Source organism: Podarcis cretensis (assembly GCF_951804945.1).
Source record: "Podarcis cretensis genome assembly, chromosome: 9".
Taxonomy (NCBI): Eukaryota; Metazoa; Chordata; class Lepidosauria; order Squamata; family Lacertidae; genus Podarcis; species Podarcis cretensis.
The window spans coordinates 42,342,589-42,486,767 of NC_137178.1; the positions used below are offsets into that span (position 1 = coordinate 42,342,589).

At 40.5% G+C, this 144,179-nt stretch overlaps 3 protein-coding genes and 1 long non-coding RNA gene across 5 annotated transcripts; 2 read left to right on the forward strand and 2 right to left on the reverse strand.

Moving 5' to 3' along the window:
* The first annotated feature begins 625 nt into the window (after positions 1-625).
* On the forward strand, positions 626-45,886 carry GUCY1B1 (guanylate cyclase 1 soluble subunit beta 1). The gene is made up of 14 exons (XM_079990453.1): positions 626-643; positions 1,227-1,300; positions 21,518-21,618; positions 21,987-22,105; positions 28,171-28,368; positions 34,763-34,993; positions 35,548-35,664; positions 35,884-36,017; positions 37,301-37,498; positions 39,468-39,705; positions 40,952-41,092; positions 41,789-41,943; positions 42,645-42,771; positions 43,912-45,886. Exons 1-14 carry the CDS (start codon positions 641-643, stop codon positions 43,933-43,935), a joined length of 1,860 nt encoding a protein of 619 aa, XP_079846579.1. The 5' UTR covers positions 626-640; the 3' UTR covers positions 43,936-45,886.
* An 850-nt stretch (positions 45,887-46,736) lies between these two features.
* LOC307224039 lies at positions 46,737-49,432 on the reverse strand. Its single transcript, XR_013842387.1, has 2 exons — positions 48,493-49,432; positions 46,737-48,154 (listed from the first exon to the last, which is right to left on the reverse strand). It is a non-coding gene; the product is annotated as an uncharacterized lncRNA (long non-coding RNA).
* Positions 49,433-52,391: 2,959 nt separating this feature from the next.
* On the reverse strand, positions 52,392-74,888 carry ASIC5 (acid sensing ion channel subunit family member 5). Its single transcript, XM_079990466.1, has 10 exons — positions 72,887-74,888; positions 72,054-72,360; positions 71,238-71,469; positions 61,743-61,865; positions 61,147-61,296; positions 60,062-60,209; positions 58,275-58,331; positions 57,411-57,579; positions 54,449-54,540; positions 52,392-53,533 (listed from the first exon to the last, which is right to left on the reverse strand). Exons 1-10 carry the CDS (start codon positions 72,924-72,926, stop codon positions 53,343-53,345), a joined length of 1,509 nt encoding a protein of 502 aa, XP_079846592.1. The 5' UTR covers positions 72,927-74,888; the 3' UTR covers positions 52,392-53,342.
* A 4,538-nt stretch (positions 74,889-79,426) lies between these two features.
* On the forward strand, positions 79,427-94,807 carry TDO2 (tryptophan 2,3-dioxygenase). Of its 2 annotated transcripts, none has more exons than XM_079990471.1 (12): positions 79,427-79,565; positions 80,320-80,425; positions 83,275-83,365; positions 84,341-84,411; positions 85,026-85,153; positions 87,894-88,080; positions 88,298-88,405; positions 89,273-89,384; positions 89,497-89,554; positions 90,705-90,784; positions 91,846-91,936; positions 92,928-94,807. In XM_079990471.1, exons 1-12 carry the CDS (start codon positions 79,462-79,464, stop codon positions 93,079-93,081), a joined length of 1,290 nt encoding a protein of 429 aa, XP_079846597.1. In that variant the 5' UTR covers positions 79,427-79,461; the 3' UTR covers positions 93,082-94,807. The 2 variants fall into 2 exon arrangements, with proteins under 2 accessions (XP_079846597.1, XP_079846598.1); XM_079990472.1 differs by lacking the exon at positions 79,427-79,565 and adding an exon at positions 79,677-79,812.
* Positions 94,808-144,179: the final 49,372 nt, after the last annotated feature.

A 144,179-nucleotide genomic window follows, 5' to 3' on the forward strand; every position in this document is an offset into this window, starting at 1 on the left:
ATGCTGAAGCCGGTGGGAACGGGAAGAGCAATCGTGCCTGTTAAATATTTACCATGCAAGTCTCAGAAAAGCCACTGACTAGAAAGGTGAGTCGATGTATTAATCAAAGTAAAGCAAACAGGTGAGCAAGTCCCTGGGAAGCAGCCAAGAACAGAGATGGAGAGAGCGAGAGGAATCTGGCCCTGGGCGCACACGCACATCCCTCAGGATGACTTCAGGGCAGCCTGGTTTGCATCAGCTGAAGCGTCTCCTTCGTCCCCCCATTGTCAAGGCAATCACGTCTCTGCCTCTGGTGTCGCCTCTCCCAGCACTGTCGCCACCAGCCCGCATTGCCCTGCCTTCCCCATCATTCGCCACCCCTCCCCTTCCCCCCTCCCACCCCGGCAGCATCCGAATTCCCTCCTCTGCTTCCGATTGGAAGCCACCCTCCGGGCCGCCGTCGCGATTGGCTGCGTTCCGGTGACACTCAAGAGAGCGCATCGAGGGAGGCCGGCGCGAGAAGCCGCTGCTCGCCTGCTCGCCGCCGTCCTCGTCTTCCTCCTCGCCTGCCTATATCCCCTCACGGAGCTGCTGCTGCTGCTGCTGCTGCTGCTGAGGCGGCGTCACCGCGCGGTCGCAGAGGGGCGCTCGGGCAGGCGCGATGGTGAGTGCGAGGCGAGAGGCAGATGCGCCACAGGCTGCCGGGTCGCCTTTATTCGGGGAGGGGGGAAACGGATATTCTGGCAGGGATGGGAAGGGAAGGATGCGCGATAAGGAGCGCGGCGCAGGGGACGGGAATAGCTTCGGAGTGCAAAGCGGGTCGCGAGCGGGGAGATGCGGCCGCAGTTGGGGCTCCCCCACAGCCGCGCGCTTTTCTTTCCTGGGCACAGTCCACCTGGAAGAGGAACGGGGGTGTGAAGGGGGAATATTGGCACCCCGCTCCTTTCCCTTGCAGAGGAAGTACCCGGGTTGGTACCCATCTCCAAACCCCCCTCCTTGGCTTTGTGGTTTTGCCTGAAGCTAGGCGCTCCTGTAAGCACCATCCACCTGGAGCAGGTGAAACGGGGGGTGGGGAGGCGGGGGAGAGAATAATCGCCGCCATCCCTACCTTTCTTCCCCGTTTCTCGAACCCAACCCGGATTCGTCCCCGTGTTTCCACGCACAAGCACATCATAAGCTTCGCCCACTTTGCGCGTTTGAGAGCTTTCCACCAACGCGGCTTTCCCGCTTTCCCCCCTCTTTGGCAGTACGGATTCGTCAATCACGCTCTGGAGCTTCTGGTGATCCGGAATTACGGCCCCGAGGTCTGGGAGGACATCAAGTAAGTGGGCGCCGCTTTCACCTGCCCGAAGGGCGCGCGCGCCGGCTCCCCTCTCCTTCTTCCCGCGCCCTGTGAGGGAACGGCGCGACCTTTCCCGCCGCCGCCTTCCTCCTGAGGGGACTCTTTTCCCCCTCGCCGGGTTCTCACGCTCCGAAGGGGCGCCGGCAGGAGGCCGAGGGAGGGAAGTCTCTCCCGGGGGAGAGAGAGAAGGAGACGAAGGGCCAGCAGGGCGGCCCTGGTCTCCCGGGTCTTCGCAGCCGGCAGCGGGCCCGTGGGAAGAGGCGAAGCCAGCCGCCTCCACGAGGCCCGGCTCCGCAGCTGGTGGGAAAACGAAGTGGGCCGCGAGGAGGAGGAGGAGGAGGAGGCGGCCTGCGGACTTGCCGCACTTCCCACGGCGGCTGCCTTCCAGGAGAGGAGGGCCGTCGACTACCCAATGTCTCGCCTCGGCCACCAGACCTCAGGGCAGGCCCCAGGCTCCTATGGGGCGCGCAAGCCCCGCTGTGCTCGGCTGGAGAATCGTAGAGTTGGAAGGGACCCCCAGGGTCGTCTAGTCCAACTCCGAGCAATGCAGGAATCTCAGCTAAAGTATCCATGACAGATGGCCATCCATCTCATTTCCAGCTGAGAAGGAAAATAAGCCTTGAAAAGTCACAGTAAACTCATACCTTACTTATCAAAAACACAGGAAAGGTCATAAACACAAGGATTGCAGGGTCTCTGGAACTCTTCTTGAAGTTTTTAAAAGCAAAACGGGGAGCCGTATTTGCGTGCGTTTAAAAAGGAGGGGCTTCCATTGTTTAATATACACACAAAAACGAGTTTGGGAGAATCTGAAAGCTTAATGATGTTTGAGTTGGTTCTGATCATGATTATTATCTTACTGTGGGCTCTTCATAGAACTGGCCTGTAAATTATTCTTCAGCAACCTCTCTGATTTCACACATGTTTTGTGAGTGTTGAAGATTAGCACCAAGACAATATAAGCATATAAGAGGATGCTTTTCAATCAAATCCACATTCCCTTCCATGTAGGTTGCACAGTTCACAGAAATTGAAAAGGGCTTTTAAATGTGAGATGAGTAATTGAAAGCATGAGTTTGCTATGCATATATAAGGGTGAAGAGGTATTCTTGTGCTATATGCATTATGCTATCTGCACAGCCTTGCAGATTTGTTCTTTGTATTAATTCCCAAGAATGATCTCCATTTCCCCATTACTGAATTTAAAACAAAAACACCTCTTTGACATCATTCAGAAGCATATACTGAAACAGTGAACAAATATGGAATTTTGGAGCACATTGTCATCAGTATGCTGATGGCATACAGCTCTACATCTCCATAACATCTGACTCAGAGGCTGTGAAAGCTCTGGGCTGGTGTCTAAATGCAATGGTGAAATGGATGAGGGCCAATAACCTGCTTGAATTCTGCGAAGATAGAGGCTCTTTCGATGGGTGGTTCCCATGTCCATCAAGTTACCTGTTCCAGATGCTAACAACTTTTTTATTCCATCAGCCTCATGCAAACAATTAAGAATACATTTTCCCACCATGGTTTGTTGATTTCTGAATTTAATTTTTTACATGATATTTATTGTATGGTTTTATGTAAAGTTGTTATAAACTGCCCTGAAATTTTTTATGAACAGTGATGCAGAAATAGTTTTTTAAATAAACACGTAATCTTGAATTCACACACAGATGCATCTAGCTTCTCAGAATCACCATTTTGTATTTAATCAGTGCCTTTGGTCATGTGCAGAATGCATGTCTAATACCAGTCAGCCACTATAGCACAGTCAGTCCAGGGGGCCAACCTTGCTTTACAAAAATATCAGCTTACTTTAAGTATCATGCAAGGAAAGTGTGTCAAAGAGAAGAACTTAAGTGATACATCGTCTCTCAAATCTACTCTGTTCACATTCACTTTTTTTTTTCCATCCAAAGGGATGGAAAAGAGGAATGGAAGAGCAATTACGCCATCCCAGTGCTTTTATTGCCTTCCCAGAATCTCAGCAGACTCCATTTATCAATCATGATCCTGCAAGAGAGTGGCAGGGGGTGAAGAGAGAAAGTTTTTTTTTTTAAAAAAAGCAAATAGGAAGTGCTATTCCTATTCCCATACAGTTCCATACATACTAACGTTTGTAGCAGAAAAATGTACAGTGGTACCTCCGGTTGCGAATGGGATCCATTCCAGAGGTTTGGTTGCACCCCGAGGAATTCGCAACCAGAGGACCACTTCTGCGCATGCGCGCAGTGTGGTTTAGTGCTTCTGCGCATGGGCGCTGCAAAACCCAGTTAAATACTTCTGGGTTTGCCGCGTTCACATCCCGAAGTTTACGTATCCAGAGGGATACGTAAGCAGAGATACAACTGTAGTTCTTCTCAGTCTGAAATCATTCTGATCCTCAGAATGTGCTGCTTTCAATAAAAATTGAGCTAGAGGCTGCTGGCAACAAGGGTGATGTGATTACTTGATATACATTTTATAACACTCACCTTGATTAGATTATCCATGCCTTTTCCTCCTTATGCATACCCCCGGTAAACGAAGAAGGAACTGGTGATTGCAGTCTTGGTATAGGCCCACCCACAACATCTTGGTTTATGCCCACCAAAAATGCCTTTGGCCCATCTCCCGATGCTGAGACCCATAGCCTTAATTTGTTTTCAAATGGACACACTGTGGGGCAATCTGCAGTGAGCTTTTATTTTCAGAACAAAACTCATTTCTCAGTAAGTGCATTTCAGGGGCAAACTATGCAAGATTGCGTGTGGACTATGTAGGAAAAACAAGCACTCAGTCTCCATTGAGTCTAGAAAAAACCATGTGTATGCAGCCTCATGTCCTCCTGTTTCAGTTCCACCAAATGACTGCTTCTACTTACAGAGGTTCTTCAGAAGAGGGGAAAGAATAGGTGGATGCTGCTCCATCACATGCTTCCCTGATTCTGCCAAGCTTGCCCATGATTTGCATGGTGATACAGTTGTGAACCTTGCTTCCTAAAGTCAGACTGCTCCCACCCTCCTTCATAACGTGCAGTTACAATCTATCAAAAATTGTCAGGCCCCTGACACTGAAGGTGTGGTGAAAGAGAAAGAATTATGGAGAGAAGATGGAAGGATTTTGCCAGATTGTGCAGGAGTCAGGACAAGAGCAAAAGAAACACACTGAATTTATTATTTATTATATTTAATAGCATTTATATGCTATTTACTGTGCCCCTCTTTCTCACATGTCACTTTGGCAGACAAGGCAAATGTATTTCTCTTGTGATAGCATAACACCTATGTATTCTTGTAGCTGTGAGCAGTGTGCTGAATAAGCACCTTTGAGAGATTATTTCCCCCCCTGCAGTAAGTGAACTATGCTGTATATTTCTAATATGTAGTCTCTAACTCTTGTACTCTCATTTTCCTGACGTGAATTGTAATAGTGATGAAGTAGTGTGTATGGCTTTAATTCCTGCCAAGAACTGACACGTTTCTGATATATGCTTCAGTTTTCTTAACTAAATTTGAGCTAAGCCTGGTATAAATTAGATTTGAATTATGCTACCTTAATTCTTGGAAGGAATGCATAGAGATGTCCATTTGGCTATAGCTGAATGTAGTCATTACAGTTGATAATATGATAATATTTTCAGCTGGTTAAGTCTGTCATTAGCATAAGAAATAACAATACAATCCTATGTATGTTTTCTCTGAGGTAACATTAATTCAGTGGGGCTTTCTTCCAGGTAGATGTGTAGCCTAAGTTTCATTAAAATTCTCAAAATAATACAGTTTTCAGGCTTCAGACATGACCAACCACAAGAACATATACTATATTGATGCTAACAAAGAATTTTTTTCCCCTAAGGGGCAGAAATAAAAAAATGTACTTAAAAAAAATCTATAACAGCCACTCCTTATACATCATGTTCAAACTGACTAAGTTAGGACTTACATCATGGTACCAGAGTTACTTACCTCGAAATTACAATAAAGCAATAATTTTATCTCTGTGCGCACACAGATAGATGGATACACACACACACACACACAGATGATGATACCAAATTTTATTTCATATTGAATGTCTGTAGCCAAGTTGCAGCTTAGGTGGCGCTGTGGGTTAAAGCCTCAGCGCCTAGGGCTTGCCGATCGAAAGGTCGGCGGTTCGAATCCCTGCGGCGGGGTGCGCTCCCGCTGCTCGGTCCCAGTGCCTGCCAACCTAGCAGTTCGAAAGCACCTCCGGGTGCAAGTAGATAAATAGGGACCGCTTACCAGCGGGAAGGTAAACGGCGTTTCCGTGTGCGGCTCTGGCTCTGGCTCTGGCCAGAGCAGCGATGTCACGCTGGCCACGTGACCCGGAAGTGTCTCCGGACAGCGCTGGCCCCTGGCCTCTTAAGTGAGATGGGCGCACAACCCCAGAGTCTGTCAAGACTGGCCCGTACGGGCAGGGGTACCTTTACCTTTACCTTTAAATTTAATTTGTACTCTCACTCCACTGTCTCTTAGCCTTAATGGTCTCTCTCAAATTTCCATTTAGTGATGGGAGAAACCCCACAAAGTAGAAATGATTCTTCATGCAACTATTAAGTTAAGTTACAGTCTAGGTCAGGGGTAGTCAACCTTTTTATACCTACCGACCACCTAGAATCCTGAAACACCCACTAGTGGGTGGTAGGGACCAGGTTGACAACTCCTGGTCTAGAGGTTCGCTGGCCCATTGTCCTCAAGAGCTGGAAAGTCATTTGGTCTTATAGTGCCATTACTTGTGCTTATGGAGTCCAAAAGCACATCTGATTTACTAGCAATAGGATCCCATTACCAAGATGGCTGTCTCTGTATGGAATAACTTCAATATTCTCCAGATTCATTCTTTGTTCCTTCTCTTCTACCTGACCACATCTGGTAATTAAGAACTCTGATGGCTTCTTCTAGACTTGATCTTGCTGTAAATAAATTTTTATTTATCTTATTCATAAAAAAATTATACACCACTTGATTGCCACCCCCCTCGAACCTTTTCCATGATGTAAAACCATATTTTTAAAAGAAGGAATATCAGTGTATCTCTGTCTTTGAAGTGTTATATATGGAAGTTCATGACAAAACTATGTTTATTTATATCTTCATATTTATAGTCCACCTGATCTCACTGCATCAGGATGTAGCTGGATCAAAGGCTAGAATTTCTCCTAGAATTTTCTAGCTGGACGTAGTTAGCCATAGTCAAGAAGTGCCACATCAAGATCAAAGGCATGCAAGCAAAGGTCCAGAAAACAGATTAAATCCAGATGTGTGAAACCACAGAACAACCATTCTGCCAAGAAACACTCTCAGGAAGGAAGGCTGGAAACAGCGGAGACATAGCAATCAGGTTTGGCTAGAGCAGTAGCATCCAGGGTTGAGTTTCATAACAGAATCCCTGAAGATTTCGTTTCATTTGGTACTCTGCTCTTTTTGACCCTGAAACATGGCGAGCAAAGAGATCCCATCTTGTCCTAACTAGCTTTTTTCAGTAAGCTATCTTCATATGTTCCTTCCCCTGCCATGTCTATGTGTCAGACAACTTAAAATATAGTTAAACCAGGAAGTGACTAACTTAGAGCCATTAATTTCAGTGTGTCTGCTCTGTGTAGAACTTAGTTGGATACAACTATCTGAAAGTCCTATTCAGATAATTGGTCTGCATGTATTCAAAGAACACATGAAAGGAGACCAGGGCTGCATGCACCAGCCCTGTCACATGCATTTAATCCCGTTGGTAGCTCCACTTCTGAATGCACAAAGATGTGAAGGAGGATTCTAAGCATGTTCAAAATCATCATGTGAATGTTGGGAGTGAAACAGATGGAATTTTTTGGGGATGGGGGGCAGAGCATGCGTCCCTTGCATGTGTTATTTGAACATGAGTAGACCTAATACTTTGGTAGTCCTAAACTCATCATACTCAGGAATGACCCTGATTCCATGTAGATTCTAGGGCTGTTGCATATTTTGTACCAGTGTCTGTTATTTTTGGCCTAAAGTTGCAGAATAGTGCACGCTGCTTACTTGGCACCAGTTGAGACTAGCTTAATTTACTACTTAGCGTAATGCAGCAGTACCTTGGTTCAAGAACAGCTTAGTTTATGAACAACTTGGATTAAGAACGCTGAAAACCCGGAAGTAGGTGTTTCGGTTTGTGAACTTTGCCATGGAAGCAGAACATGTTCCTCTTCCTGTTGAGTGTGTTCCAGTTGTAAATTGAGTCCCCTGCTGCTATGAAAAAGCACGCCTTGGTTTAAAAACGGACTTCCAGAACGGATTAAGTTCGTAAACTAAGGTACCACTATATGTTGAATTTTGTTTTCATGCCTTTTTAAGTGATAAGGGCAAGCAATCAATTCTCTTCATTAAAAAATAAATCTGACCACAGTGAAAATGTAATGGTAATAAAAAGGGATTTAGCATCCTCTCCTGCTCACTTCCCAAAATAACAGAGATATGTATGATGGGATCTTAGTAGCTTGTTAAAGTACAGTTGTCATATTTAGTCTTTAGGAACTTGGGGAAATTTGCCCAGCTGTAATAGTCTGTAGGTTTAGGCTTCTATACATAAAAAACATTTTGCTTCTGCTGAAAATGCAAAAGAGTTCTGTGTTTAAATTTTCCAAGACTTTCTAATACAACTAACTGTGTTTTGTACAAACCTCAGCAATATGTAGATGACAAGGTGATGCTCTGCAGTAAGATGTGCATTTGGGGTTTGTGTGAGGGCTTGAGAACTTCCTTACACGACGTGTCTCAAATGTTTTAGAAGCACACAGAAATTGACAGAAGCATAGTTGTCAACTTTTCACTTTTTTTAAGGGAGATTCCGTTATTCTGAATAGGATTCTTCGCAAGAAAACGGAAAAGTTGACAGCTATGCAAAAGTGTGACAGCATATCCAATTCCTGTTTACTAGAGTATACTCATCTGCATGCTGCAGCAATCTCCGAACTATGGAGGAAATACAACAGTGTTTATCAACCAATGGAGCAGACATTGTTGGTGGAATGGATTCCTGCCTGCGTATCCCCTGCAATCTTCTCCAGAGGGTTGGGGGAGGGATTGACTGCAGAGGTAGGAGAAGTCCCATTACACAAGTGAAAGTTTGCTCTTCCACTCAGTTGTGTGAATGGCTTTCTTAGAGTAAATTGCAAACACATGGGGAGGAATTTGTATCAGAACCCTCACACGGGAGTCAGAAGCTTTAGCCTTCAGGCCCCCATTGTTGTCCAAAATGGATTTGGCTCCCTGCATTTGCAATTTATTTGCATGGGGAGAAGCTCCCTTTTCTTGTGACTGGCATCTTGCATATTTGATAATTCAAATATGCTAAAGGATACTAAAAAGATACAAAAACTATTCAATTTCTGATGTTTATAATATTGTTACAATTCTCATCTACAAAGGGGTATTTTTGGTGGGACTATAGAAGTCACTGTGTTTCAGCTGAATTTTAAAAAACTGCTCCATTTACTACTCCCCAGCATAATTTATCTGCACGCACTGGAAGAGTGAGTAGGATTTTTGCCTGTAGTCTTTTACTTTGTGCCCAACTTAAATGCAGTTTTAATGGCTATGAATAATCCATCCTGAATACATCAATAGAACAATTCATTTCTTCTCTGTGGCAGAAAGAAAGTAGATTTAAATTGCATTTCATTGTAGCAGTTAGCCAAAAAAGATGAAAATGTATATCTAGGCTCAATATAATGCATATTTTTGCTCTTTGGAAAAGAATATTACCTGTGGTCTTCCTTGACTTGTAATTATTTTTACTAAACAGGTATATTAACTAATCAGTCATGTCCATAATGGCTAGAAAAGTTTCTAGGGTGTAACAAAGGAGCCACATTTTCTGATTCCTCAGCAATAAAATATTGATTAAATTAATGTGGTTAATTCCATTTTTAAACTTTTAATACTTTAACTTTGAACATTTAAAGATGTGCACTGCAACCCTATATATGTCTATTCAGAGCTAAGCACCATTGATTTCAGTGAGACTTACAGGTAAGTGTGTATAGGATTGCAGTCTTAAAGAGCTCAGTTGATACCATCAGCCATTGGGTTCTTTCTGAACCATGTTCAGAGGTTCAAAATTCTTTGCAGAATCACAATGTGTAAAAACTAACAGCAAGGGCAGGGGAAATATTCCTCTTTCCCTCCGTGTTGGTACATGAAATTTAAATAGCTGAGTTGGACTTGGGGAGGACTGCATTTACGGTCTCTACTTTTTCACAACAGGTGATGTATCCTATGTGGCATCATTCAGAAATTCGGAATGTGGTATCAGTATGCTGATGACACCAAGTATTTTTGTTGCTGTCTTGATCCAGAAGCATTATTGGTAGTTCTAAGCCAGTACCTGGAGGCTATGATCAGATGAAAACTGAGCCAGAGAACATACAGTTGCTGATAGCTTCTATTACGTAATATTAATGTGTTCAGCATTATATTAACATGCAGTTTTGAAGAGGTTGGGTTGCCCATTCTGGATGGGTCACACTGCCTTAGAAGCATCAAATTCATTCACATTTTAGAAGTGCTTGTTGACCCCATTCTGCTTCTGGATGTTTGTAACAAAGAGTGCTTTTAAGCAGCTGAGATTTATTTGCTTGCTGCACCTGACTTGATCCTGTAGCACAAGAAACCTGCTATAAATATCCACAGTTTGGCAACCTCCTGTATTTTCACTGTAAGAGAACTCTCCATGGGGCTACAAGCCATGTACTAAATGGCTATCTAGCTTTTAACTTGTACAGACTGTAAAGAGCTGCTCTTGCTTGACTTAATTAGCTACTAGTGAGCATCTGTTAGGGTTAAGGTGTTAAACTTTACATTTATCTGTCTAATCAGTCTTACCCATGAGCATATTAATAGGGAATATTTTGCCAACTATCCAGTTCTTGCAGTTTATCATGGGCAAAGAAGGAATTGATGGATTCATACAGTTGACTCTCCCACAGATCAGGATCCCCTCCCCCTATTTTCCCACGACTGGATATACATACATACATATATATATATATATATATATATATATATATATAAAGAGTCCACATTCAGTACTTGGGAATTTATACAGGAATAGAAACTGTACAAATAAATTCTTATGTAGCATTACTAGATTTTAAAGCACGTAGCTAACAAGGTGAATATTTTTCCATCCCTATCACTTGATTTATTCATTTCATATAATTTATATATGTCTTTTAACTAGAAATCCCAAAACAGTATACAGCAATAGCAGTTTGAGATAACCTATATATACCCAGCTGGTCTCTTGTTCATAGCAGCATTTATGAAGCTCTGAATCAGGACAGTTGGTTCAATGAAATTTGGGATGAAAACACTCTTGCCCAGAAAGGGGTGCATGAGATTGAAATGTTTACCTACCAGCAGCCTCTCAAAACTTCCTTTTAGCACATTAAAATAAACTTTTAAAAAACATGTTTGTTTTGGTTCAGGCGTGGTAATTCATTCTTTAATCATGGTAAACTGTGAACGTTTTATATCATTGTTCAACACCTTCTCCCGCTCCTTAATAAAAAAATTTTTCGCAATTCCCTACATGTTATACACTATCGTAAGATACTGGTGTAGGGAAACAGCTTTGCTTCATTGGTTGAATGTTTTCAATCACCAAGAATTAAAATAAATATTCCACACAAAGCCTTGCTATGAACCTGTGTGTTTTGTTGGATGAATTTTTTCCAAGTGTCACTTTGCATTTTTCTGATATTGAAAAAGATAAAATACACCATGTGGCAAGAAGGCTTCCTTTAGAAAATGGAAATCTTTTCCAAATGAGGAGAACAAAAAGGAACACAAAGTTTGGCAAAAGAAATTCAAGTAGACAATAAGGGAATATAAACTAAAAATTGAGGAGCACGTTGCTAAAACAAAGACCACACAAACAAGAAATCTTTGCATGCATTAGTAGCAGTAGACTGACTAGGAAAACAGTTCCATCTTGGGATGATATGGAATCAAAAGTTAGCTGAAGAAATGTAAGTAGATTGCAAGAAGTTGAATGGATTCTTGCATGCCTCTGTCTTCACACTGGAAGATGACTTTCAGGGGAAGAGAGTCTAAGGGACTGAGGCAAATAATGGCTACAATAGATGGAAATTATAGGCCTTAAAAAACAAAAAAGACAAACTGCTGGGTCCAGATGGTATCTACCCAGGAGTTCTTAAAGAAGTCAAATGTGAAATTGTTGATCTTCTAACAAAAAATTGTAGCTTGTTCCTAAGATCAGCCTCTATACCTGAAAACTAGAAGGGACCTCAGAAATTACTGGCCAATTAATGCCTCTTTCAGGAAAACTGCTGAAAAGTACTGTATTAACAAAGACAAAACTCTCAAACATATTGAAGAACAAGTCTTGCTAAAGTCCTTTCTTGGTAACCGATTAGAGTTCTTTGATACTGTCAACCAGCGTATAGATAGAGGTGATCCACTTCACACCATCTGCTTAGACTTTCAAAAAGCTCTACACACACACACACACACACACACAATACCTTACCAAAGATTTCCTGAGTTATCTTAGCAGTTGTGGAATAAGAGGAAAGGCTATCTTTTAGCTCAGTAACTGGTTAAGAAATAGGAAGCAGAGAGTAGAAATAAATGGACAGTTTTCCCAATTGAAAGGATTATTGTAGAAAGTGGAGTCACCCAAGGGTGGATACTGGGACTTGCTCATAAATGAGCAGTGAGGTAGAAAATTTGCTTAGGGTGGATTAAACCAAAAGGGGTAGTGAAGAGCTTCAAAAAGATTCTTCTGACTGAGTGTAAGCAAGTTTAAAGTGCTGCACACTGGGACAAAAAAAGAGAGAGCTAAATTTTCAATGCTCATGAAAATTTGGTGGTGTTGGACCAGGAATGAGACTTTGGGTCATAGTGAAAAGCTCAATAAAAATGTCAACCTAGTGTGCAGCAGATGTGAAAAAGGCAAATTGCATGCTCAGAATCATGAAGAAAGGGGTTGAAAATAAACTGCCAGTATCGTGATGCCATTACAAATCTGTGGTGTGATTGCACTTGGAATACTGTGTACAGTTCTGGTTGCTTCACCTCAGAAAGGATCTTGGCAGTGTTGGAAAATAGCAACAAAAATGAGCAACGGAATAGAGCAACTTCCCTGTGAGGAAAAGCAGCATCATTTGGGGGGGGGGGGTAATTTAGAGAAAAAGAGTGTAAGATGAGTCATGAAAGAGTGTGTATGCATGGTGGAGCAAGTGGACAGAGAAGTTTTTTATCTCTCATAACTCTAGAACCTGGGGACATCCCATAAAGCTGAATGGTAGAAGAGTCAGGGCAGATGAAAGTAAGTTCTTTATGCAGTGTGTATAAAATTATAGAATTCACTCCTACAAGAGGTAGTGATGGACACCAGCTTAATGGCTCTAAAAGGTTAGACAAATTCATGGATAATTAAGGCTACCAATGCCAATTATCCACAATGGTGAGCTTCTACCTCAAATGTTAGAGGTAGTGTGCTTCTGAAAACCAGTTGCTAGGAAGCACTGGTGGAGAAAGTGCAGTTGCACTCAGGCCCTGGTTTTGCACTTCTCATTGGCTTCTGGTTGACCACAGCAGGAACAGGGGGCTGGGCCAGATGGGCCATTGGCTTCATCACCAGGCTCTTCCTATATTCACCATGTTTGCAGACTGATTACTATTATTACAGAAGAGTCATAAATATGGTTTCCAGTGTGGTGTAGTGGTTAAGAGCGGTAGACTCGTAATCTGGTGAACTGGGTTTGCTTCCCCACTCCTCCACATGCAGCTGCTGGGTGACCTTGGCCCAGTCACACTTCTCTGAAGTCTCTCAGCCTCACTCACTTAGAATCATAGAATCATAGAGTTGGAAGAGACCACAGAGTGTTTGTTGTGGGGGAGGAAGGGAAACAAGAATGTTAGCCGCTTTGAGTCTCCTTTGGGTAGTGATAAAGCGGGATATCAAATCCAAACTCCTCCTCCTCCTCCTCTTCTTCTCTTCTTTTCTTTAATGAAGCATTCTTTTAAATTAATTTGTTTTATAAAGGAAGCTAATGTGTGTTTGGAATATTAACACACAGTTTATTTTATATGTTACATCTGATTTTTTAAAATAATCAATAGATTATATGATTTTGAAAGCCGACATTAAGCACACTCATGCACAGTCCAGAGAACCAGCAAAAATAGCCATGCATTCTGAGTGTTATAAATAGAACTATTTACTTTATGCAGAAAGTCAGTTCCTTGGACAGATTCCCATTTTTATTTAATTTTGTTACTCATAATTTTTTCCACTAACTGAATGTTTACAGTATTTACAGAACCTTTAAGAATGAGGCCAGCAATACACCCAGCTAATGAAACATATATGACCTTGTGTTTGACCTACCAGTGGGGAAACTGGAGGTGAAAGCGAACAGGGCTTCTGTAGCTCTAACAATTGTGTAAAGGGAGCTTTGGCTGGTGCAGTTTGTCATATCAAACTGATAGAAGTTGAATTCCCCTCTCCTACACAATATGGCAGGTACTGAAACCCTGCCATCCTTTGCTTTTGTCAGCATAATTCCCCAAGTGGTATTTATGGAGAGTCACCCATGGCATTGATTCAGGGCCACACTGTGACCTCCAGTATGTGTCTGCCATGTAGAATTCAGGCATTATTCTCAAATTTTAGTTGCAAGCAAAATGCCTGCCATTTTGACAGATGAGGAATGCAGGCTTGCAATCCATTGGGCTTCTGTGCTCCCTGCCCATTGAGGTGTCCTTTTCATTGAAGTTGGGGAGCCCAGTGTTGAGAAGAGGTCAAGTTTTGTTCTCATTGCAAAAGCATCCAGACATGCAGCACTTTACTTTCTCACAGAAATGAATGAATGCAGTTTGTTCCTCTAGTAATCAAGAAAAGGATGGTGACATGTCGTGGGCAGCTCACTCTACTCTGCACCTTGGTGATGCTAATCAGTGGATAGCCCTATTTTTGCTTTCCTTTTTGATGATGCTAAACTGGTGTTTTATTTAAAAAAAATAAAAATATATAGATTATTGCATTCCATTCTTCATAGAAGGAGCTCAGAGCAGAGATATGTAGTTTAACTTTGCAACAGCACTTTGAGATCAGTTAGGCTGAAAGACCTATTTGCCCAGTGTGAGCTTCTTCAAGTGGGGAATTGTGCTAAAGCTGTCCATGTGGAAACTCAGTGCCTTGGCTGTAGCAACATGCTGAGGAAGGTCTGGAACAGTTGCGTTGGGATGGCAGGAAAAGAAACCTTTTTTGTAACAGAATGACTAACCTTTAGACGTGTGTTATTGTTATGGTGTTAGCACTGGTATCGTACTCCAGCACACTATATACAGAGATCACCCAATATTTCACAATGTGAACCCAAAGAGAGACCTTAAGTGACCAACGTTAAAGTTTTTCAAATTCCGTATCTTCCCATGGTTGATGACCTCTAAATGCTGTGCCTCCATCGTTTTGCCTTCTGGATTACCATGCTGTTGGTAAGTCAGTGAGATCCAAATATAGTGCCATGCACATACAGTGAGATGCAAAGCTTTCTGCTTCTGTACAAAGGAGGAAGATATTCGGCCAATGTGGTGAGTTTGGATTCTTCTGGCAGCCAGTCTGTAACACATGAGGTTATGTTACATGCATGCATCTGGGTCTGTTTGGGGTTTATTCAGAGGTGAACATTAATCTGAATTGAGGTGACTTTTAGAAACCTGATTTGAAATGGCTGCATGATAGTATCTGTTGAACAACAAGGGCTACTTACACACAATAGTGGCAAAAAGCCCAACAGAAACAATGCCTGACATATAAAAGCAACCTTGGATTTTTATTTTTTTTAAAGAACGTGTTTTAAGTGCCATACACATACGCAGGAAAAGTTTAATTGCAAGGGAATACAGTTCTGTGCTATATTTAATTGTTCATGGCAGCATAGTACGTAAGTTTTTCCAGGGAAGCTTGAATATATTCACATCTATGAAGTTTGTAGCACTTTCTTTTACCCTTCTTACATTGTAGCCATTCTATGTTGCAATTGCCCTCTTGGGAGCATTGCTACAAATGAGCTCTTCCTCTTTATATTAAACAGTTATTGTAGGGAGTTTCATAGTGAATAGGAAATGTATTATAGATAAAATGTCAAGGTTATATGTCACAAGACTGAAAAGCTTCTAACATAACCATAAATCACAGTAAGGAGAAACACTGCAAGCTCTGAAGTTTGACAATTGTACAGCAAAAAAATTATACTGCGATCTTATTTGTGTGTTTGGATACTTGCAGTAAAGTTTTACTTTACAGTAAAACAACCAGAGTGGCTTGACCTCAGCTGAAAATGGTATTTTCATCCCCCCCTGCATGATTTCATCCGACCAAAGTTAAGAACTTTTATGTCCCATATTTACAATGTGAGAGTTGGTCACATATTTTAAAGCCCTCCCACTGACTTTAATACAGCTTAAATGAGCTTAGCTTTGTCTGAATTGTGTCCATTGAAGTGAGTTCTGCAAATTGATTTACATGTAATGCTAATCCAGACCTTGCCTTAGTACAAATGCACAAGCGTGATGGTTTCTGGAGAGGAGATCATGACCACTATGTGAACATGTAACCTCCAGCAGATAAAACACCCTCATGCTTTCTCTGCATTTTCCAGTGTAAGCTTCAAAACATCTAGAAGTAGGGGAGAAATCAGATAAATTGGAAGAAAATGAGGACAGCCCTATCATACAGTAAGAAGAAACAGTCTGCTACGTGTGATAAAATTTAGGGAACAGGTGAAGGTAGAAAGTGATGTTTGAACTTTTGAAAGTTTATCTTGGCTGTGGGGGTTGCCATTTGGAGCTCTGCTTCAAGCAGCAAAATCACCTGGGCACTGAAAGAAAAAGTGGTTGGATGCTGAGCAAATGATGTGGAGAAGGAGTATGTCTCATTAGGTTATTTCCCAGGGTATGTACTTAGGATTGAAACCTGAAGTCATCCTTTTTGCACATAGTGAAATTATGCTGCATATCCAAACTTGCAACTGAACTCTGTTGTCTCCAAATCCTCAAAGCTAAATGAACAATTCTTGCCCCCCCCCCCCGCTGTGGAGAGTGGGGGCCAAGAGAAAATGCCTTGATGAGTTAGACGTGGTCTGCAAGATGCCTAATTACTCTTGGCCTTGCTAGTCCTGTGTCCTTTTAATGGCTAATTCCTGTTAGCGTTTTAGCAGATACATTCTGAAAACTAGAAGGCAATTATGAAAACAATCAGTTCCTGTTACTTTTTTCATTCTCATGTTCTTGTGACATATAAAAGCATTACAGGGTTTGAAAACAGTTGTGAACTATTTATTCATGGTTGTAAATTAATACCTCCACTATATATATAGTCTAATACTTTGCAGATATTTTGTACATTGTGGAGAGCCAATACATTGTATTTAGTTACAGCACGGTTATCATAATAACATAGTATATTCTCAAAAATAGATGTGTTTTCAAAAGACAAGTTGATTATGTACAGAGATCTGGAGTTAAACTCCTTTGTTCGCCTTTCTAGAGCTGTTGTTAAGCTCCCTCCCCCTTCCATATACATTTACTGGGTTTTTTGTACTTTAATCTAGTTAAGCACTGAAGCACACCCTGTTTTGAAAAGAAAGATGACACCAATCATAAATCACATTGTTTTTCTATTTGTTTGACTTGGCAGCCATTTTAAAAGAAAACCTCCCACACGTAGACATTAAAAGCTTGCTACTATACTGGATGAACTTTATGAGAAACCAACCTCAGCTGCAGATGGGAGTTTTCCAAAGATTACTGCCCAAGGGTAGTTTTGAACCAGCATCTTAAGACAATCACAGTTACTGATCTTATTACCTCAGTGTATAAGGATTCCAATATTTCACCACAGTTATCACTAACTTTTGAAGATATTTTGCATTGAAAAGTATGGATGAAATCTCAGAAGACTATGACCCCCACAAAAGTTTCTATTTTGAGATTTCAGCCTTACTTTCTATGGCAAGCTTTTTTCATGTATCTTTTCATGTGGTAATATTGCTAATATTCTCTTTGTAATACAGTATTTAGGTTTGGATCCAGACTTCCCCTTCTGCAGGTTCAAGGGCTCCTTTCATTGCAAATGGCTTCAAGATCCATTAGAGCTTCCCTATGGAAGTAGGACCCAGGGAGGAGATGCTTTTCATAGATTGTTCCCTACTGCTCCTTCCATCATCTCTCAGACTGTTCTAGGGGTATCCCAATCATACAGAGGATATTTTCAAGAGTTTCAGGGAGAAGGAGAGATTGACAAGAATACCTTCTCCTCTTCTGCCCTTGGAAGTGTCCACTCTCTGGTGTTCTGCCCCCAGTGAGTCTGCTTTTAATCCCGAGTGAACCAAATATGAGAGATACAATGTGGTTGTGGCCAAGCAAGGTTTTGAAAACTCTCTTCAGGCCTGAATAAAACCCTCTGTTGTGCACGATATCTCGACTTATCCCTCTCAATTTCTTATGATTATATATCCATAACTGCTCCAATGCATTAATATCAACAGGACCACATGAGCCAACTGGCCAGATTGGCATTTTAGTCTGCAATTCCTATTATAATCAGTGGGAATTGCACCATGTTCCCAAGAGTAGCTTTTCAGAAACATTGCAATGCATTTCAAAACAAACAAAAATGCTTTTTCCCGTGGAAAGTCCAAAGCAGACAGTACATGAAATAAAAATTAAAAGCTTTGCTGGGTTTAGCCATTGAATTTCTGTTGTGGGCCATTTTACACATAAACAGAATGCTAGTACTATTATAGCCATACTTAACTAGTGTAAATGTATTTTAATTTAAGACCAAGTTTTTTTTATTTATGTTGCTCACAACCGAAGTCTCACAGCCACCTGGTCTTGCATTGGACTTATTTTGTATCCCAGATGGTATAATGAGAAAATGGTGGTGGGGTGGGAAGGAAGTTGAACATGTGTGTGTTTGTGTGTGTCCTGTTATTGATGTCCTGATGTGTGTGTGTTAGAACATGGGGGAGCCACACCCACTTTGGCACATAGCCTCCAGAAGGAGATGCAACCCTTTGCCAAAAAATGCTAACTCCCTCCTGTTCCTGTGCGCGCACACACACAAATGCTTCCCCCTTGATCACTCTAATCCATGGACTAGATAGGATCGTTGAAGGGAAATCATATGTGTGCGTGATTGTGTGGAAAGCAGAGGTGTTCAGTCATCCTTTACAAGTTTGCTTTCAGCAATCTGCAATGCCTGCCCTAAGTATTCTGCAGGATCTTGGTACACCCCCCCATCGTTTTTTATCTATGCAAACCCTTACTGCAAACAATTAATGCTTCTTGTCCCTGTACATGTTCCCACAATTTAAAAATATTTAGAAAGTGTGTATCTACTTCAGAAACAGTGCCCTTGATTCGTTACATTGTGACGCTCATTCCAAAGCAGACACAATGATATGAAGGGTTGGCTAAATGAAATGTTAGTCCCACATTCTTTGTGATGACGTAGGATGAGATTGTCTACAGTCTGCTAAGGTTCAGGAATCACTGAGAGAGGATAGATATAACCACCCTGCTTGTGATAACTGTTCATTCCTTCTCTTTTGTTTTCCCCAATGCATTTTATTCTATTTTTTGGCCATAACAACAAACAGCTAATGTCCACAACTCTTACAAAGTTTTTTTTTTTTTTTTTTTTAGTGTGGAAAGATGCACACAGTAAAACATATCTAAATACCACTCTATATTTCTAAGAAGTTCTGTCCAGCTTATTCTGATGAGTTAATCATTCTGACAGTGTCAGTTGCCATGTCCTGGCAAGCCAGCCTGTAGCAGCATAACCTGCTTATACTTCCCAGTTACATGCTACCTCCATGCCCACAATCTCTTAATAACACCAAATTCATGTAGAGATATGTTTTCAATGGCCCATGATATGCTAGCAAATATTCAGAGGTGAGCACTTGTTTAAATCATATCTGAGAAACTCCTATAAACTGCAAACCACAATTTCTCTGGACATTCCCATTGCAAAGGAAAGTAAGCTCCTCTCATTCCACACTCCTGGCAACACTTGGAGGGCAGTGAATTATTTATGTCATGCATTCTTTGTGAGATCATATGTCAGCACTGATTTGTGTATTCTAGCTATTCTATAGAATTGTATTATATTTTCTACATGTATTCCTATTCTGCTTGGGGCATCGCTCATTTGTGCAGTTCTGCATGCAATTCCTCAGGCTTCACTGAGATGGTTTCTGGGCCAGCATTTTATCCAAGAAACTGAAATAATTTTTCCATTGACAATTTGCTCAAGCAATCTTTCCTTTTTGATGAGTACTTTCCAGCGATAACAACTTTTTGCTTGTCAGATGAGAGTTCTTTGATGCTCAAGTACTACATAGAAGTGAGTTGTATGAAATCACTGATGGAACTTATTAGGCCCAAGGGCAACATGTTTGGAGGAGAGGGCATGCTTCTACATGTTCCAGTCTCAAACAAAAAAGTTAGTTACTATGATTACAACTGATTCCTTTTCTTTGGGAGTGGCATGTTTTTCTGGGTTCATTGCTGCCTTGCCTTACTTTCAGCCCCAAATGTTTGCATAAATAAAGCTGTGGCTTTTCATGCCATGCTACTTGTGTGTTCTGATTTATTGGTTGAAAAAAAACAATGGAAGCAGATGCAGGAGCCTGCAAGTTAATAATTAACTCCATTTATGGTGGCTATTGTTTTTAACATTTGCTTTCTTAAAAGTATCATTTTCTTTTTTTATATAAAAAAGGTCATTTCTGACCAAAATGAACATAATATGGCTGAAAATATTTCTTAAATGGGATATGCAATGAGGTGAACATGTCTTTTTCCATCATAACACTCCTCTGGGAAAATAGCATTTCCCCAGCATTTTGCTGCTAGGAAAAATGCAAGTTCCTTGCCCTGCACAGCTGATAAATGTGGAATGTCTGGGATATGGATGAGTGAAGCTCCTAAGCACATCTTGACATTTGTAATACTGCCAAGTGATTAAGGAAACAACTCCTCATACTGTAGTTTGGGGAAAGTTTTAAATTCTGTTACTTCTCCTTAATGGTGAGGCTGAATGCTGTTGTGTTATAGCACCTGAAAAGCAGGGTGGCTCATATTACTATTCACACACACACATGCTAAAATGGGATACAGCCATTTCGAGACTTGTTTCTCTTGCTCCATTTCTTCTTCAGTTGGTTGAAACCTGGATGTTTCTGAACATACATCTTCCATGTGAGAGAATTAAGAAACTTGCCTTCCATCTGCAAAAAAACCTGCTTTCTGTCCACAGGATAGTGATGGATAATGATATTAATAGTACCAAAGAGCTGGGACTTGGCCTACTTTATTTTTTCCTTTTATCTGTTCATCAGCAGACAGAACAACAGTACATTGCAGACTTCATTATACTTACAAAATTAGAAAATCAATCCAACTATTATCCATTTCTCATTTCTATATTGAAAAATTTTTATAGTATCAGACACTATCTCTTTCACTATCCAAACTTTTTAAAATTGGTAAAATTAAAATAATTTCTCAAGGTATTATTGAGGGAGCATCTTCCAGTTTTGAGCAATTAGTATGTCAAAGGTAAAGGTAAAGGGACCCCTGACCATTAGGTTCAGTCATGACCGACTCTGGGGTTGCAGCGCTCATCTTGCTTTACTGGCCGAGGGAGCCGGCGTATACCTTCCGGGTCATGTGGCCAGCAGGACTAAGCTGCTTCTGGCAAACCAGAACAGCACACGGAAACGCCTACTTGCACTTTAATGTGCTTTCGAACTGCTAGGTTGGCAGGAGCAGGGACCGAGCAACGGGAGCTCACCCCGTTGCAGGGATTCGAACCAATGACCTTCTGATCAGCAAGTCCTAGGCTCTGTGGTTTAACCCACAGCGCCACCCGCATCCCTATTAGTATATTAACTGCTGATATAAAATGAAAACCAACTCTGTTGTTTGTTTATTCCAGACTGCCTTCAAATAATTTAAGATTGCTGTCTGTGGATTGTATGGTATCTTTATACCTAGCATACTGTGAACCTTCTCAGCTAATAAGCAACTGCAATATTTATTATTTGGCTATGTTTCCCACATACATATATTTATTTTATATTTTTGCTGTGCTTTGTTTTAGGCGGGAGGCACAACTGGATGAAGAAGGGCAGTTTCTAGTTAGAATTATTTATGATGATTCAAAAACATATGATCTGGTTGCTGCTGCAAGCAAAGTCCTTAGTAAGTATATCTTTATTTCCTTCAGCACTGATTAACATTTAAGGAAAAACTGAAGTTCACAATGTTTGTTGATTTGCATTTATTGCGTTGTAGTTTTTCATGCCACACAAGCATCTTGGGAATGTCAGTTTTCATTGCTAAAAGAAAGAGAAGGTGCTTGCGTTTCAAATGCATCAAAACAAAATTGAGGTACACAAAAATACAACGCACAGAATTCTATGACAGTGGAATCTTTCAATAAAATATTAAAAGCCCAATGCATTCATGTTCCTCAGTGCTGATTAGGAAGTATTAAATGTGATTTTTTTTTGGTTCTGCAGGGGCTTCAGTGCCTTCAGGTAGTATATAATGCTTCATGTTTTCTTTAGACCTTAACGCTGGAGAAATCCTTCAGATGTTTGGGAAGATGTTTTTTGTGTTTTGTCAAGAATCTGGTTATGACACCATCTTGCGTGTGTTGGGCTCCAATGTTAGAGAATTTTTGCAGGTAAGAAATCTCTGGCAAACCATTAATGGTTAAATTCCAGTGTAATTTCTCGATGGCAGCAGCAGTTGTGGCCCAGTGTGGCCTTGGGCAAACTTGAGGTGCGGAGGCAAAAACCTTCCAAGCATCTGGTTGGTCAGCATCATCGGCCCCAGCCAGTAAAAGGGGCCCAAGGGGAAGGATTCTGTCCATATGCCCAGATGGGGGCTAATGGGCCATGAAAGTTACATTTGGCTGATCCAGGATACATACCCAATGCCTAAGCCAAAGCCTTCTTGCAACTGTAATCAGTAAAGTTGTGGCCATTTCAATCCCCCAATAGTTACCATGTCATTTATTGTTACCATGTCATTTATATCCCTCAGGGTTGTTGCATCTGGGCCTGCATGTTTAGTAAAACCAAGCCTGTTGAGTTCCATGGGACTTAACTCTTGCGGTACCTGTTCATAGAATTTCAAATGAGAAATCTATTTATGGCTATTCTCTTAGGCAATAATTAGTGCTTTGCTGCACTACCTATTCCTTAAATAAACTGATTTTACAATTCACATTTAAGAATTGATTTAACACACTCCTTCAGGAAAACCTACCTACCAGTTTGCATTTGTACCATCTCAAGTTAAGGCTCCAGTTGTGCACTAAATTAAGCATGAACATATTCTTTAAATTAAAAGGAATACAAATATGTGAAACTTAATTTGAAAGGCAAGTAAAAAGAAAGAAAGAAATATAATTAGTATTTTTAAAAATATACAATTCTGGAGCCAACTGACTATTCCCAGGTAAGATCCATCCTCTGTTGTGTGGGCAGGGTGGTCCCTCCCCCTACTTGGCCGATCCCCTGGCAACGCCTCCCCAGGTGGGATTGGGCAATTGGCTGAGGTAGGTGGATACCTCCAGGTTTCCAGCCTGGGGAGGGCGAAGCCAGCCCATACTGCCAGGAGCCGCATGGGATCGGGGGGGGGGGGCTGCACGTGACCATGTAAAAGGCGCCCCCCATTTGATGTGGGGAGCAGTCATCAGTATTTTTTTAATATACAATTCTTCCTTTTTATATTATGTAGGGCTGAAAGCATTACTAATGGAAATACAAAGCAGAATGTAAAAGAGAGGCAGCTTTTAGTTAAGTGCAATTTGAGAAATCCCAAGGGCATTATTATGTTATAACCACACACAAAAAAATCAATCAGACACCAAGTGGTGCTTAACCTTAGATACTTTAGGGAGTAGTTTATTTGCCTTCTCATATTTTAAAATTAGCAACACAGTATATGTTCCATGGCATTTTATAGCACTCAAAAGAATTGCTTGCAGAATATGTCCAACAATGTGCCCCAGAGCTTATTTTTCCATCTTTCGCTGCATATACCCCAAACCTATCTACTTAAGGAGCACACTGGCCACTTTACGTGTAACACGAACCCATGGCTAAGTGTGAACATGCAAGTACAGTCACACCTCATGTTACGGATGCTTCAGGTTACATGTTTTTGGGTTACCGACTGCAGGAAACCCGGAAGTACCGGAATGGGTTACTTCCGGGGTTCACCGCTTGCACATGCACAGAAGCGCTAAATCGTGCTTTGCTCATGCGCAGAAGCGTTGACACGGCACTTCAGGATGCAAATGCTGAGGGTTGCGGACGTGCCTCCATCACAGATTACGTCCGCAACCCAAGGGTCCACTGTACTCTTACTTACTGGCAGCGAACTCTGTGTTGGGAAGCCAGGTAAGGAAGATGACTTCGCCCCACTGGCTGCTACTGTTTGGGGTGAGTTTTAGCACCCAGGTGATGTTCTAGCCACATCTTTGCCCTACTGACTCCATTCAACACCAGCCAATAAGAGCACGGGGCACTGACTTCCTTCTCCCTACATTTTCACCTTTCACTGATCATAATTTGCATTTGCTCAAAGAACTGTATCCAAAATATTCCATTGGTTTGTTACTAATGTCTCTTACATTATCCCCCTTCCAGACTCCTACCTCCCACTTCCTTTTTCTCCTCCCCTTTTGACGGACAAGCTGCTATTGGAAATTCAAAAGCAAAAGGAACAGGTGCTGCTTAACCCAACCCCTTTCCTGCCATTTTCCCATTCAAAATTTGCACCTTCCGAAGCTGCTTTTCCACCCATGGAGGAAAATATATCAGACCCCCGTATACTTTACCATTGTATGGGGGAAAGAAGCTAGCCTAAAGAGCTGCTATTATTTTGAGTGTCCAAATGGCAGAAAGGGAAATGGTTAATTAGCCCCTTCTCCCATCATTTCTCCGTTGAAGCTGGCAGTTGCTTTCCTGAAGTATTTACATGGCATGGTCATACATCTTCCACTTAAGCCCTAAGAAACTGTTAACACTTTTTGAGTGTCTATACACATGAACCTGTTATCTTAAACCCATGTTCGTGGAGTTATTCCTTCATAGCATCTTGGACAAGTGGACCAATGAGGAGCTTAGTAAGTGTCTGACCCACAAGACTGAACTGGAAGGAAGCAGAGAATGAAACAGCCTGAGTTGGGAAAACTGAGCAAATTGGGGGGCTGAGAGGTACCCAGTTACAGAAAATGGACTTCCTGGTTAGTGATACACAGAGTAATTTTATTAAGGACAGAACTGGCTAAAAGGGACATTGAATGGCAAAAAAGCATGTGATGAACTATCATTAGTTACCAAAAATTATTCTTCCTGCTAGAAAGTGGCAGGGGGGTCACAAGGGGTCTCTGGGCCAATGAGACTATGCTGTTGTCCACATTGGGACATTTTCACAGGAAATGTAAATTTAGGCAATCCAATTTCCAGGAAAGGGTTTTACTGAATGGTGCTCCTTGATTACTGCCCAGAATTAATTTAATGCTAAGTAAGGTTTCTTGACAAAAGTTTCAGGAACCAGTTAGAACCATACACACAAATTCTCCTGTACAGGCACCACTGTGAGGAGGATTCTTGAGAGGAGCCACTAGACTATCCCATAATACTTAGCTTGAGCTTTCTTTATTGTGAAGGGTTTAGCTTGAAATACGGTCCCTTTCTCTGACTCCTTTGGAAGAGTGCCATGCTCCTTAGTCAGACAAAACCAAAATACAAGCATAGTCTTGAGAACTGAATTTCTCAGTAACAAAGGAGTCTTGAAACAGGACTTTGGAATGGATCTTTCCCTACAGCCATCATAGTAATCCATTCAGACAAATGCATGGCTTAGTATGCTGGCTATTGATAAAAACCATCTCAATAAAATGTAAATTTCAAATAAGCAAATAAAGTAAACCAGGAAGCTCTAAGCTGAGTTTAGCCCAAGGAATTAATTTACAAGATGCTCATTTCCTTTGGAGACCTCCCAAGAGAAGAAGCAGCTGTTGAGGCTTTTCATTTCTCACAGAAAATAAAGTTCAAGCTATTTCCAAAGTTTTGAGGATCTGCAGATGCTCTGTAATACAGCTTGCTCTTATAAAACATTGTCATTATTTATTATGTTTTAAAAACATCAGCGCCCATATGAACATTAAACATTAATGGCATTAGAAGATGCAGAAGGACGAGACAGAGCAGGTAGCAATGCTTGTGCCAGGATTGACGTTCCACCCCCACCCTGCTTGGGTGGCGAGCCAATTTGGGCTCGCCCGCAGAGGCTGATGGACCCTGATAGATTCCGTCAAGCCTTGCGGGACCTTTCTCCCCCTGGCGACTCATTGACTGAGCTTGTTGAGGCCTGGAATACCCAGCTCCTGGCAGCCATCAATGAGATCGCACCTAAGCGCCCTCTGCGACCCCGCAGAAACCGGGCTCCCTGGTTTACCGAGGAGCTCCGGAAAATGAAGCGGGACCTCAGACGGCTAGAGCGAGTATGGCGGGGTGCCCGTGACGGAGCCTCAAGAACATCTTATAGGGCTTTTATGAAAACCTATGAGATGGCAGTGAAGGCCGCTAAAAAGTCCTACTTCTCGGCCTCCATTGCATCCGCTAGCTCTCGCCCGGCACAATTATTTAGTATAATTCGGTCTTTAACGTCCCTCGAAGGACAGCCAAATTTAAATAACAATTTGACACACAGCTGTGAGGCATTTGCGAGCTTTTTTGCGGAGAAGGTCTTGTTGCTCCGCCATGACCTCCCTGCCAATTTGGATACAATAAAGGAACTGGAGGCCCCTCGACTGTCCTCGGGTTCAGTATTGGACCACTTTGACTGGATATCCCCAGCTGATGTAGACAGATTCCTCCGAGCTGGAAAGCCCACCACCTGTCCTCTCGACCCGTGCCCGTCCTGGCTGATTAGAGCGTGTCCAGAAGAGGTGCGGGCCCCCCTGGGGGATATCATCAATCTGTCACTTGGCACCGGGACATTCCCAGGGGAACTGAAGGAGGCAGTGGTGCGCCCGCTCTTAAAGAAAACATCATTAGATCCCTCAGATCTATCCAATTACCGCCCGGTTTCGAATCTTCCATTCCTGGGTAAGGTGATTGAGAGAGCGGTTGCTGAACAGCTTGGTAGGTTTCTGGATGAAACATCAGCTCTGGATCCATTCCAGTCCGGCTTCCGCGCTGGTCATGGGACCGAGACGGCTCTGGTCGCCCTAACAGATGATCTCCGCAGGCAGCTGGATCGAGGCGGGTCGGGGCTGCTGATTCTTCTAGACCTGTCAGCAGCCTTTGACATGGTCGATCACGAACTCCTGGACCACCGCCTTGCCGACGTGGGGATCCAGGGCACAGTCCTTCAATGGCTGCGCTCGTTTCTCTCTGGTCGGGGACAGAGGGTGGCGCTTGGGGGGGAATTGTCATCCCGCCACTCCTTGGTGTGTGGTGTGCCTCAGGGTGCAATACTCTCCCCGATGCTTTTTAACATCTTTATGCGCCCCCTCGCCCAGCTTGTCCGGAGTTTTGGGCTGGGCTGCCATCAGTATGCTGATGACACCCAACTCTATTTGTTGATGGACGGCCACCCGGACTCGGCCCCAGACACACTGATCAGATGCTTGGAGGCTGTGGCTGGATGGTTACGTGGGAGCCGGCTGAAGTTAAATCCTTCGAAGACAGAGGTCCTCTGGCTGGGACGGGACGACATGGGACTGAGGGGGCAACTCCCATCTCTTGCGGGGGTGCAATTAGTGCCAGCACCGTCCGTTAAGAGTTTGGGTGTAATCTTCGATACCTCCCTCTCCATGGAGGCGCAGATTGCAGCTACAACAAAGGCGGCATTTTTTCATCTCCGCCAAGCTAAGCAGTTGGCTCCTTACCTCTCTCGCCCTGACCTAGCCACTGTGATCCACGCGACGGTCACCTCCAGACTGGATTATTGTAACTCGCTCTACGTGGGGCTGCCCTTGAGACTGACCCAGAAACTCCAGCGGGTGCAGAATGCCGCAGCGAGACTCCTTACGGGGTCCTCGCTTAGAGATCACATTCATCCGGTGCTATACCAGCTGCACTGGCTCCCGGTGGAGTACAGGATCAGGTTTAAGGTGCTGGTTTTAACCTTCAAAGCCCTATACGGCCTAGGGCCCTCGTACCTACGGGACCGCCTCTCCTGGTATGCCCCACAGAGGAACTTACGATCTTCAAATAAAAACACCTTGAGGGTCCCAGGCCTCAGAGAGGTTAGGCTGGCCTCAACTAGAGCCAGGGCTTTTTCGGCTGCGGCTCCAACCTGGTGGAACGCTCTGTCGCAAGAGACAAGGGCCCTGCAGGACTTGACATCTTTCCGCAGGGCCTGCAAGACAGAGCTGTTCCACCTGGCATTTGGTCAGGGCGCAGCCTGACCCCCTCCTCTGGCAATCTTTACAAAGTTTTAGTTTATGGTTGCCATCAATTTTGATTTTAATTCTTTTTTATAATGTTTTATAATGTCACACTGTTTTAATGTTGTTAGCCGCCCTGAGCCCGGCTTCGGCTGGGGAGGGCGGGATATAAATAAAATTTATTATTATTATTATTATTATTATGTATGGAGCAGAATTTGGTACAAATATTCTTCTGGCAGTTATGTTGCCTTCACACACCATTCACTTTTCCAGTGAAAGCGCTGGAAAAATAGGTTCTAATCGTTTTCTGTTATTAAATAATCTCCTTGCAGAACCTTGATGCTCTTCATGACCACCTTGCTACAATATACCCCGGTATGCGGGCCCCATCCTTTAGATGTACTGATGCAGAAAAGGGGAAGGGACTCATTCTGCATTACTATTCCGAGAGAGAAGGGCTCCAAGACATTGTAATTGGAATCATCAAAACAGTCGCTCAACAAATTCATGGCACAGAAATAGATATGAAGGTAAGTTGTAGCATAAAGTTTCACCAACTTTCCACATGCCACAAATATATATTCCACAGGTGCTTTAATATTGTTTAACTTAAAATATTTTGTTCCCAAAGGGAAAAAGAATTAACACCACATTCTCAATGTGCTGTTCTACCATTGTTAGACACAAAAATGCACCGTGTTATGTGTTACATGCCTGTTTCCATTGCTCTAATTATTATAGTCAAAAGTTCAAGACCTGATTTATAGAAGCAGCAGTAGTCCTAGGTCATGATGCAGAATATTTATTCATTCCACACTCTTTTCACAATGTTCAATTTTCTCCAGTATCCACTTTATGGCAGCTTGGCAACTCACCACAACCCACCATTGTAGAACTCTATACTTGTTTTTTTTTTATGGAAGAGTGGATCAGAATGGCTTCAGCGTAGCCTAAACTAGTGTCCAAGTCCAAGGAATAGCAACAGGAATGTTAAAAATGAGATCGGCAACAAAGTGTTGCAGTGTATCCTCACCTGGTAAGAACAGTATTCCATTTTCAGACTAACAAAAGAACATAGGAAGAGCCCAGCTGAAAGACTGATCCGGCACATCTAGCCTCACAGTGGCCAACCAGGTCCCTGTGGGAAGCCCATAAGCAGGACATGAGTGCCACAGCTCCTAATATCCTAGATATTAGTATTCAGAGTCATACCAACTCTGAGCATGGAGGTAGAACACAGCCACCATGACAAGTAGCCATTGTTAATTTTATGCTCCATGAATTTGTCTTGTGGGAATGAATTTCATAGCTTAGCTATGTGCTGCGGGAAGTAGTAGTTTCTTTTGCCTGTCCTGAATCTTTCAGCATTCACTGACATTGGATTGGAGCTCAACTGGTTTGTCCTAAGTTCTGGTATCATAAAATGTGGTACCAATGCTGCAGATAAAGAGGGAAGAGACACATGTTCGGATTTTTTTGTGGATTTTTCAGCAGGGTAATGCATATAAGTGGGACGCGGGTGGCGCTGTGGGTTAAACCACAGAGTCTAGGACTTGCTGATCAGAAGGTCGGCTGTTCGAATCCCATGACGGGGTGAGCTCCCGTTGCTCGGTCCCAGCTCCTGCCAACCTAGCAGTTCAAAAGCACGTCAAAGTGCAAGTAGATAAATAGGTAGCGCTCCGGTGGAAAGGTAAACGGCGTTTTCGTGTGCTGTTCTGGTTTGCCAGAAGCGGCTTAGTCATGCTGGCCACATGACCCAGAAGCTGTACGCTGGCTCCCTTTGCCAATAAAGCAAGATGAGCGCCGCAACCCCAGAGTCGGTCACAACTGAACCTAATGGTCAGGGGTCCCTTTACCTTTATCTTAATGCATATAAACAGATTTTATATATAGTCAAAATCATAGTGTGTCACAAAGAAGAGAGCTCATTAGAGAATATAAGGCAGAGGAGCTTGTATGATCGTAAGGCTCAAATTTTCCACGCCAGAGGAACTGTGTACCAGACAGCTATGACAAAATCAAATTACAGCCTGCCACAAACACAGAGGCCATGTGAAAGTCAAAGTATGTCTAATAACTCAATCTATAGAATTGTGACACATAACTGTGGAAATACAAAAATTCTAGTATGATCTGGAAGTAAACACACACAGCCACACATACAGCCTTTTGAGTGGATAAGAAATTAAAGGAACCAAAAAAAAGTCTACATTGGAGCGGTACAAAGATTAGAACATACTCCTATCTTTGTTGTTTTCCTATTTTTCTTCACGCAGTTGGCAAAGAGTTTGTTTTGTCTACAGCCTTCATAGATTTCTATTTTTAAAAGGTTGGGATTTATTCATTTATTTTGCTAAATGTCAAGAAAATTATCCCAATAGCACTAAACTCGGGGAAATTGCACAAAAAATATTTAGCCTGACAAGACACCTAGAAACCAGAATGCTTGATACTCATTTCACCTTGATTGCCATATCACATTTAACTTCAGAGGCAGCTGTAGGATGGGAGACACGCAAGGGCAAAAGGACAGGCTATCACAGTATAAGGAAGATTGCCAAAATAGTTGATTTTTTTATTCATTTGACTTTCTCTGCATATTTTTGGGGCTTACTATGATTTACATAGGGAATATGGATGCCCGCCACCGCAACACGGGCATGTGATATTACACACACTATGTGCAGGCGCGTGTGTGACATCACACATTCACATTGCAGCATCTGGCAGCAGCAGCAGTGGTTCCTCTTCGCAGCCAGCAAGGCACCCTTTTCCACAGGGAGGTGCTCAGACTTGGAGGCAGACTCTGCCCCCTTTCCCCCTCCAGAAAAGGGTACCTCGCTGGCTGACTCTGGAGGACAGAGCTGAAATACTTCTCTCTTGGAGGCACCACCACTGCCACCTGCCGGCTTTTCTCAATGACTTTGTAGGTGCCCGGCTCCCAGAATTATATTATTGTGGGTGCCCAGGCACCCACAGCCCCCTGGAGTTGGCTCCTATGGTAGGGACGCTGACCACCTTTGACCTGAAGCAAGCAGACAAGCAAACAACAATGTTATTGACATATGAGCCATAAACTATGGTTAATCATAACTAACATTTTTTGAAGCAAATCAGCTTCATAAATCAAGGTTTGTAGTTGGTTTGCTACAGTAAACCATATTACAGACATAATGTTTTCAGATGTAATTGAAGTGAAAGCTTCTCTTCTTCAGGGTGTCTCTGGAAAAGGGGAAGAGAGTTTGTGAAGGTTCATTCCTATAATGATAAACTGTAGTTTATTGTTACAGTATGCTTGAATGCCCTCTCACATGACATTTCAGAGGAATACCACTGTCAGTCTGTTGCAGCTGAAACGACAGTCTTGTGGGACCATAATGTCCAAAGGCTTTATTCTAATACAAGCATTTGTGGACTAGAATCCACTTTATCTTATGTAGTGTTAAATCAATGATAAATCAATAAGTCTTTACGTCCCATAAGACAAAAACATCTGATGAGATGTTTTTGTCTCATCAAAGGACACCCATTTTGGTGAAGTGTTTCATTAGTGCTGGGTCTCTTTTGAAGCTGCCATTGATCTAAACTACTACAATTGAGCAATGAGTTAAATTTAGCTCAGGAGCTTTGTTCTGGTTGTATAAGCCAGGAGCATAACGTCTCTTTCAAAATCCAGTTGGCATATCTGTTCTTTTAAACCATAAAAGCACACACACACCACCATCATTTGTTAGTGAGCTGCCTTGGAGTATGTTAAGGAAAGGTGGGCTATAATTTTTATACATAAAAAAGTCTGACCTAAACAGGGCTCCTTCTTTGCAAGCGAATTCCCTCCACTGCAACACACACACTCAAAGCAAATGCATTCATGTAAAAATGCTGCTTCACATATATCCTTGCCTCTCCCACAAATCTCCAGTTCCATGATGGTAAACAATCACATACCTATCTTACTTAATGTGTTTTTCTCGAAAAAAGTGAAAACATAGGACAAACTGTACTATTGCATAGCATTTTCAAAAGCTAACTTTAATGCAACACAATGGACATAAGCACGAAATCTAAAAATTGTTCTGAAGGCCTTTTGTATAGCAGTTTGAAGGCATTTTCAAAACTCTCTCCCTTATAAATGCCACTTTTCACACAGCCAAGTGGGAACATCAGTTTTGCCGAAGATTTTATTGCGAAGCACAGGAGAAAGAATCTGCTAGATATCTCTTTGAAACTTAAAGAGTGATTTGTCTTCATTTTTATTGCTGTTACCATGGTGAAAGAGTTCGTACGCATGATTGGTTGACGTAACTTGGTAGCTAGGTCCACAGAGGAAAACAAAAATCAAACTTTATTCCTGGCTGTGTCGCTGCTGGTGATGCTCTTTCATTTATTTAATATTCCACAGTCGGGTGTTTAGCAAATTCCCAGACCTATTTGAAGTCATATAAAACTTGAGAAGCAAGGAGTTATCTAATTCTGCTTCTATGAACTTCAGATGTTTTGTGTGTGTGTGTAACTTAGGTGTTTTGATTTTTTTTAAAAAAGAAAATGTTATAAGTTACTTGAACATCTTTGAATAACAAGCAAGTAACAAGTCTAATAAAAATAATAGTGTCAGGTGTTCTACATGAGGAGGTTTGGGGCAGATATTCTGTAATTGCAGGAGCAAGCCTCATTGGACTAAGTGGAACTTGCTTCTGAGTAGACACGTAAGCAGCACAGGCACATACGTCTTTAAAATGAAGTTAACAATAATTATTCTTGATGGAAAGTGCAAGAGAATGAAGTAGATGTGAAACTGGTCGTACTCCTGAGGGAAAATACATTTTTTTAGTGAGTTTTCAAACACATTTTTGCATTCAACTCTAGAGTATTCTTTTTAAGAGGCATTATTTACTTAAGCTGCAGGTTTTAAGTGCCACCCCTCCTCAGCAGCATGTATTCTGTCAATCACATCATCTTTTTTAATAGACACTCAATTGCTTTCATTTTCCCCCAGAATACAACGGAAATGTTTCTATTGATTTCAGCTGTGCTTTGGATCAAGCACTCACTTATTTTTTAGTGTTCCGACTCCTTCATGTCCTTCCCTCTCCTCCTTTATCTCAATTGCTCTTATTCATTTCAATTCAGCACTGTGAATTACAGTTGCAACTGTGCTATTATTGACACATACTCATTCGGTAGAGGTCATTGGAGACTGCAGAGCACTTGAACGAAACAGCAGATTGGTTTTCTGAAACTGTGGCGACTTGCTGCTGTTTAATAGTGGCACTTTTTGAAACAGACTAGACAGTTTCATAAGTTTAGTGGCGGGGGGGGGGGATGCTGCTAGTATTCTGCAGGGGCTTTTATAATGTACAAATCATTTGGCTTCCATGTTTTCTTTCGTTATATTTTCAGCATTGTCCCAGGAGGGAGGGACTTTGAATAGAAAGAGACCTCCCACCAATAAGCAATATTTGTTAACATTGCAGGCTAAGCACTTCAGCCATAGTGTTTTTGTGAAACCTTTGTATTGTTTTTATTTTAATTTAATTAGGGCTGCAGTATTTAGTAAATTAATTAGTTGCATTAATAGAGTCAATAAACCTACGTCTTATCTAAAAAGGTGCAGCCGGTGAATTAGGCTGCAGATTATTTATATATTTTTAAACCCTTGAAAAGCACCCCCTTTTTGTATCCCAGAATAATAAGATGGTGGAAGCTGTGACATGTGCATGCTTTCCTAAATACTATCGAAGTGTGTTTCAGTAGCTTTGTTTTAATATACAAGTCTATGCAGATTTTATAAATTGATCAGTTAATAATCCCACTAATTTATAAAGTTAGTCATCTAAGATTCTGTTAATGAAGTGGCAGTCTATGTTTTAATGGATTATTAAAAGAGGGGTGAAAATATAATCAGGAAGTTTTTTTTTAAAGGCAGTTATATCTTGCCTGATAAGATGAATTGCTTGATTTTCAAAATCTTGGCATTTAAAAGGGCATTGTCTGCTTTTCCACAGTCCTAATTATGAGACTTAACTACAATGGAGTGAACCACAGGTGGAATTGGTTCAGTTAATTTTGGAACTGGTCTTGCCAGTTAATTGCTTCTGTAGCCTTCTGTGCTGTAAACTGGATCCCTACCCTTGGCTGCTCTCCATCCCGAGAAAGGAACTGAGAGTCTGACAAGACCTCAGAAGACTGGGGTAACTTTTAATCCACTTGGCCCTCATGCTATACCCTCCAATACATTGACGCTGGAAACCAGGACATGCATCTTCCCGGGCTTGCTCCCACTTGAGTCACATGACACATGCGAGATCACAAATCTGTGAGCTCGCAATCTCATGTGTTTCAGGATGCCATGCTGAGAGCACGATGTCCAAAACTCGCTTGTCCTGATTTGTCCCGGGGTAGTTGACAGGTATGCCATGCATGGTGGTCAATACTTCTTAAAGTTGTGGCACTGCCTAGGGTTCCATTTCATTTCAAACCAGCCTTGGCCTTCAGATGGCCTGGAATGTATTTATTATTTCTTCTGCTGCTCAGTGGTCTGATGCTCTCACTGCTCTTTCTACATTTGAACATAAGTGTCAATCTTATAAGTGTCAATCTTCTTTGTATATATTAATTTGTATGTTTAAGTCAGGATTGATGGAGCATTTTTTAGTATTAATGTCAGCTGGTGATATTTTTTTCTCTCTGCTATGTTTGCATTAAAAAATAAATAAAATGAACATATTTCTATATAGACATCCTGCTCAAAAAAACAATGAAACAGAGTTGTGGTCAATGGACCCTCAAATCCAGGGTCAAAATCTGGAATTATGAAAATCAAGAATAGCTCTTATTCATTGCTATAGAAGAATAACCCTAAAAAAATGTTTTAAAAGTAAAATTGTTGTTGTAATTCGGTTTTTTGTTGTTGTTGTTGTTATTCAGGTTATTCAACAGAGAAATGAAGAGTGTGACCATATTCAGTTTTTAATTGAAGAGAAGGAGTCTAAGGAAGAAGATTTTTATGAAGACCTGGACAGATTTGAAGAGAATGGCACTCAAGAGTCTCGCATCAGTCCTTATACTTTTTGCAAAGCTTTCCCTTTCCATATTATATTTGATAGATATCTAGTTGTCACCCAGTGTGGCAATGCAATATACAGAGTCCTTCCACAGGTAAGAATTCTTATCTTACCTGAAAACCGTATACATTTTTATTCCTCGGTGCTCCCACTACCACACCCGGGGAACTAGTGAATGCTATTCACTAGCTTATATTGGTTGTGGTATTTATTATGCATGGACAAATTTTGTATGCACTCCTAGAACTCCAAAAGACATTTCACATTAATGCCTTTAACTAATTCCATCTTTGTCTTCATAAAGTGTCATAGTCCTTCATTTCAACAGCCTTTTAACCAATATTTTAACATTTTTATTTTTAATTTATTTTACATCTGTTGGAATTGATCAAAGGTCCACATAGGTCTCAAATCCTTCCATATTTTGAGTCATATGACTCGTTAGTCAGACAGTTTATTAATGTGGTAAAATCTAGTACTGTGCATATGTGTTTGTGTGTGTGTGTGGGGGGGTACTCCTCAACATTATACTGATAAATTAGCATAGATAGAGCATTGGGAAACAGAATTCAAATGCTACACATGATATAGAGTATAAATAATTTCAGGTCTTTGAAATGAAATTTGTCTGTCTCATTTATATTTCAGCTCCAGCCAGGGTATTGCAATCTTTTGTCAGTGTTTTCATTGGTTCGGCCTCATATTGATATTAGTTTCCATGGAATCCTCTCACATATCAACACAGTCTTTGTGCTGAGGAGCAAGGTAACCATACTGTTCACCTGCCATTTTTCAATGATAATCATGTTTTACTTGGATAAACAATAGAACCTCAAATTTCTTTACCACATTTTGACATTTTGAAGTAAAAACAACCTTTGACTGCGGATAGCATTAAAGTAGTTTGTGGAAAGATATGAAAACATACAGACATAACTGACACCTTTAGCTGCAGTTATGGGTTTTGGTTTTTTTCTTTACAAGGAAGGGCTGTTGGATGTGGAAAAGTTAGAGTGTGAAGATGAATTAACTGGAACAGAAATTAGCTGCTTACGCCTTAAGGGTCAAATGATCTACCTACCAGAAGCAGATAGTATTCTCTTTCTTTGTTCTCCAAGGTAAGCAAACACAGTTTGTGTATATTGCAGTGCATTGTTACAAAAACTTGTACAGTAACTCACATCTTACATGAGGGTTCGGTTCTAGGAGTCCACATGTATATCTAAAAATGCACAGGGACGTGGGTGGTGCTGTGGTCTAAACCACTAAGCCTCTTGGGCTTGCCAATTGGAAGGTCGGCAGTTCAAATCCCCGCAATGGAGTGAGCTCCCATTGCTCTTTCCCAGCTCCTGCTATCCTAGCAGTTTGAAAGCATGCCAGTGCAAGTTGATAAATAGGTACTGCTGTGGCAGGAAGGTAAATGGTGTTTCCATGCGCTATGGTTTCTGCCACTGTGTTCCGTTTTGCCAGAAGTGGTTTAGTCATGCTGGCCACATGACCCGGAAAGCTGTCTGTGGACAAACACTGGCTCCCTCAACCTGAAAGTGAGATGAGCGCTGCAACCCCATAGTTGCCTTTCACTGGACTTAACCGTCCAGGGGTTCTAAAAATGCATAAAGCCAGGAACCTAGAATCCCTCCCCCACCTACTTTCCAATGCCCAGTAAGTTCTTGCCCAGATTTGGGGAGGAGGCTTTGCCTTACACTGCCTTCCCTAAGCCAAGTAAGCCCACAATCACAGGTGGGTCAGGGGGAAATGAATAAATGTAGGGTGGGCTTCCTCTGCTCTCCATTTGTTTATTTAACCCCCCCCACCTGCTCCCCCCCCCCAAGGAGCTTCATGAAATGATTTAGATTGGGAAAATGGTCAAAGCCTCTTTCTCACCACCACTGCTTTGATGGGAGGTCTAGACATGGATCTCCTTAATCACCTCTGTTTTGGCCGTTTGGCTTAAACATTTCCAGGACAACATTCCTCTGGCACAGTAACATAAGCCCATTAATGGCAGAACTTGCTAGTTTCAGATATAGTGATCTGCATCTGCTCTGTGCCTTCTTATTCCCTATAATCCTCTGTTATGATATGTGAAAGAAGGTCTTTGAGTAGCAGGCAAACTCACAGCACTATCACATCATGGTGTTTCTGTAGTGATTTTAATTGCTTGATCGCACTTCTCCATTCTCAGCTTTATCTCTCCTCCCTGTGTTGACAGGGTAGAAAAGGCGGCATATTCAGTGCATATTAAATAATGAGGTAGAGGTTCTCTCTTACTTTGGAGTAGTGTCAAAATATATTTGCAAATTAACTTGATCAGTGTTTTTAATGGCTGTGCAAGACAAATCTGAGTGCCAGGTTTAACCCACCATTTCCCCAACTGGTCTTTTGATTATTTGTATTACAGTGTGATGAATTTGGATGACTTAACTAGAAGAGGGCTATATCTGAGTGACATTCCACTGCATGATGCTACCCGTGATTTGGTCCTTTTGGGAGAACAGTTCAGAGAGGAATACAAGCTGACTCAAGAGCTGGAGATACTAACAGACAGGCTTCAGCACACATTAAGAGCACTGGAAGATGAGAAGAAAAAGACAGACACGTAAGAGTTTATCTCTCAAGTTTACATGAGAAACAGTGGAAGTAGTGGAATTATTTTCCGTCTTAACCTGCATTTTGAGGCTTCAAAATTTTGATTTTGAATTGTCCTTTTAGTCAGTGACTCTTTACCGCATGCATTATTGCCATAATTCTTGCATAATTCTCAATGAACTTCTTGAATGGATGTCCATGTCTACCTCTGTCTAAGATCTGATTCTGACCTATTAAAAGTTTTAGATCATGCATGTCGCTGTATTATTCCTCCCACCTTCTGTATTATGAGGCAGCCATTCACCTAATGATTATCAGTTTAACTTAGTGGAATAGTTAATATTTTATGAATCACTATTATGAAACTATGGTGTTTTGTTTTAGAAATGTTGACATTTTGGTTTAAGGAGTTCCTACGTTGGACAGGATAGCCTTCTCAGTCTTGGTATCAGAGATGTGGGGCTGATTCACACATCACACTGATTGTAGAGATACCAGCCACCAGAAGATTCCAGCAGGTGCATGCAGGTCCTTATTGTAATGGCGCCTGTCCACATTCTAAGCTGTTCTGAATGTCATAGGTAGGCCAGGAATCACTGTTTACAGTAGCGAGTATTTGACATAGTCACTGACCCTCTTTAATAGTTTTATGCCTTCTGACAATCTGAATATGATTACAAATTGGAGCTGGTATGTGAAAATAAGGACACAAACAAGTTAAATGAAAATTAATACCTATTAACTCATTCAGAATACTATATTAAGTCACTGAATAGCTGTGTAAACTGTATTTCAATGGGCTCAAAATGAAAGCATTCTGGAAGGCTTCATGTACTAATCTTTGAAGGAAAGCATCCCCTTTTATTGTTATCTCCCTTCATTATCTTTCTTCTCTCTGTTTTCTTCCCTCTGTCTGTTTTCCCTCAACGTCTCATTAGCTTTTATGTCTTGGATCCTAATGTTTGTTTACTGGCACATAATCTATCTATCACAACCTGAATCAGTTGAGCTTTCAGAATAATAAAATATTTCTGGACACCATAAAAACTTAGGAAAAAGCTGGCTCGGGAGATCTTTGTTTAATTTGCATGCACATAACTTAAGGACTAAACAAGATTCACACAATTAGCAATTATTAGGGGTAAAAGGTTAACGCTGCATGTCATGATTCTGATCTGTATCAGGGCCCACACACTTCCAATTTGCTTTTAAAAAGCCATTCACATAATTCCTAATTGTGTGAATGGCATCTCATCTAGTCTGAACCATACAATCTAAGTAGCTTTTATGTGTAGTATTTAGAATGAAACATTTCGCTTTTTGTGAATATTGTGCTTTGCAATTTTTTTGGGTGGTGGTGGGGAGACAGTAAATAATAAAATGTGAGCATATAACCCTCTAGCTGATAATGAAAATCTCTGCTGAAATATCAATTTATCTAGACTGGAAGTGCTTGTGGGTGTGTATATTCATCTCACTGTTGCTTGTTTGACCATAGGCATTGGTGACAAGGGAAATGAATACATATAACATGGTTAACTCTGCCTCTGTTGGGCCATTTTCATTTTTCTTAAAGCTATTGCCTGTCCCCAACCATTTTCCAGATAAATCTAGAGTATGTGACTTCTTTGCGAAAGATTAAGGGCACATTCCATGGAACATTACGTATTTTTATGTACGATCAATTTCAACTACAGAGATTTAAGCACACGTCCTTAAGAGTTTAGCAGTACTTTCTCATACCTATATAGTTTTGCCCATTTTATCTTTCAGTATTCTAGGAACATTTTTAATGCACACCAATGTCTGGTGCTTAAAGAGTATTACTTCTTCCATTAATAATTTTTTAAATAAGTGACTGTTGGAAACCTAAAATGTAAAAAATCCGCTTTCACATGAAAACCTCATTACACAAAAAAATGACTCATGTTTTTCTCTTCCTTTTTCTTTCTTTACTATTACTATCCAACATTATGTAGCTTGCTGTATTCTGTCCTTCCTCCATCTGTGGCCAATGAGCTGAGGCACAAGCGCCCTGTGCCAGCAAAGCGCTATGATAATGTGACCATACTTTTTAGTGGCATTGTTGGGTTTAATGCCTTCTGTAGTAAACATGCCTCTGGAGAGGGAGCCATGAAAATTGTCAATCTCTTAAATGACCTTTACACAAGATTTGATATCCTGACTGATTCACGAAGGAACCCCTTTGTTTATAAGGTAAGCACCACTGCTTCAATACTGATTTTTTGTTTGTTTGAGATAATGCTGCATTAAATGAAAATTAATGTAGAAACAGCCCTGTAATGATGAAATTATGAAAGAGGTGTATTATCTGAGCTCAGTTCTATGGAGTATTAGAATTTCCCATTGATGCAATAATGGTTTAATTCTTGGCAAGAGAAAACATCGCACTGAAATAAATTTATTCTGAAGACAAAATAGCTGCATCAATGTTGATTACAGAAATTGGGGAAAGTGAGCTCCTGACTCCAAAACACTTTACTGATGCTTCTTTCTGAATCCAAATACCCGAGGCTAAGCTGTGATTTGTCTTAGTGTCATGTCCAAGTCATGATTTGTCTCACTTGAGACAAGAAATCAGCTGTAGCCAAGGTTTGTTCTTTGTTTACTACTCATGTTTTGAGAAACAAATCATAAGCCCATGTTCAGATGCTAAGCCAAACCATGGCTTACCTCTGGATAGTGTGGTAGTAGGAGGACTGAGAGAGGAATGCAGCCACTACAGTCTTTGCTCCAGGAACCTGCATGTTTACTTGTTCACAATTTGTTTGGGCCTCTCCCCACCCCTGATTTATTTTGTTTGTTTGCTGCAACAATAGCTAGAACAGTCTCCAAGTGTTTTAGCTGATAGCGAGTTAGATAGATCAAGACTCTTGCCCCTGAAGAAGATTGTCTTCTAAATGTATTTGGCTGGGTATATCATATGCTATAATCAATTATATTTTCCAATCTGAAATTTTGCTTGGGTTTCATTTTTTGTTTGTTTTTTGGTGCCACCCTTCCTTTCCTTTTTCATTAAGCTTTCTACACTAGGCCTCTACACTTGGTACCTATCTAAAAAAGAATGTACTTTTCTCTGATTTTTCTATATTTATACCATACGTTACTTTTAGAAAGCATCCTGTGATGGGGCACAGATCAATGGGCTTCATCCAATGGAGTGCTAAGTTAAAGTCACTTGGCGGTATACTTGTGCTGCCGGAACATTGATACACATGGGAAAACACAAGCACATTACTAAAGATGGTTGCACAACAGATTGCACAACAAACTTTTATTAGTGCAACTGTTGTGTTGGATTCCTTTGTTGTGCAAGCTTTAAACTGTACCATCTGCTAGTGCAAGGGCCCTTTCTGTTTCAAAGGTGTGGCTAGTGTTTGTAATAACACTGTTTCCATGTAACCAAGAAAATGGAATAACTTCCAACTTCACATTTTATTAGGTTGAGACAGTTGGAGACAAGTATATGACAGTAAGTGGCTTGCCAGAGCCATGCATTCACCATGCACGTTCTATCTGCCACTTAGCATTGGATATGATGGAAATCGCCGGACAGGTTCAAGTTGATGGAGAGTCTGTACAGGTTAGTAATTAACAACATGCTACTGGTCCAACTTTCAAGTATGTGTAGCCTAGAAACCATGGGGCAAGATCGTACAAGACCAGTATTGGGCACTGATGCAAATGCAACAGGGAATGGTTGAGGAATACCACCAAACTAAATATACTTCCATGTGAGAATTACTCCATATTTCTTCCCACCATTCTCATCAGTGCTTCCCCTTCCCCTTGATAGTGTGCATTGAGATTGGTGGTCTGGATCATGCTGAGGTTTTTAGGTTGTTCCTTCCCTCAAGACTGGTGCTTGGGACAGATGAAGGGGACATTAGGAGAATGTGGGTTGAGATAATCCAGCAACATTGTTCCATCCTCTTGTAGGATAACTCTGTCTTTTGGAAGCTCTTTTGCTTAACAAGCACTCAGGTAGTGGCTTCGCTTGTTTTATTTTTTTTAACAAAGTTTTATATATCCCTTTGTTGTAGTGAAGCTTCTAAGTCGTTTACAGAAATATTAAAATTACCAGGAAAACACTTTAGAAGTAGTTGTGCAATGGTTACATTTATCTCCCCACAAATGCTAAGCCATCTACCCACTACTTATGTAATTGTTTATTGTGCAAATGCAAAATTGCAATGCTGTATGCATTTCACTTCAAACAACTTGGTAACACATTTTTATTATTGTTACTGATCATCTATATTTTTGTTCATTTTAAAAGATAACAATAGGCATCCACACAGGAGAAGTAGTCACAGGTGTAATTGGCCAAAGGATGCCCCGTTACTGTCTTTTTGGAAACACTGTTAATCTAACAAGCAGAACAGAAACCACTGGAGAGAAAGGAAGAATCAATGTCTCTGAATATACTTACAGGTGAGAAATTGAGTGTACAGATGGCTTATAGCAATATCCAGAAAACAGCTTTCTTAGAACAATGGGCTCACTTTTTCATTTTTCATAACCACCTTATATCAGCTGGGGTTTTTTTTTGGGGGGGGGCACACTGCCAATACTTACCTGCATCACAGAGCAATTATAACCCCTGGCTGGGGAACAGTCAGACAGAGTGGAGAGAGTATATCTGACAGGGTGGGAGATTTTTCTTTTTTGTTGTACCAACTCTAGGCTGCCACGATTGAGAGGTACATAGATTGTGACCTTTGGGACATCCATAAGACTTTGGATCAGGCAGATACAAAATTGCTGGCAATTTGGGCCTTCCCAAAGGCTACCACAAGCAGGAAAAATGCTGCTGGAGGCTCCCTGTCTGACTGGGTACAATGAGGACCTCTGTAGTGAGGGAGCTCTCCCCTGTCATCAGAGATCATAAGAAGGTCAACTCTTCCAAATCCTAAAACCCTCCAGCTGCAAAGATCAGGGGGTTACAGTTGCATTGTTAGTGCGAGCAATTATTCCATATGGAGAAAGACAATCACTTTCAGATACTCTGGGTGTTATAGTCTCTTTAAGACGTATTCTGACATCTTTAGTGTATTGCAAGTCTTGGCCTGAAAGCACTTCATGAAAGTGTATTTTGCAATTAATCATTTAGTTATATCTCTTTTTATTTGCAGGTGTCTAATGGCTCCTGAAAATTCAGACCCACAATTCCATCTGGAACACAGAGGTCCCGTTTCCATGAAGGGTAAAAAAGAACCAATGCAAGTTTGGTTTTTGTCCAGAAAGTGCACAGAGACAGAGGTATGACTAATCAAAAAGTGCTTTTAAAAAGAAGATGCACAGAATATGTATGAACAGTCAGACTCATGACAGACATTGTTTTTCTTGCAAAATTCAATGTTCCCTCGAAGAAATTAACCTTCTTTTTTAAACCCATTAATATATTTCTTGACAATATATTAATTTGTCCCTGGTGTTTATGCATTTGTTAGAAATCAGGCTTTCTGCTTCAAAAAGTCAACGAGAGAGCGCTAAATCTTTAAATTTTAATCTCACACACTTTCTATGTCCTACTTTGCTGGAACTGGTATTATGCAATGTCTGTGCCTAGGAGTAGCAGAAATTTCTAACCTTGCTTCTCTTCATTTAAAATGATATTGCTGTCAGTCACCTGTAATATGCATGCAACATCCCCTTAGTATTTGTTTTCAGAAACGGATTGATTTTACCAAAACATATTTGCAATTTAGCCTTACGTAAAATTGAAAGCCACTATTTGCTGAAGCTCTAAAGTTGAAAACTCTTCACTCCAAATAAATTGCTTTAAAGTGGTAAAGTGCATAGTAATTATGGCATCCTAATGAGCAGGCTTTACTATAGAGCAATAGATTTATATTCTAACAGATTGTGAACTGCTAGCAGAAGTAGCTAACTAATTGCTTTAGTGCGCAGTCCTAACCCCTGCCTTGCTGGGATGGGGCTTGAAGAAGCTGCACAGCCAGTGCTCCATCCCTAGTGCTCATGCCATCCAAGGCAAAAGAAGGGGGTGGCAGGAATAAAATGTCCCTCTCAGAGAACCTGCCTGAATTGGGCCTATTGCTGCCCTACTGCTGGCATATGACAGTAGCAGAGTCCTGTTTTAAAATGGGAATTTTCTCAAACATCAATATTGTGGAATGTTTCAGATTCCACAAGGCAATTGGAGACCTCCGTGAGGAGGTATTTTCTTATTTTATAGGAATTTAAACTATCAAGTGTACTTGAGAGTAACTCCCATGGTTAAATATGGGTTAGTGTCACTACCAAGATACATAAAGTATGTGCTTCCTCAAACACCATTTTAATTTGTTGCACCCATGTGAGAATATATCTTAACTTATCACACATTATTACCACAAGCTCAACTGTTTCCTTTTCAAACTTTTCTCGCATGCCTTCAAGGATGTAACGCATGATGCTAACTGAGCCAGGCGAAATGCAAGAAGACAAAGAACAGAGTGGAACACTGTGTCCTGCCACTAATACAGCCTGTTTGTAATTAGATGTGACTGCTGTTGCTACATTTGTGTCTCTTCTGTTTGTTCATCCGAACTGTGCCAAACAATAACATTTTCACTAAGCTCCTCTGCCCCCCTCCCACCGTGCTGCTCTTTGGTCACTCCCCTTTTGATATTGTAGTAGGTCTTCTGTGGGTCTGTGTATCTCAATGTCTTTGGTCTCCCATTCTTTATCTAACACAAACTTTTTCACATGCCATAAGGGATATAGTGCTTCACACATATGCTTCTCATCTACATCTTTAGTGACTAATCACCACGATCTTTATGATGCTGTAACTCAAACTGTTTCTGCGAGGGAAAAAATTCCAATTGATAGCAAGCATCATGAGCTCAGAGAACTGATATTTTTATAGCCGTGATTTGGCATTTTGTTGTAAAGTTTATACTAATCCATCTGCTTTCCTCCAATCTGCTATTGTGAAATATTGCAGTTTGTTCTAGAAGGTAGCTTCAGTACGCTGGTGGTTGCTCTTTTACTATGTATTGACTGTCTGCTGATGCAACATACGCATTTTGTACATGGAAGAGAAGGGTAGGTTGTTTAATATTATGTTATAGTAGGAAATGTGAGTCAATTTCTGTTCTAAATCTAATTGTGTTCTCTCCTATTTCTCCTACTGAATTCTGGGGGTAAAGATGATTCATGCATACTTGCATAATAGGTTGTTGGACAACTTTTAATATAATGCATAATGATATTATTACTTTTTGGACCAGGGGACATTTCAAAGAAAAAATTGGATACCCAACCTTGAGGTCCATAATAATGAAGAATTGGGGGGGGGGCTTTATTCTGAAATTCAGAAGTTTATTCTGAAATTAGGAGACCTATAATAAGTCACAGGTCTCTGTCATTCTGCTTCTTGCAAGGCCCATACAGAGGCAATGGCAAAGAGTGTCCCATGTGACATATACAGTATAGGCATGTGCAAAATGACCCTGAATGCACAGCATGGTTAGGCTACAAAGCATGGATTAGGCAAATAGCTGTTCCTCCCCACAAAAGTATCCAAGAATACAAGTAAGATTGTTATTGAAGAAAATGCCATGCTTTGTACTTTTTAAAGGAAGAAGTTACTCTCCAAAGGCACTAGGAATTTTAAAACATTAGGCTTCTACCATACAGTCTTTTCTGTTGCCCTGTCCCTCTGGGCAGAGCACCAGGAATGATCAGATGTGCACTATGCAAGAAGCCTATTTCCACAATTAGCATGGTGGCAAAACCCACTGTGCATTCTTGAAGATTCCCCTTGAAATTTGCTTTCCCCAGGATCTAGTCAGAATGCTCTCTTGGGTGAAATTGAGGCAACGGTATTATTTTATAGTATTTCCCGATAAGTGAAAGATATGTTTTGGATATAGTTATCAAGCCTTGTTTTATTGCTTGAAAAAAAAGTATGTCCATTATTATATAAAGAACCTTCATTATCTAGGTTCATCATATGTGTGCCTACATAGACCCGTGTAAATGTGAGCTGCACTTGTATTTTTATGAACTTCTGATTATCTTGTATTCCAAACCTGTCAAAACTAATGAGCTCAGTTTAGATATATTGTAGGAATAATACAATGAATCCTAATTCATTTCATATTTTTTGATGATGCCTTTATAAGATATGAACATGTACATATATGTATATATACATAAATATGAATGTAATGTATAAAATTTGTCAGTCTCTAGTTTATATACATATATATATCTAACAAGCATAAAATATATGTATAAATGTTTTATGTTAAGGTGTATAAGGAAGGTCTTTAAATTATGGGCTTTTTCTCACTGAATGGGTTTCTCCCTGTGGAAAACCGTATGTTAATATTGGAAATGGTATAATAAATACAATTTATCCCCTGTCTTCTGAATTAAGTCTCCCTTATTTAAGTAGATCATAATCCAAGGGTGGGGAGTCTTAGGCCCTGCCTCACATATGAAGAGTTTTTGCCTGGCCGGAATGTGTTCTTGAGTGATGCCCCTTGCTTGTTCGGATGGCGTTTGTGAGTTTGCATATAAGCTAGCCTGCTGTAGAAAGGTGAATGTTTACATGTGTTGCTCCTCCCACTTTTGCCTCTGCCCCCACCAACCATTGGCACATGATGCATAGAAGATTGGACAGAAGTGAATGTGGCCCTCAGGCTGAAGAAGGTTATATTCACCCTTGTTGTAGCCCATGGCTTGATGGCAGACTCACTGAATCCGTAGGCTGCATTCCATTGCAAACCATAGAGCTGAGATTTTGATGGTTGATTTCCAGAAATCTATGAATCACGCACCCAAAAAATCTCAGATTGGGCCTGCTAGTGTATGTCATGCTGCATTTGCTTTAGGGTCTATTTGGATGCTCAGCTAAGCGAGAAGAAAGTGTATGTATGCTTTCTTTGTCACCACTTTTGCATCTCCTAAGAAGGGGAGGTTTCCCTCCTCGCTACTTTAGTAGAATCTTCAAAGCCAGCCTGTTTATAATAGAGCTTAAATTTGTACTGTAATAGCACACATCTTTTCATTTTGCATTATTCATTTAGGTTCCAGCCCCAAACACACTTACTTAGGGGACTGATGCCTGAGTGTTCACATTTGTGTGCTATGTTGGCTGAGGTCCATATTTTCATTGTACTTTATGTTCCAAAGGAAAACCTTATTAGAACCAAATACTAGAATTTTCCATACCTGCAAAACAAGCAAACAAAAAAGAAACTCACATAAGGTTAGTTTCCATAAAAGTTAAACCAGCTCAGTATATTTTATTTTCTTCCAGCATTGCAATCTATAATACTGCATCAGAACTGCAGAGCTGATTAATGCCAGAAACAGCTGCTATCAACAACAGTTCAAAGCCTTTAAAATGACAGGAATGGTAGCTGCTAGAGACAAATCATGGTGGGTACAAGATACAAAGAGCCTTAAGGTTTCCAGCACCATCGTTCCTTTAACATTGGTGCAAATCTATTACACACTTCTTAATTATAACCATGCTTCTGGGGGCACTAAATTGCTTTTGAAAAAAAGATGCTCAGCGCTCTCATTTTAAATTCAAATCTCCCTCACCCTGCCTAATGGTACAGTTGGCTGAGTTGTTTGCACTATAAAAACTGAAATGGGTCTTTCCCTCATTTCCGTAAAAATTCACAGGTGGCCATTTGTCTATAAATTAATAGCCAACGTGAAAATGCTGAATGTGAGTGGGTTGTAAAGTTAGAAATAAAACAATAACTGACATACAGGGTTTAAATAAAGGTCATGTCAAGATACTGGGATTCCACAGACTTTGTGCTGAGCTAAAACAATACACTTCACAGAATGGAAGAAAAGGATATGCATAATAGCAAATGGGGAGAGCTTGTGCATACTTGTGAACACTTTTTTTAAAAAAAATTGGAGCATATCTAACTTTCCAGTAGTAATTAGGTTCTTGCTATGAAAATGCAAGTTAAGTTTAGAGGTATGGGGAAGCCTGATACTGAGAATAGCTGATATCAATTCACAACATATTTGAATTTTTTGAAAGGTCATTTCCTCACTGTTTTCGAGAAGTTCTGTGAAAAACCACATGCAGACATATGTTCCAGAGTTCACACTCTGAGGTGAGATCAGGCAGTTGCAATGAAGATGGTTGCTAAGCCAAAACCAAAACAAAACAAAACAAAAAACTCAGTTTCATTTCTAAATAAGGAAGGATATATTATTGTCCTGAAACCATAATATTGTATAATTAACGGGATTTTAAAAAGTCAGTAAAAGACCCAGCAGACAATCTATTCAAAGCATATTGGCATTTTAGAATGGAGGACCGGCTAGAATCAATACCTATTGTAAAAGTCATGTTCTCTCTTATTCAGCTGGCCTGTTTGAGTTGTCATTATGGTATTTAACCATTAGTTGATGTGTCCTTCTGCTGTGTGCTCTTGCTGCATAATCAATTCTGCTGTACAATGTTTGTACCTCAAAATTGGCATGACATAATTTAAACTATTTTGAAGTGGTGAGGTGTTTACTGGTGATTCAGATTTTGGTGCTGATATTACAAACTGTCATAAAGACAATTCTCCATATAAACAGAACTTTGCACTGGCTTGTTTAAAACCTGAAAGTATTTAAATAAATGGATGATCTACTAGACTGAAGCCTTCCACTGTGGGTTAAACCATAGAGCCTAGGACTTGCCGATCAGAAGGTCAGCAGTTCGAGTCCCCGCGACGGGGTGAGCTCCCATTGCTCTGTCCCTGCTCCTGCCAACCTAGCAGTTCGAAAGCATGTCAAAGTGCATGTCAAAGTGCAAGTAGAAACGGCGTTTCCGTGCGCTTCTCTGGTATGCCAGAAGTGGCTTAGTCATGCTGGCCACATGACCCGGAAGCTGTACACTGGCTCCCTCGGCCAATAAAGCCAGATGAGCGCCGCAACCCCAGAGTCAGTCACAATTGGACCTAATGGTCAGGGGTCCCGTTACCTTTACTAGACTGAAGCCTTCCTGCATATTTCCCAACAGCCCCTGTGTGCACCTATAGCATCTGCATGCATACAGGGACTTTTTTGATCTTTGTTTCTGACTTGCACTTGATGCCACTCTTGGAATTACCCTGACTTTCAGGAGCAACATTTCAGGGTATGTAAATAGCTTCTGTGGGAAACCTGGCCTTTGGATCCCAATCTGTTTATTTTAACTGATCAGTAAACAGTAAGCTCCATTGATCACTGGTTATGTTTGTGTGACTTTTTGAGTTAGCTAAACTATGGCAGAAAGTCACAGACTGTGCTGTTACATTTCAAGAGGTGGCAGTGTCCTCCACAGGCTAACTGTTGTACAAGTGGTGTAGGCTGGCATGATGTTTCCCTTCAGTCCTTAAGGATTTCAAAGAACTAATTGTTCAGCTGAAAAATAGCAAAGCCAGACCACTTACTAGTTTAAAATAAGTCACACATCCTACATGCCATCATTATGTTGTGCTCCTTCAGGAGAAAGTAATGGAAAATATATGGACGGAATAATAATAATCCTCAAATAAAGGTAAAGTGGGTGGCACTGTGGTCTAAACCACTAAGTCTCTTAGGCTTGCCGATGGCAAGGTCAGTGGTTCAAATCCTCACGACAGGGTGAACTGTTGCTCTGTCCCAGCTTCTGCCAACCTAGCAGTTCAAAAGCATACCTGTGTGAGTAGATAGGTACCGCTGTGGCGGGAAGGTAAATGGTGTTTCCGTGTGCTCTGGCACTTGTCATTGTCCTCCAGTGTGGTGTAGTGGTTAAGAGTGGTAGTCTCGTAATCTGGGGAATCAGGTTCGCATCTCCGCTCCTCCACATGCAGCTGCTGGGTGACCTTGGGCCAGTCACACTTCTCTGAAGTCTCTCAGCCCCACTCACCTCACAGAGTGTTTGTTGTGGGGGAGGAAGGGAAAGGAGAATGTTAGCCATTTTGAGACTCCTTCGGGTAGCAATAAAGCGGGATATCAAATCCAAACTCTTCTTCTCTTCTTCTTCTTCTCCGTGCACCGGTAATGGTTTAGTCATGCTAGCCACATGACCTGGAAAGCTGTCTGTGGACAAACACCGGCTCCCTTGGCCTGAAAAGCAATTTGTTTCTTTCTTCCCCCTCCACCCAGCCTTTGTGTGTATGTGGTTTCCAGCAAGGAATGTGATATAACACTTGGTATTCTAAACAGATAATAAAAATTAGGATCCAAATCCAAGCAATTAAAAATGTCAACCGCTCTCAAGAAAATGTGTTCCTGTGAGTATTACCTAACACTCTTAAAAAGAGTTCCAGTGAAACCTGAATCATGGAAGTATTTTGAAACTTCAGTATTTCAGACAAATATCACGACAGGAAAGATGTTCAGAATTAGCAAGATGTACATCAAATGGTGAGGATGCACAAAGAAAGGTGTAGATATGTAAACTGAGTTTAGGTGAGATGGAAATGGAAGCACCTTATCATTTGGTCAGTATACTGTACACATTTCTGCTCACCTGAACGTTTCAATTGATGGTAAAATATGATAGTTGAATCCAGGTGTGTGCACATGCATGCACACACCTTTCTCCTGCCCCAGGTCCCTATGCATCTGGCTATTCAGAAGAAATGTGTCTTTTAGAGCCCAGAGCAAGATGCCACTTTGATTGTTTGAATCAAATGTGAAATAATATTTATTTTTTTGTGGGAGAGGAGGAATTGAAGAACTTTCAAGTGAAGGTGTGCCTGTCCTCAAAGATGAGGTAGTTGAGGGATTTGTTTTTCCTTTTTAACAGAAAAAAAGCTGTATCACTACTTCAGCTGCTCCCTGAGGCATACCTTTTGTAATTAAGGACAGAATTCCGCATGTGAACAGGGCTATATAGCTTGATGCTATTGGTCCTTCTAGCTCAGCACTGTCTACACAGATTGGCGGAGGCACTCCAGGATTTCAGGTAAGAGTCTTTCCTAGCTCTTTCAGAAGACAGTGGGTATTAAACCTAAGGCCCTTTTGGATGCAGAACAGATGCTCTACTACTGAATTAAAGCCTTCTGGCAGACTGGTGTGGGTGTGGGAACCCTCAGCAACATTGTATTTAAAGCACGCCCAGGCATTCCTGGAAGTTCTTTGATTTTGCATACCCCAAAAATTAATGCAGTCTGGGGGGTGGATGAGGTGTGTGTGTTCATGTCCTTACAAATGCTGAGCACTAAATACAATGCTAAAATAAAATGTCAGAGCCACAGGATGGGAAAAAGGAGATGGCAACAATGAGACAACACATGAATGGACATCCTCAGTTTAGTTTATGCACCTTGGGCAGTTTTGTTTGAACTTTGTGTATACAGTTACGGTATGTCCCCTGTAAATCTTCATACACTGTCAGTTTGATATTGTGTCTGTGGAACAAAATACCAGTAATGCAGTTTGTTTAAGCTAGTAGGTTCCAGAGTTACCTGAGTTGGCAATACCTGTCAACACAAACAAGGACATTTAGGCCATATAAACACATTGAGTCCCCTGGATCATGCACTGATATTTCTTTGAAGAAAAGTGATTGCAAAATAACAATTCTGCTACCATTTACATCGTCACTTTTCTCTCAGTGAGAGCAGAGAATGGCAAAAATACATATTTCTGAGTAACATGAGCCACATTGCGCATAGGGTGGGTTGGGTCCTACTTTACAGAGTTGAGCCTTGATTTGAAGGGCTGTCGGAGGACAGTCCTCTATTTGAATAAGTCATTTATTTGGCCCAAGTCCAGTTTAAAATTAAGAACTATATGGAGGGAGACTAGGCCCCTTGGCAGTGAGCACCAGGACATCAGACTAAGAAGACTCACAGCTCACCTGATCTTCCCCTTACTGAACACCATAAATGTGGCTTCACTGGACTGCAGTGTCAGTAGTGAGCACAAAAAAGTACCTATGGATATTGTGTGTTTTAAAGATTATTCTTTACCTAAAAATATCTCATTTTATTCTGGAAAAAGAGAAAGCTAAGTAGGACATCTGCTGGTCATAAATTGCAATTAGGGATTCTCCAATCTAAAGCAAACACTTTCCCTCAGCTATATATTTCCCTGTTGGGGTGTGGATGAGTTGGCCGTCTATAACAATATATTTAAAATTCTCTCTAACAAAAGGGTTTTTGCATTATGTGAAATGTTGCAGTCATGTCCCTTTTTAAACCTTTGATTAAAGTATTACTATTTTTATAATGTCTATAGTTTCTACTTTATATTATTCACTTGCTTCAGAGATTAATTTCCTAAAATTGTTGAGGTCTGGGTCTAGAACTCAAACCTGCTTTGAAGCAATACCCTTTGACTTGGAAGGCCTGTGACCATGCCACTATCTTCCATATATCTAGAAAATCTCTTTAGGAAGCTTTTCAAGGATTTGCTGTCTGCAGTGCAAGGTGGAATGGGAAAACTGAAGCATTCTGAAGCTGGCTATAATGCTGCAATGCAACTCTAAAATATGGAAGGACTTTCTTTCTGGAGTAGAACACCTGCTTTGCATGCAGAAGGACCCAGGTCCAATCCCTGGTGTCTCCAGGTAGAGCTAGGAACAGCTCCTGCCTGAATCCCTGGAGAGAGCTGCAGCCGCCAGTGTGGACAATACTGAGTTATATGGACAAAAGGTCTGACTCAATATAAGGCTTCTAAGGAAAGGCAGGAGGAGAAAAAGGCAGCAGGTAGAGATGCCTGAGGTCCTATATCTCTATGGAAGCATGAGCACATAGCATTTAGCAGTGACAGAGTGATTTAGTGGGAAACCCTCGCTCCAAATCTTCCTTCTGTGTAGACTCATGACCTTCACCCAACAGCGAGCATTATTGGTCTGCAGTTTGCTATGCTAGTCCAACTTGACTTTTGCATGCGAAAATTAGCAGACTATCCCAAATGAAGCAGAATTCACAGTGAATTATAATTTCAGTTTGCACCTTTATCAGGTTCATTAGTACAGTCTTGCATCATCAAATACACACTCATGTGCCAATCATGCTCACATGTGCATATGCCTATTATGTGTTCAGCTGTACATCTAATAATCATGAATTTACTACATGACTACATCTCATGCCCATCTTGACTACTGAATGAAAAGGAACTTCCTTACCGAAGGATGGAGGTAGAGGCATCCTTTTGAACACCCGCTAGCCTTTAAGTGGCAGGATACATGGAAACTGTGTCATGCGCTTTAGCTGTACAATTGCTCTCCTGATAAATACATCTTCAGAAATAAAAATGGCCATTTCAAGAACTCCTATCAACATGGGCATGCTCAGATGCCTTCATTTGAGACGAGAACCAAGGTAATTCATATTGAATCCATGACCTCCATCAGTCTTGTCTTGGCCAATTTTGGCTCTTCAGTTGAGAAATTGCTGGAAAGCAGCAGGGAAGGTGGGGAAGGAAGCTACCACCCAGAGGGATAGCAATGGTGGAGGACCTTTCCAAGCTTAGGAGAATTCTAGGACACCCCACCCCACTCAGTTTCCTATGAAAGTTATCTAATAAAACTTAGAGAGAGTGAACCAATTATAAGTTGGGATGGGGGAATGTCATTTTGTGCACTCCAATGAGAATTAGGCACACCTACATCCCACTGACATAAATGTGGACTAATGTGAATTCTATTGTACACGAGGAAATTCTGTGTTCTCCGTGATGGTGCAGACTACCAGGATAAGCAAGCCCTGCATTCATAAATACTTGCCTTCCCTAATATCTGTTTTCTGGACTTGCATCAGAGAAATAAGTATGAACTGAATACTGTTTTATCTTGCATTATTTTCAGAAGGAAATGCCATTTACTGAAAAGAAAATTTCACCTTCTTCCATTCCCTTTCTGCAAGCCCTTAACATTCTTGGATTCTTCTTTTGTGTGTTTGTGCATTCTGATCTGTTGTATTCCAGTTGGGCACTTCTGGTGCTTTCAGTAGAAGAAAGACACACATCCAACAGAAGTTGGTGAAAATATATTCCACAACCTCTATGATCGTAATCATACTGGCTCCACAAAACAAACCAAGTTGGCCACCAACATCAGCTGTAATGAAAGAAATAGAGAGATTGGTCCAGCAATTCTGTGCCTCTATATTCTATCGACATTAGTATGATTTAATTCTATCTAAATGTGTTCAGGATTGGGATGCTAGCCTTCAGTCTTGAAATCACTGACACACTGAGTGAAAGCCAACTGTGGCTGCCCTCTAATGAAATGGACTTATGTCATCACAATGGGACTTCCCCTTCCTATCCTCCCTCCTGTAACCCCAACATGCCCCCCAAATATGCTCCAGAACATTCCAGAAAGCATTTGAATGGTGGGGCAGAGAGCAAGGGGAAGTCCCTTGCTGAAACAGAAATGTACTTGCACAATGTTGAATAAGATCCATTTCAAAACTCAATAAATTTTGTGCTTCAGATACAAAATATTCACCAGAACGACCACTTCCGTTATGCAACCCTGTTGAAATCTATTAATAACTACTACAGGTTTCTGTGGGCCCAAAGTGAAACTAAAATACTATACACACTTACCTATTGAACATAGTGGAAATTACTTCTAAATAAATATTATTGTGCTGTAATCTAGTGTAATACAAGACTTGATTCTTCTGTTAGCAAACAAATAGAAACGTATTATATAGAAATACTGGGTGATATTCAACTGTTTTTTTACTCAGAGTAGACCCACTGAAATTAATGACCCTAACTTAGTAATGTTTATTGATTCTATTCTGAGTAAAAAAAAATGCTACCCACTATATGCTGCCCACTGTTGAATACCATCCGCTGGTAAAGATAGTTATATCTCATGATCCAAATAATGCTAATTAAGAAAACAGTGATAGTGTGATGCAGCATAGAAGTAATTATGTCAACAACTACTTCATTACTGTGATCACACAGAAATGTAGGGGTTTTTTGTTGTTGTTTTAAGTGCATTTGGGTCACTTACCAAGTAGCTCAGATACACTCAATGCCTTCTGCTGCCGGGTCATTTTGTAATTCAAATCATGATATCTAATGTCAATATATACAAGGTTACGCCTATGGATAATAAAGGCACACTTTTATTATGCAATTGTATTACTATTTATTATCATCATCATGATGATCAATCTAGCCATCACCATCTGTAGAAAATACTATTCATGCTTTAAACAAAGTAACAGTAATCCAAAATCGTGGGGAGGTGGCGAGAACATAGAATTTGATTCTGCAGCACACTCAAGAGTGTTTTCACATATTATAAAGTCAGCCTAAACAGTTCTTATGAGCCCCTGTGTCTTCTCATAAGAAATACTTCAATGGGAAGAAGGGTAACTTCCAACGGGAAGCAGGCAACTCGTATGCATAGAACAGATTATCCAGGGAGGCAGGAAGACTGAATAATGTCCTTGGGTTTTTTTAGCACACATCTACAGGTTTTTTAAAAATAAATATAAATCTAAAAATATAATGTTTGGATATGACAAACAGATAAATGCCTGGGAACATGAATGTTTCATTTAGGTACATGTGCCAAAGAGATAAGGCCAGCAGAAACTCTGGGCTGAGTGTACACTAAGTGGCAACCCTCATTGGTTGCTGCAAAATGTACTAAAATTCCTAGGATCACTAGATAACAATGAAAAATGACACCATTGAAATAGTAAGTATTTACTTACTCAGTTCAAATGATTGCTGATGACCAGCTTTGAGTGCTTCACCTTGGCCTAGCTATTTCTTAAATTCTGAGCTAATAGTTTTCTTTTTTTATGAACGTTTAGTTGAACCATTAAATTTTGTTTAATAAATCAGTGTTAGGCAATCCTAGCTCTAAAAATGAAGGCTCAACTCACTCCTTTCTTCAAGGACCTTCTCCATTTTAAACCTGTTGCATTATAATTACCATAATGACCCTGCTAATGGATCCCACAGTTTGGGCTTCCTGAGGTAGCTGAGGCAATACCACAATACATATTTGGAATAGGGCTGTAAATAGTTGAAACTACCTTTTAAAGTTTCTGAAAAATCAATGGATGACTATTAGTTAATTTATGATGTTAAACTCATTAATATGTTTGTTTGATCCTGGCTGGTTAATCACTTGGGAACAGAAACATTTCCCTGTAATTTGTCATGCTTCAGTGACTAATTGCTAGATAGTACCCCATTTGTGAACAGTAATCAAATGTCAGAAGGAGTAAAATTAAAATGTTGTTATGAAGACACCATCACACAGGGTGGGGAAGATCCATAGCATTTCTAACTTTCATTAAAACAGCTGCAATTTTGATCAGTGGAAAAAAGACAGTCACAGAACCAAGAAATTACACAAAACGAATGAAATGCTGTGAAAATCCCTGAAAGGAGAAGTAATCGACTATAGAGTTAAGCTAAATAACAAAAATCAAAAAGTTTAAGGAAAAAATTAACCTAGAATTCTAGGCATTTCATTTGTTTTGTGCAATTTTGATCAGAGCAGTGGCAATGGGGGGGGCATTCCTCTAGTCCCACCCGCTGCCAAGTAGAGCTAATAGTAGATTAGAAAATGTCACAGGAGGAACAGAGTTAAGAACTTTCCCCCAAGCCATAGCCTCCTCCAGCTCCATTAAATTAACATTAGGGGGAAATGTGAGATCTAAGCACAGATCTACTGTAGTTTGATCTTCACAATATTAATATAACATAATCATTAATAAAACTGCTTTTAGTGTTGATAAAATCAGAGACCTTTCCAGTGATGATGAAGATAAACTAAGGAGTCCTCATCTATAGAAGAGTGAACTTTAAAATTTATATTGGATTATAAACATTTTTAAAGAGGCTGTGATTTATAAGCTTATGTTACCATCAATCTATTAGGTTTTTTCAAAGGTGCCTCTGTGTTTTTGCTGTTGCAGGGCAACATAACTACCCTTGCAGAAGTGATATGTTTTTTGCTTTTGTGGGGGGTGGGGATATTGGGTGAAGAGATCAGAGATCCCTGACTCAAAATGTTTTCAAAAAGTGCTGCTATATGTTTTACTTTTGGGAAATTTTATTGTTTTATATTGTACTATATTGTAGTTTTGTATTATATTGTACACACAGGTCCTGCTTTCCAAACACAATGTGTTGCCTGGAAATCATTCATTAGGCAAGCATTCACATAACGAGTCCACAATTTCCAAAGATTCCTATGGGAGCATTTCTAATCTGGATTTTTTTCTGATCTCTCCCCTGCTTTTTCAATGAGTTCTTTCTGTAATGGCTGCAGGCAACCAGCAAAAGAAAGGCAAAGAAAAAACAATTGTCCTGCTGTCTGCTCTTGCTTGCTCCCTACTTGTCATCAACCAGCAAAGCATAAACAAGCAAGGAAGAAAAGAAGTAGGCAAACTCTGGCTGTTCAGATATCTGAATCTGTGGTGTGTATAGAAAGGTTTGGGCATAATTATTTATGTTTGGATAAGTGAATTTTCATATAGCGAAAAGGCAGATAGTGGGACTTGCATACCTTGTAGTTCTCCCAGTTTATTGTTTAAAGGTAAAGGGACCCCTGACCATTAGGTCCAGTCATGGACAACTCGGGTTGCGGCGCTCATCTCGCTTTACTGGCCGAGGGAACCAACATTTGTCTGCAGACAGTTTTTCCGGGTCATGTGGCCAGCATGACTAAGCTGCTTCTGGAGAACCAGAACAGCGCACAGAAATGCTGTTTACCTTTCTGTTGGAGCGGTACCTATTTATCTACTTGCACTTGACGTGCTTTCGAACTGCTGCTTTAGTATTAAGCAGTATATAGATATATGAAATAAATAATAAAATAGAAGCCTTTGAATTATAGTAATTCTTTGGGTTCAACATCTCTTGAATATGTCTTCAGTTGGGTTAATAAAGGTTGCTCTTGGGTAAAACACATTTCTTGACAGCATGACAATGAAGAAGAAAAGTACCTGATATATTCTGGACGTTTCTTCAGCTTTGTAGAAAGAAATTTCAAAGCCTTTTCACTTTCGAAAGTTGAATAGGAAATGGTGGTTGGGTAATCTGTTTCCTCACAAGGCACAGGGCAAGTGGAATTATGTGTTCCTGCTGTACACAATCCCGCGAGCTCAATTTTATCTAAAATGGGAACCAATTTCAAACATAAATGCCCACTCTAGGCGACATCCATGTTCACCACCAACTGCAAACAGCCATAGTAAAATCAACAAAAAATAGATTGAGTTTATCATCCCAAGCAAATGATTTATTTATAAAGCATAATAAATATTATATTATATTGCAGGATTTGGTGATAATTTGAATCTATGTCAGCAGCCTTACATTCTAAGTCGCAGAAAGATGGTAGTGTGTGATTTCCCACTAAAAATAGGTGCCTGTATTTTACACTGAATTTCTTCAGCATTTGGAACTTATGAAATCAAACCAAAACTGTACAGATGATTGGAACATTTAGAATGTTATTTATGGTTTGTCTAAACACAACTTTCAGCTGAGATCATTTAAAGTATTCTGAGAAAAATCAAGTCCTCTCCTTTCCCTAATAAACTGTTGCAGAGGCTAGCCATTGCAGAGGCTAGCCTTGCTTCCCATCAGCAGAATATCCCAGGCTATGGGATTTCCCCCTAAGCCTGACTATCCTGGTGCAAATGATGCTTTTGTGTGACTGGGATTCCACAGGTTGGTAGAAATGTGAGACATGCCCCCACCCCCACTGGTCCAGCTGGTTGCCAGTTGCAGACGTAATCACTGTGACATGGCCCTGCCTGGTACCTATGAAACAGGCTCTAGTATTTGACTTCGGCTTTACTTACACAGTTCAGGAGAAACACAATTGTAAAATTTGTCCAAGTCACATTCTGTGCCATTTCCTTTTCAACAGGTGTGAAGAAGAGGGGGTGGGGAAGGAGAGAAAAACACAAAGACAAAGGTATCAAAACACACATTTGAATCCATCTGTTTGGTAAACCAATAATAACCAATAAGCAAGTGACCCCAGCAAGTAAGGCAAAGAATTCAATACCTGTATGTATCAACCTGAAGCTCATGTAGAAACACTCATAGCACCTGAGCTGAGGATGGGCAATCTTTTTGCTATTTGAGGCTGCATTAATTTTACCCTGGCTTTTGACACCTGAGAAATATATCTTTAGTACCCATCCTCTTAGCAATTTTAATGTTGTGTTTTTATATGGCTGTATCTCACCCCGGACACCTTTGGGCAGGTAAGAAATGCAATTCATCATCATATCATCATCATGACATCATCTGATGGTAGTATGTTAGGGACTGGATACGCAGAGCTGAACCTCTGGTGGGCAGGCTAGCTCCTTGATTCACCTATTGCCAACTCCTTTTTTCTCTGTTCCACAGGAGGACTGCTTGGGCAGAGACAGATCATTCTTGCTGAGAGCTTTTGAAAATAAGGTGAGGGGTACATGAGAGCTATATTAGACCCTTAGGCTGCAGGTGGCCTGTTTCTATCCTAATGGTTTCATTATTCAGCTGTCATTTATGCACGAGGTGATTCCTTAAGCATTTAAGGACTTATCTTTGAAACTAAGCTGTCTGAGACTACATTTCAATCCCTCCTCCTTATGCCGAGCAGCACTGATTGCTTCTGCTGGTTCAGCTGTCCTTCCTCTGGCCACCACTGATGGAGTGATACTTTTGTCACTCTGCCAGTGCAGAACATGCACCCTTTGAACATTTGGGTGGGTGAAAGGCATGTTGGTGATATTCCTGCTAGCAGAGCCTGCCAGAAAGCATCCAAATGGGCCATTCCAACTGCAGGGATGAAACTGAGCTGGCTCTGGATCCACTGGATCCCAAGCTGCTCTCCCAGCTGATACTAGCTGGCATTGGTCCTAATCTTGGCCTGGATCTGCAGTAACCTGAAGCTGATACAGGGATTGGGCCTGATCTGCCTGCCCTTTTGCCTTCTGCTACCATCGCCATGAGCAGCCAGGCTGTGGATGTGACAGTACCTCCACCGCTCTGCAGAGGCTCAGAGGCAGCAGGAAAAAGTTTGGGATGCTCTGCCTGCACAGAAAGTAATCCATAAAGACTCTACAGCAATGTCATATGCTTGCATGCTGCGCAAGGGGAGTAGGGATGGGAGCACTAAGCCCCACCTCCCATTGCCCTACAAGTCAGGGAGGGTGAAAGGGTGAACTGGGGAGTTCTTTCTCCTTGTACTGTTAGGAACCCTGCACAATAAGGGTTCCAAATTGTGTGAGGAGCTGCCATGAGTCACTTCAGACCTTTGCTTTTTTTCGCCCTCCCTGTTTGTGCATAGGTTTTACTAGTGAGTAGATAGCTCAAAATTGGCTAAAGGCAGTGCTTTTTTCTGGGGGGGGGGATGCATACCCCTAAACATTTTGGGAATCTTTGTACTTTTGTCCATTTACAGTATTTATTTTTCCCGATTAAACTATAAAATGGTGATTTTCTTGAGTCAAAATGAGAGTACCCCTAAACATTTTTAAAGAAAAAAAGCAGTGGCTTAGAGGCATCCCCCCAAGCTGTTATCCGCACACTCTTGTTGGATTTCTTTGAACACTGCAAACAAATAAAGCAACTTATACCTGCCCAGTTATACCTGGGAGCATGAACGGTAAGCATCCACACTGGTTTTGAATATGGCGTGCCTTGCATTCTTGTAGGCATCCGTAGGTGCTATAGAGCTTGTGGTGCTGAAGTTTGATGTTTGGCTTGCATTCTCCCCAAGGGTATTCTTGAATAATTGTCTTGAATGAAAGAAATGGCACGACATATGTTATATACATTGCTACTGTCAAGTTTTAATTGAACAAAAACCACCTCCATTCCCACCTCCACACATACACAGTTTGCTGCAAAAGATTTGTTGTTGTTGTTGTTGGACCAGACCAAACTGAATTAAATTAAAAGACTTGGTAGTAAACTTGATTGTTGTTCTGCAGGGCTGCCCCCAGAGGACAGCCTGACCGGCCCCAGCTAGCTTCAATTTCCCCTGATTCAAGATGGATGCTCAGTGTGCAACTGAATGGGTAAGATTTTCTGGGTAGGAAGCTCTAGGTATACATTGGAGTTTGAACATAGAACTGAGCTGGAGTACTATATCAAATTAAATTTTTACTCTGCTTTTTTATCCATCCTGTGTGCCTTGTCATTTCAAAGTCTTGCTTATATTTTAAAGTTGTCAATCATTAGGGGTTAATTGCTTTAATTGATTTTTAATATTGTATTTTAATATTCAGTCTCAGTCTCAGTCAGTTTTATTGCACATAGCCAAAGGCTGCTGCAATGTACACAGAATTATTTGACAATTAAAAGAAAATATATATTTTAATATTGTTAAATATTGTTATTATCAATAATGATGATTGCATAGGCAGTTTATTGGACTTTAAAGTGGCTAGCCATACAGTGGTATCTCGGGTTACATACGCTTCAGGTTACATACACTTCAGGTTACAGACTCTGCTAACCCAGAAATAGTACCTCGGGTTAAGAACTTTGCTTCAGGATGAGAACAGAAATCTCACAGCGGTGGTGTGGTAGTAGCAGGAGGCCCCATTAGCTAAAGTGGTGCTTCAGGTTAAGAACAGTTTCAGGTTAAGAACGGACCTCCGGAACAAATTAAGTACTTAACTCGAGGTACCACTGTACTTCCATTTCTCTGTGTCTTACTCTAATGCTTACCTTCACCTGTTGGATTGCAGCATGAGCATGCATTCCTACTGGGGTTGATATACCTAAACCATCAAATCGGGGAGGCGCTTTAGGTGAGTGGATAGCAAATGTGATGCCAACATCAACAAAACCAAGAGCAGGGTCGTCGGTGAACTCTGCCTAGGACACAAGGCATTGAAGGGTTACAGTAAAATTACAGAGGATAATTTTCAGATCACTGTCACACTGAACTGTGACTTGCCTTGGCAAAAAATTATCTACTACCATAATTAACATTAAGAGAAAAATAAGAGCATATATGCAGCATCTCCGTTTTGTAATCCACGATGTATCACCATATCACTTATCATCTGACTCTACATCAGATTTCACACCAATTCAAAATCTGTCAACTCAAATTCAGCTTCAGGATGCAGATTATATTCTAGGGCTTTCATAAGTTTTACTTATGAAATTTGACTTTGTGGGAAACTTCAATCATGTATGTATTACTATTTTTTTGCTTTGTTTTCAAAGAACTTGTACCATTAAAGTGACCCACATGCCCTGTCCTTTATCATCAAGGTTTTGTGGTTGCATTGTAGAAACATTTTGAATATCTCTACCTGTTTGACATCGAAAAGCAAACTCAAGCCCCTTCCAGAGGCACTCACTCTTCTTTTTGCTGGAATGTTAATGTGATTAAAGGTGAAGCAGTTTCCATATTCAGTGAAGACATGTTCAAAGTTCTTCCATGAAAAAAAGTTAAAGAAAATAAGAAATTGAATTAGCTCACCAAATATTAAGTATGTTCACAGAGAACTGTAGCTATAGATTTAGATTTATTTTGGATGAAAATGTGAAGTGAAACCCATTTAACCTCTTGGCTGCACTTCCTCATGGTTCTTAGGGTCGTACCTGAGGTAAAAACTGGCCTTACCAATAGATGAGGCAGAATGAGGAGGATGTCCCAGGCATCTGATTTAGGGTGTCATGAAGGAACATAAAACTGTTATTTATTTATTTATTTATTTATTTATTTATTTATTTATTATCATTGTATTTTTTACTGCCAGGTGGGGGAAGGAAGTCTATACCATATTTTCAGCCTCAGGTAACAAGCATTTTGATTGGTGTCCTGGGAACTATTTATAATTTTGCCCAAAGCAACAAAATGCCTCAGAGCAGTGTCTGTCAACAGTTTATTTATCTATTCCATTTACTATTGAAAAGATCTGAAAGAGATTTACATGAACAATAAGTACAATGCCCAGCAAATGATTCACAAAATACACAAACAGTATCCGCTTTTTTGTTTTTGTTTTACATAAAACCAGAGGGCATTGCAGTGCAGAATAATATAGAATTTCAAAGTACACAATATATATATATATACAACCATGCATACACTCTCACTCACCAGCTGTTTCACACAACCAAGACAACAATTCACTATCTCAAACATTACCTTTGTCAACCATGCATACTCGAGAATATTACAACTTACAGGTTGTATGACATATACTTGTCTCAGCACTGACAGAACATTTGGAAAAGTGGACTTCCGATTTCTGCCGCGGATAGAAAGGGAGCGCGGAAAGCCTCGTTGGGGTTTTCCGAACAACACAGGGGCTTGGGGGAGTTGCAAAGGCACTGCACCCCCAAAAAATCTCAAGGGGGATACCCTTGAGGGATGGCTAACCGGCAGTGCGGAAGCGGTCTGGCCGTTTTTCGGGTTTTTTTCTTGAAGAACTTGAAGACGACAGGATTGCAAGCACAAGAGGAAGGTACTGACCCTGTGTTGCGATGTCTCTGGCTCTCGCTAGAGAACGCGGTGAATCTCTTAGTGTGAGAGAAGTATTTTAAAATTAAAATTTTTAAGAACACACTAAGTGAACGCTGGGACGCAGGTGGCGCTGTGGGTTAAAGCCTCAGCGCCTAGGACTTGCCAATCGAAAGGTCGGCGGTTCGAATCCCTGCGGCGGGGTGCGCTCCCGCTGCTCGGTCCCAGCGCCTGCCAACCTAGCAGTTCGAAAGCACCTCCGGGTGCAAGTAGATAAATAGGGACCGCTTACCAGCGGGAAGGTAAACGGCGTTTCCGTGTGCGGCTCTGGATCTGGCTCTGGCCAGAGCAGCGATGTCACACTGGCCACGTGACCCGGAAGTGTCTCCGGACAGCGCTGGCCCCCGGCCTCTTGAGTGAGATGGGCGCACAACCCCAGAGTCTGTCAAGACTGGCCCGTACGGGCAGGGGTACCTTTACCTTTACCTTTTAAGTGAACGCTGGATGTCGAAGGATTAAATTAAGGAATCCATCCCAGTGGAGGAGTTAAAATGGTGCAGGATACAAAGTCGCAGGAGTAAAGGAAGGAAGCAGCCTCTAGCCTGACTGCGTGAGTACATAACAAAAGCCCACGGCAGCTTTTGTCGAGGCAAATAGACTTTTGAATTTGTAAAACAAAGCAACAGATTAAGGACTATCCAGAGACTTTGTTGTTCCCTTTCGGTGAGAGAGATAATTAGAAACTTAATAACCTCAGAGCTGATTGAAAGAGCAGCTTGAGACGACTAGTAGAAGTTTAATTTAAAAGAAAACAGGGAGAGCTTGGAAGCTGCGTTAAAAACAACAAAGTTACAGTAAAGACAAGTGTCAGGGAACTGCCATCGGAAGAACAGGTGGTGGGAAGGCTCCAGGAGAATAGGAGAGACACTTCAGCAGAAGAGGGAACCAGTAGGGGGGGTGCAGGAGCTCCAAAAGAAAGGGAGTCGGAGGGGAGGCTCTGGGATACTTCCAGTGAGAACAGTGAGGAGGTATCAGAACCCCCTTTAAGGACCCCCACCCCTCGCCAGAAACTGTCACGCAGAGAATCCAGAAGACGCATGTCCGTGAAACAGCTTTTATGTTGGAAACGTTTCCGCAGACGCCCACTGTCAGATTCTACCAGCGACTGAGGGAGCCATGCCAAAGGGCTCCGCTCAAGGCAGGGCTTCACTACACTGAGTGAGCTCTGGGGGATCAAGCTTTAACGCACAAGCAGCTCATTATCCCACCACAACAAGAATAAGGGAAGGTTGGCAGAAACGTCTCTTCTCTTTTAAATAAGAACTGCCTAAGAAAAAAAGTTATATTTGACTGCAGTGATCTTGGGTACTCTTTTGATCCTTACTGCTGAAAAACTGGACTTAAGTTAACCCCCTCTTTCCCGTTTTCTTTTTCGTTGTTTTTCCTCTCTCTGGGAAAGATTCACATTTAAGCGTTGGAGCTAGAAAAAACCAGAAATAATTGGAATGCGGAAAATATCACCCGATAAACCCTGGGAAAATTTGGAAAATAACTTTGAGTGTTAAAAACAGGGGGTTTTACACCCCAGTAGACTATAATTGGATATTTACAACATTTTGAATTGGACATTCACATCTCTTATGGACTTGGAAATATAAACAGGAAATTGGGACAGAATCTGGACCAGTGATTTGGTGACAGAGACGGGAGCAGTGATTTCTTCTTTTTTGTGATAGAGACTGAAACAGTGATTTGGTGATAGAGATTGGACCAGTGATCTCCTTTTCTTCAGGGACAGAGACTGAAACAGCGATTTCGTGATAGAGACCAGACAAGTGATTTTGTGATACTGGGATCTAATTGGTTTACAGGTCTGTTTTAGATCGTGGATTAAAGCCTGAATTATTAGCCTTACTAGACCTTGGATTAGGACATGGACTAAGTTATAGAATATCCTTTACACGTGATGGATTAAACCGGCAAGTGGTGGAAGATTTAAGAAATTAAAAGAAATCGAAACCGAACATTAATTAATTATTTAATTTTAAAAAAAAAATTAAAAAAAGGAACTACTGCTCTCCAATCAATCTACGTGGACTTTAGAATACCACTTTAACAGGAATAACTCATACATAAGTAATAATTATTTGAGTCTTGGAGAAATTTACCAAACTTTCAGAGGGTGTTAATGTTTTAAGGGACGGTTTGGGAAAACACAAACTATATTGTCATATACTATTAATAATACCCTAGGAGGGGGGAATCATCTGAAGAAAAACAGGAGCCTAAGGAAGGTACTAAGGTGTATAAACAAGACTTTAAGATTGCCAAGATCGAGATATACTGGGATTATAAGTGAAGCTATTTTCTTTCATTTCTGGACATTTTATTATCCAACTGGATCTGTAACTGTTTATTATAATAGTACATATTTTTGGTGGTACTCGGAGATATTATGGTTGTACTTTAGGATACAGCTGAATTAATTGACTTCAAAGGTAATACTCTGTCTAAAAAAAGGAAATACAATAGAAAGTGATATAAAAGAAATTGTAAGAATATAAAATGAGAAAAACAAAATAGCACGGGCGTAATAAGGTAAATTAAAGGAGAGTGGTTAAGACATAGAAAAATAAGAATAACAAAAAAAAAAAAAAGATTGTGCGCCCCTCAGGGGAGAGACAGAAAATTAACACAGACTATTGTGTAAATAATCACAAAATGTCAGGGGAAAACGAAAAAAAGGTAGGAGGGACTCCTGGAGACAGAAAGGCCTCACGACAAGAGGAAATTAAAGACTTAGACATATTGTGGTTAAAGATCAAAGAGGAATTTAAACAGAGTGAATTGCATATGGAAAGTAAATTAGGAGAGGTGCAGGAACAGATAGATAAAAAAATTGAAGGAGCTGTGGGAGAACTCACTAATAAAATACAAGACCTATCAGTTAGATCAAAAGTAATAGAGGAATCAAACAAGCAAATTCAAAAAGAAATGAAGGAACATAAAAGGGAGACAGAAAAAATGAAGGAGGAAATAAGAGATTTGAACAAATCACAAGAACAGATTGAGGATAGCTTAGCTATGACAGAAATGCATCAGAAACAACTCAATTTAAAATTCAGAGGAGTAGAAGAAGAAATTAATGAGAATATAAAAGAAAAAATGATAAGAGAATTAGCAAAATGGTTGGAAATAAAAGAGGAAGAAGTAGCCTGTACTGTAGAAAGCGCATTTAGAATAAGGGTGAAATCCCAGCAGTTCAAACTAAAAAAATCTCCTGGTGATTGTTTGATGATTTCTAACTCAATTGAGATGAAAAATATGATATTAAGAACAAGTTATCGGAAAAAATTAATAATTGAAAACAGAACAATTATTATATACAAAGAAATACCAATTAGACCTTTGCGTAAAAGACAAGGATACCGACAAATAGTAAGTGTCTTACAGAGAAACAATATACAATATAGATGGGAGTTCCCCAAAGGAATTACCTTCTATTATAAAGATAAAAGATTCAGATTGACAGATACACAAGAAGCAGAATTTTTTTTGAGAAGATATGAGAAGGAGCTAGGAAAAGGGGAAGAAAGGTACGGAGGAGGAGGGAGATATACGGAAAGGAGGAAGGAAAAGAAGGCAAAAAACACAGAGAAGCAAAAGAGAGAGAGAGAAGAGGAAGAAGAGGAAGTGGAAGAGGAAGGAGCAGTAGGAGGAGAAGAAGAGGAGGAGGAAGAAGAAGAGCTAACAGAGAAGAGGTCGACTAGAATATAAATTAAAGTCAAACAATATAATGCCGTTAAAGGTTCTGTCCTGGAATGTAAATGGTTTGAACGAAAAATCTAAAAGGAATAAAATTCAAAAGGTGTTAAAGAATAAAAATTATGATGTGATCTGTTTTCAGGAAACACACGTGGCAAAAAAACACAAACATATACTAGCAAATAAAAGGTTGGGGGTAGAGTTTGTTAATTCAGACACTAATAAAAAAAGAGGAGTTGTGATATACATGAAGGAGAAATGGGACCCAATATTAATATGTAAGGACGATGAAGGAAGGATTTTAGGAGTACAAATCAACCATCAGGGAGAAAAGATTAACGTTATAAATATCTATGCACCAAATATGAATAAAGCTGAATTCTTTAAAAAATTGGAACAAATGCTAACAGAATTGGGGGATCATAAGATGATTTTACTTGGAGATTTGAATGCCATGCCAACACCTGAATTAGATAGAAGCGTGAAAAGAAGAAAACTTAAGCAGGGGAAATTACCAAGAACATTTAATAATCTGGTGGAAAATCTAGATCTGATAGACATCTGGAGACATAAAAAATCCAACAACGAAATAATATACACACCTGTCAGAACCACACCAAAGTTGGGCCAGGTTGGATCAAATATGGGTCTCAAGAGAATTAACATTAAGAGCACTTAAATGTGAAATCCAACCCAGAACTCTTTCAGATTATAGCTCAGTAACGTTGGAGATAAAAAGCAGATTACAAGGAACATACAGATGGAGAATGAACGATTATCTTTTTGAAAATGAGGAAATAATTGAGAAGGCCAAAAGAACGTTAAAAGAATATTTTGAGATGAATTTAAATAAAGAGACTAATATAGAGATAGTTTGGGATGCCAGTAAGGCAGTGTTAAGAGGATTTTTAATTAATCAGAACAGCCATAGGAAAAAGTTAAGAAAGCAAAAAGAAGAAGAAATACTCAATCAATTAAGAGATTGCGAAAGAAAACTAGCAATAAATCCAACTGAGGAGCAGGTTAAACAAACTTATAGAATATTACAAACGAAATACTCAAATTTAGTAGGCCAAGAAGTAGAATGGAGAATCAAGATATGGAAGCAAAAATTCTTTGAATCAGCAAATAAAACCGGAAAATTATTAGCGTGGCAATTACGAAAAAACAAAAAACAAAATATGATCAACAAATTAAGAATAGAAGAGCAAATTGTGGAAGAATCTAAGAAAATAAAGGAAAATTTCATCAAATTTTATGGAAAATTATATAAAAGAGAAAAAGAAGACAGCACAGAAATAAAGAAATATTTAGAAGAAAATAGACTAAAAGGATTAACAGAAGAAGAAATAACACAATTAAATAATCCTATAAAAATTGAAGTAATCCAGGATGCGATAAAAAGAATGAAATTAGGAAAGGCTCCAGGGCCTGACGGCCTTTCAGCTAAATACTACAAAGTTCTAGAGGAATATTTAGCCCCGGTGCTGTGCGAAGTAGCGAATAACATCTTAAGCAGCGGAAAGACACCAGACTCATGGAAGGAAGCCTATATTACATTAATATCTAAGCCTGACACAGATAAATTAGATATGAAAAACTACAGACCAATATCATTATTAAATAATGATTATAAATTATTTGCGGAAGTAATGGCCAGCCGTCATAAGAAATGTTTAAGAAACCTTATCCATACAGATCAAGTCGGATTCTTACCCAATAGACAATTAAAAGACAACATAAGACATATAATTAACATCACTGAATATCTAGAGGCCAAGAATGAAATACCTACGGCACTAATTTTTATTGACGCCGAAAAGGCCTTCGATAATGTATCTTGGCAATTCCTTGTAAGATGTCTAGAAACAGTAGGGATAGAGGACGCCTTCCTGGAAGGGATAAAAGCTATTTACTCAAGCCAGAAAGCAAAATTGATTATTAATAATTATTTGACTGATTATTTCAAAATTTCAAAGGGTACGAGACAGGGGTGCCCTCTATCACCTCTTTTATTTATAATGATACTAGAAATTATAGCAAATAAGATAAGAACAACTCCAGAAATACGTGGAATTAAAATTGGGAAAAAAGAATACAAACTGAAAGCATAGGCTGATGATCTGATGGTATCATTAGAAGATCCACAAAAAAGTGTCCATAAGGTAATAGAATTGTTAGAAGAATTTGGAAAGTTATCGGGTTTTAAGTTAAACAAATCAAAAACTAAAATGATGACGAAGAACATGGAAGAAGCTATGAAACACCAGCTAGAGGCTAAAATTGGAATTAAAGCGGTAAAAAAAGTAAAATACCTGGGAATTTGGCTAACTATGAAGAACATAAATTTAATGATGGACAATTATGAAACAACCTGGAAAGAAATTTAGAAAAGATTTAGATATATGGAACAGAATAAAATTATCATGGTCAGGAAGAATGGCCGCAATTAAGATGAATATACTTCCAAAGTTGTTATTTCTATTTCAAAATATTCCGGTGATAAGAGGAAACAAAGTATTTAAAGATTGGCAGAAAATTTTATCTAAATTCATTTGGCAGGGGAAAAGGCCTAGAATTAAATTTAAATTGCTTACAGATAGAAGAGAAAGAGGAGGTTTTGCCGTACCGAATTTGAAACTGTATTACGAGGCCTCATGCCTCTGTTGGATTAAAGAATGGATTGTAATAAAAAACACTGACCTACTAGATTTAGTTACAGATAGGTAGCCGTGTTGGTCTGCCATAGTCAAAACAAAATAAAAAAAATCCTTCCAGTAGCACCTTAAAGACCTACTGGAAGGAATTTTTCTACTAGATTTAGAAGGCTTTAACAGCAGATTCGGTTGGCACACATATTTGTGGCATAATAAAGCAAAAGTACATAAAGAATTCTCCAGTCACATCATTAGAGGACCTCTGCTAGAGGTTTGGGAAAGAAATAAAAATCTTCTTGAAAGGAAAACTCCCTGGTGGTTTCACCAATAGATATTTTAACAATTAAAAAAACAAACATAGAAGGTAAGAGATGGACATATGAAGATTTATTGGTGAGAAAGGTTGGCAGATCAAAACGTATGAAGAACTAGGAGATAAATTAACGAGTTGGTTACAATTCCATCAAATTAATGCACTGTGGACAGAAGATAAAAAGATCGGGATAAACGAAAAAAATCAAGATTCCAGATAGAAATACTGGAAGGAAATTCAAAACTCTTATCAAAAATGTATAATCAACTATTAGAATGGGATACTAAGGACGAGGAAATAAAAGAAGTTATGGTGAAATGGGCGATAGATCTGGGATATTATTTGGAATACGATAGTTGGATTAAGCTCTGGAATAAAGATATGAAGTTCACTGCTTGTGTTGCCTTAAGAGAAAACATGGAAAAAATGATATACAGATGGTACATCACCCCTGTAAAATTAGGAAAAATCTATAAGAATGGAGATAAAATGTGCTGGAGGTGTAAAAACAAGGAAGGTAGTTTTTACCACATGTGGTGGACTTGTGAAAAAATCAAGAACTTCAGGGAGCTCATTTATAATGAACTTAAAAAAATGTTTAAATATACTTTTGTTAAAAAAACCTGAAAATTTTCTTCTGGGAATGATTGGCAATGAAATTAAGAAAGAGGACCAGACCTTATTCCAGTACGCAACAACAGCTGCTAGAATTTTAATCGCCCAAAATTGGAAATCAACCAATATCCCAACAGTAAGAGATTGGCAAAGTAAATTATTTGAATATTCAGAATTGGCAAAATTAACACAAAAAATTAGAGACCAGAAAGAAACAAAGTTTATTAAAGAATGGAATAAATTCATAACCAATATTGAAGTAGATTTAAAAAATCCAAAGATCACAGTAGGCTTAATATAACCCTTCGACATACAAGAGTTTTAAAGAAAAACTGCGGGGAAAAATGTATTACATAACCCAAAACTAAGGTGGAGGGAAGTCAATAACTTACATGTTTGTCTTTGTTTTGTTTTTTTGTTTGTTTTCTTATAATTAAGTTATGTTGTTCTTATTATTATTTTTTTCCGTGAAGAATTTATTTTCTGTGTGTATATGTGTGTATGAAAATTAATAAAGAGAATTTTTTTTAAAAAAAGAACATTTGGAAAAGTGTATGATGAATTCCTCCCAAAGAAACAAAACAATGAAGAATTCTGAGTGCCTTATTCCCACTTTCAAACCAGATCAAGTCATTCAGAATTTTAAAACATGGGATGAAATTCATAGGTGTAGACTTTCTGAAGCATCCTTTTGATTTTTGTCACATTAAGCTTTATCAAGCCTTAGGCAAGCAATTACAGACCTATTTTCTGGTCTTTGAGGCGTACAATTGGTGGAAGTCCACTGAGGAAATAAAATTTGTATCATAATAATAGCTCCCAACAAAACGTATGCGATCTAGTCCTTTGTACATACATGCAGTCTCCTCTCCATATGAAAGTGATACATTCCAGATCACTAGATTGTGATCACTAGATTGTGAGTTTCCATATTCACATGCCCTCACAATGTCTATGTTACCTCTGATAATAGAAACAAAAATATTACCTCTGGATAACACGGCTCTCCAAAATATTCACAATCCAACAATGTACTGTTGTTGAGATAGAAACCATTATTCCTTGTGAATTCTTTGATGCTGAAATTTTGATTCCCCTGAAGGAAGTCTTTTATCTCTTGGCCAAATGTTTCTCTAGTATCGAACAAATGTAGCACTCCCGACACTATGCTCCACAGGAAGAAAATGGCGCTCAGGTTAGCTACTGCTTGGGTTTGGAACCTGTGAGCATAAACCATAAAAGCAGGGTTAAGCCTGAATTCCATGGGATAATTCCAAAGCAGCTCTTAAAACTTTTAAAAGAAACAGAGTAAGGAGCCCAAGTCAGGTATTTGGTCATAGCATTGCATTTTATGGAAGACCTATGCATATTATATATACCTTAATAGAAAATCTAGCAGAAGGATAGAAATTAAGGGGAAATTCAATGTAATTGGCATTTTAAGGTGGGCTTATTTAATTTGCACCTTCCAACACAACATGTGAACCAACACACATAGAGTCTTCCAAATTCACACTTTTCTGAATTTTGCAATGCAGTTCTCCAGCCAACTAAAGTGTACAAAAATGAATATATCAAAGTGTATCAGTGAAAATAACATACAGAAATGCATATAAAATTGTATATTAAAAGGTGTATAGAGGAAGAATTTTTCATGAATTTTTCAATAGAACTTAAAAAAAGAAGAAGAAAATCTTCACAAACTGATGTAGAAAATTGGGCTGAAGATGGGAAGAATGAGAAACTGAGAGAAACCAAAATTAACACATTTGCCCATTCCTACTGGAAGTAAACGGTGCCTTACCTGTTCAGATTACAAAAAGTTACAGCAGGAAACTCTATGTTTTCCACATACTGAACTACCACCGATGTTGTTGTGGGCCAGCTGAAATAATTGGCGAAACGACTGCCGATTTGCCAGGCAACCAAACAAATGGAGCCCACAACTACTGTCATCCACAGTGCCTTACGGCTCTTGCTCCTTGTACGAACAATATTGTGCACTCCATGGAATGAGGTGGAAGTTGCAAATTCATAATCATACTTCTTCCTTTCTTCCAGAGACGGCAGTGGTTTTCTGGTTAAATAGAGCCTGGCTTTTTCCAACAATCCTTAACATTTGACAAGAAGAAAAATTATTGGCACATAGGTTCCCTACAAAACCAAATGAAAAGGATGCTTCAAGGTGGATCCGAATGGCAGGGAAAAGCCATAATGTAGCACTGCCAGATTTAATTCATTTGTTACAGAGGTTTACATATCTAGAATATGCCTCTAAGCATTGAGATAAAATATCGGTTAAAGCAGTAATGACAAATATTAGCATTTATTACTCAAAATTTTACAGGAAGTAGCACTAACAGACATTTCCCCTATTTTAATGTATAGTGCCTTGCTTCACTGTTTACTTCTAGACCAAGTACAGCACAGCGTCTTACTAGATGTTACTGCGAAATGGTAAGTGTGCCTAGGATTGTAGTCATTATCTACTGATAAAGTATGCTCAAAAGATTCATAAACTCATGCCTCTTTTCAAAAGAAAAGTATTTGTATCTGCAGAAAATCTAAATTATCACCCCCACAAAGAATACCAGATAGACAAGGATGCATAGCATTGGAGTAGCTACTGTTACATACCTCTGTCATGAAATCCACTTAATTTCCTAAGCTTCTCCATTGGGCATATATTATTTGAAAATGAAAATTCAGCTATAGAAGACTGGAATTAATAGCTTATATAAAATGAGGAAAGGGGTGGGGATTACATTTTATACACATCAAGAGGCAATTCACATGCCTCTGTTGCTATACTCATAGCATTTTTTAAAGTGAGCAACAGGATTCAACACAGATAACGTATGGCAGGCTAGATAAAAGTGGAGAATTCCTGGAATTTAAAAATAATTGAGTCGGTTAATTTTCCAAAGTAGCAGGATGCAGAGGGTTTATATAAAAGTGGGGACTTTTGAGCAACCAATGGGATTTTTGACTTTCCTCTCCCTCTTTAAATAACATAGAATGGAATTGTATGAACTGCGCTGCACATGCTGGCAGACATCTGTGAACACAGAGTTTGTAGCTGCTGAAAATTAGCTAGCATGGTCATAGAGATGCCTGTCATTTAGAGGATATTATAAATAGATGATATCAGACCTTTAGCTGAAGAAACAACATCTATTTATAATATCCTCTAAATGCCAGTTTTGGATGCCATGCTACCCTGTGTATGGGGGTGGGAGAATGGAATAGGAATCTTTGTCAGAAAATTATTGGCACAGTACTTGAACCTCTTCCATAACTTTATCTATCAATTAGGATAAAAAAAAATAATAAAGAAAGCACAATAAAATGTTATCTGTCGGTGGCACATTACCCCTGCATGCCTCAATTCAAACTCAGTCCAAAGTAGACAGTATTGCTCAAGCAGGGGTTGACCGATTGCTTCACATTTTCATCTTTGGTGTGACTCTCGAAAAACTTGTTAATAATATAATTAAATGTTGTAATTGGGTGGAAATTTGATGAAGGTACTTGGTAGGATCGTAGTCCTCAAAGGTACCTTGGAGAATGAGATCTAATGAGTTTAACATTTGTTACTTATCTTGAAAAATTTGTATTTAATGGGTCCATAGTGCTTCTCTTTTAGTTACTCTCTGAAAAATCCACCTATTTTCAGAAAGCAAATCAAGAATTAAAGTTTATTTCCATGGCTAACACTAGAGGGTGCACAGCACCGATGCACTGACAAACCAGATCTCTCTTCTGCTAATAGAGGCAAGGAACTCAGCAAAGTAATTTATTGATAGAACTGATTTATTCAGCAAATGCTTCATTCTACTGAACAGCTTCATTAGTATTTGTGAAATGGTTTACACTGATGCCCAGGCATCAGTAGCCTCATTACTGCCTCTCTACACCTAATGTGTTGCGAAAGAGTCTCCTTGCTATTTAGCAAGATGATATAGATGACTGCTGGGTTGCATCAGAATTGCATGCAGTTTTGTTCTTTAGCAATCATAACCAAGTACAAAATGCAAAGTGATAACCGGTCCTCTATAACTACGGTATTCAGGGATCTTTCTGTTTCAAGGGAGTAGAATATGAAGCCAAGTTCAAGAGAAATATCTCTGGAGAGAATTCTGGGCCACGCTCTTTTAAGGTTGTGTCTATTGAAGTCGCAAAGGATGCCCTCCCAGGTTGCAGGCTTGAAGTCATGTCACGTACATATATTTTTTAAGCTAGAGTACTATTTTAAAAAAACACACCCTCCCCTGCTGCCTTTCTTTGCTACAAACTAGTTTGCAGTTTGTTAAACCTTGAACTCTATTCCTCCCACTGAGAATGAATATCTGATTGGATTATTAATATTGCATAACTGCTATCCGTATTTGCTTAACCTTGAGTAAATGGATCTCCCATTTACTTAAAGCAGACTATTAATTACAAATGGAGGTTAAACGTAAAGGGCACCGTGTCTGCGGAAATTACAAAATGCTCAGGGAACATAGGAAGCATTTAAACTTAACCACAGAGTAGATATATATAGATATAGATATTAATATTTTTATGACATAACATAACTCAAAATAGTCCATGCTGACTATCCAGATTTGATAATGGATTTGTCTAAATAGCCCATGAGAGACCCTGATAAATACCCACAATTTAATGTTATTAATTTCTTTCTTTTCTTTTTTTAAAAAAAATATAATCAAAAGGTAAGTGGAAGTGTACAAATTAAAGGATTAGTATGAGTTGCAAAAATGCAGTTTTCACTGCGGTCAAGAAGTTTCCGGGATGCATAATAGTAAATTGCTCCAACAAGTGTTGATAGCAGATGGAGGCCTTTTAAGTTTTATCACCAGAGTACTCCTCCCTGGAATAGTATGGCTAATTTCACACATACCAAGCAGAAGGATGAAGAATAGAAAGTGAGTACCAGATGTTTCTACCTAATGGGAAACTGAAAGAAAAAGGTATGTTGCAGAAGTAAACTAATATGTGGCTGTGAAAAAGAATTTCTGATAACGGAGGCTCTGTTCATGGGACCCATCCAGTATGACTGTATTGCACCCAGTGGCCGTATTTTAATCAAAATTCTACCTCCTGGGCCTGTGTCCATGTCCACACATTCAAGTGTCAGTTCTGATCAAAACTGTATGTGCATTTATACCTGTATGCATGTAGGCTTGACAGCATCTTTAGGCACCCCCCAAAAGAGGTGCTGTTGTCATCCTAAAATATACTCAGAACCTGAGGATGAAGAGACATGCAAAGCACTATAATTGGATAAAGCTAAGGAGAAAAGAAAGGTGAACAGGACAATCAGTTTAGGCACATCCAATGGAGTACTATGTACCTTTATATGTAAATTATTGTCACCAAGAGGCTCAGCCATCTAAGAACTTGACAAAAGGGCCAAATTATCCCTTCAGTTTTCCCTAATCCCACACCATTCTATTCAGTCCGTGTGCGCTGAGTCATACTGAAGTGCCTCAGTTGATTGTCACATTCTCCTTTCCTTTCCTTTCCTTTCCTTTCCGTTCCGTTCCGTTCCGTTCCTTATCAAATCAGAATGGCTTGCTGAAGCATATCCTTTCACACTTGCATGATTCCAATATTCTTAGGATGGCCATCTCATCTTCCACATTTGCCAACATAGTGCAGCTATAGGCTCCAAACTGCTAAAGATGGACTGAAGCATGAATTTCTAAAGTAGAAATTAGATGGAAATTACATCCTATTCTGCCCACCCATCCGAGAATGATTGCTTCAGATATAAAATTGCTGAATACTGTTCAAAACATTTGGGGCTGGCAGTCAAACCCCTGCCCCACACACATAGGTTGCCCCAGCTCTCTAAACAGCTCTGCAGCGTCCATGATCAATCTAAAGCCCTGCACATGGACAGCGGCGGAGCAAGCCGATCTGGTGCATGGGCGGTGTGAGCTGGGGCAGGACACTCCATGGGGCCTCCAAGGAGCCTGCCTCCTCCTTCCACTCAGCCGCCCTACAGCTGAGGGGGAGACAGCGGGCAGACCATTTGGGGCAGTGCAGAGCCTGTGGGTGCTGAAGCCATCGCGTCACTCCCAGGAGAGATGCGTGGCTCGAGCACACTGCATTCCCTGCGGTGAGTGCCGCCCAGCATTTTGTCACCCTCCTCAGCAGTGACACCTGGGAAAAACCACCCCCACCACACACCCCTTTCTCTGCCAGTGCATATGGATCCTTCTGGAAAGGGGGCTACTGAGACCCCCAATAATAATCATTCCCAGCCCTGAGTACTATGGGATGTGGACTTTGCAGGGGATCTTGCCCAGTGGACCCCCAAGATACATGGAGAAAGGTAAGGGGCTGCTAGTTGTTGGGATCTCCTGCAACCACTAGGCACCATTGTCATCCTCCTGCTTGTTTGCCTTGCAGACATACAGCAATGGAGATGGAGGAGGAGGAGGGTTTTTTTTTCTTTTAAACCATTTCTGACATTTATAGTACTATTCTAGGTATATCTATGCAGAATTAGCCCTACTGAGTCCAGGAGGATTCATAGGTAAGCATATATAGAATTGCTGCCTAAATTGTTTTCTGATAAGATAATGCTTCAACTGCCTTGATTAAAATGTACTAGGAGTTTTTACATTTCCTTAACACAGAGCTAGCATGTCTGCTATTGGTTTGACTAGAAGGAGGCTCCTTTCTCCATTTTCTACTTAATGAACTGGTCAGACAAGAATGTTTGTTTTGGTTGGATGTCATCAGAAACCGTGTGACATACACAGACCATCCAATCAAGCATTGCCACGTTCAGAGGCTGAGCAAACTGGACCTCAGCTGAGGGCCCACATTGCAAGGGGTGACCCAGAGCCAGCTGTTTGCTTTCTGCTATGATGCAATCGCAGTCACTACCAGTAAGAGGAGAAGACTTAAGCTGCTTTCTAGCTCATAGAAACTTTTCATTTTTCATCACACCCTATCGGGAGTTGTGGTGTGAGTGAACAAGTAATGAAAGACGGAGCATGTTCTGGATACCTCAGATGAGGGTAAAACTACACATCCTATGCAGTTTTAAGAATCTTTGTGAAATCTTCTCTCCAATTGCTGAGGCTGACAATGGATGGGGGCAGGCAGGGGGCAGAGGATATTTCAAAGCCCTTTCCTTCTTGTTCAGCTTAACCCCTGGAAATCGCCCTTCAAGCTGCTCTAACCTCCTTGGGAGAAAAATATATCTGTAGTCCAATACTATTTTTCTAGAAAAAGAGGTGCGGAAACTCACTATGAACTCCTCCCTTGTTATAATGGCATTGGTGTTCACCTGAGAGGCGCTGGAACTGAGTTCTGGCGACTTCTGGCTGGGAAAAAAATGCCCTGCTGAAGTCATGTCTTTTCTCCAGCAGGGGTAAAATCAGTTGGGTGTGGCAATATTCAGAGGAAAAATCGGAGAGGGTTACAAATCCCCCCCCCAAAAAAAATCAGCCATATAAACACAGCCTCAGGCTGCACGATCTTCCCAAGGAATCATGATTCATCCCAAGTTATTTAGCAAACATATGCAGAGCAAAGCCAAATGAACACAGTGAGAGCAAACAGGATGTACCCAGATAGGAAGCAAGGCTACAGCAAGGCTGGGATGCTAAGCCAGGAAGTGACCTTGGTAGAGGGACTTGAAGCTACTGAACAGGAAGAGGCCTGTGCCCATGACATAACCCTTTTGTCTTCACAGCAGACAGGGAGATGTTCCATCTCCCTCTGCCCTGATATTCAAGGTTGCAAAGTCCACAGTCCAGGGTATGACATCTCAGCAGCTACAAGGCTGGACCTAGCTCCACTTCGGCAGGTCAAACTGTTGTTTGGTTCCAGTGCCATGTTTTCTGTAGGGCAGCTTGATGCCTCTTCCTCTAACAGTCTCTCCGTGTAGTGTGAAGCAGACAGACCCACACCCACCCACACCGCAAAATTGTGTGAAAGCGCAAGTACAAAATTATAAAATCAAATTCTCGCCCATTAAACCATAACATGCAGCCAGATTAACCAGACGGACTTTTCCTTTCTGGCTGGTAGAAAGTAAAGCACTATAGAAGCACTCAGCTTCTGGAGCCTGCCATTCCCTCCTCTCCTCTTGTCTTGCATTTGGTCTAAAAGTTCAATCCCCCAAGGCAAAGGATTCTCCTGAAATAATAATGGAATATCCTGGAAAAATAAAGGAAACTCCTACAGAAAAGCCACCTATTTGGATGAAATTGGAGTCCTTAAATGGAACTGCTGAAACGGGAGAGTACTCTAGCTATGACAACTGCATTTACTGGTTATCGAAGGAAGAGAGGTTTGTATTCCTGCTTGTGTTTGGTGTGTGTGTGCTACCACCTTTCAGCTTGTTAGTTTTCTGGGGGGTTGCTGCCTGTGTAAGGGAACGTGGTTTGGAAAGTTAGCAGGGTGCTTTCAAGGGACGGTGTGAGCACAGTGTCGCTTTTGCAGCAGTGTTTAAAAGCCGCAGACAATATTGGAGTAAAACCCAATTTTTGAAAGTTTGCAAATATAAGCTGCACTTTAACTGTTCACGGACAGAATTTGGAAAAAATGTGCGTCTTATATTCAGGCCAGTACAGTATTTTATGTTTTGTCCCCCCCCCCCATCAAATGGTATTCTGTATTCTATTTTCTTGAATAATTGTTTCATATAGAACTGAATATTTTAAAATAAGGTTACTAAGAAAAGGAATGTTCTATCATTGGGATTATACTCATCTTTCCCTTTTTTATATGACTATGTTGTATACCAAAGATACAACAGAAGCACAGTGAGAAGACACTGTCACTTACTTCAACAGTACTCTGTTAATGATTAGATGGAATTGAGTAACAATGTTTAACAAATAAAACCAGGACTTGGGAAACTTACTGTGAAAGTTCAAAGCTCTTTTAAAGTTAAGCTCTCCCCCCCCCCCCAAGTCTTAACAAGCCCTCAAAACATGTTTCATTTTAATTTAAAATGTGAACGTTTGATTGCCTTAATTATAGGGTTATTGCTAGAAAGTATTTCTTGTTACCTTCATAATATGCATTTCATTAGTTTCTTTTTTCAGAATTGCTTTCAGAATTTGAACTCTTAAACATGGCATTCTTCTTTCAACAATTAAGGATGTTCTTGACTCCATGAAAAAGACACCGATCCGTTTGTCTGTCATTTCACTCAACTTTGATTTCAAACTTTGTGCATGGCTGAAAATGATCAGTTGGGTGCAACTGCAGCACAAGTTGCTCCTTGTGACCCCTTGACCTTTATGACCATTTCTTCAGTTCTTCTTTGGGTTGAACCAAGGTCAGTCGACAAAACAAATATTTCATGGAGTTTGTTTCAGGATATACTCTATGATTGTAGCTGAATGACAAGAGGAATGGCTCTTGAATAGGGGGATTGGCTTAAATCATGGGATCAGGTTACACAAAAACGGTTCTGCTAGCATTTAGGAAATGTCAATATATTTTACCTCCAGGTGATTCTGACTCAGTGTGTTATTAGATTCTGGAGTCATGAGTGGGTGTCCATTTTGGGAGAACAAATACCAGTAAGTACATTTCTCTCTTTAAAGAATAAGGAAGTAATTTAGATAGGCACAGAACAGAATGTCCCTGTTTTCTGAGGAACGTTGGAGGGTATGTTATGAATGACCAAACTTTAAGAGTACAAAAAGAAATAATAAAATACTGCCTAATGGGTAGATAATTAACTTTTAAAGGGGTATTTTTTTAAAACAAATCACAAGAAGCTACTTTTTGGGATCTTAGCAATTGATGTGGCATATTTTATATTGGTTTTTACACGAAAAGATGGAGCTGCTGAATCAGTTATGTTAAAAACGTGAACCGTCATAATGTCAGAACAAGTATGCGTCCTTTGGTCACTTCCATTAGTATATATATTATGAATATATGTAATCACTCTAAGGCAAATTTGAATGATCTGAACTATGTTACTCTTGCTAACATTGAATACTTTCTGTAAGTGATCTTTAGACTGTATACACTCAATATCACTTTTACTGGTATTAGGAATGTCTGTTGCTTATTCCTAGATTTAATTTTAAGAAGCTGTCACTGGAGGATGAGGAAGGCGACAAATCACAAGAAGGGCTAAACAAAGCTAGCAAAGGTGGCCTCATCTATGGAGACTATCTGCAGGTAAGTGTGCCTTAGTGGCGTAGCTTCAGCAATGACAGCTGGACCTTTTGCAAATAGTCAATTGCAAACATACTGAACATTTGTGGCTACGCAAAATAATTACCTACATCTTCTATGGTGGCTAATATATCCTTCATAATAGTGAGGTATTTAACAGCACATTCATATACGTATCTACTCAGAAGCAAGTTCCACCAAGTTCATTGGCAATTAGGGCTTTTCCACACTTCTGCCTGACCCATGCCTAAAAAAGCTTGGGTCTGAAGTGTTTCCCACTTGACCCACACTTTCTAGGCATGGGTCTGAGCGGTTTTTCCTTTCCCCCGCCACTTCCCCCTGGAAAACCCACTCTTTGGCGCAAAATCGGAACAAACAGCAATCCATGGAAAACACAACTGCCAATTCAGCGTTAAAAAATTGGATTCCCAGGGGGGAAAGGAAAAGCAAACGGAGGTGTCGATAAGCCCTTACTTCCACATCAGTGGGTATAGGATTGCAGCCTTTATGTATTCTAACTTTGGGTTCGGAAAATTGTTTCCCCCAGGCATTTCTAATTTTCTGTGAATTTTGCTGGGGTGGGGGTGATTAGAATGCCCTTTGCAAACAAACAAATTACAGTACCAAAATTAAAAAAAATTTTTTAGTAAGAATGATAACAATTGCTAATGCAACTATAATAATAGGTAATAAAAAGTTTTAAAATTATAATGGTTTTCACTAAGCTATGCTTTCTAAATGGGACGTGTGTGGCACTGTAGGTTAAACCACAGAGCCTAGGACTTGCTGATCAGAAGGTCGGTGGTTCGAATCCCCGTGACCGGGTGAGCTCCCGTTGCTTGGTCCCAGCTCCTGCCCACCTAGCAGTTCAAAAGCACGTCAAAGTGCAAGTAGATAAATAGGTACCTCTCTGGTGGGAAGGCAAACGACGTTTCTGTGTGCTGCTCTGGTCCACCAGAAGCGGCTTAGTCCTGCTGGCCACATGACCTGGAAGCTGTACACTGGCTCCCTCGGCCAATAAAGCGAGCTGAGCGCTGCAACCCCAGAGTCGGTCACAACTGGACCTAATGGTCAGGGGTCCCTTTACCTTTACCTATGCTTCCTAAAAGTTTAACTCTATTTCACTTTTTTGTTTTTGAGAGGGGGATCTGATTATAGAAAATGGTTTTTAAGAGTTGAAGGTGTTGTTAGTACTAGCAGTTCTGTTACTCTGTGTCAGCTGAGATGCTTTATTTGGCAGAAGTCAGATGATGATTTTACATTACATTACAAAAGCCTGCATAAGCCACTAATCCTGCCTGACAATAAGCCATCATGGGGCAAATTTGTGTGTCTGTATGCCTGGCTACCACAGACAATGATTAGGGACAGGGTTTTCTGAATTCCTTGATATTAATCTTATCTGTTTAGTGCCCCCCCTCCCAATTCCTGTCTCAGTGATGAGAAATGGACTTTTCCCCAAGCTTAAAGTGCTCACTTATGGGCTTGTTGATATTTATAACATTTCTCTTCCAAGGGGCATTACTTAGTGTTAGTGTTACATGTGAAAGGTTCCCCTGTTCAATTTTCAGCATCTCCAATTAAAAGAATGAGGTGATGGAAATGCCCTTTTCCTGAGACTCTGGCAAGCACTTGCCAATCAGAGTGATAATACCATGTTAAATGGACCAGTGGCTCAGTTTTCTTCAACTTCATATGACCTAGGGTATATTTGTGACCATTTCTCCTTTCTATTAAAGAGTGACCAGCCAGGCCTAGGTAGACAGCTGCAAGACAACGGTATCAACAGATAATTCAAACAATTGTCCTTCTTCTCATTTATTTGCAGGGTTTAAGAGCAACCTTTTGACAAGTGCTTAAAGATGGCTTACAAAACAAAGCCCTATGAAAACATTAACTCAGTAGCATTTGCAGGCAGGGCTGAGGAAATAAGACCCTGGAGAGCTGCTGTTATTCAGCATAGACTGTAATGGACAGTACTGAATCAAAACAGCTTTTGGGAATGACATCTCAGACAAGACAACAAAAGCTACAAAAGCTACAATAGCAAAACGATTAATGTTGTTTTTCAGTTCCTTCTAGTTTCTGACACATGTGGCCACATTCACCCTATACATTTAAAGTGCTCTGATACCACTTTAAATAGTTATGGCTTGGCCCAAATAATTCTGGGAGTTTCCTAAGGGTGCTGAGAGTTGTTAGGAGACCTCTGTTCTCCCTCATAGAGTTACAGTGCTCAGAGTGGTTTAACAGTCCATCCCTCCTCACAGAGAACTCTGAGAATTGTAGCTCTGTGAACAGAATAGGGGTCTCCTACCAATTCTCAGCACCCTTAATGAAGTATAGATCCCAGAATTATTAACACATATATTTTTGAATGCAGTTTTGACTAATGCACACATTTTGAGAAGTGGTTTCTCCTTAAATTGCATTTTTGTATGTTATTTTCACTAATAGATTCATTTTATGCACACTTTACTGTAATATGTGTATTTTAGCAAACATTCTTTGGTTGGACAACTGCTTCACAAAATTCGGATATGTATGAATTACAAAGGATGGCTGCCCTTTGGTTATCAAATTGTTTTGGAAAGTGCAAATTTGCTAGATTCAGCTTTAAACACAAACCGAATCAAATTTATCCCCCAAACCAAACCAATGAGTATGGCTCATCTGGATATTACTCTTATTTGGGGGGGGGGCAGCGGTGGGGGAGGGGGAAATCTGTGAAGCTTCAACACAGTTCTGAACTTAAAAGTTTTTCATGTTGATTGTTCAATATTTTTTAAAAGCCAAACCAAGAAAAGTTTTGTGAGAATTAATTATACTATTTCAATGTCTTACTTTTAAAGCTGGACAAAATACTGAATGCTCAGGAGCTTCAGAGTGAAAAGAAGGGGAACAAAATCCACGATGAGCATCTGTTTATTGTGACCCATCAAGGTAACCTTTCAGAAGAAATGGAGCCTAGCAAATGCTGTTCAGGCAGCCCCACTGGACTATCTGATGATGAAATTATTGTCATATTTATCATACTGGTCAGAGTTATGAATGAAGAATAATAATACATGAATACAGTGAGAGCACATGTACATCTATTATCCATTCCTTAGATACCTTGCCCCATTTTTAAATTTTGATGGGAAAGATGTGGTGGAGCATGATTCAGTTTGGGGGAGAATTTCCTATATGTCTTGTGGTGTGGTGTAGTGTGGTATAGTGGTTAAGAGCGGTAGTCTCGTAATCTGGGGAACCAGGTTCGTGTCTCCGTTCCTCCACATGCAGCTGCTGGGTGACCTTGGGCCAGTCACACTTCTCTGAAGTCTCTCAGCCCCACTCACCTCACAGAGTGTTTGTTGTGGGGGAGAAAAGGAAAGGAGAATGTTAGCCGCTTTGAGACTCCTTCAGGTAGTGATAAAGTGGGATATCAAATCCAAACTCTTCTTCTTCTTCTTCTTCTTGGTAGCAAACTATTTTATATGAGTATCAAGAAAAGCTGCTTGGTTGGTTGATGTTTTAAAAAAACTGCTTGCCTATACATTCAGTGAAATATATATGCTGTAGAAATCGGACACACATATTTTACACTAGACGCATATGAGGGCCGATTCAGGGGCCTTTTGCTAACTACCCAGAGGCCATCCTGTTAAACTGCTTTATGGCTGCAAAAGTAATTGAAGTGGAAGGGCAAAGAGGGGCCAGATAAGACAACTAAGAAGGATACTTGAGGCCAGAAAAAACTGGAGTCAGTATGTATAAGCATTTTATTTACGGATTTTACCTTTAAGTAATGATAGCAATTTTTCCATATGACAATTTCATAATAGATATGGCGATGACCAACCTCTGATATTTCAGCTTAACTCATTGTCAATGTCCCAAAGAAGCGAAACCAAAAACAGTGCCTTTTTATTTCAGCTTATGAACTGTGGTTCAAGCAGATTCTGTGGGAACTGGATTCAGTTCGAGTGATTTTTCAAAATGGTCACGTAAGTAAGAGTATAAGATATCTAATGAAAAACTCCTCTTATTTCTATTTTTCACCAAATAATCACTGAATATTTTAAATTCAACCCCTGTTCAGGCATCTTATTCTAAAGACCTATTCATGGGAGGAAGGAGAAAAGGCTCTCACCACACTTGCTCCTTCCCCAGTTATATCTGTGTATTTATTTGCGAGGACAGCCTGGAAACATGTAGAGGCTCCATCAGTTGAAGCCCTAAGGTTCCTGTTCACAAAGACAGTTTACATGCATTTGTTTGTCTGCCTGTATCTTCCCAAAAGCATGGACAGCAGTAGGGCTTTGCCAGTGGGAAGTGCAGGGCAAACAGAGAAATCCCAAACAGAGTTTATGATGATCCTTAAGGTGACACATTCATGCATCATCTAAACAAAATGAAAGTGTGCAACCCCCCCCCCCTTAAGAACAATTGTTTTGTTTCCTCATATGCAGATTCAATTGATTGGGCTATCATTCAAATTAAGACTCAGGTGATTAAAACATATCCAAGTGACACAGCCCTAATTAGAATAACCTATAGACTAGAGGCCCTGCTGTCCCTTGCCAGTTGAGTCATGATAATGATGTCTTTTTCTACTAAGGTGAGAGATGAGAGAAACATGCTTAAGGTTGTCACTCGAATGAACAGGATAACAATGATCCTTAAACTACTTGTGGAACAATTTTCTGTTCTGGAAACAATGACTGCCCTGGACTTCTTTGATTTCAGGTAAACACTGTATTTGATTATTTGATTTCTCATGCTTAGCTGTGTTCACAAGTAATTGAACATCTCATAGGGTTGTCATATGTCCTCTTTTTCCTGAACTTGTACTATTTTTCTTTTCTTTTTTTAATATAATTTTTATTGATTTTCCAACATAAATTTAAAAGAAAATAACATACACACATAGACATACAAAAACATATAAACAAGTATAATTTCAAATCCTCTTTTTCATAAACCTTCTTTCTCGGACTTCCCCTTACCTCCCCCTCTCTGCATCCTTGTTTTAAATTTTTTCAACAACCCTTCGCTCTAATTAAATAATAACTTATTTTCTTTTCCAATTTCTTCTCCTAATTCATCAATCAATTACAGCTATAATTCTATTTTTTCCTTTCCCTTGACATTTTAGCACTCATCAATTTTACAACAGTTCTTAAGATATACTTTAAATTTCTTCTAATCTTCTTCCACCGTCTCTTTCTCTTGGTCACGGATTCTGCCAGTCATTTCCGCCAGTCCCATAAAGTCAATCACTTTCGTCTGCCATTCTTCCAATGTGGGTAGTTCTTGTGTCTTCCAATACTTTGCTAAAAGAATCCTTGCTGCTGTGGTGGAATACATAAAAAATGTCCTATCCTTCCTTGACACCAATTGGCCGACCATGCCCAAAAGAAATGCCTCTGGTTTCTTATGAAAAGTACATTTAAGTACCTTCTTAATTTCATTATAAATCATTTCCCAAAAGGCCTTAATCTTTGGGCAAGTCCACCAAAGGTGAAAGAAGGTACCTTCAGTCTCGTTACATTTCCAACATTTGTTATTGGGCAGATGAACTTGTACTATTTTTCATGGGTAGAGTCGTGATAGCGATCCATAGCTAAAAGTAGAAGTTGGCAAATGTGCCCTCTTTTTTTTCCTCTCTCTTCAAAATATGGCAAACCTAGGTCGCCCGTCTCATAGCTCAAGGGAAGCAATCAATTATTTTAATGTTCACACTGCCAACAGATAAGTGGTTATACTTTGGGATTTAGCTAAGAAGCTGGACAACACTCCATTATTATTGTGGTCATTATGAACATTGGAGACCTGCTGGATAAAGCCAAGGGCTTATCAACTCCAGCAGCCTGTTCTCACACGGCCATATGGCCCATGTGGTTCCCAGCAACTGGTATGAAGAGGCATACTGCTTCGAAAAGCATCCATGGATAGCCTTATGTTCCATGAATTTATCTAATCCTCTTTTAAAACCATCCAGGTCTGTGGCCATCACTACCTCTTGTGGGAGCAAATTCCATCGTTGTACCATCACTGTCTGAGGCACTTTATGAAGCACAAGAAGGCAGGCCTCTGCACCAGAAACTTATAATTTAAAATCCAACACAGAGTAAACAGCAGACAAAAGGGAGAGAAGTGTGGGGTAATTAAGAGACAAATGTGCAATAATTTCATGTACTTATGCTCAGTGCCAAACTTGAAATTCACTTGGTATGTAGCAGGCAACTCTGTTTTGAGTTGCAATTTCCTCCCTTAATTACAGGTTTTTGGAAGGGGGCAATCCTGATCAGGAAGTAGCAATGAGATAGACATTTGATTCTGTTTGCATTTAGAGGAAAACTTCCTTAGTTTGCACTTTCCAAAACAATATGTGAACTGAAACACAGCCATCCTTTGAAATTTGCACTTCTCAGAATTTTGCAGTGCCATTTTGCAGACAAAATCATAGCTGTCAACTTACAGATTTGAAAATAAGGGACCAGCAGCCTTGAAAATAAGGGACCAGCAGCCAAAATAAGGGACCTGCAGCCTCGCCTGTTCCAGGCACTCCAGTCTTCCTGTCCTCCTGCAGTCTGGTCAAACTCATGCTGGGTAGCTTCGAGAACACTGTCCAACCAACTTTGTAACCAGAGGTTCAACTGAATAGAATCTGAATCACATGCACCACAAGGCCTATGCAGCCTCAACTTAAGATGGCTCCCTGGCCTGGCTTTGCACTGCAAAGTTTGCAGCAGCACGTGCAACAAAATGGCGTCCAGCATTCAAAAAACCTCTCAGCTTGCATTAACCAGCCACACACAAGGCATGCAAGCTCCACCCCGCAGTCGTTCTTAGACTTCTTATTGGGTGAGCAACACAGCCAAGCAACACAGTTGGAGCCTCCCTCCTCCCTGGCCAGCAGGGAGAGGAGCTGCTTCCTTTGAAATTTAAGGGACATCATTTAAGGGACATTTAAGGGACATCCATCAATAAGGGACAGCAGCGGGACATGGCGCTGGAATAAGGGACTGTCCCTTCAAATAAGGGACACTTGACAGCTATGGACAAAATTCATATACTTTGGTACGGTGTTCATATAAAAGCACATATTGGGGGGGGGGACATACAAAAATGTGTTATATTAGGCCAAATTGCTTTGTAAAAATGTGAATGTTAGGCAAAATTACATGAAAATATGTATAATTAGGAGAAATTTGCACTAAAATGCTGATGGAAGCTTCCTGCATTGAATATCTCATTGTTTTTAATAAATTTGAAATCAAACATAGAAATACATTTGGACTGTGGGACTGGGTTGCTAAAAAGTGTCTATTAACACTATTTGTATATTACTACTACTACTTCTACTAGATTTATTTATACCCTGCCATTCCCCCTGATGGACTCAAGGTGGCTTACAGGTAAAATGAAAACGTGTTTTTACAATCTCTTCTCAATTGTATTTTTTTTTAATCTATCCCCAAAGAGATTATTTGAGTCCAGCTTCAGGATTTCAGAGCTTACAGTTTCGACTGCTGGAGAACAAGATTGGTGTCCCTCAAAGTCTGAGAGTCCCATATAACAGAAGACATTATCGAGATAACTTCAAGGGAAAAGAGAACGAATTATTGCTTAAATCTGAACAGGAGCCAACTCTATTGCAGCTAGTGGAAGTAAGAGTTTGCTGGGGGGGGGTTGGTATCAATAAAGCAGTCCCTATCCCAATAGGAACTGCTACATTCAAATATAAACATTGTGCTATTTTTAAGCCCACACACTTCCATAAGTCTTTCTTAAGATCGTCACTGCCACGTCACATACTAAAATATCAAATATTACCAGTACAGGCTATGTAACCTACATAATAGTGAATCTATTTCATTTTGCAAGGCATGGTTGGAGAGAACGCCAGGACTTGAACCAGAAGGATTTAATTTCTGGGGGAAATTTGAAGTGAATGTACTGAAGGGACTGGAAGAAGAATTTGCAATGGTGCAGGTAAACATAATTTGTCACAGATCCATCCATGCCTGTATGTTGCAAGAGAACTTCCTGGGTGCAGTTCCATGGGAGAGCCCATCTGTATGAACAATTCTCCGTGCATTTTGGAGGAAGGGAAATCTAAGCATGCCTGTGTGATCCATTTTTTCTATGTGAGAATATATGGTTCTAACATAGCTGAAAATCGCATACGCTATAAGGAATCATTTATGATTGTATTATCATGTGGATCATGTAGTGATGCACACACAAAGGTATTACTTTGTGGATATATATAGACACACACATACACATATACGTGTGTGTGTGTGTGTGTGTGTGTGTGCTCATTGCCAATTCAGTGATTTGGAATAAGGGATATATTTCCTACAAAGGTTCTGTGGGCAATTGTGTCAGTACCAGGAGTACTTTCTTAGGGTTCCTTAACCCCTTCAAAGAACTTCAGTTCCCAAAGTCCATTGAGTGGTAATTAGGAGCCATGACAGTTTTGTTCTCTCATAATAGTTGAGGCTCTCTCAAATCCAGTCACTGAACTTGTTATCAGAAGTCTAATTCCCATGTTGCCCCATGAGACAGTAAACAGAGATTTAATATTCATGTATGGAAAAAAATTGTGAATAAGTTAATGGAAGAATTAGCAGGTTTTGTTCCCTATTCACGAGGATGAGGATGAGGAAGAGTGAGAATGAGAGTTCATGAAGAAAGCTGAGACTGATTGGATGACATTGAGTGCATCTTGGGTCAGCTAACTGAGTTCTTAAGAAAATTTTTGGAACTTAGGACATATTCCATTTTATGCTAATCAACAAAAAAGTGAAGCTTTTAGTATGTTTTTAAAATAAATAATTGATGTGACTTTAAAAGGCCAAACAAGACTTGGAGGAAAAAGAAGATCAACTGGCAGAACTTCAGAAACAAAAAGAAGTGCTCATTTCATTGTTTGATGAAAAACGCCACGAACATCTCCTTAGTAAAGGTAGGTGGGCTCATTAGAGTGTGCAGATGTGAACTGCCAGTTTCTAGCATACCAGATGGAACTAAGCTGTAATAAAACTGATATATTATTTAACATGCATTACAATTTGCAGGTGAAAGACGGCTGTCTTACAAAGCAATGAAAGGAGCTCTAATGATCTACTTCTACAGGTACATTAAAGGGTGACTCATTCCTGTAAAATCTCTCTCTTAAAGGGTGACTCATTCCCGTAAAATCTCTCCCACTAGCAATCTTGTTTTCTTCTTCAGAGTGTGTTTTTTTATTAAAACTTTTTTTAAAAAAACCACTTTCCTGCTGTCTTTCCCAAGTGTGGTTGCTGGTTTTGAGAGTGAAATATTCTTAGTACAGCCGTAGCTTGGTTCTCAAACAAAATCTGTTCTGGAAGTCCATTCAACTTCTGAAAACATTTGAAAACTAAGGCACAGCTTCCGATTGGCTGCAGGAGCTTCTTGCACTCAATTGGAAGCCGCATCAGATGTTCGGGTTCCAAAGAACGTTTGAAAACCAGAACACTCACTTCTGGGTTTGCAGCGTTCAGGAGCCAAAACGTTCAAGCCACAAGGTGTTCGACAACCAAGGTACGACTGTATTTGGATTTTTGCAAGTAGATGCCCCCTGCAGACTTTGCCTGGGTGAATTGTAGAAGGTTGGGAAGGGGCTTGGATTTCAGAATGAAATTCTAGGATTTCACATTATGTTTCAATTACTATTGGCAAATAAAGTGTAAGGCTAAGCGTTCTTAAAGCTGGGGTGTGGAAGTGGCAAGTCTGCCTTTTCAAACATCCTCCAAGGGATCATAGAACTGTGCCCTAAGTATACTTCCTAGGGAGTAAATCCCACTGAACACAGTGGGATTTACTTCTCAGAAAACATGCACAGGAATGCACTGCCCATCTTTCTATCTTGTGTGGAAGCTGGTTATAATTTAGCTGCTGAATGCCACGTGATCTAGAGTCAATAAACAATTGTGCCTTTACGCTTACAGAACCATCAGCATGAAACTCCCCTCTCCAGCTCCTCTTAACTCATATATATGTCAGTAGAAAGAACAGAAGCAGGAAACATATAATCTTGTGAGACGCCAATTACGAATATTATCTTTGTTATCAATTTACTGCTGTTTTTGAAATGGCAACATTTCAACCATAGCAGGCCATTAAACTACTTTTGCAAAGTTTAGTATAAAATATAGCATAGCATGTATTTACCAATGTGCCTTTTCCTCTGATGCATACAGTAAAAAAATGATAATTTTAGTACATTGACAAGTTTTTCCTTTGTCCTTCCCACCTCCTTAAGAGAGGAGCCTCGTTTTCAGGTTCCTTTTCAGCTCCTCACTTCTCTGATGGATATCGATGTGCTGATGACTAAATGGAGATGTAAGTTTCCTCTCCTGTGCTATGACTGCCACAACACACTAACGGACAGTGCTTGTTTTCTAAAAAAATGTTTAGGGGCACTCTCATTTTGACTCAAGAAACTCACCATTTTATAGTTCAAATCGGTAAAAATAAATATAGTAAATGGACAAAAGTACAAAGATTCACAAAATGTTTAGGGGTATGCGTCCCCCTGCATCCCCCCAGACTGTTAATGCACATTGCTACTATAACAGTACTGAAACCCCAAGAGGTTGTACAGAGAACTGACTGATGAAATGTGTGGCTAATTAATTCATGCTTGTCCTGCAAAACATGAGAAATCACATAACTACCTACTCCCTGCTGTTACATGTGGATGACACCTGGCAGCTTTGCACACAGACCACCAACTAACACTGTTGTGGCGTGATAGGATTGAGAGCAAAGATGCATTACAGATTGCTGAAATATGTGTACCACTGACTCATGGTGAACAAATACTGCAGACAAACCCTTTGTCTCTCAGTAGGTACATATCTGCAGCTTTCTACTTGATATTTGGGGATCTATCCTTTCTATTAGATCTACCTTGTCTATTAGAAAAAATATTCACCCCTATCTTCTTCTTCTTTTTTACCTGAACTAGTTAACTGAATAAAATTGCCTTATAACTAGATGCACAGTGGCAAAACATTGAGCTACACATCAGGAAGTCTCCCAATTCAAATCTTGCCTTTCCCGTGAAATCACATTCAGCAGGCCATTCAGTTTCAGCCTCATCTGCAATATGATACTGAACTGCCTTAGACAAGACACTTTAAAAACTCTAAAGATGCAATCCTATACCCACTTACCTCCGTGGGACTTACCTCTGAATAGGCAGGTATTGCAAAGCATGATCTGTGCCGATATTGTTTAATTATATAGTTGGGGAAAATATGTTAATATAAAGACACTCAAATTTGCAATACAGAGAAGCCAAGCTATCCATTATATCACTTTTTAAAAGGACTATTCCACTTGTAATAGGATAGCCTTTTTAATGAGATACGCACTAAAAAAAAAGTTCATCTGTTTAGATAACCATGTGTGTATGGTGCACCGAATGATTGGCAGCAAGGCTGGGACTGGAGGATCCTCAGGATATCAATATTTACGCTCAACTGTGAGGTGAGTCTATAGGAAATAGAGTTCCACTTTATACTCATGTTTCAAAATGGCAACGCACAAGGACAAGTCAAAAAACGATGATGATATGAAAAAAGAAGAGAGCCATTCTTTTAACATAGAACATATTTGCTTTAACACTGTTTCAAAATTTGTGTCTGAGGGTTTTCTTTTAAATAAATAAAATAAAATGACACTGCTACTAACAAATATGATTTTAACAGTTTACAGGGAGAGTAAAGATGGAGAAATAAGCTTATTTCCCTATTTCAAAACACTAGAATTTTTCCCCCACCCAGTGAAAGTGACTGGTAGCAGGTTCAGGACCAACAAAGGTATCTTTAATTAGTGTAGTAAAGTCATTGCTATAAACCAGTCTTGTCAAATCTGGTACCTCCCAGATTGCTTGGACCGCAACTCTCACCTGCCCCAGTCAACACTTGTGAGGATGTGATCCAAAATATCTGGAAGGTGCTGGATTGGGGAAGGCTGCTATAAGCTAGGACAAGGATGTTCCCTGCCAGCTATGAATGCAGGAATGTGAAAAATGTGGCTACATAAAGATGTTGTCCATAAGTAGCTACACTGGTGTGGTTGCTCTTGCGGTCAAAATTACCCTAATTTTCCTCTGGTTTATCATAAGTTCATCTGGTTACATTTCATACTGCAATCCATGCAGCTACCTGAATCAGGCCACAGCGGACTTTAAAGGGGATCCACCACTACAGGAGCCATGTTGTTGGCACTGCAGAATTCGTAGCATAAGATCATAGCACTGTCACGGCCCTAGTTCACCACTTTCTATCCAGCTTACCCCCTCAAGCCTTAGCTGATGACACCCAGCCCTCAAGCATTAGTGTTGGAGGCTGGTACAACATGAAAACTCCTGATAACAGGACTATCTATGTCAAAAGCACACTCCATCATGACATACAGAACTAGAAAATAATATGGAATATTTAAAAATATGAATGCATTTCTTTTTCCTTGGCAGCGACCGATACAAAGTGTTTGTTGATTTGTTCAACCTTTCAACATATTTGGTGCCTCGTCACTGGATCCCCAGGATGAACCCTACTGTTCACAAGTTCCTTTACACAGCAGAATATTGTGACAGTTCCTACTTCAGCAGTGATGATTCAGATTGAAAATCTTCCATGTCGATTCCTTGTAAATAACTGAACGAAGCTCGGTCCTTTTACATTATACTTTATGCATACAGTATGTAACAGTATAGAAATCTATATCTATTTATGTGCAATGTACTATAGCATCTAAAGCACAATAATCAGCTCCACAATTTACAAATAAAATTTAGAGATGATGAGGCAAACAACTCAGATCCATTTATTTTAATGCTTTGAACTGTTGTTTTTGTTCCTGTTTAACAATGTTCTGTCTGATTTGCTAAGCTTGCTCAGATAACTATTTTAGGCTGCCGTCCTATACCCATTTACTTGGGAGGAAGCCCTACTGCACTCATTGGGGCTTTTGCTTAGACATGTATTTTGGTTGTACTATTGAGTTTTGTGATTGTGAAGATAATGTTTTAATGTGACATGCCTTGGGAGGTGGCATAGAAATAATTGTAAATAAAATAAAAATAAAAATCTACCTTGTAGTATTGAGTAACTGAAGAAATAAGGTAGCAAAATCTATATAATCCTCTTTTCAGTGATAATAACATGTAGTACCACTTACCACATTGATCTTCTATACTGCATAGAGACAATCAATTCCACATTATGTTATTAAGGTAATAGAGTAATGTTATGAGAGACTCCAGGACTCCTTACTGAGGGACTGAGCTAATATTTGACTTGGCTTAGAAAGACACAACATCATTTTGTACATAATGCTTGACATATATTATGAAGCAATCACAGCTGAATTTCATCCTTCTCTAAGTATAAGTGACTAAAAAAAAAAAAAAAAGGATGCCAGCCTTTATAATTATAGATACAAATAAGAAACAGTGATTTTATTCATGATTCTTTACTATAAAAATTAGAAATGTCTAATGTTCAACTCAGGTAACTTTTATTCATGTTTTAATCCAAACTGATTGCTAAGCCACCACAGTTTTTCCTAAGTGCTTGGAAGTACTGGCATTTTGTGATCAAATGTTAATTTTAAGCATTTCAAAATACTATTCATTTGTGCATGTGAATCCACTGTAGAACCAAAGAGAAGGGAACACCTGACAATTAAAAGAGAAGTCAGATTGCCAATATTAAATGGATAAGCAAAGACTTAAATATGCTACTTTAGGGCCTACACGAAACAGAAGTGATGTCATTTTCTCAGAGAACATGAATGCTTAAGAACAGAAGCAGAAGGAGAGCTCAGCAGTAGCAGAAAATCAGAGAAAACACAGCTGCTGACTGGATGCCTCTAGGGGTTGATTCACAATTTCTGCAGCACTGATAAAGTTACAAAGTATATTGCTAGGTGGAAAAACATGCACCCTATGTATCCAACACTCACCTAATTCTGACTTTGATTTGTAAAATGCTTTGCAACTTTGATTGTATTTTGCCTACATGACAATCTTGTGAGATGAATTGTTGTTGTTCCCATTTTATAGACGGGGAACCAAGGTAGAGAGTGTGATTTGCCCAAGACCACACAGCAGGTACTTGGTATTTGATGAACTCTAGTCTCCCAGATACAAACCCAGATCTCTTACCTAATGGGTCACAATAGCTCAACTCTTATTTGAAATATTTTGCTAAGCATGAGTAAGGTCAGGGTTTTGAAAACTGAGACATGAACTTGTAATATATAAAATGCCTTCCTTTTCCATAAGTGATGGTCTGGAGTACACTGCAGAGCTGTTGTTCAGCTCCTAAAAATAAATGTTTATGGCAATGACTGGAAGAGGATGCTTTGATTTGTTATGGTCTCAGGGCACACAGGTCTCTTCCTGAAAGTAAAACTCCGTCATCTTGTGGAAAGCAGTGGCTGAAATGTGTGCCACAAAGCTTTTACTTAGAGCAGCCACTTCACATAAACACATCAGAAAGTTCACCAGCAATACCTAGGAGGCAGCAAAATCAAGGCTACCATTTGATTGTTAGAGAAATCCTTCTTTAAGTATTCTTGCACAGGGTTTTCATCATCATATATACTTGAGAATTAATTTCCCCAGCTTTTTCCTCACTGCTAAGCAGGAAGGTAAACGGTGTTCCCGTGCGCTGCTCTGGTTAGCCAGAAGCGGCTTAGTCATGCTGGCCACATGACCCGGAAGCTGTACGCTTGCTCCTTTTGCCAATAAAGCAAGATGAATGCCGCAACCCCAGAGTCGGCCATGACTGGACCTGATGGTCAGGGGTCCCTTTACCTTTAATCTGCTCAGGGGCCATTTGCTTTAACAGTGTGTATCTTAGCATATAAGCAAACAGTCAGACAGGCAGGTAGGACAGCCCTCAAGATGACTGAACCACACCAGCTTTCCTCATGCTAAGATACTGGTTCCCCACAACCCCACAACATCTGCACCCCAAGACAAGAAAACTGAGAGGAGGAATGTGAAATCTGTCTGCTTGAAATTACAGATAGGCTCTCGGAATGCGGGCATCTAATCTATGTCTGCAAGCTTACTTGTGCTTGTATCCAGCAAAGCCAATTGCAATGTCTTTTGCTCAACTTACCACAGATATTGGACCCCATTTTAATTTGGGCCTAGCTGTCTATTCCCCAGGGGTTCCATACAATCCAATACAGAGTGCTAATCAAAAAATGTGTTTCAGAAAGGTCAAGTTTCACAAACTTTTGTGGCCATTTCCTGGACTGTCATGGAGGGGCTAAAAACAAAACCTCATGTGAACAAAGCAGGACCTGGAATCTTGTACAGAATCCGGCTCTTTATCCAGCTTCTAGCACTTCAGTATGCACAAAGGTGTGTTAGATGCACAGACACAATGAGCGCATGATGCCAGAGAATAAGCAATGCAAAAGGTGGATTATAATTTGGCCTCATACACAGCAATGACAGCGGTTGTGTATATGTTTTGTGAATATAAATGGAGTCACCAGTGAGTTCCATTATGAACTCCTTGGGGCAGCAGCAGGCTATCTTCCATTGATGCAAAAGCCTTCACTGGAATGCCTGTGGCTCAACAAAGAGCAGGTTCTCTCAAAATGGCGTGTAGTGAATCTAGCAGCTGAGACTGGAAAAAGTAAATGGACACTTATTGGATTGCATGTATTCATACAGCTATATCCAATAGCACTAAACCCCCCCCCACAAGTTGTGTATGTGTGTGCTGAGGCCTCTTATGGTACCTACAAAGCTCTTGCCAAGAGTGGGAGGTGGAAATCTTTTCCTTACTTTCCCCCCTTCTGTGGAAAACTGAGCTGGCATGCACATTTCCCCTCCTTTGGGGCCACAGCAGCCATTTTGTTGTCACACTCATGAGACTTAGCTGAAAATCCAAATGCCCCCATAGGCACAAGACTCTGGGGGGTACAGCAATTCAGTTAGCTGATTTCAGAGTTTGTACTGTGTGTGTAAAAAGCAGGCATTCCTGCTTGTTACTAAATGTGAATAATGTTACTAATTTTTAAATTGTTGCTCAATTTAGTCCCAGCTACCAAGCATGCTTATGCAGAAGAAAATTCCACTGAAATCTGGGGGTTATACTTCTGAGCAAACATGGTTGGAATGGCACTGTGAGTCTCTGAACTGATACATAATAATAATTTAACTGGCAGATGAATATTTACTTGTCCTATCAAAACCAGTAATTAGAACAGCATGACTTGTCTCTCCACTGGAACTATGATACTATATGATAACCACTAAATAGCATCTTGACAGCGAAGTGCATTCACAATTACTGTCAAAGGACCATATTTAAGCAGCATTTTCATATTTGTTTTTTCTTGACCACTGGAAGATAGAGAAATAGTCCCTCAGCATCAAAATGCAATCTACCATCAACGTAGCTTGAAAAAATCCAGCTGCAAAGCAGCTTTTGATTGGAAAGTATCTGGCTGCTAAGGATGGAGAAACTGTCTGATTCTAGTCCAAGAAATGTTTGCTGTTTTAAGTAGAAGTCCTTGCCAGATAATAGCATGCCAACTATGTTGTTCACAAACACTGAAAATCAGGAATGGCTGGTGGAAATAATAACTAGTAAAATCTGCTATTGCTACAGAAATTATTATGTGGGAATCGATCAGGAAATATGGATATGATACACTCCCTGGTTTTGATCTAACAGTATGCTTGTGTAGCCTGGAGCAAAATCCCTGTCTAATAACATGCAGCCTCAATCTGTTTGTCTGCTGATCACTTGCTTATAAGGCGGCAGAGGACCTTGGTTCCACCTGATCAGCTGCAAGCATGCAATGGGCTGTTCAGTAAAGGTATAGATTGGTGCCTAACTCCCACCTGGGGATCTGGACAGAAGCATCTCCTTCCAGATGTCTTTAATAGGATACCCCTTTTTCCTTTGAGAGGGATGCGGGTGGTGCTGTGGTCTAAACCACTGAGCCTCTTGGGCTTGCTAATCAGAAGGTTGGCAGTTTGAATCCCTGCGATGGGGTGAGCTCCTGTTGCTCGGTCCCTGCTCCTGCCAACCTAACAGTTCAAAAGCATGCTAAAAAAGTGCAAGTAGATAAATAGGTTCCGCTCTAGCAGGAAGGTAAATGGCATTTCCGTGCACTGCTCTGGTTTCACGAGAAGCGGCTTAGTCATGCTGGCCACATGATCCAGAAAAACCTGCGGACAAACGCCAGCTCCCTCGGCCTGTAAAGCAAGATGGGTGCCGCAACCCCAGAGTCGTCTGCAACTGGACTTAACTGTCAGGGGTCCTTTACCTTTACCTTTTTTTCCCTTTGGAGGGGCAGGCAGATGCTACAACCTCTCCTCCAAGATGAAGGCTTACCAATGCCTAAACTGCTTGGACTACTGCAATGCACTCTAAATGGGACTACCTTTGAAGGTGACCCGGAAACTACAACTAATCCAGAATGCGGCATCTAGACTGGTGACTGGGAGTGGCCACTGAGACCACATAACACCTGTCTTGAAAGACCTTCATTGACTCCCAGTACATTTCCGAGCACAATTCAAAGTGTTGGTGCTGACCTTTAAAGCCCAAAACCGCCTTGGCCCCATATACCTGAAGGAGCGTCTCCACCCCCATCATTCAGCCCGGACACTGAGATCCAGCGCCGAGGGCCTTCTGGCAGTTCCCTCCCTGTGAGGAGTGAGGTTACAGGGAACCAGGCAGAGGGCCTTCTCGGTAGTGGTGCCCACCTTGTGGAATGCCCTCCCATCAGATGTCAAGGAAATAAACAACTATCTGACTTTTAGAAGACATCTGAAGGCAGCCCTGTTTAGGGAAGTTTTTAATGACTGATGTTTTAATGTATTTTTAATATGATGTTGGGAGCGACCCAGAGTGGCTGGGGAAACCCAGCCAGATGGGTGGGGTATAAAGAAATATTATTATTATTATTATTATTATTATTATTATTATTATTATGCCAAAATTGTGTTGATTGCTGTAAGACAGGCAAACCCACAAGGCGGGAGTCAATTTGCCAGGTGGGAAATTCCATCCCTGGTGACCAAGGATGCTCATAGCAAGGTCAAAGCAGAAATACAAGGCAGGGAGAGTGGGAGATCTTACAAGAGTGGATGAGGTCAGGGTTGGTGGACCTTCTTATATACCCCTGGAATGGACCCAAGCCAAGCCTGTGAGCTCAGCTGGCCAGTCCCTAAGCCTGCTTGCAATAGGCCAATCTTCAGGGAAGCTAGTATCTACAGCCTGGGCCATCAAGGTAGCCTGCAAGCCTCTGATGGCTGGTGGCTGCCACCAAAAGGGAGCCCTGTCATCAGATTGCGACAGGCAGGTGGCACCAGCCTGCAACACCACCATGAAAGGTAAGGGCAAGTGTACTTCTAGCTATTTGCAAACCTCCCTTCACTCCTTTTTTCTAATTCTAGTTATTCACAAGAATTTTCTCTGTAGTACTCAGTTAAATAACCTCAAATAAGAACATACCTTTGTTGCTTGTACAAGTTGTACTCAGTGTCACTGTTTGCCCAGTTCACATGACAAAAACAGTGCAAAGGATAGACAAACACTACCGATGCCCTTTTACATATCCCGTATCTCCTTTGTGCATCCCATCCACTTGTCATAGAAGGCATGCTACTTTCTGACATTAAAAAGTCATTCTGCTCTACAGTCAATATCTGCTATGCACTGGTCTGCATTTGGAATGTAAAGGAGAATTGTAGATGCATTTAACACACAGTGGGCAGAATTCTCTGCACCTGGAGCTCCTACATTTGTGTATGCTATTCAAATTCCAGAAAGGAGGCTGAAGGGGCTGGTTCGTCCAGTCTTTACCTAAAATTGTCACTTATTAACAGAACCTGTGGATTTCTACGAAATTAATACTGGTTCAGCTAACTCAGAGCTTGAACAGCGGAGCCACCACCACAACAACAAGTATTGTAGGAACAGTCAATGACATATTGCCTACTGAAATCTTCCAAAACATTCACTTGGAAAAACCCCAAAACAATCTAGTTTCCCTTCATGCATTTCTGCTTTATTTCTTTAAAATAAAGTAATTCAAAATAGCTTGTTGGTCACATATATTTTATAGTTCTGTACAGACAGGGTAGGATCCAGTGATGTCACATAGTTGACAGGAAGGCTTCTGTCAGTGGAATGGGGAGGGAAGCAATTTTTAGCCATTTGTTGTCACCCTAAATCTCCCTAAATCTTCTGTGGAGGGTTCCCCGAATCTCCAGAGCAGATTTAAGGTGGCATGGGCACACTAGAGGGAGAGGAATTGCTGCAAAGCCATACCTCAGCTGAACAACACCACTGGATACAAACCAGTCAGTGTGCTCCTCCACATGCAGCTGCTGGGTGACCTTGGGCTAGTCAAACTTCTCTGAAGTCTCTCAGCCTCACTCACTTCACAGAGTGTTCGTTGTGGGGGAGGAAGGGAAAGGAGATTGTTAGCCGCTTTGAGACTCCTTAGGGTAGTGATAAAGCGGGATATCAAATCAGTGGCGTAGCGTGGGTTATCAGCACCCGGGGCAAGGCAAGTAATTTGCGCCCCCTAACCCATGGATTTGCGCCCCCTGACCCATGGATTTGCGCCCCCTAACCCATGGATTTCCCTAACCCCCAGATGTTGCGCCCGGTGCGGCCGGCCCCCCCTGCACACCCCACGCTACGCCACTGTATCAAATCCAAACTCTTCTTCTTCTTCTATACGGTCCCTTCCAACTCTACAGTCCTATGGTTCTATGACATAATTCTCAGTTATATGGTAATCTTATTTCCTTTTCAGATTTCTCATTTGTGTCCTTTCAGTCAAACCTTGCTGGTACAAATGTTTCCATTGACCAAACATTGTCCTGTCACATGTAATTAGCTGAAATGGTGGTGGTACAGGTGATTTTTAAATCCCGTCAGTTGTTAGCAACCACCAAATATTAAGAGGGACTTCCAAAGTTCAATGATTACACTTCCACAAAATTAGTTATCTGTGTGATTTTAAAAATACAAAACACACAAACAAAACCTCTCTTGCGTTTACATCTCTTGGTGGTAACAAAGGAATTCATCACCACACCACAGGGGGAAGTTATGGGGGATAATTCATGGGTTGACAGTGAGGTAGCCCTGTTCATCTGTGTTACTTTCCTGGACTAGAGTCCATTTCCAAGATTCATTGTTTCAGTACTGACGCCCTGTGGTGAAAATGAAGAATGCAAAAACTTCCTATTTCCAGTTTAGAACTGTTAGAACCGTTATGAAGATTCACTGAAAGGGGTCTGTTGAAAATAGTCTACCAGCAGCTGATTTTCACTGTGAGGCAATTTTACAGCAGTCCATGGAAATACATGTTAAAGTTGGCTTATTTTACTCCTTTTGGATCTATATCAAAACCCACTTTTCCTGCATGTCTTTTGGCTTAAACCTTGAATCCTGCTTCCAAACTTCGAGCAAGCTATATATCTGCCTGCACTGATCACATTCTTCTCTTCTCTCCCCCAACCTTTTGTTTTTGTTGCTCTCCAGTGTCTGTTTTAAAAGGCAGGGACCTATTTGTCCTACGCTGAAAATAATTCTCACCTTTAATGGTGTCTATACATGTGTCTGAATGTATTGGTGCTTTGATGCCATTGAAACTGGTATAAAAACTAGAATCTGTCCATACAATTTTTAGGATCCACTGAGTGAAACGATATCCTGCAGCTGAAAGCCTGATTCAGCTTTTGTCCAGACAGTTTCAGGCTTTTAACACTATCAGACTAAACACTTCAGATAATCAAGGGTTTCCTGCTGACTCTCAATTCATCTGCTAGTGTGCTCCTTTGTGGTCCTGATGTTGCAAATCAGGTACGTAGTTTACTTTTGCACAGAAAATAATAAAATTCAATGTAAAGAGATTATCGCCCTGCTGACCGCTTGGGGGCAGCAACGTACCACAGCCAGTGTTAGGTAGAAGGCTGTAGCAGATAAAATAAATGAATCTCAAGTTGAGGGGAAGATCTAGCGGCCAAAGCCAATGTTTCTATGAGGTTGGACCTAAGTATGAATAAAATAGGTGTATCAAATTTATTTTTTGCTTGTGTGACCAGAGAGGACAGCATTAAGGCTTTGCATCCAGAATTATTATTGACGACATTTTGTCAGGATGGAAGAGCAGAGCATGCATGCATGCATTCCTTGTATGGAATTAAGATTTCATCAGAAAACAGATTAATATTTAGCAGTTGAATGCAGCAGGAATCTTTGTATCCATGGATGCCTGGCCAGTTTAAAATGTATGCACAAAAATAAGATCTAGATTTTGGCTAGGCTACACAGCCGCACAATTGCGTACAATTGTATAACTAATAACATTATTATTTTCTTTATTTTTGTGTACCCCTTCATGCCTATAAATGTATGTTTCTGAGCACAATTCAAAGTGTTGGTGCTGATCTTTAAAGCACTAAATGAACTGAAGGAGTGTCTCCACCCCCATCATCCAGTCTGCACACTAAGGTCCAGCACCAAGAGCCTTCTGGCGGTTCTCTTCTGCAAGAAGAGAAGTTCAGGAACCAGGCAGAGGGCCTTCTTGGTAGTGGCACCTGCACTGTGGGACACTCTCCCATCATATGTCAAAGAAATAAACAACTATCTGATGTTTAGAAGACATCTGAAGGCAGCCCTGTTTAGGAAAGTTTTTAATGACTGATGTTTCAATGTATTTTTAATGTTTTGTTGGAAGCCACCCAGAATGGCTGGGGAAACCCAGCCAGATGGGTGGGGTATAAATAATAAATTGTTGTTGTTGTTGTATAATCCAAATTTATAGACAGTTGGTGTCCCAGTTGGCAATTTGCTATGGAACTGATACCATTGTGGAATACCATTGCATGAGAATGGTAGCCTGGACATCTTTAGTGAGGTTGTCATGAGTTGGTGGCGAAGACATGCATTTGTTATGTCAACACTGTTCATGGTACATGGCACCTGAACAACTCAAATTTAATATGACACCAGTGACCTGGTTGTTGGGTGCTGCAGTATCCTCTCGCTACCCATACGTCTTAGCCCTGGAATGCACACCATTATGGGCACTGGGTTCTGTTCCTTCTCTGCAGTGGACTTCAGGATTAGATACCTGGGAGTCGATTACCAAAATAAAAAGCAGCATCAAAAAGTGTGGTGTAACTTCAGAGAAATCAGAAGAGTTCAGAGGAAGCTGCTAAGCCCACAACCAGAAACAGGACTAAAATGTCTGGGAAAAGCTACAGTGGGGAAAAGTTTGAGAGGGAAGTTCTTATTTTTTTTGCTCTGCTTCTTTCACAAATCTCAACTGGAGGAGAAGTATCTCTGCCACTGAGATGGCACTGTTTCCAAATTCCAGAATAGTTCACCCCTGCTGATTGTGGCTCATCACACCTTTCCTCACCCCTGGAAGAACCAAAACGAACATTATTTCTGCTTTAGAATGTTAAAATACGACGACAACATAGAAAATAACTAAACTTAAAGCAAAACTCTTGGAGAAGATTTTTCAAGTCATTTCATGCATAGCCGCCGACTGTCTCCTGCCAAGAAAGACAAATGGGCAAAATGACCCATGGGGCATCTTCACCTCCTAATTTCTATGGTTCAGCTACTGTCCTCTCAACCGAATCCCATCTTTATTTGCAGCTATTAATTATTCAGCTGCATACGCTGAATATTAATATTTAGGGGGAAATTAATAATATTTCACCGCCTACAGATATCTCCAAGTTATCAACAGGGATTAAAAATCTGGAGTCAAAAATAAAAGGCAGTATCACAAAACAGTGTTTCCACAATAATGTTGTGAACTTTAATAGAAATTAACTTTGTTGTAAACAAATATCTATCTCTGACTGGATAGAATTGACTGGTTCTAGTGTACAGGAAAATGATGTTAATCTCTGTGGCATGTTGGGTTTCCAGTTCTATGCTCTAAAGCAAAGGGAAGGGGCTTTTTGGGGCAGAGAACTGCATCCCCACCTAGGCAAATGTGTGTGCATGTGTGTTTGGTTGTGTGTGTCAAATGCCAGAGACAGGCAGGGCCAGAGGCTTCATTTTTTCCCTTGGGAATTTTTCCATTTCATAAGCTCATAATTAACAATGTATGAATGGCCACTGCAAACACAGTATTAGTGCAGTTTCAAGCTTTGTTGACTAAACATGGGTAAAATAAACATGCTAAATTAGATCACTCTTCTACAGAATCAATCCCCCCCCCATGCAAACTGAAAATGTGCTGATACACATCACCACACGCAAAACAGCCCAATTTGCGTATTAATTGCTTATTTATTTATCCCTCGAAACTTTTCCAACTCACATTTTTCTCTTTCTGCTAAACTCACATCTCTTCTCAGCTTCTTGAATCTCTGGAACTCTGCAGTCCTATGAACTGTTTGTTCTGCAAGCAGAAGTAGCATCACAGTACGAAACCTATGGAAGGTTAACACTTCTACCCAGTGCCAGATTTACGTATAAGCTAAACAAGCTAAAGCTTAGGGCCCCACTCTCTTGGGGCCCCCAAAAAAATTAAAGGAAAAAAACCTGGATGTATATTTCCAAAATATAAGATAAAAAACAAATAAAATAAAACCTACATACAACAACAATCTTTTGTATTGTGTAGGCTCCTATGATGCAAGTACTGGGCCCTGGCTGCTAGCCTGCTCCCTAAAATATCACTGGTTTGTTCATTTTTATATATAGGGTGCCTACATTCTTCATGGACCGGTTGCATGGCAACACGCGCAAATGGCTTTAGATACCTATTAGGTCCATCAATGACCATATAGCATATATTCAACACAAAACAGCGAAAATTTGTTATTGACAAACAACAGCTGGACATATAAAGGGCCCCATTACCTTCAGTAGCTTAGGGCCTCATCAAACCTAAATCCGGCCCTGCTTCTACCCGTTAGATTTGTCTGTTGTACGTTAAGGGCAGGGCTCTCCCTTGTGGAATGATTGCTCTGTTAGCAGCCTGGATCTCACCCATGGGTTCATTTATAAAGGTGAGAGTCTGCTGGACTTTAAATACATTATACCTACAAAGTACAGAAGCATTTCATTGTTCAATGAAGGCAATATTTTTGAGTAACTGTCATGGTGAAGTATTGAAAAATATTCAGTTTAATAAAAACATGCAAGCAGCCACAAATGAATTGGAAGAGTGCATTGTCTAAAAGAAAAAAAAAAATCCAAGGTTTACATGCACACAGTAAGAGGTTAGAAGGTAGCTAGCCTTGCCTGCTGCTGACATAGTCCAGCAGAATAGAGTGCTTATGACTTTAATCATTGTATAGAATATTAATTTTGGCAGTGTAGCTTCTTGTAGCAATCAAGCTTTATGATGGGGGAGAGCCTCACTTGCCAACTTGGCTTTATGAGAGATTTTGAAAAAGTGTGTTTGTAACGTCCCTGGTTCAAAGAAAGAAGCAACTCCCCCGGAAAAGAAACAAGCTGAAACAAAGAGCAAAAAGATGGTTCAGTGTTTAGGTGAGTACACACATAGGTGTTCGTCACTCAACAACTGCCACAACTGGCAATGTGAATGTGAAACAGCCACCGCAGATCACATATCACCAAGCTTTCATAGCATTCCAGACACAATGCTTTTCAGTGGAGCGGCTCATGTATTCAGTTGCAAGTCAACAACTGATGGGATATTGAGTGATAAGCATGAATTTTTGAATCAATATTCCAGGAGCACAGAAGAAGGAAAAGGGGAGTGAGTCATGTCATTCAGGACCACCAGAAAAGCGAATGAATATTAGAAGGACTCTAGTACAGAATTGGTCAGAAAAGGGGTTCAGGTGTAACTGTTTCTGATTAGGAAGAGTGTGCTTGCACTTAGTCCCCCCCCCCCCCGTGAAGACAGTGAAGACATACATTGGGTAGAGCTTGCACCCCTTGTCATAGCCAGTCATGTTTTTGTTCCATTCTGAGAACCATTACCTTAAAGACACCAAGGAATTGTCAAGCTATAACACTGTTGGTATTAAATAAATAAATACAAAACAAATGCATGCATTCTTATTCATGCTGTGGGATGTTTTGCCTTTGCAAAATCATTTGTGAGGGTCATAGAAATTAGATTCAGACAGATGTTAAGGATGAGTACACATTCCTGCTACCTGTAAAACGAAGCATTTTGACAGGGTTTTTGTTTTTTTCACCACTGTTATCTGGCCTAGCTTTGGATATTATTCTGTTTGCTGACTGATTGTAATGCATGAGTTAAAATTATTTCATTTTCATTAAAAGTCCTAACTTAAATCTTAATCGGAATTGCTTAACCACAAGCTGCAGCGTAATGTAATAGCAGATAAGAGTTGACGTCAGTGAGCGACATGGAAACGAAATTGTTGGTTCTTTCTATGCATGATGTAGCATTTCCTGTTTAGGGAAGTTTTTAGTGTTTGAACTTTTATTCTGTTTTTAGTCCTCCGTTGAGAGCTGCCCAGAGTGGCTGGGGAAACCCAGCCAGATGGGCAGGGTATAAATGAAACAACAACAACAACAACAACAACAACAACAACAAGATTAATCATTCATTTGATTAAGGTTACATCTGAACCTTTCCCCATCAATATTGGACAGTCTAAGCCACAAGACAGGAAGCTGTTATTCAAAGGGCAAAGCAGGAGATGGATCTTGATGAAAATGACAGAGGATGTCCTTGGCGTTGCCAGGGATTTACAGTGGTACCTCGGGTTACATACGCTTCCGGTTATATATGCTTCAGGTTACATACTCCGCTAACCCAGAAATAGTACCTCGGGTTAAGAACTTTGCTTCAGGATGAAAACAGAAATCTCAGGAGGCCCCATTAGCTAAAGTGGTGCATCAGGTTAAGAACAGTTTCAGGTTAAGAACGGACCTCCAGAACGAATTAAGTACTTAACCCGAGGTACCACTGTGTTCCATATGTACATTGATGCAAAGTGTTCACAAAACAAAGGAGCAAACATGGTAGGACGGGGAGATGAAGACCAGAATATACCTGAGAGCGAAAGGAGAGATCTTGCTATTGGGATATGCTTTGGTCTCGTCTGCCGTTCATATGGAAGGAACAGTAATCCATTTCCTGTTCTCCTCAGCAACCTCCTCACCAGGCCCAGTTTTTATGTGGCCAGCAGCTACTGGATGCTGTGAACTTGCTGTTATGGAATCTGATTCCACTGCAATGTAAACACACAATGTAATTGAAACCAGACAGAATAACAAGTATAAAATGTATCCTCCCATCTTTTCAACAAAAACCAAAGATATGCACCAGTTTAAACAAAGTACAAACCCACGGCGTTTATTTTATTTGATAAAAACGTGACTCTTGGCCTTCACCAGTGTGACAAGAGTTGACAATAGCTGCTTACTTGAAAATTACCTTTAGTAATGCCTTAATGTCATGCTTTATAAAACCTCAAGCATGAAGAAACCATGGGCTTTTATTGACACACGCTGACAACAAGATCATCAAACCCAACAAACACTGTGATTTATATTTGCTCATGGCAGGGCATATAGCACTTTACTTCATTAAATACAGAACTCCCCCTCAAAAAAAAGAGTCATATGTTGATTTTCCTAATGCTGGGTGGGAGGTCTTAAGATGTTGGCCAAGATAAACAGTCTACTGTCACTTATTTTGCAGCTGATCTTCTTGTCATCAGCTCAGATGTAGCATATGATTTGTAGAAAGAGTTTTTAGAAGTCACATAACTCCGCTTTCCTGCAGGAATTCACCAAAAATGTTTCCGAATTAGATGATTAGGTGCTTTATTTTATTTTTAATGAAGCTGCCACTTATACAAATATTAGCCTAATAAATTGAAGACGTGAACTCTAATATGCACATAATCCTTTGGGCTGGATACAGCTACAGCTAAGTTCTTATAACATAAGAAAAATCAAACTTAATTCTCAGGCTAAAATGAGTTAGATCCAAACTTTGTCATCCTTAAAAATGACCCATTATAGAATCATAGAATCATAGAATCATAGAATCAGAGTTGGAAGAGACCACAAGGGCCATCGAGTCCAACCCCCTGCCAAGCAGGAAACACCATCAGAGCACTCCTGACATATGGTTGTCAAGCCTCTGCTTAAAGACCTCCAAAGAAGGAGACTCCACCACACACCTTGGCAGCAAATTCCACTGTCAAACAGCTCTTACTGTCAGGAAGTTCTTCCTAATGTTTAGGTGGAATCTTTTTTCTTGTAGTTTGGAACCATTGCTCCGTGTCCGCTTCTCTGGAGCAGCAGAAAACAACCTTTCTCCCTCCTCTATGTGACATCCTTTTATATATTTGAACATGGCTATCATATCACCCCTTAACCTCCTCTTCTCCAGGCTAAACATGCCCAGCTCCCTTAGCCGTTCTTCATAAGGCATCGTTTCCAGGCCTTTGACCATTTTGGTTGCCCTCCTCTGGACACGTTCCAGTTTGTCAGTGTCCTTCTTGAACTGTGGTGCCCAGAACTGGACACAGTACTCCAGGTGAGGTCTGACCAGAGCAGAATACAGTGGCACTATTACTTCCCTTGATCTAGATGCAATACTCCTATTGATACAGCCCAGAATTGCATTGGCTTTTTTAGCTGCCGCGTCACACTGTTGGCTCATGTCAAGTTTGTGGTCAACCAAGACTCCTAGATCCTTTTCACATGTACTGCTCTCAAGCCAGGTGTCACCCATCTTGTATTTGTGCCTCTCATTTTTTTTGCCCAAGTGCAATACTTTACATTTCTCCCTATTAAAATTCATTTTGTTTGTTTTGGCCCAGTTCTCTAATCTGTCAAGGTCGTTTTGAAGTGTGATCCTGTCCTCTGGGGTGTTAGCCACCCCTCCCAGTTTGGTGTCATCTGCAAATTTGATCAGGATGCCCTTGAGTCCATCATCCAAGTTGTTGATAAAGATGTTGAATAAGACCGGGCCCAAGACAGAACCCTGTGGCACCCCACTAGTCACTCTTCTCCAGGATGAAGAGGAACCATTGATGAGCACCCTTTGGGTTTGGTCAGTCAGCCAGTTACAAATCCACTGAGTGGTAGCATAGTCAAGACCGCATTTTACCAGCTTCTTTACAAGAATATCATGGGGCACCTTGTCAAATGCCTTGCTGAAATCAAGGTAGGCTACATCCACTGCGTTCCCTTCATCTACCAGGCTTGTAATTCTGTCAAAAAACGAGATCAGGTTAGTCTGACATGACTTATTTTTCAGAAATCCATGCTGACTATTGGTGATCACAGTATTCCTTTCTAGGTGCTCACAAACTGTTTGCTTAATGATCTGCTCCAGAATCTTCCCTGGTATTGATGTCAGACTGACTGGGCGGTAATTATTTGGGTCCTCTCTTTTCCCCTTTTTGAAAATAGGGACAACATTTGCCCTCCTCCAGTCTGCCGGGACTTCGCCTGTTCTCCAGGAATTCTCAAAGATGACTGCCAGTGGTTCTGAGATCACATCTGCCAGTTCTTTTAATACTCTTGGATGCAGTTCATCTGGCCCTGGAGACTTGAATACATCTAAACTAGCCAAGTATTCTTGTACGATCTCCTTAGTTATTCTGGGCTGTGTTTCCTCTGCTGAATCATTTGCTCCAAATTCTTCAGGTCGGGCATTGTTTTCTTTATCAGAGAAGACTGAGGCAAAGAAGGCATTGAGGAGTTCAGCCCTTTCTGTGTCCCCTGTTTGCATTTCACCATCTTCTCCTCTGAGTGACCCCACTGTTTCTTTGTTCTTCCTTTTGCTACGAACATACCCATAAAAGCCTTTTTTGTTGCTTTTAACCTCTCTAGCAAGCCTGAGTTCATTCTGTGCTTTAGCTTTTCTGACTTTGTGTCTACACGTGCTGGCTATTTGTTTGAATTCCTCTTTGGTGGTTTCCCCCCTTTTCCATTTTTTGTACACATCCTTTTTTAATCTTAACTCAGTTAAAAGTTCTTTAGATAGCCACCCTGGCTTCTTTAGGCACCTTCCATGTTTCCGTCTCATTGGTATTGCCTGAAGTTGTGCTTTTACTATCTCCCTCTTAACAAACTCCCAGCCATCATGAACTCCCTTTCCTTTTAGTATTACTGTCCATGGGATCTCACCCAGCACTTCCCTAAGTTTGATGAAGTCGGCTTTCTTAAAGTCAAGAAATTGAGTCCTAGTATGCTTGGCTGCTCCTTTCCGCTGTATAGTAAACTTCAGAAGAGCATGATCACTCGCGCCTAATGATCCTTCCACTTCTACCCCACTAACCAGGTCATCAACATTGGTTAGGACCAGATCTAAAATGGCTGTTCCTCTTGTTGCTTCTCCCACTTTCTGGACAATGAAGTTGTCTGCAAGGCCAGTGAGGAATCTGTTTGACCTTATGCTCTTGGCTGAGTTTGACATCCAGCAAATATCCGGGTAATTGAAGTCCCCCATTACTACTATCTCCCTTCCTTTTGCATGCTTGGCCATCTGTTCCAGGAAGGCATCATCTATGTCCTCCGTTTGGCTTGGGGATCTATAGTAAACTCCCACAATGAGGTCCCTGTTATTCATCTCTCCCTTAATTTTGACCCAAATGCTCTCACTTTGGCTTTGAGGTTCTAAATCTTGGATCTCTTCACAGGTATACACATCCCTGACATATAACGCCACTCCTCCTCCTTTCTTGTCTGGTCTGTTTCTCTGAAATAGATTGTAACCCTCCATTATTACACTCCAGTCGTGGGACTTATCCCACCAGGTTTCAGTGATGCCTATTATGTCATATTTAGTTTGCTGTACCAAGAGCTCAAGCTCATCTTGTTTATTACCCATGCTTTGCGCATTAGTGTACAGACATTGAAGTCCATTAATCATTCCCCCGTGTCTCTTATTTAAGGATTTTTTCCTTAATTAAGCTAGTCATGACTAACTTAAGTTCCCTTGATTGTGGGCTTTTTCAAAGCATGGCTAGGGTCACATCCACACAATGCATTTAAAGCATGCTTAATTGTTATGGAAAATCATGGGAACTGTAGTTTGCATATGTGGACCTGAACTAGCTACAGTATCCCCCTGCTGGCCCAGGGTGAGAACTTCAGTACATAACATAAAGTTTATTTGTTCTTGTCTTGTGCAAGAAAACGGGATGTCCCTTTTTGGGGGACTCTTGTGGGGTATGCAGCAGCAAAGACTCTCCTCCCTGAAAGAGAGGGGAGTGGTTGTGGGCGGGAGCCTGAACACCGCCCCTAGCAGGGGGCATAGCCCCCTGCCTCCAGCTCACCTGGCTGGCGCTCACGCCCCCCCGGTGGCCGTCCAACCAGGTGCCATGGGGGGGCGTGTCCAGCAGCCTTGATGCTGCAGCGTCAGCCTCTCCCCGGCCTCATTTCTCTTCGTCGTCCTGTGTGAGTCAGGAGTCATCGTAGGGAAGAGCTCAGCCACGAGGTTTGGAGTCGGGGGGGTGTTTGTGTGTGTGGAGGCTGTCTGGTTCCTGGCTTGCCTTTTTAAATTTAGGAGGCTTGCGTGCACTCATTGCTTTACTGCTTTTAAAAACCTATGCACCCAAGTTTGCCTTGCTGTCTTGCTGTGTCCTCTTTTCTGTGTAAAAACCTACATTTAACCTTTTATTTCCCCCCACTCCTGATGCTGGATTTGTTTGGGTGTTTTTAAGTGCGAATTACCTTTCTTAAGCTGCAGTTTGTTCCTTTGCCCAGCACATGGTCACGCCACCACCAGCGAGGTCTGAGTGTGAATGCCATCTTACTATCTCCCTTGTCTCCTCACTTTCCTTCCCTGGCCTCTGCCTTGGTGGCTGTGCGTTTTATTTTAATTTTGGCCAGTGTGCATGTATGTTTTTTTCCCCTCTATTGCCCTTGCCTGTCCGATTGCCTGGCTGGTCTGGGTGACTGAGTGGGTTTGCCTTTGGGTTTGCCTTACATTTTAATTTGTTGGCCAGGGTGCTTGTACGTTTTTCCCCCTCCCTTGCCCTTGACTGTTCCTCTCTAATTTTAAGTCGTGTGTGTGTGTGCTGGCAGCGTGTGTTTGTGCCTGCCGTTTGTTGATTTATTACTCTTTTAGTGTGGGTTTGATTTACCCTGCCATCCATTGGTACCACTTAAATCGGGAGCCCCCTCTGAAATTTTAAATGATGCTGGGGCTTAGAATAGACTGTGCATTTAAACCTCACCCCTCTTACTTTATCTAAGCCACCCCCCCTTTCCGCTTGGCGTTTGGGGGAAGAAATAAGGCAGGGCTTGGGGGGGACAATTCAGGGTTTCTGACCAGGGAACCATTCCTCAGCATTGTACATTTATATGTTTAGAACCTTTGAAGGTGTACCTTTGCCTGGTTCTTGTCATTGGCTTCACTTGCCAGTACAGGGTCCCTCCTTTACCTCTACTTATCCGTAATTTTCTTTTCTTTTTCTTCTCTCTCCTTTATTTTCAGCCGTTCTCAGAAGTGTCTGGATTTGTGGCCATGGTATAGTCCATTGGCCCACGTACGGTCAGTTAGCTGTGGCCTCACCTCTAACCTCGGATTGCTACCTGGAGTGTGAGTTTCCTGGTTTTCGAGATGAGGCATTGCTTATGCCATTGCTGAGAGGGGGAGTTGCCACGTTTGGCCCTCCTGATAGCCACCTGGAGTGCGAGTTTCCTGGTTTTTGTGATGAGGCATTGCTTATGCCATTGCTGAGAGGGAGAGTTGCCATGTTTGGCCCTCCTGACAGCCACCTGGAGTGCGAGTTTCCTGGTTTTCGAGATGAGGCATTGCTTATGCCATTGCTGAGAGGGAGAGTTGCCACGTTTGGCCCTCCTGACAGCCACCTGGAGTGCGAGTTTCCTGGTTTTCGAGATGAGGCATTGCTTATGCCATTGCTGAGAGGGAGAGTTGCCACGTTTGGCCCTCCTGACAGCCACCTGGAGTGCGAGTTTCCTGGTTTTCGTGACGAGGCATTGCTTATGCCATTGCTGAGAGGGAGAGTTGCCACGTTTGGCCCTCCTGACAGCCACCTGGAGTGCGAGTTTCCTGGTTTTCGTGACGAGGCATTGCTTATGCCATTGCTGAGAGGGAGAGTTGCCACGTTTGGCCCTCCTGGCAGCCATCTGGAGTGCGAGTTTCCTGGTTTTCGTGACGAGGCATTGCTTATGCCATTGTTGAGAGGGAGAGTTGCCGCGTTTGGCCCTCCTGACATCCTTATCAGCAGAAGAAGTGTGGACTTGTCGTGGCACATAAAGAGAGATTTGGATGAGGTGGCTGCCTTGTGTCCCGGAACAACGGTGTTCTGGTCCTCCTTCCTGAAGAGAATTGTGTGACGCAGTGTGCAGAACTGTATGGCCATTGAAAAATCCAGGAAACTCTTAAATTGTGCAATAGCCCGTTGGGTGCACTTTTTGTATGGCCGAGTCATTTATCATGACCGTATCCGGATTGGCGACCAAGCTTTATACTGGAATGATGGTGTCCACCTATCGGATCTGGGGAATGACAGTTGGTTAGCTAGTGTCAGCAAATGCATCTGGGATTGGTTACAGCTTTGAGGGTATTGGCGGCGAGCCTTTCAGCTCGGGTAGCGGTTAGGCATTGGAATAATGTGCTGTGGTGTGTCGAAGTGCTAGGTGTGGCCATCGCCTATGCCTTCAATGTTTAGGGGTATTCCGTTAAAGGAATCTGGCGGTCGTGTATTCTGTCCGATGCCTGCTTGGCGGGAGGCCATGGCACGACCCTCGGTGACAGCAGGGGTGAGCCTATAGTTGGATTAGCATCAACAGGTGATGAACCCCTGGTGAATAAACCCACTTGTTTCGCGATCCAATGCCTAAGCCAATACCTTTTCATTGCTGTAATCAATAAAGTTGTGGCCTTTTCTAGCCCATTAACCTTATATCACGTGTTCCTGTGTCTTCTTTTCACGTCGCGGTGGTCGGGTCCTCGAACCACAAACAGGGTGCTCTTCTTCTGGGGAATAGTCCTTCAAAGGGCTCTAGGCATCGTGAGGTGGCTATTCTCAGCATACAAACTTCTGTTACCCCATGCCTTTCATGGGTAAATGAAAAATAAGTTTGCGTTGTATAAATTTTCCCCATTAAGTGATTATATGACTACACGAAAAGGACTGCTTTAAAATAACCCAATAATGGATTAGATCAGAAACCCCACCCCCTCATATATTCCCCCCAGAAAAATGTGTAACGTTATAACTATTTTTAAGTCTCCTAGGATTCAGGACCAAGCAGCAACCTTGCTTGGTAAGGCAGTGATGGCAGATGGATGCTCAAAAGTATGTAAAGCTAGCACCCAGAAAAGTTTGTATCCAGGAATATTGCCTGAAATTTAATTATTTTAAAGTTGTAAGATTGTGTTCTTTTACATTGTTGGCCTTTCTTAATTATATAGCAGCTTATTTTTAAATGCAGCCATAATGCTTAAGTGTTATGCGAGCTTTTTTACATCTAACTTTGTGCTCATGTTCCAGCTAAGATACACTTCATATTGTATAATAGTTAATTAAGAACTCAGTTTTAGTATTCCAGCTGTTTTAGTCAGTTAGAAAGTGTCAGCCATTCCATTTGCAGCAGTAAGATCTTGGCCACGCTAATGGGAATGAAGAAATGTGCAACATGTTTATGCTAAAACTAGGCATGTCTAGTTATCCAGGGTTTGCTATATAGATTTCATTATCTTGGTTTAATGTAGTGCACAATTACATTTTCTGCTTTCAATATTGTTAATCCAACCAGCACAATGGTTTGATTGCACATGTTAGCTGTAGCTCCGAATGATGCAGTGTGCCTTTTTTAAGCTTTTATGCCTTCACAGTCATGTGGGTGTTATGGCTGCTACCCAAATCACACACAAATTCTATGCAAAGTTGCAAGTTTTAGCTCACCATACAGCAAATCTTTAATGTTTTCCTTTCTCATAGGCCAACAGTTATTCTGGACTGATGACTTCCTTGCATAGTCAGTCTGTAGGAACTTCAAATGTCAGCTGAAATGTTACTGCACACCCACAATTCAATTATGAAATGACGAATTTCCCACACTCAAATCTGTTAGCTTGGAGGTAATATTTATCTTCCAACTGAAAATTCTGTTTTCTCCTTCCCAATGATACTATCCTAAATTTATTGTGGTAATCAAATTGATAATAGTTGGTAATCAAATTGATACTGGGGGGAAAGGAATTGCATTTACCTTTTTTGGTTATTTGCTTATTATATGCGTAATGGTCACAAAATAACTCAGGATATGAAGCCATGTAATAGAAGAGCAGTAGAGAATTTTGAAAGGAAACAAGTTGATGGACGACATTTAGTTCCTGACTGTTTGTGTGTGTGTGTGTGTGTGTGATATATATATATATATATATATATATATATATATATAATCACATACAGATACAGAAATAAGAAATTCTATTGTGATTGTAGGTTGTTCCTTTATCTTCAGTCACCTTGGCAGTATCTAACTAGTTTTATGTGTCACATTTGTATGTTAATTGAATTCTGCTGTATGCATCTGAAAGTAATATACTCTAGTGGTACTTTCATTCCTTTTCACTTGTAAAGAATCTGGTTGTCTATTTTACTCCATGCCTATGATGAGCAGAGAATTGTTTCATGGGAACAGAATTGCTCTTCTAAATGAGACTCTAGTACATTCATCTATAAAGCAGATAAAAACCTTTCCCTCTCATTATCCTCCTGGCTGTTCTATTTATGACCATTTTCTCCAGTCTCTGATGTTTAATACAGTAAAATGGAAGGCTTGGTCTCTGCCGTGCTGGTGACTAGAAATAGTCTATTGAGTGCAACTTTCACCTCTATACTTTTCTGTTTCTGATCGTTCCCATTTCAGCATATCCTTTGTTATAGATTCCCATATGATTTTCTCTGTTTACGTCCTTTTTTCTTCCTCTCTCCCTGCATGACCTGTCAAAGAGTCTAACTTTGGAGCCGTCTCTTCCATTCAGAGAACTTCAAGAGCAATTTTTTCTTCGTAGAAGGTCTAATGTTTCCATCCTTTCAGAAAGTGCCTTTGAATATTGTTTCTGAAAACATCAAGAAGAGATGGCCATGCCATTATGGCAGGAGGTCTTTCAGGAACAATCTATTGAATCCTGTATTTCAAAACTTTTTTTTTAAGAGAGCTGTAATTTAGCTTGTGATAATTCATATAAAATGCGAACAATTAATCATTGTTCTGGTATATGAGAAGTGACATCCCTGTATTTTAACATCAGTGGGATGTTTCCATTGGTGGGAAGATGATCTCCCCCCCTGAGATTTCCTTAGAGTTTTCCTTAGAGAAAAATTGGCCTTAAATTAACATGTGCATTTAAGCTTGGGCTGTTTTAATAATGTGAATTCAACAATATGAGGAATGATTAGCGGGTATTTTATTTATATCCTACCCCTCAGTTATATAACTTCTAGGGTAGCATTACAATATGTTCTCTTTGTGGGAGTTTCAGGATAATTTTAATATCAGTTATAGGTTGCTCTGTTTTCATTATGTTTTTAATGCTGCTTTGTGCTGGCTTCTGAATTTTTGCATCTTCTAAACCAGGAACCCCCAAACTCCAGATGTTTTGGGACTACAACTCCCATCATCCCTAGCTAACAGGACCCGTGGTTAGGGATGATGGGAATTGTAGTCCCAAAACATCTGGAGGGCCGAGTTTGGGGATGCCTGTTCTAAACCGATGACTGAACTTGGATTGACAGGAGATCTAGAAATAGACAAATTAAATAAGCATAACAAAAGCTAACAATGAAAATGGGATTAACAAGTGTTATTAACATAGCTAACAGTAAAGTGGACCAACAGAGTAACGTCAGCAGATTTCATAAAAATTATTGGCAAAGTGAAAGCAAACCTAAGTGATACGATAGAAGGCATGGTTGAATAAAATGACATCAAATAAAAATTCTGATACTGAGAGAATATAATTTCTGGTACCAGACAAACATAACAGGGTAGAGTATCCAAGAGAGTGGGCACCACAAATTGCCCATTTCACCTATGAATGCAGGGGACTTGGAGATGATGTTAGCAGTGAGGCAGATCAATGGTGGACCTACACTTTTGGGACCCCCCTTGCAACCAGAAACAAGCTCTGGGTAACCACTGTTATCTTCTTCTATAGGTTTGTTCCATGACAGATCACCAAACCTTTACAACATCTGTGCTATTGACTCTCAAACTTTGGGATTGTTGCAATATTTACAACAAAAAATTAATCAGTCTGAGTCGTGCGACTCAAGTTGAGTCTACTAGTGCCATAAATTTTAAGCAATGTGGACTAAATTCGGTTCTGGGGCCCTTCCAGAATTAGGGGACCTGAAACTTAAGCTTCATTAGTTTCATAGTACAGTGGTACCTTGGGTTAAGAACTTATTAATAATAATAATAATAATAATTTATTATTTATACCCCCCCCATCTGGCTGGGCCTCCCCAGCCACTCTGGGCAGCTTCCATAGAAACCAAAAATACAGTAAAATAATTTGTTCTGGAGGTCTGTTCTTAACCTGAAACTGTTCTTAACCTGAGGTACCACTTTAGCTAATAAGGCTTCCCGCTGTTGCTGCGCCGCTGCTACACGATTTCTGTTCTCATCCTGAAGCAAAGTTCTTGACCCAAGGTACTATTCCTGGGTTAGCAGAGTCTGTAACCTGAAGCATCTGTAACCTGAGGTACCACTGTAAATCTGCCCCTGAGGCAGATTCATGCAGGAGAGGGTGGTTTTTACAATGTCCAAGTCACAAAGGGCTTTAAAATAGAGGTGTGCATTGGCAATGTGTGAGGAGTGGACTACATGGTGAATCAGGATCATTGAGAGTTTCACCCTTGCTCTTGAGTCAAATGGCAATGTCAGTTCCGGGCCCCCACAAAGACTCTTTTTGCTCTGTCGCTCTGTTGTACCTGCTCTTTTCTGGATGTTATAGCGTAATTGCTGTCTATATTTATGTTTTTCTAGATCCATGGGCTTTGCAAGAAGGCAGGACTGTCCAAAGTATCTTGCCTGTGGAGCACTGAAGAGCTCTGGATGATGATAATGGTGGTGGTGGTGGTGATTAAAAGCAACTCAGCAATGGAGGATCCATGCACATACATCTCAAAACGCACCTAGCAAGCCTCATGAAATTGAGCAAATCATTCAGTGGTTTCTTTATACATGCCTTCCTGGGATGCATCCCATGTTACACGAGGCAAAAGACACTGACTACACTGAGTTGCCCATCCATCTATATGCTGTGCCCTCATCAACTAGCTGGTTCAACCATGTTCAAAAGAGAGAAGGGAAACTCTCTATGCTGCATGGCAGAACACAGTTTTCAAGAAACTTGATTGCCAGTCATCATGGGAAATTATGCATGGCATAAGTTGCAAAAATTTCTTCTCTCGTTTTCTCTCTCTCCCAGTTTTGTCCTTAGAGGAGAAGAGATATAGCTGTTTCATGTCTTTTAAACAAAGCCCACTTGTCCAAACTCATTATTGAGTTTCCCCTTTTATGGTAGGTAACTTTGAAATGCAAATGGTTTAAATTTAATTAAAGGGAGAAAATATGAATATAAAAATAAAACAGAAAAGAAAAGAAAAAGAAATGCTAATTGTTTTATAACTACTACCTGGAACTCCTGAATATTTCATTATTCCTTTACAGGTTATCGGCAACCTGCAATGCATCTATCATTTTTCCTCTCCCTTTAAGGTCATGTAGCAATTCAGTGCACTGTCATGCCATTTACTTACCTTTTAAACAGCCCATCAAGTAGGACAGACTTGTTTTCCAAAAATGACCCCCTCCCAGCAAATTGACATAGGCATCGTTAATCACAGTGAAGCTGTTAATTAATAATATTTAACTTTGATTTATTTTGTTTTTCCTTAAATATGATAAATGCCACCCTGCTACATGGTTAACAGCACCAGATCAAAAGGAGAGACGTAGCTGTTTATTATAAATAAATTTATCTTTCTATTTTATTTGTCATCTACTGCCTACAGCTTTTTTTAGGAGCTAAAACAGCTATGAAACATTGAGTTGTATATTGGACAAGGCTTTTAACAACATACAACTGATTAAACTCTCATATATTTTGATAGTTTTGCAGTACACCCAATTTGAACAGGCTAAATTAAAGTGGGAAGTGGTCCCTGGAATAGACCACAAAGGCGCTGGGAAGCTTTGTAATGAAAATCATCCTAAATATATTGAGAAGGGGAGGTTTCCACAATAAACCTATCCAGAAACAGCTTTTGTGGGCACCCCTCACATAGCATTTTATAGGCCTCTATGGTTTATTTGGACAAATTTTGACCTCTTCAAATTGTCCCTCTTTCTCCAGGGCAACAACAGCAGCTGGGATAGGGGAGAAATGGTTCAGGTAAGATTCCCTCCTCCGCTGCTACTGCTGCAGTGAGCAAATTCTACATCCCTGCATTTCAGTTTTAAAAGGTCAGTCTTCCCTGCGATGTGTAGCTTGGCCCTCAGGAAGTGTTCTATCCTGGACACCCACCCACCAGTCACACTGATTCTGCAGTACATCAGGTACTTGTCAGCAAAGAACAGTAAAGTGCAACAACACTGTGGCAGAGATGGAGAGCCTGCGAGTGATGTATTCCTCTTGCCACTGGCAGTATCCATATCCTGATTTGTTGAAAGCTAGTAGTAGGCTTCCAGAAAGGAGGGAGCAGGCAATAGTCAGGACTGCATAGCATCATTAAAATGCTACCAATTTGAATGTGCCTCGTTGCAACAAGTGATGTGAAACAGAAATGCTCCCCCACCCCTCGTTGCAATGCAAAACCCTTGCTACCGATTAATATTCCCAAGCCATAGATGTTTTTGATCTCTTTCAGCACACTCAAAAGTGAATATGATAGCTGGATGTATTTGCATTTGGAACACAGGCTGGACTGGAATGCGGGTCACACTTCCTAGCTGCTTTGAATAATCTGCAAATTGGCTAGGTTTTAACACGGCATTTTAATCATTAGGGCTGTGTATCTTCCACGGGCATCTTGCTAAATTCAAGCAGAAAGAAGCTGCTTTGGATTTTCATGCATACATACATGCTAGATTATCTGTCCTCCTTCAGTCTAGCCTTCCTGGATATTCCAAATTGTTTATGTATCTTTTTACGGTATTTTCTTTCCACTCAGATTTGCAAAGCCCAACTCTTGAGGCCTCTCCCCCCCCCCCCCGTGAGACTGCAAAACTTGGAATAATGTAGCTGAGGCAGCAGTACATTGCTCCATGTGAATGGTGCCTGAGGATCCGACAGTAGTTTCTGCAATCTTGTCTGCTGTTAAAAGGATAATGTGACCTTATCACATTCAAGATCAATGATATCTGAGAGAAAGAGAACGCCATGAGGATGAAAGATGGCCCTTGGCATTCAAATGCCGGTTTGGGGTTTTTGTTTTAATTATAAAAAATCTTAAGTTATTCATGTTGAAGTCTCCCTTTCTCAGATAAAATAGAAGCCAGTATAAATTGTGTGCAAGTTTAGGAAGTAGAGGTTTCCAAGAATAATATTTCATATGGACATGTATGCTTCCTTCACTTCTGGATGTGGTTCTGTTACTTCCTACCTAAATGTGCTAAAATGTCAAACTCAGTTGTAGAAAGAAAGTCATAGTTTTGGGTATGCAGCCTTCATTTCACTATATGAAATACCCCTCCCCATCCACTGGCCATGGTTCTATAAGCAGGAAACTGCTTTATTCTTCTGATTTTCCAGTGATCCTCTTTCTTCCATAGCAAGCTTCAAAACAACAGAAGGTTCTGCTATTACTTATTAAAGGGATAAAAAACAACCCAATGGTAAGGGGCTCAGGAGGAACAGTTAGGGGGTTGCCCCAGTACCTGCCACCAAGCAGTTGTCCAGGAGCTGAGACATGTATGTAAATTCTGCTCTTTTCCATGTGAAGAACAGCAGGGGCTTCCTCTTATGATAAAACTCAGGCCTTTGCCTTAGAGTGGGAGACTGGGGCCGTGTCCATTGGCCAGATCTCTCATACCACATTCCCTACCAGTTCTACCCACCCTCCAAGTGCTTGGGGAAGATCTAAAGAGGTGAACCTACATGGGTATGCTGCCCCATGACAGAGAGCCCTATACAAACCACTCTAAGGTTTCTTAATTGGGTGCGGGTGAGTGATAGCAGGCTCCCCTCCTCAAATGATAGGCCATTGCACGGGCTGCAAGTGGGAGCGGTCAACATGGGATGTAGCAATGGCAATGGGGGATGCAGTCCACTGTAATCATGTGGAGGAGAATGCTCAGGTGGTGTCATGGGCTTTGCCTGCTGAAGAGCAGCCTGAAGGGGGAGAAGGCAGAATGACTCCACCTGCAGCTGATCAGCCTTCAAGGACACAGAGGAGAAGGCACTGATGAGAACCAGCTAGATTGAGCCTTCTCAAGCAGAGCTTCCAGCGGCAGCTAGATGCTGGTAACAATGTTTGTAGTTCCTGGTCCTTCTTTGCTGCTTCCTGCTCGTCCTGACTCTTGACCCCATGATCATTGGAATCCCTGACCCTTGGACCATCTGACTCTTGACCCCATGATCATTGGAATCCCTGACCCTTGGACCATCTGACCATGTGGACTTCTGTTTGCCTGACCCTAGGACTGGACCCAACTTTGTATGCTGATTCTGCCTCCAGGCAAGTACACCTCACAGACTCTTCTGGTTGGCTGGCCTCCCACTCCACTGAGCTCTGCACGTTGTTGCTCAGCAATGAGACTACAACAGATGGGACTCTAGTTTATGGTCCTAGCTCACCTGAATTCAATGGTTGCGTACACTAAACTATGCAGAGAACAGCAGCCTCTCTCTTTACTTTTCAATCTGGTATCACACCTTTATTGATTACTTTGGTTCTCCATGTCTGCTAAGGGAGCTTTGCAGTAAACAACCTAGATAGGGCACAAAGACCATATTACAACTGGTTTGTTTCTTATCACACACTTCTCTGGGCACATTTAGCCTGCTCCCTCTTCTGTGAAGCCGTAGCTTCTGAACTTTCTGACAGATTAGGTTTGCTTGAGCACTGTGGTGCCCAAGTGTTTTCTGCAGAGAAGGTGAATTGCCTTCATAGCTTGAGTGAACAAGATGCTCAGTCTGTTTTCTGATCCTGCCACAGCCAATGACGGCAGATTTAGAACAACTAAACTATTTTGCAATGTAATAGTACAAGGAATGAGAATTGTGGGCAAAAGATAAGCCACGGAATCAAGATATAATAAGGCAATTGCTGTTCACTTTTTCTTCTGCTCAGGTTCTGAATTAAGTGCTAGTTAATTAAAACCTCACATGAAAAACTAGGGGTAGAAATCCTTGAAAGGAAACAACAAAGGAAATACAAATGTTTTAAAATCCTTTATATTTGGATAAACTTTTTAAATGGAAAATGCAGCTATGCATCACATATAAATGCTGCATTTAAGCTTGACCTGGATGGAGGCAGAACAATGATGAATCACTCAACCGATGTTTAGTTAAAAGCAGATAAAAAGGCTGGGGTCTGCTGTTCATGCTGAATAAGAGTGGGTTTCAACCAAGGGTGTGGGACCAGTGGCCCTCAGCTACAATACCCACCATCCCTGACTATTGGCTATACTGGTAGAAGCTGATGGGAATTGGAGTCTGAAGGACCACAAGTCGCTCCTCCTCCAACTTAATCCTTCTCTTTACACAATTTCTTCCATTCACTGTTTCCCTGATTTAAATTGTTCCTCCTATTATTTGTCTCATGCCACATTGTACAACTATTCCCCCCACCCTGGAAACCTCAAGTATCAACTACTTGATGTGGGTCTGCAGTTGAAAAGTATTAGGAAGTAGCAGCTGGTCTGGAATGTGGAGTTAAAATTTGAGTGTATATTTAAAAGTCTGAAGAATAACCACAATTCTGCAGAGATTTACTCCAAAGCTCATCCATTTATTTCTCTAGTGTTACTCTGCCGTAAGTTGTTTTAGGGGATTGTAGGCTGTAATCAAGAAAGCCCTTATGTTGTGTAATTGTGAATTATATCCGCTCACTCCAGATGGATTTATTCTGGGTTTGTTTAAGAACCACAACTTCTATGTAATAAGCTATAAATTAAATTAAGCTTGGATATTTTCTTCAGAGTTTTCCACATGATTCACACTCTTCCCTACAAATTATAGACTAAAGACATAAAGCTCAGAGGAAAACTAAGTATCATTTATTACTCATAATTTTAAATGCAATAACAAGTCTGATTTCTTTATGCTTAGAGGAATGGTTTAAAGAGGCAATGAAGGATAATGAGCCGATAGCAGACATAAGGTAAGTGAGAACATATGCATTTTCTTCCAGTAATGAGGCATCATTAAAGCAAAATTAAGACTCTTCCAAAATGAAAAAATGAAATAGTAATGGTATTAGCAATGTAACTTGAAAGGTTGTTAAACACTGAAGATATAGACCCTCAGTAAAATGTCATAATGGACTATGCTAATATGTGAGACGTTAAGGTCCAAACATGTATGCAGGTCCAAACATTTATTTTGCTTTTTGTAGGGAGAGGGGAATTGGATCAGCCATATTTCCCTTCTTTTAAATTGACCAGCAACAAAGGGATGTTTTAGGGTGGCAAATTAAGGAGGGCAGGTATGCCGAGTTGAGCCCGTGCATGATGTCACACACACAATGGCCCCCCATCTGGTCAGGCCTGCCAGAATGCGCAGGCGATTCCGGTGGGGAGCGTAGAGGGTTAAATTGCCCTTCACACCTTCTGCCCCTGCCTGGTGCGCTGGCACTCGCTGGAGGTGATGGGATGGTGGCCACCTTAATATGGGGGGGGGGCTCAGCTCCCTTAGAAATATTGAGGGGGCTCAAACCCCTTCAGCCTCCTGTAGCTGGTGTCCCTAGAGGAGGGACAAATTCCCCTTCCTTCTTCCTCGCCATCATGTTGGCCAGCAACGTATTGAGGAACAGGGGGCAATTATAATTTCTCAAAGGCCTCTGCAATTGTAGGAGTCCATGGAAGAATGGTAGCTCCTATTGTCTTCTATATCCAGGCACACTGTTAACCAGTATGGCCTTGCTAATAATGAGCTACAGCACAGAGGACTGTGAAAATCATAGGGTTGTATTCAACATAGCACCAAGGTGAAGGTTCTGTCACTTCAAGAATTTCTTTTCTTTTTAAAAAAATGTTTTTATTAACAATTTCAACATAACAAATTATCAAAACATATCAAATTCATTATTTTTCCCCTCCCCCCTTAAACCCTTCCCCCGAGACTTCCCTCAGCTCCTCTCTGTGATTTCTCAGCACATATTATTCTCTGCATGTTATAAAATTATACATATCCTTACATTATCTATCTACCATGTTATCAACTAATAAATTTGTGTATGTTTATTCAAAACCTGCCAAGGAGTCCAATTCATTTTGTTGTCTTTTTAGATAAATTGTAAAAAGCTCCCATTCTTCCTTTAAGTCACAGTTGTCCTTGTTCCGCAATTTGTATGTCAATTTAGCCAGCTCTGCGAAGCTCATAAATTTTTCTTGCCACTGTTCTTTCGTTGGGATTTCCTCATTCTTCCATCCTTGTGCTACCAAGACTCTTGCCGCTGTTGTAGCATACATAAATAAGTTCTTTGTTTTTCTTGGCAGGTCTTGTCCTAGTCACTTCAAGAATTTCTTCTTGCATGACAGAATGCTCTCCTTGCTCCTACTCCCTGTCTTAAGTTTCATAGAATCACAGAATTTTATACTTGGAAGGGACCATGAGGGTCATCTAGTCTAAACCCTGCAATGCAGGGATCTTTTGTCCAACATGGAGCAAAAACCCATGACCTTGATGCTAAGTGTATCATACTCTAAAGGAAACATATTTCTTTTCTGAATTGTTACTTTTAATTATGAAAATAACTCTTCTGAATTGCTGCCAAGCATTCCTAAAAACTCTTTGCCAAATTTGATCATTTTTTTCTTTATAAATTACCAAGAATGAACTTATGGTTGAAAACAGAGATACATTTGATTCTTTCTCAGTTTACTCTCCTATTTAAGGTTTTCAAGTCACAACTATCCCTCCTATTTCTACCTTTTTAAAAAACCTGCTTCCTCTTTTCCACTGAAAACATTAAAAACAAAAACAAAATGTTAACACAGAGAAGCCCATTCCTTGAAACAGCTTACAAAGTTTGCATTAAGATGTAGGAGCAAGTTCAGCAAAACAATTTAAACCCAGAAAGCGACAACATAAATAGTAAAACAATGAAAAATCCGTCACAGAATCTTTAACTAAAAGCAGAGTGAAGTAAAGGAGTTTCAAGGCTTACTGAAAAGCTGGTGAGGATGGAGCCAAACGTATATTATTTAGGAAGGAGTTCACAAATAAGGGGGCCTCCACTGAGATAGCCCTGTCTCTAGAGCTTGTCAATATAATTGATCTTAATAGAAGGGCTACAACCAGAGCCTGTGAGGCCAATCTTAAGAGCATGGGCAAAGTCACAGGAGTGTCACCCGTCCTTCAGATAACCTGGTCCAATAACCATAATTTCAGCACTAATTAAAAATATGAAAGAGAAGCTGAATATGAAAGATCCATAAAGCAATTATTCTTCATTTGTGTTATAAAACTGAACACTTATAATGCTTCAGTGGAGGAGAGAAATCAATGGGCTTAATACTTAACTTTGGCTGGGTTGTGTAGATAGTTTGATGTATGCTGAATAATAAATAAATAAAAATCAATACATTTGCATTCATTAAAATTGCCTTTAAGGCTAATGCAATGAGATACTTCTTGTTTTAACTTTTAAAACATTATATCTGTGTGCTTTTCAAATGAACAGTGAAGAAACTTGGAAATTCCTTGTCCTGGGGGTCTCCTTGATGCCCTTCAGCACTATTACTGAACTGCAAAATCTTTATTGTACTTCTCACTTAATTCCTGATTCTCCACTAATGAAAGATATCTGGTTTCCACAGCTGCTAATTATTGCATCAGAGCCATTATTCAGAAAACTATTTAAATAATTACAGTTTCCTTGGGATTTTACTCTTTCCACATCAACTTGGCATGAATAATATTTTACATCTGTGATACTATGAACTATTTTTATATCTGCCTGATATGATGAAAAGGTCAATCCTACTTTGTTCTAATATCCACCAGTACATGCTTTAATTGGTTGGATGTGAATTATCTCTGCAAATAGAGGGTTAATTTATGAGGTACTCCTTTCACTGCTTACCTCCACCCCACTACTCACTATACAGTTTCCTGGGTGCTTTGATGCATACACAGAACTCCGCTTCCCACAAGCATGCTCCATTAGCTAGCACTGTTGTGGTTGATTTCTCAAATATTAAGAGTTTTCTACTGCGGATGGTGAGGTGAAGCGATGGGAGGATTTCAACTCTTCCACCTCCAGAGCCAGCTGCCAGCCACATACTGGGATCACACAGCAAGGCTCAACGAAACTTACCTTCCTCTCTGTGTGCTCCTTGGTTATATGAATCTGACATGCACACCGTGGCCCCATTAGCCGATGTTCATCCTGATGCACCTGACAGGCCCAAACACCGCTCTGGTTGCTAGATTAGTCTGATATTTTCCAAAATCCACTCACCCACCTGGACCAAATGCCAATTAGCCAGATTCTAACAAAACATCACTCCGCTCATGCAGATGATGCCCAACAGTGAAGTTGGCAAAAAAAAAAAAAAAAAAGATGTGACAAAGGCCAATTAAAGTCATCCCCCAAAAATCCTACTCAGTCACCTTAATGAAGCCCACACTGAAAAAGCAGTAGGGGGTTGTCGCAATGAGAAGAGGGCAGCATGTGGTGTTACATGGGCTTAAATAGCCTGATCTCTGCTTCTCTCCCCTTCAGGAGAGTCAATCTCCCTTCTTCTTGCAGGGAAGGAGAGTGTGGCAAATGCACCACTCTCCCATATGGAGAAGGAACAGAATTGTCATTAATCAAACTCACAGTGTTATTTATTTAGATTAGTCATTTACTGCTTCACAGGTTTCCCCTCCAGATGTATCATTATAACTGATCATATATTAACCACACATTGGAGACAGGAGCTGAAGCAAAAATTATTTATTAATTAAACCATCCCTTGTTTCACACACCTTGAAATTGACCCTATAAATTGTGCAAAGAGCAGCAGTGTGGGAGAGGTTTCATTACAGCCCTGTTGCAGTCTGAGGTCAAATCTGTCAGTTTTCCAATTTTCTGTAATGAAATTGTTCAATATTAACATCTCTCCAATTCATTTGTCCCATTCTCTTATCTGGCACCAGCCACTCCTTTTAAAGAAATGCTACCTGAAAGACTAAATCATACAATTTGGGTCAGGAGAATATTCTGAGGGAAAGCATTTTATATGGAGCATGTAAGACCTGAATATGCTCAAAAACGGGAAAGTTTGTGGCCATCTTAACAGCTACATAACAACGTTTTGGTTGGCCTTTCATGAAGCTCTTGAATGGGAGATGTTTAGTTTTTACCCTATCATAAAAAATATGCTGAGGAAATCAAAACTTTGTTCAGGATGTCATTAATCTTTACTTTCTTGCTCTGAGTTAAAAAGGCGGGTTTGTTTCTGTTCCACTGTGCAAGAAAAAGAAGGGTATATTTTAGCACGTTGTGGAGACCCAGAGGAGTGCCTCTGCATCTGCTCAGCTTGTATCCAATATCTCAGAAGGAATTTGGAACACTCAAGTATACAACTGTGTGTAGCAGACCCAGTTATAAGGCCATGGTCTCCAAAGGGACCACTACATCAATTCCACTTACCCCTTTGGTTGAGGTTGTAGGCCCAAGTGCTATGCCTTAGCAACTACCCATGGACAGATATTTGCAGTTTGCCCATTCCAAGTCCCAGCATACATGGTTGGGACCGAGTAAAAATGCCTTCCCAAAACTTATCCATCCTATTTGAAGGGAATCCACCACATATTACACAATGGTTTGAGGACATCCTAAGAAGAAAACCCTCAGAAAATTCATCAGTAAACCTTTAGAGAAGACGAATCTCCACTCACTTTGTACTGAATGAAGTTGAGTTGTGAGGAGAGGGTACCACTGCCACAAGACCTCCCAGCAATAGTCACTAGTGCTCACTAGGAGTGTGAAGGGAAGGACAAGGTGGCAGAGAAGATGGGACTATGTGGGTGCAACAATGGGAGCACGGGATTGGCTCCACTGATGCACTCACACAGCACTGATCTCCATGCCACCTCTTGGCAAGTAGCAGAAACTCTGGTGCCAGGAGGTCATCTGTGTGGCGGCAACGCTTCTCTCTAACCATTCCTGATACTGATGGATGAAGAAGCAATGGTCTAAGAGAGGAGGTCCAGATGGAGTGAGGGGCCAAGCCTATTGCTTCCTGCAACAATACTAAAATGTTACTAAACAGTAATTAAAAATGGATCCACAGCTGTGTCACACAGTCTCGTATTTGTTCATGGGCAGATAACTTTGGCAGGGGGAAGACATTTTTATTTTATTTTAGCTTCTATTGAACTTTTATCCTGCCCTTCCTCCTGAAGGATCTCAGTATCACTGAATATTCTCCAGCAGCAGGGGGGCTGGGTATGCATATGAAAATCTCTTAACAGTTTGGAGGGAGTCCAAAAAACATGTTAGTTGTCAGCATTGTTCTTTACTCCCCCCTTCCAATGAGCATGGCATTCTTTATAAACTGATTCCGCTTACGTGTGGTTTTAAATTTGTACCAGTATGTTTGCCTAACATCTGACAGGTGGAAGACATTTTACTTCCCCCATAAACCCTGCATTTGTTTTCTACCCATTTGCCTGATTCTGTCATTCTCTGTAAAGGGAATGTTGCTTGCTTTCACTTTTTCTTCTTCTTCTTCTTCTTCTTTTTTTTTTTTTTTTTTTTAAAAAAAAGAAGTTTGGAAAAAATGGAACATAAAGTTCCCAGTTATGCTCTGTCATCCATGCTTGAAGAATGTTCTGTACACAGTACAATTGTTTATCTTTCTCTTATTAATGTTAAAAAATGCCAACAAAATATATAAATAGGTGCAGTGTGGCATTAAGGCTCCTTAATACAGAGTTCATTTAATCACTGCCTTAGATTTCATTGATTTATTTCCAAAAGGATTAAATCAAGTTTAAGGAGAAACCAAAGAAATGTAGGCAAAAACACAAAGGAACATAAATATGGTATAGTTTCTGAAGGATGCAGAGCTAGAATGGGATTTGATTAACACTTGGAAAAAAAATATGGCTTGGACATAAATCTGTGCAAGTATTTTATCTGAGAAGTTATTTTTTAAAATTGTAACACTGAAAACTGTGTGTGCTGAATGACAGTAGAATCTTCTCCACCCACCCACCAAATTAAGTTATATTTATTTTTTACAATAGGAATTCCCTGCCTAGCTGTACCTCACAGCTTTATGATTGATTACAGATAGCAATCAGCTTGTGGGAAACTGGGATATGCCTGATTCTCTTCAGAACCACATTTTGTACTGTTCCTTTGCACAGCACTCTATCATTTTCCACGATAAATAATTCCTTTTTTTATGATTGATAATGAACACCTCACAGTTCCGTATAGAAACTAGCAATAAGAGTGGTAAGCCTCAATTGGTCCCTGAGGGAAGAATTATTGGTTCAAATTCAAATGCACTGTTCAACTCATTTCAACAAATGAGGCAGCTGTAAACACAGATTAATGCAGAATAAAATCAATAGAGGAACAACAGCATTTTATGAAAGATGAAGATATTTAATACTCATAAAAAAAACTCCCAAGTACAAAATGGATTGAAGAAGGGCATGCCATTTAACTATAACATAGATTACGATAATATACATAATTAGTTGCACAAACTAGGTAATTGAATCAATAGATTATCCTTTAGTTTCTCTCTCCCTTTGCTTCTTCAGACATTTTTGGCTGACTTTTCTTTATTTCTACTTATATATTTGTATAGGCTAGTGGCCCTCCAGATGCTGTTGGACTACAACTCCCATCACCCCTGACTATTGGTCATGCTGGCTGGGCTGATGGGAGTTGGAGTCCAACAACATCTGGGGGTCCACAAGTTCACCACCCCACATACTGACCATCATCAGACCAACCATTTGAACTTGCCAGGAAAAAGAGGTATCAGGTAAACTGTACTCTAGAGTATACTGTACTCTAATAAAAAATGAACCCTGACTTTTTCACCTTCACCTTTTCTTTTCTTTTCTTTTCTTTGAGATAAATTTCATCTTTCATTTTAGCTTGTTCCAAAGAATTTGTTTCACAGTTATATATAGAAATCCCATTAGCGTAGGTAAAAGTCCTGGGTTTAGGAAGATTCATTAAAAATTCAGCCATAATTATTCATACCACAATGGCCACAGTGTTTTTACAATATGTTTTATAAACCAGCAGCAAAATTTATTCATATCCAGTCCAAGGTTTATGAGTTTGATCACCCAGTTGTTGGATCTTATGAGTCTGAGCAGTTTCCTTCCTTCAGTAGCAATTTACAACCTGGCTCAATATTGTACAATATGTGTGGGGTGTTTTTTTTTTGCTAGACAAGGAAAGCAAGAATAATAATAAAGTAGGATGTGGAAGAAAAAGATATTCAAGTGAATACAAGCTAGTACTTTAGATGCTGTTGCCAATTTGATTTTTTGAGCTTATCCCACAACCTGCTGGTGGGTAAATTGGCATAGGGTCTATTCAGTGTGATGAGTTTGTGAAACTACCTCAAAAATTAAGGAAACAATTTGAATCTTAAACCTGCAATGCTAAAGTACAAGGATGCATTAGGTTTGTGCGAATATGTGCTTTAGGCACCAGGTGAGGCACTCTGGGGAGCATTCCACAAACGGGGATACCTCTCTGGATCTGCTTGCAGTAAATTCATTCCACTGTCTGGCCCAGGCATAACAAAGTATGAGAGCAGTTTGTGTCCTAAGCTGCTATGCTTTTTAATCTTCTATGTGAAATCTATCTACTTACCTACCGTGTGCGTGCATAATTTTTAAAGCATCAAACAGCAAATATTCTCTGGATCTTGGAAGGATGAAATTAAACATTAAAGCGACATGTCTAGTACATCAACTAATATAACAGATGATAAAGTATTCTGGCTTCCTCAGATGCTCTGATGTAAATCAAAGCATACTGTGTAGTCAAGGTGGTAGTTATAGAACAATGAGGATGGAATATTTGAGTGTGGCATTTTGTTGTAGGTACTGTCCTCCAGGTTGAAGCTATGTTATGTCAAGGTGTCTAAATATGCAGAGGTTTGCTGTTGCTTCCAGTGTATTTGGATCAAATCGCATCTGAAATGAAATGTGTCAGAGCAGAGAGGTGCAATTATCTCAACTGAGCTGCTCTACAACTGGTTCTTCTTATTTCTCTGTCATGACTAGTTCCTTAAAAGCATGTGTAATGTTAGTTGTTGTTTTACCCATGTATGACTATCTACCTGGATATCCTGAATATTTGTACTCAGTGATGCATATTATATTGCAGGATGTGCAAGTGGTGCTTTGTTTGATATAACAACTATCGCCAGTCATAGTGTTATTGATGGTAACTGCCTCCCTGAGATAAATACAGGTGATTTGAAATCACAAGGATGGGCTTTGGGTTTACAAATGGATAGTTTAAACACAAATGCCATTTGTAATCTGTGTAGATTGAAAGGCTGGTAGAGTTCTATAGCGGAAGCTTGATAATTGCTTAAGCAAGATGTTCAGAGTTGGCTAAAGATAGTTTTCTCTGATTGGCAAGTGATACAAAATGCAAGGTGGAAACTGATTTTATTGTTGTTGCTGGAGTCTTTACTTTCATGGAGAACAGTTTCTCTAGAATGGGTGCCAAATGCACCCTTTTAGGCCTATATTTCTCACCCCCAGAACTCTCCCCAGACTCAGTAATTTGGACTGGCTGCTCTGTGTCCTTTGATAACAACTCTTGCTTTATCTGAAAGGGGAATAGAGAGGGCTGTGTGTGAATGTGCAGGAACTAGTCTACTGTACAAAGGCATAACGTACATTTGTAGCTCCACACATTTTTGCTTCTGCCACCACCCATCATTGGCATGTGGCCCTTGAAAGATTGCCCAGGATAGAATGCGGCCCTCAGGCTAAAAATTGTTCCCTATCCCTGCTCCAGAAGATTCATGTCTCTTGGTTGTTGTGCTCAATAACACGTGCAGGATTTTCTTTCTGTGGAAGGTAAATAATTTTTTTCATTGACTCTATGGTCATTTTCTTTGCAGATGCATTTAATTCTGAGATGAAGCTGTAGATGATGTTCCTCTAGCTTATGTTTGGAATGACAAGAATTCCAATTTAGGTAGCAGTGGGTTTGTTGTGAAGAACAGTGACTATTTTGTTGTTGTTGATAAGCGAGGAGGGCACTGAGTAAAGGAATGTGTAGATTTTTCAGTGACACTGAAATGCATGTAAACTAGCTTGCAGGATGAATAGAGCTGAGGTAATATTCATATTACTTGAAGCTTTCCACAAAGTTACTCATCAGTGCATTGCTGTCATATATGTGGTTTGTTAGTGGACCATTTTAGGATGTCCTGGTCAAGTTTTTCCATGAATAGATTTGCATAAGATGGAGACATGTGAGCCCACATAGCTGCACCTTATAGATATTGTTCCCCATTGTGCACACAAATACGTAGTGTGTTCCAATGAATGTCATGTTTTTGCACATAAGGGGAATCACAAGCCTAACTAAGTCTGGCAGGGCCCCAGATTTGGCCTGTGCCTCTCATTCCTCCAACCCATGCCAACTTGCACCACTTCTGATGTTGTATGTCATGCCAAGTGTGAGGGAGGTATAAGTGCAGCTACCAACATTTTGGAGTCTGTTTGCAAGGAGCATGTATTGAAATTGTTTGCAAATGGACTTCAAAGTGTCCTTTCTCTGTGCCCATCAGCTGACCCATGGTGAAAGATGCCTTTGAAGCCCATTTGCAAGCAGTTTCAATGCAAACCACTTGCAAACGGACTTCAAAGGTGCTATCTCTCAGCGCCAGTCAGCTGATGGGTGCTGAGTGAGATCACTTTGAAGTCTGCTTGCAAGTGGTTCCTATTGAAACTGCTTGCAAATGGGCTTCAAAGGTGAGGCCCTTTCAAGTTGTCACGTGATTGACAGGTGTGCAGTCATGGCCCCAATCCAATTCTGATGGATTCCCCCCTCCCAGAAGAAATATGGAATAATCTAGTCACAGCTCTCTACCTTCACATTGACTTTAGACAGCATTGTCATACGTCTGGAATTTCCCAGACATGGCTGGGATTTGGGTGTTCTTAACAGCGCCTGGGTGAAAATCCCTTAAATGTCTGGGAAAATCTGGATGTATGGCAACCTATGTCGGAAGTGTAGATTTTGGTGAATTTCCTAAAAAATAGCTCCAAAAGTTCATATTTTTGAAATATGGTAACCCTACATTGGCATAAATAATTTGGAGGATAACTTTTCTTTTGGTTCATGCCCTCAAATGAAAATTGGATAAACCCTTTTAATAATGATAAGCCTGAGAATTTAAACACACAATTTTGTTGTAGTCAATTTTGTCTCAAGTATAATTACAACATTTTGTGGCCCTCAGCTTTTCGACGTTCTTTGGATTTGGAAGTTCTAAATGACTTGATGTCCCTGTGCTCTTTTTCCTGTTGTTCATCTGAGTAGGATGACTAGCTATGTTGCCTTCTGTCTTGCTGTCTGACCTTATGAAAGTTGGCAGGAGCTCACTGATGCACATTTTTGTGTTTTGGGAGCAGATACATAAGACTAAGGAAGAGTTAGGCACACAAGCTGAAGGAGAATTTTGGGTTTTGCTTCTGTACAGAATGCCTGTTGGAGCAAATTAATTAAGTAAACCTCCCATCAAGAGGGGATCCCTTCTATACCACTCCAGACATGTTGTAGATGAGACTTACCTTCTTATTGATTCATTCAAGGCATCAAATTAATTAATAAAGATTTATTTGAAAAACAGGATCCATGTTACAGAAAGACAAGTGTTACACTGGACACTTCCCAGCCTTTCCCGCTGATCTGAAGATTGATTAGCTGACTGGTGATGTCATAAGTCTGTCGGCCACATAGGAGGTGTGTTTTTTCCAACAGAATAGCCATTGTCGGCCAGCTTTAAAGTATACTTATATGAAAATTGATGAGAATAATCATATTTATGATTTTGGACCCGGGGTCCAGAACTTTATTTAGTTAGTTATTTATTAGCTAGCTAGCTAGATGATAGAGAGAGAGTCGCTAGCAATGGATTGGAACAAAATGGGTACCATTTTAAATTCTTATTCGTTTCTAGTCAAGTGACTTAGTTATCAGACCTTCATGGTGCATGAGAGTTTCCATTATGTAAAAATGATTTTTTCATGAAACTGTGAAGCCGTAACACTAATAACTAATAATGTATTCTCCAAAATCAGTAAGGGAGCTGTATGCAGCATGCAGGCTTAGATCTTACTTTGCTCAATCCCAAATGGAGAAGCAATCCTCTCTCACCAGCATTAGGACTATTATATCATTTATTTTCTTCTGATTATTTTATAGTCTGGCATAGCAACCGGGATAATGCCAAGACTATACTTATTTTGACAAAGTCTCCCATGAGTGTTTTTTCCTTTTGTCTGTGGCTACAATGATCTCAGATGTCTGAAATATAATATATAGTTATTTATATATGAGGTTGTCCTTTACCATTAGAGTAACATTTCATTCTATTGTGATATATATATATCACAATGTACCTTGCGATCACACCCCCATGGTGATGTAGATTTAAAGAAGCTGCTCTTTTATTTCAGAGGTAACATATAGTTTAAGCAATGAGGTATAGCAGTTGCTATGGTAACTGTTCTTTTTGCAAAATAACAGAGAACTAACAGTTGCCTGGATATATGAAGCAATTGACCAGCAGCTCTAGAGTATCAGAAAAATCATATAAATTTGAATCAAAGGATTGCTTATGGAAAAATCATGTTATGTTTCTGAACAAGTAGTTGGTGATCTTTCCATTGTATTCCAGGGCATGCAGTGATGCACAATCGCTCATATCCACAGGAAATCTGTTTGTTTGTCTATATCATTTCCAGGCACCAGTCCCAACAAATATGCTCAAGATACCATGCAAAAATCTAAACACATTAAGTTGCAATAAAATACCAGTTCAGTACTGAAATCTTAATAATGCCTATAAATCATCACCAGAAGAAATACCCAGTTCGACCCAGAAAAAAAATGCTTAATAAGGAAATCCTTGGCTGGTGATATGAATCCTAAGCTCTGTAGGAAGGATTAGAAGAGTGGACATGGGCATTAAAACTGTGAATAACTCATTCGGGCTTTGAAGGAATGCTTCTAAGACCAGGTTCAGCCCTGGTGTGAATAAAGTCCATGCACAGTAAAGGTATGGCAGAGATCAGTACCCACAGACTGAGAAGGGATCTGTTTTGAAGTCCAGACAAGGTTGCTCGGGTTCTTCCCGTCTGTCAGAAAAGCTGGGCAACATCATCTGAGGGCTGCAGCCCTTTTCCTCCACCCTAGCAGTGTCCTGGAATTGTGCTATTGGGTGAAACAAAAAAGTTATGAGGCTACTGACAAAGGAACTCTGCTGTTGCTGCTACCTGCCGTGGCAGTGGTGAAGTTAGAAAGGAAAGAGCCACCACTGCTGCTCTTTCTGAGAGGGTATCTTGCTGTGTCGAAGTACTTTGCAATTGCATTACATACACAAGCAGTGGAGGCCCTCCAGCCTGCAGGTCTAATTTGGCCTTTGAGATCTCTGGATTTGGTTCACCAGGCCATTTTGGAGTAAACAAGCCCACCTGACTGTCACCTGATGTCTCAGGTGCAGAGATCTGTAATTTCAAGGCAAAGTGCCAGGTGGCCAGTTCACCAGTCAAAAGTGGCCTGTGGCAGGTAGGCCAGTTCTGAATCTGGCCATCATTATGAAAATGGTTCCTCACCACTGTTATATAGAGCATATGCACACATGCCTCCACTGAACTGAACTTTGAAGGCCTTGGAGATAGGAAAACTGTATTGATGTTCTAGGGCCCAAGCAAAAGGGGGTAGTTGAGCAATTCTATATTTGAAAATCCCAGTACAAGCTGATTTGATCCTCGCCTCCTGAACTTATGTACAGATTGGCATGTAGCTGCCATTTTGATTTGCATATTTCTAGAAACTGTAACAACTTTTGGTTCAAAAATACATCGGCATACACCAGAAAAGCATATTTGGAAAGGAAAATATTCTTAGAGACAAAATGTATTTAAACATTTTTATTTAAATGTGGATTTTTAATGCAGGCCATTTCCCCAATACTGCTTCTATCTGTCAGCTGGTAGATATCACTGAGTGACATCAGGTGATGAGCAGGGTTCAATCCTGAAGGGTGTGAATGCACTGGTGAAGAAGACCCCAGAAGAGAGAATGACTGAACCTGCCGCTCATCAGCTGGTGAGTGCAGAATTCAGTCCTATTGGGTGTTGCCTCTCCAATGCATTTCCTGGCAATGGGGATGTCATAGCAAAGGAGACTCCTGTCTCATCTCCCATTATCCTCCGTGTAAAGCAGAAGGACCCAACATGGTTCCCTGCAGATGTTTTAGTTGGTAGCTCTCATCCTCCTTTAGCTTTGGCTATGCTGGCTGGGGCTGATGGGAGTTGGAGTCCAAGAACCTCTTGAGGTCATCATGTTTGCTACCTCTTGTGTTAAACAATACATCTTATGCAGCTGTCAAACAACTATGTAACTTTAGCTTATTAGCCATCTGCATGTTAACAAATTGATCGATTGCACAAATTTAAATAAAGGTGCCAGTCATCAGCACTGCAATAATGGTGCATTTTTGAGATGCTGAAAGATATGTAAAATAATTTGCGCATTAATGAGGAAAAGCCATCTCACTTTAAAAGGAGCCAATATTTTCATTTTCATTTCATTTCATTTTCTTCCATCGCAAGAACATACTGGAACTGAGTTAAACAAGTATGCCCTTAACTCTCAGCCATACCGATTAGAATGTGCACTTAAAAACTAAAACTGCCCCACTGCAATGAAAATATTATGATATGCTGTCAGTCTTATGCATGCTGCCTCGGAAGTAAGAGCCACTGAACTCTAGGGTGTAAGTCTTCTTGAACCAAATGTTTAACTTCCAAGCAAACATGCATAACATGTTAGTTTGATTATTAATCCCTTCATACAGTGTAGCCCAACTAATCAATTATTGTAGGCCTTCTAATAATCCATTTTCCCAATCTGACACATAAATAGCTCTTGGTATAAAAATGTGCAAAGCTTTGAAGAGCAGAAAGCTTCTTTACTGAGTTTAAAAAACCACACACTCTGAATTTTACAATTACAGAACAAATTGTTTGGAAAAGGTAATACTTTCATGGTTAAACAAACAGAACCAGTTCTAATATGAACGATTTATAACTGAAAATCTAATTTTATTGGTTGTAAGAAAGTAATAGCTGCTGGGTAGCTCGTAGAAATTCTGGAAATAAATGTACATGTCACCTTAATATCTTATTATGAAGACACAGAAACAGCTTTGTGATGTGCCAAACCACCCAGTTCACAAGAAACTACTGGCTAGCAGCATGATATTACAGTCATTGTTCACCATATCACTTGGGTGTAACTTAAGCTACCACAGGTATTTAGCAACTGTTATGCAAATTTACATAAGAATGCTGGACGTTGCATAGTTCTTTTTCCACAATAGTGCCTTGATTGTTAAATGCAGGATACTGACTTTTTTGTGTCTGACCAGTTAGATGATTAGGGAAAATGAGAGGTACGTAATCATCTATTGCAAAGAGCAGTAGTTTGAAAAGCATTCAGAAGGTATTTAGGATTTGATGGTTTGTTCCTAGTACTAATCAAATATTCATTGTGAGTGTTTGTTTCCCCTTTCAATCATATTTCCAGGGTGGTTAACAAAAAGAGCAGAACAATGCAATGTTGCAATGTAAATGCTGAACAACAAACCCTGTTGGAAACTTCACTGGGGAACCCACATTACTGACCTTTCAGCCCTAGGCAAAGACCATTTTATTTTCCTGAGCATTTTAGATACAGCTTTAATCCCACTTTGAAATGTTGCTTTTATGACTTTGCAGCTTGTAGTTTAAATGAACTCATGCTCCAATCTGGGTCGAGAGCTGCACAGATTGAATCAGTTGAGTCTGTTTTGGAATCTGAGTTATATGGATTCAATCTTTCAAGTTATTTCTGTGAGTGACCAGAGCATCAGCTACTAGAGGAAAGAGAATGATTGGTTAGGAAGAAACCATGCCCACATAAAGTGAGGTTAACAGGCTTGTCTACATTCACTGCATTGATTTCATTGCAGGTTATGCCTATTTTGAAAGATGAGCAGTCAGCGTCTAGGGGAGTTTAGCAGAAGTAAAATATCCAAGCTAAACTTCAGAGGAAGAGACTCTACTGTAGTTAGATCTCTGTGAATAGGGGTTAATAACTCCAGCAGGTGACAAGGCTTGTGACAGAGTTATCAGTAGAAATACAGCAAATATTTCAACTTCATTGGCTATAAATATATGTTGTTTATATGTGTTATAGTGTTTTCTTAACTGAGATATCTAAATAAACTGAAGTCGCAATGTGCAAAATGCATTTCCCTGTTGAGCTCCTGTGCAATGTTATTACACCGCTTAACGTTTCCCATAAGGCTTAACCGAGGACTTATGTAGTACATAGAAAGGGATTCTTGTATGCACAGAGGTTAATTGAATTCAACCTAATATGAAAATTCATCATTACGTTTTGGAAAACAACCTCAGACTCTACACAGAGGAACTTAATTCAATCCAGGCATTTATGAGTGCAGATGGTGATTTTAGCCAGCTGCACTATTTGTGATGTAAAAGGAATTCCTTGTTATATGGTCGGGCACCTCATCAGCTGAGGGGAATGTAAGGCTAAGCAGGCTAAATGAGCCAGCAGAAACATCTGTTGCACTCATAAATTTATATGAAGCGGTTCAGCTGAACAGAATTAAAAGTATTCTTCACTAACACTTATTTTAATAAACCATAAATGAGATGGTGTTGCAAATTATAGCAGCTGCTGGAATTCTCAAGGCAAGCTCAATGCTTATTTTTAAACTGAAACACTGATTCCTCCCCACCCACCCAAATCCATCATAACACTTTGCTTCCCTTAGTAAAATTATAAATAATTTACATAGCCTCTTTTAGTTCATCTGAGATAACCATAGTTACCTAAAACCTAACCAGTTTGGGTGATTATAGCAACAGGTTCCTATGTTAAATTCTAAGTGGGGAACCTCTGACCCATGGACCTAATTAGGCCTGGCAGAGGTTTTCATTCATTCCCCCCAAATCATACCCACCTACCCCATGCATGTTGTCAACTGCGACTAGGTGTAGACAAGGAGTTCAGTAATGATATGGAATGCATATCTTAGTCAAGATGGTACTATTGAAACCGATTTTATAACTACAGATTGCAGACATGGAGCAAAAGGAGAAGCATCAGGAACCCAGGAGCAGCACTAGGGTGGGTACTTAACTCATTCTCCACCGGCCACATCTCGCTATCCCCAAGCCCAAAACTGGTTTCTTCCAAGGGGCTTCACAGAATGGAAAAGCGGCAGGGGTTAAGTCCCCTCCCTCAGCTCCAATTGCCCTCCTGAAACTTTCCTATAAGAAAAGCATCTGCCATATCAAGCTTTTGTTCCATGTATTTACTGCACGTGACATAGTTCTGCCCTCATTTGTAAGGTGAAATTCCATCTTATTATCTGAGTAAACATAAATCACCAACTCTTACGGAAATATAGCGAATGATAAAATAATTAAAACCCTGTAGGCTTATAAAACAATAAAATGAAGAACAAAATGACCAATGTTGAATCAAATTAATTCCCTGAAAATGTCTGGTGACCCAAAAACTATTCTGAGCAGGTGACAAAATGTCAAAATTGTAGATGCCTGTTTGACTGGTTCCAAATTACTGGTACCACTATGCTAAAAGCCTTAGAAATTAAACAAATATGAGATAAAACTGAGATAATCAAGAGGGCTGTATAGGCTTTGTACACTCACAGTCATACCTTGAACTTATTTCTGTAATACGTCTCAAATAATTTGCTTCATGTTTCCTTCCATCTTCCTCAAGATGGGGCTGTTTTCTTTTGAGTGGATGGGAAAGAACCAAAAAACATTTTCCTTCCCCTAGAATTTTGTGTCTGATCCTGGAACAGATTTATAGGTCCTGCTTGCAATGAGAGATGGTAAGCTATCCTCCCCCCGCCCCCCTTTTTCAAGATGAAAAGTTCATAGAAAGGTAGAGCAGACAATGTGTCATGTATTTGGATAGATTTAGACACTGAGCAATTTTTATTGAAGCCAACGCTACCTTCCGTAGGTGGAGGAAGAAGTCTACTTTCCAGTGATAATAGGCATCTTCTGAGGGATTATACAAGCACGTGCACAATGCCTGTCAAACCGTCTTGTTTGTGCAGCATCTTCTCTTCTTTCTTTTCTCACAACTGGCAGTGTTTTCGAGAAGGCTTCTGAATGCGCTTTGCGTACCAATTAGACCTATTATGGCAGGTTGTCAAATCAGTGTGGTGCTAGGTATATTTTAGTCTCGTCTGTCGCAGTCTTAATAACCCTTCTTTCAATGCTCTCCAAATCCGGAACCATCTATGCATTGTTGGCCTTTGAGCAATGGCACAATTGCAGCAATGAAATGTTTGTCAGTAAATAGGAAAATGTCAGCATGGGGTTATTTTGCTAACATCCCTTGCCTTAGAAAGGCAGAAATCTGTATGTTCAACATGCCTGTTATTTATTGGAAGGGGGAGGGGAAACTGATAATTTTATAGCAGCTTGATTATTATTTAACTTTGGTTTCTGAATTCATGTGTATAGGAGTGGAACAGGTGATGAAGCAGTCCTGGGGCCTTTTGTTCAGCTGGAACTCACTGCAACTCATTTCTGGCACCTCTCAAGTGGGCACCACTGCCATTCTAAGAGGATGAGGAGAGCTGTTTGTGGTGAGTTCTGGCACTGCTTTTTCTATAAAAACAGCACTGGACAGTCCTATGGATACATCCATATAATACCCCCATAAGCTCTTTGGGATGGGCCACGACTCAGTGGAAAAGGATCTCTTTTGTATGCAGAAAGTTCCATGTTCAATCCCTGATTTCTCCAGGTCAGGCTGGGAACAGGAGGTGCCAACTTGAATAAAATATCAGGGGGAGGGGAGCCCAGGAAAGCCCCACCCTACATAATCACAAGCTGTGGCGTATGCACACCATTTGAATGGCAATGCCTATCAACTTTGAGAGGGTTCAGCCTCCTCAAATATTTTATTGGGAGTAGTGCGTCCTTTGACTGGGAAACAATTCAGCTTGGAACCCTGCCAGGCTATGTAGACAATGCCAATGGCTCAATATAGTGCAGCTTCTTATATCATCATTAGTTGGAAGCTCCTTAGCATTCACTCCTTTAGTGATTTCTGAGTAACCCTCTGCTTGAAATATTGCTAATTTAAAACTTATTTTTATTTATAATATTTCTTACCCACCCTTCACTGTAAGGTCCCAGGGTGAGTTACAACAATAGAAGAGCTCCTTTAATTGGAGAAACTGGAAGCTGAACTGGAAGCTGGTTCTGTAGATAATCCAAAGCATGTTGCCCTATGGCCAAGCTGTAGCTCTACCAAATTTGTTACGGTTTCTATATTAACATTCACAGAAGATGGATAGTAGTCTTTCGAACTCCCATTTCATTTAAATGGCTTAGATTATTCATTGTTTCAGGATAGGTGTTTATCTCTCTGCAAGGGAATATAAATATTCTCTATTACTCTGAAATCCTTTTGCCCCCCCCCACCTATGCTGTCTTTCCACAAAGGAAAGGAGAGTCACAGATGGTGGTTCTGATTGCCTATAGTGTGCTTTGTGTTTTATCTGTGAACAAATAAGCTGCCAAACGAAGAGAAGGTTATTGAATTTCTGATGCTACAGTTGGTCTCTCGCTCTTGGTGACCATTTGAATAGAAAGGGCCTACCTGTACACAAAAGCTTGGCATACTGTTTCCTGGTCTGACAGGATACCTGGGATGAGCTTCCATTGTTCTGCTCATCTTTTTAAATTTAAGCTTAAATGGCACCTACAGTATGTTTGTCTAAAGAGAACCTGCACCTGTAGGCCAAAGAGAGAAAATACCTACATTTAATTTGCAGCCAAATTGTTTCCTCCTGTCAAGTCTTCCTACTGATTCTTGTCACATCTTTCCAGCAAGTAAAAGGTCAGAAAAAGAGATTAATGCAACCCTTTGGATATGCCAATATAGTTGGGAACCAGAGTAAAGTCTTTACCAAATGCATCATGGCAACAGGATCATTTCTTCTTTTCTCCTATGCAAGTTACTTGAGAGATTACCTACTCTATTCCGAACTTAAAAATGGAAAGCGTAATGCTGGTGGTCAACGAAAGAGGTTTAAAGGCTGTCTCAAGGCAAATAAATGTAGTATAAACACTGACAACTGGGAAACACTGGCCTGTGAGTGCTCCAGGTGGAGAACAGCCTTTACCAACGGTTTCATGGGCTTTGAAGACACTTGATCTCAGGGCGCAAGGGAGAAACGTGCTAGGAGGAAGGCACACTTGGCACATCCACACCGTGATCAACTCCCGCCTGGAAACCAATGTCCCCACTGTGGAAGGATGTGTGGGTCCAGAATTGGCCTCCACAGTCACTTACGGACTCATTGTTAAAACCATGTTTATGGAAGACAATCTTACTCGGCTATGAGTGATTGACAAAGAAGACTTGAGAGATTGCTCCATTAACTGACACTGGAGTTGCATATGTTCCTGTACCCAGGGCTTTTTCTTCCCCAGCAGGAACTCATGAGAAATCAATTCTGGCACTTCTCAGGTGGGTGCCATTGCCATTATAAGAGAACAAGGGAAGCGATCATGGTAAGTTCCGGCACCTCTTTTTCTAGAAAAATAGCACTACGTGTACCCAAGTAAAAAAAGACACTTAAGCGCACTCTTTATTGCCCTTTGCAGTGGCATGTCACTTTGAATGGCATAATAAACAAGGGAATTACAGTTTTGTATTCCATTCCATGTTCCCCATGAACAGCAACTGTGTATGCAAAGAAACCCCAATAGAACGTTGCCTTGCAAATGAAATGGGCTTCAGTGCAAATCCTCCCCCTTTCCTGCTTATTTTTGCTCACAGATTCAGCACATTAATCTGACTTTCTACAGCAGCTGTAGGTTTCCAGTGATACGGCATCTATAATAGGTTAACAGAAACTATTTCACAACCAAGTAGGGAAGTACCTGCTGATATTCTCATTTTTTTGCAAAGAACTAGATACCCTGAAATTCTTAACCAAAATTGCACAGCCAGCTAATATATTTCAAAAAAAGTGCACTTCTTTCAGTAGAATAATTGATAGCGTACACACAGAACACGATCTAGAAAAGCTACAACCCAACAAGAGCAAAACATGGGTTGTAACAAGTGATTGTACAAGTGGAAGGCAGCTTGCTCAACTGATCTATCTCTTCTGTTCCTCCTATTACAGCTGCTCTTTGAACCCCTCTGTGGCCACTCTAGGGAGCCTGAACAATGGGCAATCTGTTGCACAGGCTAGCAGTGGGAGGGAGAAGTGCCTCAAATTGCTCGGCAGAATCTTATTCCAGCAGAGGTCCCATTGGACATAGATCCCCTTGTCTGAGGCATTTAAGAAAATACATGTGAAGTCTTTATTCAAATTTCCTGTATGTAAATCATTGTTTAATGTTTTTATACATGTGCAATGACCACAAAAGGAAACATGCATGTGCAGAAGACATTGGGTTTTATCCTAAGGTTATGCAGGCAGAAGGCAGCTCAAGTGACTCCTATTTCTCTTCTACTTCTGTAGCCTGCAACCCCTTGAATCCTTGGGGTGGGGGAACCCTCTCCAGAGTTGGGGGATTTGTTATATAATGCTTGGCCACCATTACGCTGGCTGTAGTCTTCAAGGGACTGCAACCTAATTAGTAGTGGGTAAGCCCCACAATGGAGAAGGAACTGGCAACCTACTCCAGTGTTTTGCCATGAAAACTCCATGGACATAAAAAAGGAGAAGCTTTGAGAAGAAAATGAGAGTTTCCAAGGCATGCTCTGGTTCATGGGGTCACGGAGAGTCAAACGCAACTAAGATGACTAAACAACAACCACCACAAAGTCCCACAAACACAGCCCCCACTCTTCAAGGCAATACTATCTTTTTAGGAGTTTGGATTAACCGTGTGGTGCAATCATTCTTCTGAAGCTCCACCTTCTTTTGAACATTATTTTGGTAGCAGAACTTTTTCAATATTATGTTGCTCTCTCATTTCACGCTAGAAGGATGATTGGGCATTTTGTTGCTTATTAGACCTTTGTTAGATCTCGCTGTTGACTTTATTGTTTTAGCATGTGTACATCTTAGCCTTCATTCCTGTTCAGAAAACGACTTCCCTGTAGCACATTCTTTGGAAATATAAACCTATTTTAATTGCATTAATTATTCAGTAGGCATTGCTATTTAATCCCCCTCCCGAGGTAATCTTATGAGAAACACATTTCATTTCCTAAGAGACTATTGAAAGTGAAGTATTC

Excerpts from the sequence above, each read along its gene's own strand:
- GUCY1B1 (XM_079990453.1), top strand. Across the intron at positions 1,301-21,517 it reads GAGGTCTGGGAGGACATCAA|GCGGGAGGCACAACTGGATG; the intron begins GTAAGTGGGCGC and ends GCTTTGTTTTAG. Across the intron at positions 41,944-42,644 it reads GTCTCTGAATATACTTACAG|GTGTCTAATGGCTCCTGAAA; the intron begins GTGAGAAATTGA and ends TTTTATTTGCAG.
- ASIC5 (XM_079990466.1), bottom strand. The coding sequence starts at position 72,926 with ATGGAGAAGCTTAGGAAATTAAGTGGATTTCATGACAGAG. Across the intron at positions 71,470-72,053 it reads ACTTTTTGTAATCTGAACAG|GTTCCAAACCCAAGCAGTAG; the intron begins GTAAGGCACCGT and ends TTATGCTCACAG. Across the intron at positions 58,332-60,061 it reads CTTACCGTTCATGCTCCCAG|GAAATGGCACAGAATGTGAC; the intron begins GTATAACTGGGC and ends CCTGTTGAAAAG.
- TDO2 (XM_079990471.1), top strand. The coding sequence starts at position 79,462 with ATGGCTGAAAATGATCAGTTGGGTGCAACTGCAGCACAAGTTGCTCCT. Across the intron at positions 89,385-89,496 it reads CGAACATCTCCTTAGTAAAG|GTGAAAGACGGCTGTCTTAC; the intron begins GTAGGTGGGCTC and ends TACAATTTGCAG. Across the intron at positions 91,937-92,927 it reads TATTTACGCTCAACTGTGAG|CGACCGATACAAAGTGTTTG; the intron begins GTGAGTCTATAG and ends TTTCCTTGGCAG.